This window comes from Monodelphis domestica, chromosome X, assembly GCF_027887165.1.
Source record: "Monodelphis domestica isolate mMonDom1 chromosome X, mMonDom1.pri, whole genome shotgun sequence".
Lineage (NCBI taxonomy): Eukaryota > Metazoa > Chordata > Mammalia > Didelphimorphia > Didelphidae > Monodelphis > Monodelphis domestica.
The window spans coordinates 69726987-69855689 of record NC_077235.1 but is presented as its reverse complement, the minus strand read 5'-3'; the positions used below and the strand labels follow the sequence as shown (position 1 = coordinate 69855689).

General features: G+C 38.9%; 1 protein-coding gene and 1 long non-coding RNA gene across 2 annotated transcripts; one reads left to right on the top strand and one right to left on the bottom strand.

Moving 5' to 3' along the window:
• Positions 1-55959: 55959 nt before the first annotated feature.
• On the bottom strand, positions 55960-57305 carry LOC100012726 (TSC22 domain family protein 1-like). Its single transcript, XM_007507087.2, has one exon. The coding sequence runs from the start codon at positions 57303-57305 to the stop codon at positions 56985-56987; it is 321 nt and encodes a 106-aa protein (XP_007507149.1). The 3' UTR covers positions 55960-56984.
• A 14266-nt stretch (positions 57306-71571) lies between these two features.
• LOC103102506 (uncharacterized) lies at positions 71572-118365 on the top strand. Its single transcript, XR_474615.3, has 3 exons — positions 71572-71724; positions 117277-117404; positions 118269-118365. It is a non-coding gene; the product is annotated as an uncharacterized LOC103102506 (long non-coding RNA).
• The last annotated feature ends 10338 nt before the right edge of the window (positions 118366-128703 follow it).

Sequence of the window (128703 nt, the reverse complement as noted above, 5' to 3'; positions counted from 1 at the left end):
AAGATTGTGAAATTTAATTCTAGGAGATCAGATCATAAGAGGTGTAAGACTCTTTGGAGACTATCTTTTCCAACTTCCATTTTATAGATGAGGAAAGTAAGGCCCAAGGAACTTAAAAGTACCTGTCCAAAGCCACATTTATAGAAATAGATCAGAACCTCTTAGGCACAATCCACTGTTTTTAGAAACAGAATCAGAGGAGACAGTTGGGTGGCTCAGTGGATTGATAACCAGGTCTAGAGACCATGAGGTCCTGGGTTCAAATGTGGCCTCAGACACTTCCTAGCTGTGTGACCCTGAACAAGTCCCTTAACTCCCATTGCCTAGCCGTTGCTGCTCTTCTGCCTTGGAACCAATATTGACTCTGAGGTGGAAGGTGAGGGTGTGGTGTAAAAAAAAAAGAATCATACTTGATACCTTTATTAACTATCAAGTTCATTTTGTTGGCAATCACTTTATTTTCAGTATTTGAGTTGTAAATTGTAGGATCTTTCAAATACACGGGCTCCTTGAAAGTAACTGGCACAACTATCAAAAAGTCCTTTGTTTTACGTTTGTCACTGTAATTGGGACAAATAAAAGTCAATGACACCAAAATTAGAAAAAGATTAAATATTTATCAAAAGCTTATGGTTGGATATGATATAATGTAAAGCAACCTGAGACAAATTAAGAGCCATTCCCCAATAGACTAAAAGAGCTGCAGTGTGTGAGCACGCTGAAATAGCGTATGCTGTAAAAATGATAAGCTGTGAGGAATCCAGAGAAACCCCTACAGCAAAGCTTTGTATGGAGGGAACCCGAGTGAAGAAAGCAGAACAAGAACACACGCCGACCCCAAGGTAAGTAAAAGCGGCCCACCAACTCAGCAGAACTGCACAGAACTAAAGCACGCATCCTTCTGATAACTGTCAACTTCAGCTACACAAAGGTCAAGTTGCACTCAGGATATTCTATTTTCATTCAATCCTTAGGAGAAATGTGTGGGGAAAGTTAGGTATTGGTTGGGAAGTGTCAGATCAAAGCAAAATGTACCCTAAGCTACATACAGTAAACTAGATGATTAATAGGCAGAAAGTTGGATAACTTTGAAATCTTCATTAAGTCTTATCCATTCTCTTTTCTCATATAAGCTCCTGAGAGAAAAGGGCTTTCATTAATTCACTCCAGGCATATAAAAAGTTATCTTTTATATAAAATTCTCAGGAGGATTAGAAGACCAGGTAAAGTTGGCTTTAAAAAATGCTTCCTTGCAAAATATTGTATTAGTTCCTAATCCTGAACGTAATGCTTTCCAAGAGGTACAGCAGAATGATTAACGGAGCCCAAAGGACCTACAATACCATCATTTTGCCTCACCTGTAACATCTCGTTGACTGTTCTATTAGAAAACTGTCTAATATTCTCTTTTTTTCATCATGTAAACCCCACTTTCATTGTCATAAGAGCACAATCCTAAATAAGCCAAACCCCCAAATAAACCCCCAGATATGCTGATGTGAAAGACGACCCCAACAGTTCTTTCTCTGGAGGTGGAGAGCACTCCCCATCATTCAGGATTGTCCCAGATCAGAGCATTGCCGAGAGCAACCAAGTTTTCACAGATAATCATCCTTCAGTGTTGCTGTCACTGTGGACAATGTTCTCCTGGTTCTGCTCATTTCATTCTGCATCTGTTCCTGCAGATCTTTCCAGTTTTTCTGAAATCATCCTGCTTATCATTCCTTAGAACACAATAACATTCCCTGACCAACAGGTACCGCGATTTGTTCAGCCATTCTCCGATGGATGGACATCCCCTCCATTTTCAGTTCTTGGTCACCACAGAAATTGTTGCGATAAATGTTTTTGGACAAGTAGGTCCTTTCCCCTTTTTTGCTATCTCTTGGATATAGACTCAGTAGTGGCGTTGCTAGATCAAAGGGTCTAGAAAACTGGCTAATTTTCTTAGAGGTAAAATTAAGACTGGTTTTAAGTTATTTATACATTCAAATATTCACAAATGTGTTTTAAGGCAAATCTCATTCTGTGTCTTCTATAAATGCATCCAGTGAAGGGAGGGACAAACTAGGACAAAAGCTGTTGATGTTTTTATAGGCAAAAGCCACATTGATAGCAATGAAAACTGATAAACAGCTTGTAAAAGTGTCTTCCATTTCTCTCCCCCACCCCACAGTAGCACCAATTCACATGGTGCCTTGAGCAATCTTTTCAGTCAGGTATTAATGCTATTCCCATCTTAAGGATAGGGAAACTGAGGTTCAAGGGAATGAAAGGTCATAGCAATACAACTTGAAAAGGTTCAAGTTGAAACTTGAGCCCAGGGTCTGGTGATTCCTAAATCCATTCAAATGCCCTCTCCCCCCAACCCCTCAGTAAGCTACACGGTTTGACAAATCGATATGTTTATTTGTTGGCTTTGCGGACGACATGAATCTTTGTAAGAACTGTTGAGCTCATTTATTAGCAGCAAGAGCCCCGGTTTTCAAAGGTTCCCTATGAAGTGTTGATTAGAAATATGCTTAGATCTCATGTACACGTCTTATTTATCACGAGGGAAGGAAGTCACCCGTTTCCCCCTTTTGGAGAAGTTTTCATTTTGTCTGGTTCTCATGGTCCTGAGAAGTAAGGATGAAGCACTTAGTCATACTGCTGGCTGCTCCGACGCTTTCTCTGACCAAAGGGAAGTGCTAGTTAAGGGTACAAATACAAGAGGAATACGAAGGCGAACCAAACTGTATTTGCTTTGTTAGCCAGAGGATACTGAGCCTAGCTTCTATGGCAGTCCATTACAGTTCGGATGAATGTGAGTTGCTGAGCTGTGGGAGGCTTTATGCTCACAGACCTGGAGTTCCGGCCACAGATACTGGGGCTTCCTTCCCTCCCTGTTACCTTACAGGCAGGCGTACAGCTCTCCCATCTTTGAGAAGTTTTTGCTTTCAATTGGCTAGGTGCTGGAAAACCAACATGGTGAGAATTCTACCTCAAGTAAGAACAAATACATTCACTCTTGTATCCAGTAACTTACAGGTGGAACACACGAACTTTATGGTGTCTTCTGGTTAGGAAGCCATTTTTGCTTCTTAGGATGACAACCACATCATTGGATTATCCGAATTCGAATGAACTAAATATATAATGCAAAAGTATTTCCTCACACTCAAAGTTTTAAGTGTATTGTTAGAAGAAAAATGGTTGCCTTTTGGGCTTTTACTCTAACTCAGAACAAAGAAATTAAAAGGAATTTATTCAGAATATGTCAAGGTAGCAACATGCCCATGGCTGATGGCGGGAGAACAGCCTGGATTTCATGGTGGGCTGGCCAGATTTTTATAATAAACCTTTTTCTTTTTACAATTTACAATCACAAAAACTTTTGTAACTTGATAAGGCAACTCCAATAGGTTCACATCAGCAAAAAAGGGTGGGTCCTTGCACATCAGCTCTTCCCCCCACACATGGCAGTTTGCACAGGTTGGATATTTGACTTGCCTACAACTAAAACCATATTGGTTTCAAGATAGAAGCATGGTGAGGGCTAGGCAATGGGGGTTAAGTGACTTGCCCAGGGTCACACAGCTAGGGAGTGTCTGAGGGTAGATTCAAATATAGAACCAACCCTCTCTAGGCTTGGCTTTCAATCCACTGAGGCACCTAGCCACCTCTCATGGGAGCAGCATCCTTCCTCTCCCCTGCCAGCCTCCAGGCTCATCTTCCCATCCTGGAGGGTATCAGCCTAGACAAGCAGCTCATGCCCTTTCCCTCTGTGACCAGGTCATATTAATGACATGTTGTTGCTTGTCATCCTGAAAAAAAATATAGATGAGTCTTTAATCAGAGCAGACATCATAGTGTGCCTCACAGAGCTGCAGGCCTGGGACTTCCACTGAACTAAAGAAAATGGGGGGGGGGGCTTAAAGAGATTTTAGGAAAAAGTGGGGGAGCAACACTCAGGTTCCCCAAGTTCACAGAAGCTTGGGAAAGATACACTAGGCAGAGGCAAGGATGATTAGAAAGTGGTCCTATTCTTGAGATTTGGTTATCTTCCTGGACTTCAGTTAAAAGGCCCATGAATTCCCAAGAAAGAGGCAAGCCCTGTTGGTAATCAGCTCGTCCTTATCTGTCTGGTCTTTGTTTTCACACTCTGGGAAAGGGTTGATCTGGAGATTCCCTGAAAATGGTGCCATCACTTCCCCCTGATAGGCAAGTGTAAGGGTTTGGAAAAGGGGTTATTTTTAAAAGGGTTGGACTGGATTATTCAAAAGCATGGTTACCAGGAATTTATATTAATTCCAAAGAGATTTATTTATAATTTATTTACAAAATGTAGAAAGAGTGAAGAAAATCAGAAAGAGGATAGGGTAAGATATCTAGCTTAAGCACTAAGTAATTTACTTCCAGCCCTTAGCCTAATCCAAGCAAGGAGAACTGGTTCTTAGCTGGCCTCAGCAAAGCTGAGGACATGGGGAAAAGCTCTCTCAAGAGGCTGGTCTCTCCTGAGGCTAGTTTCTTCAGAAAATATCCAGGAAAGGAGTCAGCTCTTTCACTCACCATGTGTCATTCCAACAGTCTCATCAGGAACAGGGTCTCAGGTGCAGTCAGCACATTTCTCCTTTAGCCTCCACTCCAAAGAATGAAAAAGTATCCGTAGAACTCAGGAAGTTGTCACTCCCTTTTAAAGATGCTTTCTCTTGCATCACGTCCCCTAATTCTATGTCTACCGATTACAGTTGAAGCCTTGCTTTAGGACTGCCCAGGAGGCAATCAGTCGATTCTGATTCGTCACCCACTATCGCACACGTGGGTCACAGACCTCCCCCACTCAAGTGTGAATGGGATGTTTGCACTTTTGGTAATTAGATCTAAAAATGGGCAGATCTCCATACTCAACTTTAAGTACAATGTTTACACTTTTGGTGATTAAATCTAAAAATAGGCAGGGGTTTGTGAATCTTGAAATTTCTCAGACTTGTGAATGTTAAAAAATTCCCCATTGGGACTCTTCCCTATTTTAAACAGTGAAGTTACTTAGATCTAAAAAGTGAGAACTCTACTTAGATAAAAAATGTGAAGACCTCTACTCCACCTGTACTTAAGCCTGCTTTAGGGGAAAAAACTCCTTGCAGAACAATGAAAAATACTTACATCCATACTTAAGTCATGCCTATTTTTTAGAATTAATACAAAGGGGTGCTAAGTACCTATAAAGGTCAGGCAACTTGTGAATTTACAAGGAACAAAGGACTGGAAAACTTACTCAGAGTTTTCCTAGTGTGAATTACTCAAAAATCCACACCTTCTTAGGTGTGGACTAAGAATAGTCTGCCTTTTGAAAAGCGTCTACTGTGATTGGTAGATGTAAGAATTTAGGGGAGGTGACAAAGGAAAATTTCCCTTTATAAGGAGAGGAAAAGCTGAAAAACAGGATATCTCTGGAGTCTCTAGAGAGACAGGCTCTAAGAAGGTTGTTGAGAGAAGGACAATCTCTAAGGAGGTCTCTCAGGGGAGGCTGACTCTGGCTGGAACTCCCTCTGGGGAGACTGTCCCCCTGAATCCTCGCTTGAACAGATCTTATGGTGAGTGATTAAGGACTGACTGATCTTTTCTTTTAGGGCTTAGGCCTTGGTTGGCCAGGGCTGCATGGGCTGGCCTATTCTTTTCTCATTTATTTCCTTTTTCTCTCTCTCTTTCTCCTTCTTTGATTCCTCATTGTATTATTAATTAAATTCTCTATAAAACCCAGTTGACTTGGGTATATTCATAATTGGGAATATTTCCCTGGTGACCACCTTATATTTGATTTAAAACAAGACACTGTAGTGAAAACATATTTTCTGCGGTCACAATTTACTCATCCACTCTTATATCTACTATAATTTATATCTTCCACTATTTTACTCACTACAGTTTACAACCTCAACCATTTTAACTCTTACAGTTTATGGCATCCACTCTTTTAAATGCCACAGGTTACAATTTAATCTTCACAGTTAGGGAGAGTTCAATTTAATTTTCCCACAAGGCAACTCTGCCACTGGCCATAAGGACACACTAGAGAGTCAAAGGTGCTGCGGCCTCAGTTTGAGTTTTGCAGGCTCTGGGAGAGACTATGTGTTCTCCAAAGCTGGAGCAGTCCCCTTCTGCCAACAGGTCTTACAAAAGAAGGAACAACCCATTTGCCACACGCTGGCCTATCTTTGGGGGCTGAGATGGTCTTCAGTGGCCTGGCCTTTTCGGGAATCCCTTTGTGTGCCACATCTCAGAATGGCTTCCTTGTGTAAAGGCCCCCCAAATGAAAACCAGAAAGTCCAGAGAGCTGGCAATAAACAAAGCGTTACTAGTGGCAAGAGAGCGAGAAGCCACAGATCAAGGTAAGGCCATCAGAATTGTAATAGTGCACCCTGTCACAAACAATTGAAAACTGATAAGCATCTGAGGTTTGAATGGGAAGAGCCTGGATCTTTTAGATCTCATCTTCTCCTGTGTCTGTCTCTCTCTCTCTCTCACACACACACACACACACACACACACACACACACACACACGCACACGCCCATGCAGATACACACAGGGGAATCATCTGCCTAGAGCTAAAGCCCTAGGAGTGGATTGAAAAGAAGCAATTCAACCCCTGTCCCTGCCCCCACCCTGCTCCTGCTCCCACGCCTTGTTTTGGATGCCTAGGATTGGACTTGCTGGAGAGGGAGTGAGGGAGGCACTCCTGGAGAGGCCAGAAGATCCAACTTCATCCTCCCTGGTTTCCATGGCAACACTGAATGTCTTGAAAAATAAAACAGGTGGAAAGTCTACCTCAGACACTCAATCTATTCATGGGGTGCTGTGTAGAGAACCTTGTTAATTGGTTTTGGGGAGGTCTGTGGATGCTCGGCTCTGTGTGTGTGTGTATGTTATGCCCAGTGATTTTGCCAAGAAGGAGGGGATTCAAAGAAAAGTTCTTCATTAGGACTTCACTCTAAAGAAATCAGGAAAATTGTAGCCAAAGGAATTTCTTACTCACCAGAGGCGAGCCGTTCTGATTGGGTGTGAGGGCCTAATCCTGTGGCCCTTTAATACAAATTCTCTTGGCAAGAGAAACCAACTACTGAGGAAAGAGAAAGGGAAGGAAGGGTCTGGGTTTGTAGAGCATCCTAATCCAGGTAGGTGAGCGATTTCGAAGGGGGGTCAAGGACTCCATGGCTGGCACCTAGAGAAGCTGCCCTTCACCAGGCCTGGTCCGGTCACTTACTCAGGGAGAAGACATCACAGTTTGCTGTGCACTCACATCTCCAAAGGGCATGGGAATGATGGGGATATTGACATGAATCGTTCAATAGACTCATTGAGATGAAGAGTTTTCTAAGAAAAGAAGTAAGGAAGTACCTGTTGGGGAACTAAGGACGGGGAGCATGATTGACTGGCATTTCCATGGCTCCAAGGAGATGAGAGGTCCAGCCTATGCTGACAGAAAGCAGGCAGGCTTGGGGAAGAAACCATAGGCAGAGGCTGGGCTACCAGGGACAGGCCTACTTACAATGGCTTCTAAAAGGATGGCCCCTGCCCAGGGTCTGGTCTTCTCTGATCCAAGGCGAGAAACTTCCAAGACTAAAAGGATACTCAGCATTTGCCCCACCTAAGCTGGGATTATAAAATACCTGAAGGTCTGAAACTGGTGAGTCAGAGACCTCCCTCTGGCAGATTCTCAGGGCACAGGGGCAAACTTGGGGTCTCCAGATTTCAAATTGACACCCCTCCTTGTGGGCAAAGGCTGAATGCCACTGACCACACAAAAAAGGGTGTTGCCTAAGAGAGTTGGACCCTGTTCCTAAGGATGGAAAACATGGGGCATAAATACAGACAAATGGCAGTTTGGGGGCACACCCCAAGTGCCCGGGCATTGACAGGGGGCCAGAAGGCAGGCACTCTGCCTCTAGCAAAGTTTTAGCAAACAAAACACCACCCCATTTCCCCAAAGTCTTTCAGTCTTCCAGATTGGTGGGTCCTGATGCAGGCTTCAGTGTCCTCTTTCTATTGTAGAAGTTTCTTTTGCATGCTGGTTCTTGGAACAGCTTGATTGCTAAAAGAGAAAACAGGAGAAGTCTCTAACCACTTTCTCCAATGGGAATTTGATTGTTTCTAGGCATATTTGCTCACCATTACAAGTAGGATTCAAATATGGTCATTTTGGTCTGTTTTGAAATGTTATCAGTCCCTAAAAATACTTGACTATGGCTCTCATTGGCTAATTTGGACCACCTCTGTTTATTTCTAGTAAAAATATTTATGCCCATTACAAATATACTTAAAATATATACTTGATCAGAAAAAGAATGTCTTACCCTAACAAAGGAATCTTGTAGAAAAAAGCAACATAGAAATAGATACAAACTAAACCATAGAAATAGGAAAGCAAAAATAAAATCGACATCACGAGGCTAGTGAATCTGAAAATGGCCCTCCTCACTCTTTGTAGAAAAATAAAAATAGCAACTAATACTAAGTAAAATTCCAATCAAGTATCCTATAATAAAACCCTAAATCCATACTAAGAATGATTGCATGACAAGTTCAGCTTCAAAACAGTTTTAGAGGTTAAATTTTAAAATTCTCAAAATTAAAACACTTCTAACTTCCCATAAATCCATCCACTGTCCTTGTGGAGGTTGAGATGTTGAAGAACTAAAAACCTGCTTTCATTCACTTTTAACTACTTATTTAACAACTATAACCATGCTCAAATGGCTTAGACATGACTCCTCTTAACTATTATTTAAATCCCTTTAACTCTTGTATACTTCCAGGAAATGTTAGGAATGAAATAGCATGAAAGAAATAATGTTGCAGCTACTGAATCACAGCCAAAGCAAAAAGTCTGTAGATGAGAATTATTGTGGAAGAAATTCTCTGTTTGTGGCAGTATCATGGAATCTCCTGAGTTAATGGAGTTCTGGTCTTGCAAAATTAATTTTGGGCACAATTTCCAATTTCTTGAGTATCTATTCATTGGCAATAAGGGCTACATTTACCATTGAGCTTAGGCCTAATCTACAGGAGATTTCATATGATCCCTAGGCACAATTCCTGCCTTGAAGCTCCAAAATGTATAAATTTTACTGGTACTGAGAAGCAATTCGGTGTTTTATCTGAACCAAGTATATGAAAAACGTTGCTTAGTATTTACTTTTTTGTATTGATCCCCTCTTTTGATACTGTACTAGGTTTTTCTCATGACCTAAATTTTTCCTAATAGTACCTCCGTCTAAAGCCTCAGGAAAAGGAACTTCTTTATCCTCTTAATTATTTGAAAAGGCCAAAATTTCTCCCTCTCTGCCTCTTCAATTCCCATATTTCAGGGTTTGCTTATCTAAAGCTTCCTCCATTATATCATTACAGAAAACTTGCCATAACAGGAGAAAAGTGGGAAGTAACTAAAATAAGGGAGGAATGCTCCCCTAATTTGGAATATTAATGCCATGCATAAGTTAACAATGATGCACCGCCATGTGTAGAACCTGCCAGGTATAACACAGAACTTTCTAGGGAATCCAGCTAAATATCCTCCCAGCCTTCCCACAATCTGGGACTATACCTGCAGGTTATGCGAGCCATACCCAGGACTGCTTATATCACTAACCAATGTTCTCCATGGCATTCTTTCCACTTACTTTCCCATACAAGTCAACCTTAAATGGCAATTCTCTCCAATCATGTTCAGGGCTAAGAATCACCTAGCTCCCGTTGTTGGCAGTGATCTCCCTAAAATTGTCAGGCTCCATTCATTCCTCTTTCCTCAATTCTTTGGATATCAACTTGGGACAATTGTTGTTGTTACTAGTCTCTCAGTAATCGAGGATGACGAATTGCCTTTGTGCGTTTTCATCTATGGTGTATAAATGAGTGTGCACAAAGACACTTGTGCGTGAAGGAGATTTAAGTGGAAAAGTCGATGCACAGAGACAGTCCCACTCTCTCGGCATTGGAAGCCTGGGTCCAGTGGCACGAAAAGTCATTACACCTGGAGACTTCCTCAGCTGCATTGGATGGCCGTGTTGTCTTTTGTGCTCCAACACTCCCTAAGCACTCCACAGTGCTTTGCTGTGTCGCCCTCTCAGCCGTTGAACCTTCTTGTTGGTTTGTTCTGTCTGTTCAGCCGAAGCAGTCTTCACATGCTGGGTGAGCAAAGCCCTGGTTCATTAGGGGTCAACGACCCAATGGCTACCCTCACAAGGTTTAGCCAGCCTGTCGAAGCCGTTGCCCGTGGTGTGGCCGCTGCCACATGCTAGCAGCTACTGGGAGTCACAAGTGAGAGCTGGGTGTCAGGTGAGGGTCAGAATCCTAGAGAATCAACTAAAAAGCTAGTGGAAATAATCAACAACTTTAGCAAAGTTGCAGGATACAAAATAAACTCACACTTGGGACAATTGTGTTCTGCAATTCTATACAAATACTGACCATATATGTTATGCTGACTTAGAAAAGCACTCTAGAAACTTTTGTTGTTGTAAATTTTCAAATCAACAGATATTACATTAAATCTCATAACAAAGTAAAATGCTACTAGTTGAAATTTTTCCTACTCTAACTAGATGTGAGAACTAGCTCTTTTCTTTCTAATTGTCTACTTAAAAAGGAACCTTACTCACAGTAAATACTATTGGAATTCCCAGGGGAAATAAAGTGGCAAATTTTATAACGGTTTCCAAAAAAACTAAAAGGCAACAAAAAGAAATTCAGAAAGGGATACTTAACCAGTTCGGTTGTCTTGGAGACTCTTAGTAGAGATGATTTCTATGTAGAGATGTCTTTGGGGGACTCCTTCAGGTAGAGGTGTCTTCTATGAACTCCTTTCTTCAGGTTCCAGGCTGCAGAAAAATCTTGCCTAGGTTTTGGCTCCCTAATAAGTGGCTAGAATAATCATTAGGATTCTAGGGGTTCTAAATGAATTCTTTTTCAACAAGAATCTAGCAAAATTAACATTAATAAATTCTAATAACTTTGACCACACCACAGGAGTAGAATGGTAAATACAGGGTGTCACTAGAGAATTCCAAGATAGGAAATCCTTTCCTAATAGCAGTCTATGCCAATGGTTATCCAATAGAGAAAAATAATGCTCAAGGGTAGTTGCTGAATAGGATCAGTCTTCTCTACTTAAAAAGGAAAAGATAAAGGTAAATCCTATAGAAAAATCAATCAACTTCCAGGGGTGGAGCCAAGATGGAGGAGTAACTAGAAGAGCAGTGCCATTTCACCACGAAAATCCTCTCTGACCAAGAGTAAAATATCACCACAAAAGGTAGGCAGAGACTATCTGGAAAACTGAGGTGAGAGGGGAGCAGAGCTATGCAAGAGGCATAGCAGTGAGTGGAGAGCAAGTCAAGAGCAACCCCCCCCCTCCGCTCCTCCCCCTCAATATCTGTCCTCACAGGTTCCAAACTTAAACCCTGCCTTAACAGGCAGATCCTGAAATCCTGCTGGGACAAATAGTGATCCGAGCCAACTCATACCCCTTGAAATTTCAAAACTGGAGAAATCTAGAGTATCAGCCCAGGACAATCTGGGCTGAAGAGGAGCAATCTGCATGGACCCAGAGTGAAGAAAGGAATCCCAGTCTAGGCTTGGGATGAGGATATAATCCATGGTTTGGGGTGAGGACACAGTTATCAGGGGGAACCTCCCTGAATCATTTTGTCCAAAACTAAGGGTGGAGCTCCAGGGGAGGGCAATCAAGGGTATGCCTGATTGAATCAAGAACATCTTGAGACAAAAAAACTTGAACCTAAATCTGGGGCTAAAATTTGACCTGACTGAGATCAAAAGTTTAGACCCAAGCCTGAGGAAAATCTTTAAGCTAACAACATCTCAAGAGTCAATTGAATCAGCACAGGGAGGGGGCTATCAGAACTCTCAGCCCTCAGGCCATCTGGTAAACTAGTAACAACTGTAAAAATGGATTTGAACTCTGGACTTCAATCTCCAGAAGCCCTTGCTCCACTTCCCCAAAATGATTTGTAATCTCACTGAATTCTCATGTGGGCCGAGATCAAGAAGGTATTTAACCTGATTGCAAAGGCTTTTTGGACTTCCGTTTTGGAGCAGACGTGTCTCTTCCATGATGTGAGATTATCTTGTCTAGGCCTCTCTGGCCTAGGCACGTGTTTTCTTATCTTGTATTTTCTTTAATCCTTAATCTTTAATAAACCTCATAAAAATATAATACCACTTGCAGAGAGAAACTAATTTCTACCTGCCTCAGTTTCCCTAAATTTTAATCTTTACACAACCTAGAAAATAAGCTGAAAATAGCATCAAGGAAGGACTGAAGTTTAAGAGGGTACCCCAACTTCCCAGAAAACAGAGCCTACTCATAATTAGATAGGAAAAATGAGTAAACAACAAAAAAAGCACCTAACTCTAAAGAATTTTTATGGAGACAAAGAGCAAGGTATAGAAACAGAAAGGGACAGTGAAAGCAAAGGAAAAACACAAAGTCCAAAAGAAAAATATGGAGTGAACAGAGAGTCTGGAAGAACTCAAAAAAAGCCTTCATAAACCAATTAAGAGAGGTAGAGGAAAAGTGAAGAAGAGAAATGAAAGTGAGGCAAGAAGAAAAGGGCCAATTGAAAAAGGAGAACCAAAAACTAACAGAGGAAAACCAGGCCTTAAGAATCAGAATTGACCATCTAGAAACTAATGATTTCACGAGAAATCAAGAAACAATAAAGTAGAATCAAAGAAATGAAAAAGCAGAGGAAAACATGAAATATCTTATTGAAAGAACAACTGACCTAGACAATAGATCTAGGAGAGACAATTTTAGTATTATTGAATTACCTGAAAGCCATGATGAAGAAAAAACCTGACACTCAGTCTCTGGGGGACAGGCATGGCACTTGGTCTAGGGGATAAGGTGGAGGAAGGACTGGCACTCCATCTCTAAAAGGTTTACCATCACTACCCTAGTGCATGGTCAGTTTTTGTATATGTACCATATGTTGCTGAGAAGTTCTATTCCTTTCTATTTCCCTTCCATTTTTTCCAGGGATCTATTCAATCAATTTTTTCTAAAATTCTATTCATTTCCTTAATTGCTTTCTAGTTTATTTTGGGGTTAGATTTATCTAGTTCCTAGGGGGGAAAGTTGAGATCCCCCACCTAGTATAGTTTTATTGTATATTTCCTCCTGTAGCTCATTTAATTTCCCCTTCAAAAATGTGGATGCTACATCATTTAGAGCATGTATGTTTAGTATTGATATTATCTTTGCTATTGTCTATGGTACCTTTTATCTAATCCTAATCCTTCTTTATCTCTTTAATGAGATCTATTGTTATTTTAGCTTTGTCTGAGATTTTGCTACTCCTGCTTTTATTACTTCAGATATAGCATAATAGATTCTACTCTAGGCCCTTACCATTACTCTGTGTCTTTCTGTTTCAAATGTGTTTCTTATAAACAATATATTGTAGGATTCTGGTTTTTAATTCAGTCTGCTATCTGCTTTCTGTTTTATTGAGAGTTCTTCCCATTCACAATCACAGTTATGATTGCTAACTATTTATTTCCCTTCATTCTGTTTTTCCCTCTTTATCCTGCTCTTTCTTTCATTCTATCCCTCTTCATAAGTGTTTTGCTTCTTACCACTGTCTCCCTCAATTTATCCTCCCTTCTTTTAGCCCCCTCCCTGACTTTTCTTATTCCCCTCCTACTTCTCTATAGGGTATAATAGATTTCTGTTCCCAACTGAGCATAGATGATATTTCCTCTCTCAGTCAATTCCATTGAGAGCCCAGATTTTCACAAAGAATAACCACATAAAGTTTTTTACATCCCTATCTCAAAAATATAAAAAACTTAATTAATGAATGATGGATCTCCCCATGTCCACTTTCAAGCAAGGTTTCAATGCTGATTTGAAGGGGTGGAGTAGACCTTCCCATAGAGGACAACCAAGATGAAAAACCCTTCTAAAAAGATCTCCTAATGGGGCTCAACCAATTTTTGAAAGAAAAATTCTTTCCATTTTGGTACTTTCAACCTGATTAATGAGGCAAAACTGAAGATGAAGAAAATTAAGGGAGTTTATTAAAATGTGTCAAGGTAGTATTAGTGTGAAGATGGGATTAACCTCACCCTACTTATTCTTTAGATTTTAGCCACCAGGAATGTAGACACCCCTACTTAAGGATTAAGGGGGTGGGGAAGGTCTATGACCCATGTGTGCTAGCAAGTGACAAATCAGAAACAACTGACTGGGGGCAGCTAGGTGGCTCAGTGGGTTGAGAGTTAGGCCCAGAGATGGGAGGTCCTAGGTTCAAATCTGGCCTCAGACACTTCCTAGCTGTGTGACCCTGGGCATGTCACTTAATCCATATTGCCTACCCCTTACCATTCTTCTGCCTTGGAACCAATACCCAGTATTGATTGGACCACAGGCACAGGAAGTGATGCAAAGAACTGTCTTTGAATTTAATGGTCACTTCCTGTGAGGGGTCTTTGCCTTTGGACTTGACCTTGGAGGAGCTTGGACTTGAGGCCTCAGACTGCTTCCCTTTGGACTGACACATGGTGAGTAAAAAAGGATGACTCCTTTTCCTTGGCTTTTCTGGAGGCACTAGCCTCTGGAGAGGCCCCTCATTTTGGGACTCCCTTTCCTTGGTTTTTCTGGAGACATTAGCCTCTGTTGAGGGCCCTTGTCTTGGAGGAGGCCTCGTGGCTGGAAACCTTGTTAAATTAATACTCTGGGCCACCCTTGATGGGGCCTCTGAATTCCAGCCTGGTTTAGACCAGACTGGAGCAGCTCTCTCTCTGTCTCTCTCTCTCTGTCTCTCTGTCTCTCTCTCTCTCTCTCTCTCTCTCTCTCTCTCTCTCTCTCTCTCTCTCTCTCTCCCCCTCCCTCCTTCCCTCCCTCTCTCTCTCTCTCTCTCTCTCTCTCTCTCTCTCTCTCTCTCTCTCTCTCTCTCTCTCTCTCTCTCTCTCTCTCCCCCTCCCTCCTTCCCTCCCTCTCTCTCTCTCTCTCTCTCTCTCTCTCTCTCTCTCTCTCTCTCTCTCATTTTCTTCCCTTTCTCTCTCCATATTTGTAAATAAACCACCACAAAGGCCATCCTGACTTGAGTAATTCAGTGGAGTTTAGTAATTAACTTCTTGGCAACCATACTCTTAAATAGTGAGTTCAACCATAATTTTTACCCCTTACATTAGGTTGATGGGCTGATTGCTGGAGATTAATCTGAATTTCAAGGTGGACTAACTTTTTAAAGAAAAACTTTCATAATGAGATAGACAAATGTTCATAGGTTTCCTTCAGTAAAAAGAAATGTACCCACACATCTGTTTCTCCCCAGGTGCATAACACAAAAATACATTAGTCTAACACAAATGAAATATGTGAAATATGTGACTTGCCTACATGATAGACCAAGAAATGCCTCTCCCCCAACACTTATTGACCAGGAGGCCTGGGAATACAATGAGTCACTGAGTCAATTTATCTTCTATTACCACAATGGCTCTTTGGTGAGTAGATCATTTAAAAATATAGCTGGACCTTCAACAAGTTGTTTCTGCTTTAAGAAAAATTTTCTTAATTTTTTTATTAAAGTTCAGTTTAACAGAATAAATTTCATATAAAAATTTCACTTTCTAGAAGTGAGGAGATGAAATTGGAAAACAATAATATCAAAATATGGATGCATTAAATCTAAAAAGTAACATCCTACAGCCTTTGTGATTTGACGATAATTAATTTCTTTCTTATAAAAAATTAGAAAGATAACATTTTGTGTGTCTTGCTTTCCAAACATATCTAGAAACTGGCTACTACTCATACCTTAAAATATATTTTTGGATGACAATGCATGGAAATTATCCTGTTAGCATAGAAGAAAAAGCAATGCCCAAGTTAGGGAATGATCCAAAGCCAAGTAATTAGGTCCCACTATCAATAATGGCACATATGAAGGAAGCCTCCTCTTTCCATAACAGAAGCTAAGAAACAGGGAGATTTCACGTAAAGATGAGATCATTTGAGAAAGCAGCATAAGCCATCCAAACAAATCAATAGATTTCCTGTCCCAGTCCATGTCCACCTTAGGCTTGATATTTATCTATATTAAATCATCTATATTAAAATATAGATGAGATCATCAACTTTAGAGTTTAGATGAAGCACTAAAAGTTCTTTGACCTGCGATGATTGATGCAGTGGCAGAGTTGGACAGGTTGAAGAAACTTGGCTACCTCCCAAGGGATATCTATAAGTTAATAAGCTAGTTAGAAACACATTCATTTGAGAGATTGGTTGAGAGAGGATTCTATTTGGGGAAAAGGAGAGAACTTAGCCTTGGTCAGATCTCTTTCCCATCACCTCTTCACATACTTTGGCTGGAGAGAGACCATGTGAGCTGAAGGGCAAAGAGGATATTGGACCTCCCATCTTCCCATGGATTTTTGTGGAGAGGGAGGAAGGGAGGGAAAAAGAGAGGCAGAGACAGGGACAGAGATGAAGAGAGCTTTCTCTCTGTTGACTTGTTTGCCCATCCTTGAGTAAAGAATTGGAAATTACCCTTGCTGTTAGCACAATGCTCTATTCAGATCTGATCTCCTCTATCCTATTTTGCCCTTCATTGCTGTTTCTTGAAATTAGTTTGTCAATCAAAAAGCACTTATTAGAGTAGGAGAGCAACAGGGCAGAAAACTAGTTCCTTGTTCATTTCTTGACTGTTAAACCTAAGCAGATCTGAAAATGACCTATTCATTCACTTTCTGAAAAAATAAGAAAGCGGAAGCAAGGCCATGCCCCGTAAGCTCCAACCACTCTCAAAGCCAGGCCCTTCAGAGGACCCAGTGGTGGTGAATGGAGACACAGTTACCTTAGAGAACTGCAGGGTATCGCCACAGATAGGTGTGAGCCTAGACAACCACCACACATGGGGCCTGGCCCAGTGTCACCTTTTCTGAGGCAGGTACAAGGAAGGTACTCAATGTCTGCCCAGGGCAAAAATGATAGTGTCTCCTATTTATTGCTTTCAAATATGTTCAACAAGTCTGGATAATGGTCATGAAATGACCCTGCCTCCAGCCAAGCCTGGGGGAATCTTCAGAATTCCACACAAAAAAAGGCCACTGGGACTCCGAGTATGTCCCTGAAACAACCCGATGCTCATTTTGGCCCCTTGATGCCTAGAGTTGTTTCAGAGATTTTTGTCCCAGGAAAAAAAATAATTGCACTTACCTCTCAGATTGGTGGTGAAGATCAAAAGGAATAATATCTGTGAGGGGGAGCCAAGATGACAGATAAGGGGCAGTCACCTAGCTGAACCTTCCCAGTGTTTCCCACCAAACAATTTTATTTATTTATTTTGTTTTTGTTGTTGTTTTTATTTTATTTAGTCAATTTAGAATCCCACCAAACAAATCTAAAATACTGCCTCAAATCACATTTTACAGTGGCAGAGCCCAAAAATCAAGGTGAAATACTTTTCTGGCCTAAGAAAACTGAAGAGTCTGTCACATTGGGGAAAAGGTCTGTCTGGAGCCCAGACGTGCTGCTGATGTTGCAGCTTCAGGAATTCTCAGGCCAGAAACAGTGAGGGAATTGGACAACTATTCAGAAAGAGATTACATGAGACCCTTGGCTGGCACTGATTGATAGCTCTATTTTCCATATGCAGTTCTGAGCCTCCATTCCAGGGTGAGAAAGAATGCTGGTAGCCAGACCCAAGGGAGCAGGTACCCTGGTCACTGAGCTAAAGCAGAGAAGAGCATTAGAGCATATAGTCACAGGGCTCCAGGATCCTCTCCTGGAGAAAGATCAAAAGCACTGACCAGGAGAGCAAAGACCATACTTCTCCCAGGATCATACCACTTTGGAAATACCAAAAAATTACAGACTCCCAGAACTAGCTCTGAAGCTTGAGACAGTGCTTCTCTGCAGTGAACCTTTCATGACCTCATGGAATAGAGTTCCTCTTCCCAGCTGTTTGTGACATACCATTCCTGCTGAGTATGCCAATACATAGTAATCTCAGTTCAAGGCTGCATGAACAGTTCCAATAAATCCTGGGAACGGGTTAACTCCCCTGTTCACATTCTGGGGAGGATTGGGGAGGATAGACTGTGTCTCTCGAGAAAAGATTAAAATCTGGTGGGCTGCTTACAATAAACGTTCATTATCCATCTTTGATAATGTTCCAGTCTTGCTTTCTTGCAACTCCATAGCTCTTCTCCAACAGCTCTAAGCTGTCCCCCGATAGTTCTAAACTGTCCTCTATTGCGACTCCATAGATGTCCGCAGCACTTCTCCAACCCCAGGTGAGCAGAGACCAACTTTAACATGAAGTTCAAAGCCAAGAAATAGACAGGAAAAAAGTGTGAACAAAGAAAAAGAATTTGATCATAAAAATCACAGGGGCAGCTTGATGACTCAGTGGATAGAGATCCAGGCTTGGAAATGGGAAGTCCTAGGTTCAAATCTGATCTCAGACATTTCTTGTGTGACTCCAGGCAAGCCACTTAACCTCTATTGCCTGCTCTTCTTGCCTTAAAATAAGCAGTTTTCAGAAGAAGTCAAGGGTATCTCCAGTTATATGAACAAAGACTCTAAATATCTATTGATTAGAGAAATGCAAATTAAAACAATTCTTTGATACCACCTCATGCCTATCAGAAATGACAAATGCTGGAGGAGATAAGGGGAAAATATGTACCCTAATGAAAGAACTGTTGATGAAGTTGTGAAATTGTCTAACCATTGTGGAAAGCAATTTAGATCTATGCCCAAAGGGCTATAAAACTGTGCATACTCTTTGACTTGGAAATTCTACTACTAGGTATGTATCTCAAAGAGATCAAAGAAAAAGGGAAAGGACATGCATATAACAATATTTATAGTAGGGCTTTTTTAGGGTGGCAAAGAATTGAAAATTGAGAGGTTTTTCATCTACTAGGGAATGGCTAAACAAGTTGTAGTATATGATTGTGATGGAATACTATTGTACTACAAGAACTGATGAGGTAGGTGGTTTCAGAAAATCATGACAAGACCTAAATGAACTGATGCAAAATAAACAAGGAGATCATTTTGCACAGTAACAGCAGTGTTGTGATGATGATCAACAGGGAAAGACTTGGCTACACTTATAAATATAATGAGACAGACAGTCCCAAACACTCATGGTGAAAAAATGCTATCTACAGCCAGAGAGAAAACTGATGAACTCAGTGCAAATTGAAGTATATAATTTTCTCACTTTATTATTCTTGCTTTTTAAAAAATGTGCCTAATATGTTTATGTTTCTATGATTTCACATATATAATTGATATCATATTGCTGGCCTTCTCCATGGCTGGACAAGAGCTTGGGAGGAAAAGAGAGAATTTGGAACTCAATTTAAAAAGAAAAGAATGTTTAAAAATAAGTAAATAAAAGTAATAAAATGCAAAAATAAAGGAAGTAATATCCATAAAACATAGGAGTGTTAAATAATGAAATATAAGGAAAAAATCTTCACGTCAATCCACACTTGTATTTTAAGCACCTGTTCTCTACCAAATACTTAGTTGGGCATTAAAGATATAAATATAAAAAGTATTCTTATCCTCATGGCACTTGACATCTGTTTCAAAAAAAGGAATGCTTCGATGAATATGATATACACATACACATACACACACATATGACAACCAATCACATTAGAGGAGTGAAGGACACAGTAGCAATTTTAGTTAAGTAAGGGAAGCCATAAGGCTCATAATTGCAAAAATATTTAGTGTTTTGTCACTATCAAGGGCAAAGGAGCCACCAAATTTGAAATCTAACATTTTCAATTATTCATAGCTATCTGTCAGGATTTGTGTAAAGCATTGGAAGTTACAAAAATGTCAAAAAATAACTCCTTACCTCAAGAAACTTATAGACTAAAGAGGGAGATAACAACCAAGCAAACATGCACAAACGGGATATATATAGGAAATATAAGAAGGAATTTATATACAGAGAAGTTGGGAAAACCTTCCTGTAGAAGATGAGGTTTTAGTTGTAACCTAAAGGTTACAAAGGCGATGAAAGCAGCAGTGATGAGGACAAAGATAGAGGAAGCATATGGATGGGATGAAGCATATATAGAGAAGATCTAAGCTGGAGGTGACAATATTTTGAGGTCATTGAGGGAGGGAAGATACCAAAATCTTATATCAAAATCTTGGATCCTATCAATCTGGAAATATGTGACTAAAGGAATATTAACTTCTGACTTTTATACTTGTTTTCCAATTGACATTAAAAATCAATTACTGGAGTCGCATACACATGTGTTGAGGGTAGAGCACATTTTTACTATCAAACAAATGAAGGAATGATTTAGAAAATAAAAGATCCCACTGTGCTTGTTGTTTGCCAATTATGAAAAAGCATCTGATTCACTCATGGCAAAGATGTCTTAAAATCCTCTTTTGAACAAAGTGCTTCTCATGGATACATCCAAATGATTTAGGAATCCTCAAAAGTTATAGCAAAGACAACCTTGTTCAAAGACCCTACAGTCATATGTGTAAGGCAAAGGAGAAACGAGACAGATATGTATTCACCAATGGTGTTTGTCCCTGAGGTGGAGCAGACCCAGCTCAGAATCCAAACAGAGATGTTCCCTATTGATCACAAGGACTTCCAATGCTCCTGTTAGTGGATGATATTGTACTTGTTGCATCAAGCATTCAAATACTGCAGATCCATAATCACTCAAGAGAGTTTTACTGGACCATCCACCCAGGAAAAAAAAGTAGATAGACAAAGTCTACCGTTTCGAGAAGGAAATTATTGAGGGGACTTTGATCACAAGGATAGAATCGAAACTGGTGCCCTCTCTAGTCAGCAAGGAAAAGCAATTGAGGTATGGGACAAGGAGGCAGGCCAGATGTTCCCTACGTGGCCCCTGGGAGACCCAGGGGAAGGAGGAAGGGGGACAATTGGCTTACCAGGTGTGTGAGAGTCAGTGATTGGAAATTAAGATTAACTGAGACTCCACCAGATTTTGGCCTCTTGGCTTCCAGGATGGAGATAGATCAGATGTACCAGGTGCTTGCTGCTGTAAGAGGTTTAGGCCTTCGCCAGAAAAAATGGAGGCTATATAGTAACTCTTTCTTTAGGAAGGATCTATGTCCTCACTCTTCCCTCACTTTCCTTTCTGATTAATAAAATTATTGAAGTCTATTGCCAGACTAAAATTTTTTTTGGAAAATTTTATTTAATTAGTCAAATTAGAATATTTTCCCTCGGTTACAAAAATCATGTTCTTTCCCTCCCCTCACCCGACCCCCTCCCCTAGCAGATGAACAATTTCACTGGGTTTTACATGTGTCCTTGATCAAAACTAATATGACAGCAAACGAAAATAATGAATGCTGGAGGGGATGTGGCAAAATCGGGACACTAATGCATTGCTGGTGGAGTTGTGAATTGATCCAACCATTCTGGAGGGCAATTTGGAACTATGCCCAAAGGGTGCTAAAAGCCTGTCTGCCCTTTGATCCAGCCATAGCACTGCTGGGTTTGTACCCCAAAGAGATGATAAGGAAAAAGACTTGCACAAAAATATTCATAGCTGCGCTCTTTGTGGCGGCAAAAAATTGGAAAATAAGGGGATACCCTTCGATTGGGGAATGGCTGAACAAATTGTGGTATCTGATGGTGATGGAATACTGTTGTGCCCAAAGGAATAATGAACTGGAGAGATTCCATGTGAACTGGGAGAACCTCAGTGAGCTGATGCAAAGTGAAATGAACATAACCAGAAGAACATTGTACACAGAAAATAAGACATTGTGGAACAACCCAATGTAATGGCCTTTGCTACTAGTAGCAATGCAATAAACCAGGACACTCCTGAAGGACTCATGGAAAAGAATGCTATCCACATTGAGAGAAAGAACTAAGGGAGTAGAAATGCAAAAGCAAAACATATGACATCACTTATCACTTGTATATATGGATATGTGATTTGGGGACTAGGCTTTAAAAAAACTGCTCTATACAAAAAAGATTATCATTGTGTGTTAGCTCTGGGAGAGGGGAGGCAAGGGAGGGAAAGAAAATGAGTCATGTTAACATGGAAAAATATTCTTTAAAAGTAAATGAATAAATAAAAATTTTAAAAAGTCATTAATGACATTGTTTTGAAATTGTGAGAGAATTGCTGAACTAGGCTATAGAGCCTCCTATTCCTAGGATCACTGATGGAGCATGCTTTCAAAGTTTATGTTAACTGTTTGTTATCTGTTTTTGTTGTTTGTGACCCCATGTCTTCATGTGAACACAAAAAAGGAGGGTTGGGAAAAGAAACCTCTAAGTCACTTTGAGGTAAATCTCCCCGTGCCCCCATCATTCTAGAAAGTGGGAGAGCAGACAGAGCAGAGATTATATTTGAGAGATTCAAAAAGAAACATGAATTTTTGGACCTCTTAAACTTTAAGACCATATAACTAAGTGAAAAAGGAATTTTACCCTCAGCTTTTTTTTTAACCCTTACCTTCCATCTTGGAGTCAATATTGTGTATTGGCTCCAAGGCAGAAGAGTGGTAAGGGCTAGGCAATGGGGGTCAAGTGACTTGCCCCGGGTCACACAGCTGGGAAGTATCTGAGGCCAGATTTGAACCTAGGACCTCCCGTCTCTAGGGCTGGTTCTCAATCCACTGAGCTACCCAGCTGCCCCCATACCCTCAACTTTTAATAGAGGACATAGGCAAAAAGATCTATTCAATATTTTTCATTTTCCTCGTTTTCAGCTGGCCAATGAGGTGAGGTAAGAGGGAAGATTAGAACAAAAGAAGGGAGATTTTGATCCAATGATTTGATTGGATTTTAGGTAGGATTGATTTTTAAGATTGATGCATATGATTTGGGAAAATTACAAATGGTTCTGAAATGTACCTGTGGAGTTCTGAGAAATGACAGAAAAGTGATTCAGTGTTGAAAATTGTCTGTCAGTTGTATAAGATTAGAGATCAATTTGATTCTGTACAAAACTTAATGATGAGAAAACTGTTAGTTCTCACTGAAATTTGAAATGAATAATGGTTAGAGATTTGAATGTTTGGATATACCAAATGGATATACCAAAAATGTTTGTTAAACAGAATTTGAGAATATGCTGGATGTTTAGTGAATATAAAGGTTCAATAAAATGAGTACAAAGTGTGTAGGAATTTAGTACCAGCTTAGAAAGAGAAGATGTGATGCAATATGGAGAAGATTCTGTATGACCTAAATTTTGGCTAGACAAAAGAGAATGTGAAACTCTTATTCTACTATATGTGTTGTTGAATTAAGCAGCAAGTGGAAATGTAATGAATATTGGGGAAGAGTTTTAAATTTGGAAATTTGAAATAAAATCTGTAATAAGAGTTTGGAGTATTGCAAAAGGATTTCTGATTTTGTAAATGTTTGTTGTAACTGATTGGGATGTACAAATTGTTAGCAAAGTATGTACCTTGGGTAAAACGATTTTATTGTTACTGAATGTAAATATGGATTTAAATGTAATTTTGTATAAGCAATAATTGGATGAGATAATATGTAAAGATATGATGTGTAAATGATGATGCAATTGATAAAAGGAATCATCAGGGCTCTTGTGAGCCACTAATAGCAGATGAAATTGAGTGTTGGAAAAAGTAAGTAGTAGGTGAGAGAGGATAAGCATATGAAAGATGTGAGGTATAGTAGACTTTAATGAAATATGGAACCTTTTTATGGAAGTGGCATGAGGTGAGTGGCAGGAGAATATACTCACCTGGCCTTATATTTTGTTAGATAATTACCTTTTTCTTCCTTTACTTCAAGTAATTATTAATAAACTTTATAAAATACTTGGAATGTTGGACATTAATTTTAATCTATATCATATTATATATTTATATATTAATAATATTATATATGAATAGTGTAGGTTTGGTCTCGTTAGCTAGGCTGAAGAGTTATTAGTGGGACTCTTTTAGATAGTTTATAGGTTGATATAAAAAGATTTAGGTAGTTTTTAGGTATCCTGTGTATTAGTTCTAAGGTAGAAGAGTGGTAAGGGCTAGTACTAGAGTAGATAGTTAAATCTCTCTCTCTCTTTCCTATCTTTCTGTCTTTACTATTTTTTCTCAATTAAAACAAAAATTTGTTCAACTGCTCTCCTCTCTTTGTCAAGCTCCTAATTTTAACCCCTACACTTCTAATGAGGTGAATCATGACCCAAACCATAACACCCCTCAAGGAACTTGTAGTCACCGTGGAGGATCTCAGAGGAATGGCCAGAGGTATGGTCAAAGTGATGGAGAATTTCTAATGGAAGGGAAGGGACCTCAAGGCGTCTAGAGGTAAACTTTACTCCTTTTCAGGCCCCAATGTCCTGATGCTAATTATTTCAGTCTGCTCCCTTCCTCTAGTGAAAAGCCTCAATGTAACACAATTTCTCTCCTGGTCTACACTCAGGAGACAAGGTGTATATAAAGAATTTTCAGTGCTCTCCTTTTCCAAGTATTGCTTACTATTTCAAGTGCTGTCAAAATTGGAGAAACAGACTCTTGGTTTCATGGGTCTCATGTAAAATGGGGACCATTTACTGATACTGAGTAACTGTGTCCCATTTCACACATTGCATTTTTTGCTTGTTTGGTTTGGGTTTTTTTATATTTCACTTTGCTTTCATTTTTGTTTTTACCTTTGTGGGCCTGGGAAGTTTATGGATTAGTTAATCTAATCTAGATTATTCTATTTTTAAAAAAATGTTACTTTCAGTTAGTATGTTTTGTTATTAGCTATAAGCCATGTTACAGTTTCTTCATTCGTATCCTCCTCCCATTACGGGGCTAGGGATAATGCTATCATAAAAGTCCAGAGTCAAGTGGGACATAGTCTCTGCCAAGGCAAAGCAATGAATCTTATACATGTTGGGTCTGTCAACAGATCCTTCAGAGCTCTATTTTGTCATGAGCAACAATTCCAGTCCATATGAATGAGACTTTACCACGACTTGCACCCCAGGAAGATCGTATGCTACCCAAAAAGCCTTTTGCCCCTTCTCTGTTATGTGTCACATAAATAATAACAGATAGACTCTATCTAAATGGTCACAACCTCTGTCACTGGCCCTGGAGAAATTCGAAGAGTTTAAAATCTCAGTTGATTTTAACGGGTCTTTGAAAGTGATTTTCAGAAATGTGGGAGCCCTACTCCCTCTGTCTCATCATGTGCCTACTTTTGACTTGTGTGTGAAAAAAGATTAAGACTCGCTGAGTAGTAGATATATTCAGTGTGACAATGTGAAGTGAAACCTCACTACTTCATTCCCTACTACACTTACTTCTAAGGCAAGGCTAGAAATCACAAAAGATGGGACACACAAATACGTGTCTTTTACAACTGTTACAACTGCTCCCACAGTTCTTTCTCTGGATGTTCTTTCTCACAAAACCCTCCTAATTGTTCTGAATTATGCATTGCTATAGAGAGGCCCATTACATTCGATTGTACCACAGTGTATCACTCTGTGTGCAATGTTCTAGTGGTTCTGCTCCTCTCACTCTGCATCAATTCCTGGAGGTCGTTCCAGTTCACATGGAATCCCTCCAGTTTATTATTCCTTTGAGCACAATAAACATAGACCACAATGTGTTTAGCCATTCCCCAATTGGAGGGCATCCCCTCATTTTCCAATTTTTTGCCTCCACAAAGGGCGCAGCTATGAATATTTTTGTACATATCTTTTTCCGTATTATCTCTTTGGGGTACAAAACCAGCAGTGCTATGGCTGGGTCAAAGGGAAGATGGTCTTTTATCACCCTTTGGGCATAGTTCCAAATTTCCCTCCAGAATGGTTGAATCAATTCACAGCTCCACCACCCATGCATTAATGTCCCAATTTTGCCCCATCTCCTCCAGCATTCATTATTTTCCTTTGCTGTCATGTTAGCAAATCTGCTAGGTGTAAGGGGATGCTGCAGAGCTGTTCTGATGTGCATCTCTCTGATTATAAGAGATTTAGGACACTTTTTCATGTTATTATTAATAGTTTTAATTTCTTTATGCGAAAATTGCCTATTCATGTCCCTTGACCATTTATCAATTGGGGAATAGCTTGATTTTTTTGTACAACTGTTTTAGCTCTTTACAAATTTAAGTAATTAGACCTTTGTCAGAGGTTTTTCTTATGAAGATTTTTTCCCAATTTGTTGCTTCTCTTCTTATTTTGGTTGCATTGGTTTTGTTCATAAAAATTTTTTTAATTTGATATAATCAAAATTATTTATTTCATATTTTGTAATTTTTTCCAACTTTTGGTTGGTCTTAAAGTCTTTCCTTTCCCAATTTACTTACCTTCTTTATATTCAAGTCATTCACCCATTCTGAATTTTTCTTGGTGTAGGGGGTGAGATGTTGATCCAAACCCAGTCTCTCCCATACTGTCTTCCAATTTTCCCAGCAGTTTTTTTTAAATAGTGGATTTTTGTCCCAAAAGCTGAGATCTTTGGGCTTATCATAGACTGTCATGCTGAGGTCATTTACCCCAAGTCTATTCCACTGATCCTCCTTTCTGTCTCTTAGCCAGTACCAAATTGTTTTGATGACCACTGCTTTATTGTATAGTTTGAGATCTGGTACTGCAAGGCCACCTTCCTTCACGTTTTTTTTTCATTATTTCCCTGGATATCCTTGATGTTTTGTTCTTCCAAATGAACTTTGCTATGTTTTTTTTTTCTAAATCAGTAAAAAAGCTTTTTGGTAGTTCAATGGGTATGGCACTAAATAAGTAAATAAGTTTGGATAGGATTGTAATTTTTGTTATTTTAGCTTGTCCTACCCATGAGCAATTAATGTTTTTCCAATTATTTAGATCTAGTTTTAATTGTGTGGAGAGTGTTTTGTAGTTGTGTTCATATAGTTCCTGTGTTTGTCTTGACAGATTTCTAAGTATTTTATATTGTCTAGGGTGATTTTAAATCAAATTTCTCTTTCTAATTCTTGCTGCTGAGATATGTTGGAAATATATGGAAATGCTGATGATTTGTGTGGGTTTATTTTGTATCCTGCAACTTTATTAAAGTTGATGATTATTTCCATTAGCTTTTTAGTGGATTCTCTAGGATTCTTTATGAAAACCATGATATTATCTGCAAAGAATGATGGTTTGGTCTTCTCATTATCTATTTTAATACCTTCAATTGCTTTTTCTTCTCTAATTGCTGTTGCTAGTGTTTCTAGTACAATGTTAAATAATAGAGGTGATAATGAGCATCCTTGTTTCACTCCTGATCTTATTGGGAATGCCTCTAGTTTATCCCCATTGTTGATGATGTTTGCTGATGGTTTTAGATATGTACTGTTTATTATTTTTGGAAAGGCCCTTCTATTACTATACTTTTGAATGTTTTTAATTGGAATGAGTGTTGTATTTTATCAAAGGCTTTTTATGCATCTACTGAGATAATCATGTGATTTTTGTTGATTTGCTTGTTGATATGGTCAATTATGTGGATGGTTTTCCTAATATTGAACCATCCTTGCATTATGGGTATAAATCCCACCTGATCATAATGAATAACCCTCTTGATAACCTGCTGGAGTTGTTTTGCTACTATTCTATTTAAGATTTTTGCAACATCTATGTTCATTAGGTAGATTGGTCTGTAGTTTTCTTTCTCTGCTTTTGACCTACCTGGATTTGGAATCAGTACGATATTTTTGTCATAAAAGGAATTTAGTAGAATTCCTTCTTTGATTATTTTGTCAAATAGTTTGTATTGTGTTGGGATTAGTTGCTCTTTGAATGTTTGATACATTTTTAAATGTTTAAATGATAAAATTCACTTGTGAATCCATCTGGACCTGGGGATTTTTTCTTAGGGAGTTCTTTGATGGCTTGTTCAATTTCTTTTTCTGATACGGGATTATTTCTTCTTCTGTTAATGTAGGTAATTTATGTTTTTGTAACTATTCATCCATATCACCTAGATTTCCATATTTGCTGCCATATAATTGGACAAAATAGTTTTTAATGATTGCCCTAATTTCCTCTTCATTAGAGGTGAGGTCTCCCTTTTCATCTTTGATACTGTTAATTTGGTTTTCTTCTCTCCTTTTTTAAATTAGATTAGCCAGTACTTTGTCTATTTGATTTGTTTTTTTTTTCAAAATACCAACTTCTAGTTTCATTTATTAGTTAAATAGCTTGAAGCAAAGTCAAGATGGCAGCTTAGCAAGCAGCAAAAGTTCAGACCTCCTGGAAGACCCTTCCTTAACCAATACAGACTGAATGCTCCTACGGCACCGAAATTCAATTTGAACAACAGGACAGAAGCGGGGAACCCTCCTTCTGGACTCAAATCAAAAGGTATGCCCCCCCCAAAAGCCGGAATCTGAGAATACTCAGGGCTAAGGGGAAGGCAGAGGGTAGGTCCCAGGACCCCTCCCCCACAACCCAGAGGGCTGAGCCCCCAGCAGCAGTGGGAACCTCTGAGCGGGCAAAGGTGCTGGTTTGCAGGGTCTACCTTGTGAGCAGTGGGGCTCAGGGCTCGGAGCATCCAGCTTGGACAGCAGGGAGGAAGCCAGGGAGAGACGGGGCCGTGGCTGGGTCCCTCCATCAGGCTCCAGTCTCACTGTTGCCTCAGGGCACATCCAGACCTATCCAGTTAAACCTAATCCCATCAGAACTCCTCAGAGTTTAGGGAGGCGGGCAAAAGCACTTGGGAAGAGCAGAGAAGCAGCTGGAGAGAACTGAAGAGACCCTGGGCGCCCCAGCCTTCCAGGAGTCTTCAGAGCCTCAGAGCTTCATACCACATACAGCCCAACCCAATTGAACTCAATCCAATCAAAAGCCTCCAGAGGACAGGGAAGCTAACATTCCTCCCCTAGAGACTGTACCAAGAAATCTGACAAAGCTCCAAGAGGGGAGACTGACAGCCCCAAAACCAAAACAAAATGAGAGGAGCAAGAGCACAGCCAAATATGGGGAGCAAAGAAGGAGTAAACTCGAACAAACAATAGAAAAAGAAGAAATTACAATAGACAGCTTCTGCACAGGTAATGAGCAAAGAGGGAATGAAACAGAGGGGGAGGACCCAGCAAAGGAAAAATCAGAAATCCCAGCGAATTGGATACAGGCTTTCGAAGAACTCAAAATGCAATTCAAAACACAATTAAGACTTCAGATCAAGATGGCAGCTTAGAGAAGGCTAAAGTTCAGAGCTCCAGAAACCCTTCCTTACCGATCTCAAACGGAATGCTCCTAGGGCATCGAAATTCAAAGCAAACAGCAGAATAGACCCCAGAAACACTCCTCCTGGACCTGGATCAAAAGGTACGCCCCCCCAAGAGTCGGAGCCCGAGATCACTCAGATCTAAGGGGAAGGCAAAGGGAAGGCCCCAGGAACCATCCCCCCCAACCCAGAGTGCTGAGTCTGAGGCAGCAGCAGGAACCTCAGGGTAGGCAGGGGAGCCTCGGGAGCCGGCTGTTCTGAGGGCTGCCCCCTGAAAATGACCTGAGCCAGTCGCAGGGGCACCCAGAGAGCAGGGAGGCAGAGAGAGACTGGGGGGAGGGACTGTAGCCCCCTTCCATCTGGGTCTCACTGAAGGTCGCTGCCTGAGGGCATACTCAGTCTGAGGTTAACCCTTTCACCAGCCCTCAGAGTTCCAGGAAGCCACAGCACCTCCCCCCTCAGAGTGCAGGGTCTTCTGAAACAACAGTAACCCTCAGGGCTGGCAAAAGGGCCTCGGAGCTGAAGGCTGAATCATGAAAACAACCTGACCCAGTCGAGGGGGCACATAGACAGCAGGGAAACAGAGAGAGACAGGAGGAGCCTGTAGCCCCCTGAACAGATCCTTCCATCTGAGTGTCACTGAAGGTCCTTGCCTGAGGGCATACTCAGTCTGAGGTTAATCCTATCACCAGCCCTCAGAGCTCCAGGAAGCCATGGCCACTCCCCCCTCAGAGTGCTGGGGCCGGGTGAGGCACAGAAACAAGGGCCAAGCCATAGAACGGACAATCTGCCTAGGGCTAAAACCTCTGAACACCAGACAGAGATAAGAAAAGCTAATCCTCCCCACTCAGATAGAGATGGCAAACTCCACAGAAGCACAACAAACCCAAAATTCCAAAAAAATAAGAAGAAGGGGGCAATTTTGGACACATTTTATGGAGCAAAAATACAAAACACAGAGGAGATAGAAGAGGAAACACAAGCAAATGCTCCGAAACCTTTCAAAGGAAATGGAAACTCTCCACAAACCCATGAAGAATATGAATCAGAAATGATGAAAAAGATGGAATCCTTCTGGGATGAAAAAAGGGAAATAATGCAAAAGAAATTCACACATCTACTAAACCAGTTTGACCAAACTGTAAAAGAAAACCAGGCTTTAAAGCAAGAACTAATAAAGCAAAGCCAAAAGACCAAGAAATTAGAAGAGAACATAAAATATCTCGCTGACAAGGTGACAGATTTGGAAAATAGAGGGAGAAGAGATAATTTAAGAATAATTGGACTTCCAGAAAAACCAGAAATAAACAGCAAACTCGACATCGTAATACAAGATATAATCAAAGAAAATTGCCCAGAGATTCTAGAACAAGGGGGCAACACAGCCACTGACAGAGATCACAGAACACCCTCTACACTAAACCCCCAAAAGGCAACTCCCAGGAACATAATTGCCAAATTCCAAAGCTCTCAAACAAAAGAAAAAATCCTACAAGAAGCCAGAAAAAAACAATTTAGATATAAAGGAATGTCAATCAGGGTCACACAAGACCTTGCAATTTCTACTCTGAATGATCGTAAGGCATGGAACATGATCTTCAGAAAGGCGAGAGAGCTGGGTCTTCAACCAAGAATCAGCTATCCAGCAAAACTAACTATATACTTCCAAGGGAAAGTATGGGCATTCAACAAAATAGAAGATCTCCAACTTTTTTGCAATGAAAAGACCAGAGCTCTGTGGAAAGTTCTACACCGAAAAATAAAGAGCATGGAATACCTGAAAAGGCAAATATGAAGGAAAGGGAAAAGGAGAAAAATGTTATCTTCTTCTTTTACTCAAACTCTCTTCTATAAGGACTACATTAATATCAATCTATGTATACTAACATGTGGGGAAAATGTAATGTGTAAATAGGGGGAAAAGAAAGACCAAATAGAATAATCTTTCACACACAAAGATTCACATGGGAAGGGGAGGGGAAGGAAACTCCTATAAGAAGGAGAGGAAGAGGATTTTTACTTAAACCTTAATCTTAGGGAAATCAACTCTGAGAGGGAAAAACACCCAGATCCATTGGGATCTTGAATTCTATCTTACTCAACAAGGGTAGGGAGAAGGGAAAACCAAGGGGGGAAGGGGGGGGAGAAACAAAAGGGGAGGGAAAGAGAGGGGGGGAGGGGGAGGGAACAAAAAGGGAGGGACTAAAAAAGGAAACATATAAAGGGAGGGGACAAGGGGGACTGATTAAAAGTAAATCACTTGACTAAAAGGTAGAGCTGAAGAAGAAAAGGTTAGAATTAGGGAAGGATATCAAAATGCCAGGGAATCCACAAATGACAGTCATAACTTTGAACGTGAATGGGATGAACTCACCCATAAAACATAGACGAATAGCAAAATGGATTAGAATCCAAAACCCTACCATATGTTGTCTTCAAGAAACACACATGAGGCGGGTAGACACCCACAAGGTCAGAATTAAAGGATGGAGTAAGACTTTCTGGGCCTCAACTGACAGAAAGAAGGCAGGAGTGGCAATCATGATATCTGATAAAGCCAAAGCAAAAATAGACCTGATCAAAAGGGATAGGGAAGGTAATTATATTTTGTTAAAAGGGACTTTAGATAATGAGGAAATATCACTAATCAACATGTATGCACCAAATAATATAGCACCCAAATTTCTAATGGAGAAACTAGGAGAATTGAAGGAAGAAATAGATAGTAAAACCATATTAGTGGGAGACTTAAACCAACCATTATCAAATTTAGATAAATCAAATCAAAAAATAAATAAGAAAGAGGTAAAAGAAGTGAATGAAATCTTAGAAAAATTAGAATTAATAGACATATGGAGAAAAATAAATAGGGATAAAAAGGAATACACCTTCTTCTCAGCACCACATGGCACATTCACAAAGATTGACCATACATTAGGTCACAGAAATATGGCACACAAATGCAGAAAAGCAGAAATAATGAATGCAGCCTTCTCAGATCACAAGGCAATAAAAATAATGATTAGTAATGGTACATGGAAAACCAAATCAAAAACTAATTGGAAATTAAACAATATGATACTCCAAAATCGTTTAGTTAGAAAAGAAATCATAGAAAGAATTAACAATTTCATCGAGAAAAATGACAATGGCGAGACATCCTTTCAAACCTTTTGGGATGCAGCCAAAGCAGTAATCAGAAGTAAATTCATATCCTTGAGTGCATATATCAACAAACTAGGGAGAGCAGAGATCAATCAATTGGAAATGCAAATAAAAAAACTCGAAAACGATCAAATTAAAAACCCCCAGCAGAAAACCAAAGTAGAAATCCTAAAAATTAAGAAAGTGATAGAACTATTGATTTAATAAATAAGACAAGAAGCTGGTACTTTGAAAAAACAAACAAAATAGACAAAGTACTGGTCAATCTAAATAAAAAAAGGAAGGAAGAAAAGCAAATTAACAGCATCAAAGATGAAAAGGGAGACATCACCTCCAATGAGGAGGAAATTAAGGCAATCATTAAAAATTACTTTGCCCAATTATATGGCAATAAATACACCAATTTAGGTGATATGGATGAATATATACAAAAATACAAACTGCGTAGACTAACAGAAAAACAAATAGAATTCTAAAATAATCCCATATCAGAAAATGAAATCCAACAAGGCATCAAAGAACTTCCTAAGAAAAAATCCCCAGGGCCTGATGGATTCACCAGTGAATTCGATCAAACATTCAGAGAACAGTTAATCCCAATACTATACAAACAATTTGACATAATAAGCAAAGAGGGAGTTCTACCAAACTCCTTTTATGACACAAACATGGTACTGATTCCAGAACCAGGCAGGTCAAAAACAGAAAAAGAAAACTATAGACCAATCTCCCAAATGAATATAGATTCAAAAATCTTAAATAGGATACTAGCAAAAAGACTCCAGCAAGTTATCAGAAGGGTCATCCACCATGATCAAGTAGGTTTTATACCAGGGATGCAGGGCTGGTTCAATATTAGGAAAACCATCCACATAATTGACCACATCAACCAGCAAACCAACAAGAATCACATGATTATCTCAATAGACGCAGAAAAATCCTTTGATAAAATACAACATCCATTCCTATTAAAAACACTAGAAAGCATAGGAATAGAAGGGTCGTTCCTAAAAATAATAAATAGTATATATCTAAAACCATCAGCTAATATCATCTGCAATGGGGATAAACTAGATGCATTCCCAATAAGATCAAGAGTGAAACAAGGATGCCCATTATCACCTCTACTATTTGACATTGTACTAGAAACACTAGCAGTAGCAATTAGAGAAGAAAAAGAAATTGAAGGCATTAAAATAGGCAAGGAGGAGACCAAGTTATCACTCTTTGCAGATGACATGATGGTCTACTTAAAGAATCCTAGAGATTCAACCAAAAAGCTAATTGAAATACTCAACAACTTTAGCAAAGTTGCAGGATACAAAATAAACCCACATAAGTCATTAGCTTTTCTATATATCTACAACACGGCTCAGCAGCAAATCCCATTCAAAATCACCGTAGACAAAATAAAATACCTAGGAATCTATCTCCTGAGACAAACACAGGAACTATATGAACACAACTACAAAACACTCTCCACACAACTAAAACTAGACTTGGGCAATTGGAAAAATATTAACTGCTCATGGATAGGACGAGCCAATATAATAAAAATGACCATCCTACCCAAACTTATTTATCTATTTAGTGCCATACCCATTGAACTCCCAAAAAATTTCTTTACTGATTTAGAAAAAATACATAACAAAGTTCATTTGGAATAACAAAAGATCAAGGATATCCAGGGAAATAATGAAAAAAAAAACACATATGATGGGGGCCTTGCAGTCCCAGACCTTAAACTATATTACAAAGCAGCAGTCATCAAAACAATTTGGTACTGGCTAAGAGACAGAAAGGAAGATCAGTGGAATAGACTGGGGGAAAGCGACCTCAGCAAGACAGTATACGATAAACCCAAAGATCCCAGCTTTTGGGACAAAATCCACTATTCGATAAAAACTGCTGGGAAAATTGGAAGATAGTGTGGGAGAGATTAGGAATAGATCAACACCTCACACCCTACACCAAGATAAATTCAAAATGGGTGAATGACTTAAACATAAAGAAGGAAACCATAAGTAAATTGGGTAAACACAGAATAGTATACATGTTAGACCTTTGGGAGGGGAAAGACTTTAAAACCAAGCAAGACATAGAAAGAGTCACAAGATGTAAAATAAATAAGTTTGACTACGTCAAATTAAAAAGCTTTAGTACAAACAAAACCAATGTAACTAAAATCAGAATGAAAACAACAAATTGGGAAAAATCTTCATAGAAACCTCTGACAAAGGTTTAATTACTCAAATTTATAAAGAGCTAAATCAATTGTACAAAAAAATCAAGCCATTCTCCAATTGATAAATGGGCAAGGGACATGGATAGGCAGTTCTCAGATAAAGAAATCAAAACTATTAATAAGGACGTGAAGAAGTGTTCTAAATCTCTTATAATCAGAGAGATGCAAATCAAAACAACTCTGAGGTATCACCTCAAACCAAGCAGATTGGCTAACATGATAGGAAAGGAAAGTAATGAATGCTGGAGGGGATGTGGCAAAGTAGGGACATTAATTCATTGCTGGTGGAGTTGTGAACTGATCCAACCATTCTGGAGGGCAATTTGCAACTATGCCTAAAGGGCGACAAAAGAATATCTACCCTTTGATCCAGCCATAGCACTGCTGGGTCTGTACCCCAAAGAGATAATGTACAAAAAGACTTGTACAAAAATATTCATAGCTGTGCTCTTTGTGGTGGCCAAAAACTGGAAAACGAGGGGATGTCCATCAATTGGGAAAAGGCTGAGCAGATTGTGGTATATGTTGGTGATGGAATACTATTGTGCTCAAAGGAATAATAAAGTGGAGGGATTCCATGGAGACTGGAAAGACCTCCAGGAAGTGATGCAGAGCGAAAGGAGCATAACCAGGAAAACATTGTACACAGAGACTGATACACTGTGGTACAATCGAAGGTAATGGACTCCTCCACTAGGGACAATGCAATGTCTCTGAACAATCTGCAGGGATCCAGCATAAAAAACAACGTTCATAAGCAGAGGATAAACTGTGGGAGTAGAAACACTGAGGAAAAGCAACTGCCTGACTACAGTGGTTGAGGAGACATGACAGAGGAGAGACTCTAAAGGAAACCCTAATGCAAATATTAACAACATAGGAATGGGTTCGAATCAAGAACACATGTAAAACCCAGTGGAATCACTAGTCGGCTACGGGGGTTGGGGGGGAGGAAAAGAAAATGATCTTTGTCTTTAATGAATAATACTTGGAAATGATCAAATAAAATATTATAAAATAAAAAAACACAATTAAGAGAGGCTGAAGACAATTGGGAAAAGAACTTAAAACTAAGATAAATCATCTGGAAACAGAAAATAGTTTCTTTTTTTTTTATTAATATATTTTATTTGATCATTTCCAAGCATTATTCGTTAAAGACATAGATCATTTTCTTTTCCTCCCCCCCACCCCCCATAGCCGACGCGTAAGTCCACTGGGCATTAGATGTTTTCTTGATTTGAACCCATTGCTTTGTTGATAGTATTTGCATTAGAGTGTTCATTTAAAGTCTATCCTCTGTCATGTCCCCTCAACCTCTGTATTCAGGCAGTTGCTTTTTCTCGGTGTTTCCACTCCCATAGTTTATCCTTTGCTTATGAATGGTGTTTTTTTTTCTCCTGGATCCCTGAAAGTTGTTCAGGGACATTACACCGCCCCTAATGGAGAAGTCCATTACGTTCGATTATACCACAGTGTATTAGTCTCTGTGTACAATGTTCTCCTGGTTCTGCTCCTCTCGCTCTGCATCACTTCCTGGAGGTTGTTCCAGTCTCCATGGAACTTCTCCACTTTATTATTCCTTTGAGCACAATAGTATTCCATCACCAACATATACCACAGTTTGTTCAGCCATTCCCCAATTGATGGGCATCCCCTCGTTTTCCAGTTTTGGGCCACCACAAAGAGCGCAGCTATGAATATTTTTGTACAAGTCTTTGTGTCCATTATCTCTTTGGGGTACAGACCCAGCAGTGCTATGGCTGGGTCAAAGGGTAGATATTCTTTTGTCGCCCTTTGGGCATAGTTCCAAATTGCCCTCCAGAATGGTTGGATCAGTTCACAACTCCACCAGCAATGAATTAATGTCCCTACTTTGCCACATCCCCTCCAGCATTCATTACTTTCCTTTGCTGTTATGTTAGCCAATCTGCTAGGTGTGAGGTGATACCTCAGAGTTGTTTTGATTTGCATCTCTCTGATTATAAGAGATGTAGAACACTTCTTCATGTGCTTGTTAATAGTTTTGATTTCTTTATCTGAGAACTGCCTATCCATTTCCCTTGCCCATTTATCAATTGGAGAATGGCTTGATTTTTTGTACAATTGATTTAGCTCATTATAAATATGAGTAATTAAACCTTTGTCAGAGGTTTCTATGAAGATTTTTTCCCAATTTGTTGTTTCCCTTCTGATTTTAGTTATATTGGTTTTGTTTGTACAAAAGCTTTTTAGTTTGATGTAGTCAAAATTATTTATTTTACATTTTGTGATTCTTTCTATATCTTGCTTGGTTTTAAAGCCTTTCCCCTCCCAAAGGTCTGACATGTATACTATTCTGTGTTTACCCAATTTACTTATGGTTTCCTTCTTTATGTTTAAGTCACTCACCCATTTTGAATTTATCTTGGTGTAGGGTGTGAGGTGTTGATCTATTCCTAGTCTCTCCGACACTGTCTTCCAATTTTCCCAGCAGTTTTTATCAAATAGTGGATTTTTGTCCCAAAAGCTGGGATCTTTGGGTTTATCGTATACTGTCTTGCTGAGGTCGTTTTCCCCCAGTCTATTCCACTGATCTTCCTTTCTGTTTCTTAGCCAGTACCAAATTGTTTTGATGACTGCTGCTTTGTAATATAGTTTGAGGTCTGGGACTGCAAGGCCCCCATCATATGTGTTTTTTTTTCATTATTTCCCTGGATATCCTTGATCTTTTGTTCTTCCATATGAACTTTGTTATGGTTTTTTCTAAATCAGTGAAGAAGTATTTTGGTAGTTCAATGGGTATGGCACTAAATAGATAAATAAGTTTGGGTAGGATGGTCATTTTTATTATATTGGCTCGTCCTATCCATGAGCAGTTAATGTTTTTCCAATTGTTCAAGTCTAGTTTTAGTTGTGTGGCGAGTGTTTTGTAGTTGTGTTCATATAGTTCCTGTGTTTGTCTCAGGAGATAGATTCCTAGGTATTTTATTTTGTCTAAGGTGATTTTGAATGGGATTTCTCTTTCTAGTTCTTGCTGCTGAGCTGTGTTGGAGATATATAGAAAAGCTGATGATTTATGTGGGTTTATTTTGTATCCTGCAACTTTGCTAAAGTTGTTGATTATTTCAATTAGCTTTTTGGTTGAATCTCTAGGATTCTTTAAGTAGACCATCATGTCATCCGCAAAGAGTGATAACTTGGTCTCCTCCTTGCCTATTCTGATACCTTCAATTTCTTTATCTTCTCTAATTGCTACTGCTAGTGTTTCTAGTACAATGTCAAATAGTAGAGGTGATAATGGGCATCCTTGTTTCACTCCTGATCTTATTGGGAATGCATCTAGTTTATCCCCATTGCAGATGATATTAGCTGTTGGTTTTAGATATATACTGTTTATTATTTTTAGGAATGACCCTTCTATTCCTATGCTTTCTAGTGTTTTTAATAGGAATGGGTGTTGTATTTTATCAAAGGCTTTTTCTGCATCTATTGAGATAATCATGTGGTTCTTGCTAGTTTGCTTGTTGATGTGGTCAATTATGTGGATGGTTTTCCTAATGTTGAACCAGCCCTGCATCCCTGGTATGAATCCTATTTGATCATGGTGAATGATCTTTCTGATCACTTGCTGGAGTCTTTTTGCTAGTATCCTATTTAAAATTTTTGCATCTATATTCATTAGGGAGATTGGTCTATAGTTTTCTTTTTCTGTTTTTGACCTGCCTGGTTTTGGAATCAGTACCATGTTTGTGTCATAAAAGGAGTTTGGTAGAACTCCCTCTTTGCTTATTATGTCAAATAGTTTGTATAGTATTGGGGTTAACTGTTCTCTGAATGTTTGATAGAATTCACAGGTGAATCCATCAGGCCCTGGGGATTTTTTCTTAGGAAGTTCTTTGATGGCTTGATGGATTTCAATTTCTGATATGGGATTATTTAAGAATTCTATTTCCTCTTCTGTTAGTCTAGGCAGTTTGTATTTTTGTATATATTCATCCATTTCTCCTAAATTGGTGTATTTATTGCCATATAATTGGGCAAAGTAATTTCTAATGATTGCCTTAATTTCCTCCTCATTGGAGGTGCTGTCCCCCTTTTCATCTTTAATGCTGTGAATTTGCTTTTCTTCCTTCCTTTTTTTAATTAGATTGACCAGTACTTTGTCTATTTTGTTTGTTTTTTCAAAGTACCAGCTTCTTGTCTTATTTATTAAATCAATAGTTCTATCACTTTCGATTTTATTAATTTCTCCCTTAATTTTTAGGATTTCTAATTTGGTTTTCTGCTGGGGGTTTTTAATTTGATCGCTTTCGAGTTTTTTCAATTGCATTTCCAATTGATTGATCTCTGCTCTCCCTTGTTTGTTAATATGAGCTTTCAGGGATATGAATTTGCCTCTGATTACCGCTTTGGCTGCATCCCAAAAGGTTTGAAAGGATGTTTCGCCATTGTCATTTTCCTTGATGAAATTATTAATTGTTTCTATGATTTCTTCTTTAGCTAAACGGTTTTGGAGTATCATATTGTTTAATTTCCAATTGGTTTTAGATTTGGTTTTCCATGTACCATTACTAATCATTATTTTTATTGCCTTGTGATCTGAGAAGGCTGCATTCATTATTTCTGCTTTTTTGCATTTGTGTGCTATGTTTCTGTGACCTAATGTATGGTCAATTTTTGTGAATGTGCCATGTGGTGCTGAGAAGAAGGTGTATTCCTTTTTATCCCTATTTATTTTTCTCCATATGTCTATTAATTCTAATTTTTCTAAGATTTCATTCACTTCTTTTACCTCTTTCTTATTTATTTTTTGATTTGATTTATCTAAATTTGATAATGGTTGGTTTAAGTCTCCCACTAGTATGGTTTTATTGTCTATTTCTTCCTTCAATTCTCCTAGTTTCTCCATTAGAAATTTGGGTGCTATATTATTTGGTGCATACATGTTGATTAATGATATTTCCTCATTGTCTAGAGTCCCTTTTAACAAAATATAATTACCTTCCCTATCCCTTTTGATCAGGTCTATTTTTGCATTGGCTTTATCAGATATCATGATTACCACTCCTGCCTTCTTTCTATCAGTTGAGGCCCAGAAGGTCTTACTCCATCCTTTAATTCTGACTTTGTGGGTGTCAACCCGCCTCATGTGTGTTTCTTGAAGACAACATATGGTAGGGTTTTGGATTCTAATCCATTCTGCTATTCGTCTACGTTTTATGGGTGAGTTCATCCCATTCACGTTCAAAGTTATGATTGTCATTTGTGGACTCCCTGGCATTTTGATTGCCTTCCCTAATTCTAACCTTTTCTTCTTCGGCTCTACCTTTTAGTCCAGTGATTTACTTTGAATCAGTCCCCCTTGTCCCCTCCCTTGATTAAATCATCTGGAAACAGAAAATAGTTTCTTGAAAGCCAAAATCAACCAGCTGGAAAATGAGGCAAAGGAGATGAAAGATGAGGTGAAGAAGATGAAAGATGACCTCCAAAGAAAATCCGACCAAAAGGAAAAGGACAACTGAAAACTAAGGATGAAATCCAGACTTTAAGAACCAGGATACACCAACTAGAATCAAGTGACCTCACAAGGCAGCAGGACACTATAAAACAAAACCAAAAGAATGAAAATTTGAGGAAAATATGAAGCATCTCATTCACAAAACAGACGATTTAGAAAATCGTTCAAGGAGAGACAATTTAAGAATTATTGGCCTACCAGAAGACCATGACAAAAGAAAAAGCCTGGACATTTTATTACAGGAAATTATTTTTAAAAAACTGCCTCAAAATCCTTGAACAAGAGGGGAAAGTGGAGATTGAAAGAATCCACAGATCACCTCCTGTAATTAATCCCCAACTGACAACACCCAGGAATGTTATAGCCAAATTCAAGAACTATCAGACAAAAGAAAAGATATTACAAGCTGACAAGAAGAAGTCATTCAGATACCAAGGAACTACAGTGAGGATAACTGAGGATCTGGCTGCATCCACACTGAAAAAAAGAAAGGCATTGAATACGATATTCCGGAAAGCAAGGGAACTAGGCCTACAACCAAGAATCAACTACCGAGCAAAACTGACTATATTCTTACAGGGGAAAGTATGGTCATTCAACAAAATAGAAGAATTTCAAGAATTCGTAAAGAAAAGACCAGACCTGAACAGAAAATTTGATGTCCAAGCACAGAACTCAAGAGAATCATCATAAGGTAATTTAAAAAGAGGGGGAAAAAGAAAAACAAAAAAAATTTTTTAAGAGACTCAGTAAGTTAAAATGATATGTATTCCTATAAGAAAAGAGGTCATTGGTAACTCTTGAAAACTGTTGCTATCATCTGAGCAGATAGAAGAATTACACTCAGAGGGAACAGCAACAAACTGTATAGGATGAAAGGACAGGATATAAATAGGTATATAGATATATGCATGCACAAATACATAAGCATGAATATATATATATATATATATATATAACTAGAGCTTAAAAATAGGTTGATATTAAAAGAAATGGGAAAAGAAATAAATGGGGGTAAATTTATACGTCACAAAGAAGCTCATGGCGGGGGGAGGGAGAACATCAATACACTGGAAGGGTAAAGAGGTCAGAGACAGGAAATACTCAACTTTTGCATGCTTTGAAAGTGACTCAAAGAGGGAAAAACAATCCAATCCATTGGGGGCAGAGAATAGATTTGCACCCTATAGGGGAGTAGAAGGGTAACAAACGGTCTGGTGGGGAGAGAAGCAGTACAAGAGAGGGAGGGAGTAGGGGGTTAATTTTAGAAAGACTACAGGGAAAATAAGGGGGAGATAAATAGGGAGGGGGGGTAGAAAGGGAAGTAAAATAAGGGTGGGAACAAGAGGGACTGTTCAAAAGCAAACATTGGTGTAGAAGGAAATAGTGAAAGAAGAAAAGGCAGGTAAAGGAGCAGAAATCAAAATGCTGGGAAATACACAGCTAGTAATCACAACTCTGAATGTGAATGGAATGAAATCACCCATAATACACAAGAGAATAGCAGAGTGGATTAGAGTCCAAAACCATACCACATGCTGTCTACAAGAAACACATATGAGAAAGGTAGATACACATTGGGTGAAAGTAAGAGGATGGAGCCAAATCTATTGGGCATCAACTGATAAAAAGAAGGAAGGAGTCTCAATCATGATGGTTTACTTAAGGAATCCTAGAGAATCAACCAAAAAGTTACTCGAAATGATTAACAACTTTAGCAGTTGCAGGATACAAAATAAACCCGCATAAGTCATCAGCTTTTCTATATATCTCTAACCCATTTCAGCAGCAAGAATTAGAAAGCGAAATACCATTCAAAATCACCCTAGACAATATAAAATACTTAGGAATCTATCTCCTGAAACAAAAACAGGAACTATATGAACACAACTACAAAACACTTTCCACACAGCTAAAACTAGATCTAAACAATTGGAAAAACATTGATTGCTCATGGGTGGGGCGACCTAACATAATAAAAATGACAATCCCACCCAAATTAATTTACTTATTTAGTGCCATACCCATTGAACTTCCAAAAAGTTTTTTACTGATTTAGAAAAAACCAGAACAAAGTTCATTTGGAAGAACAAAGGATCAAGGATATCTGTAGTCGAGGATTACCTCCTCTTTTCTTTATTTGTATTTGCTTAAGATAAAGTTGTGGACTTGCTTGTCTTTGCTTCAGACAAAGATGAGGATTGACCTTCACCTATCCTGGGACCAAGGATGGAACAGTAAACATGAAGGATGCAGGATAACATTTATGAAAGGCAAATTGCAATTAGGTAGGCACCTATCCCCTTGTTTGTATTTGTAATAAACGAAGGATGTGGGTTAACCTTTGAACACCTGCCTATCCCTGGACCAAGATTAGGGTTTCTGGAATGAAGAATCATAAATTCCTGTGGGTTTTGTCTAAGTAGTCTTTGCCTATAAAAGTTCTGTGTGAAGCAAATAAAATTGGCACTATTTCTCTCTTTTCATATAGTGTCCATCTCTTCTTTTGTTACTCTTCATTTTTTCGTTACCCCAAACAGGATGTCACAGGACTGGCTGACCCTGTGGATGAGTCTTGTAAGCCATAGAGTCTTACAGATATCCAGGGAAATCATGAAAATAATGTAAAGGAAGGAGGACTTGCAGTCCCAGATCTCAAACTATACTATAAAGCAGTGGTTATCAAAACAATTGGGTACTGGCTAAGAGACAGAAAGGAGGATCGGTGGAATAGACTTGGCGTAAATGATTTCAGCAAGACACTTTATGACAAACCCAAAGACCCCAGCTTTGGGGACAAAAATCCATTATTTGATTAAAAAACTGCTGGGAAAATTGTAAGACAGTGTGGGAGAGATTAGGTTTGGACTAACACCTTACACCCTACACCAAGATAAATTCAGAATGGGTGAATGACTTGAACATAAAGAAGGAAACTATAGGTAAATTAGGTGAACACAGAATAGTATACCTGTCAGACCTTTGGGAAGGGAAAGATTTTAAAACCAAGCAAGACTTAGAAAGAATCACAAAATGTAAATAATGTAAAAATCACAAAATGTAAAATAAATAATTTTGACTACATCAAATTAAAAAGTTTTTGTACAAACAAAACCAATGTAACTAAAATCAGAAGGGTAGCAACAAATTGGGAAACAATCTTCATAAAAACACCTGACAAAGGTTTAATTACTCAAATTTACAAAGAGCTAAATCAATTGTACAAAAAATCAAGCAATTCTCCAATTGATAAATGGGCAAGGGACATGAACAGGCAGTTCTCAGCCAAAGAAATCAAAACTATTAATAAGCACATGAAAAAGTGTTCTACATCTCTTATAATCAGAGAGATGCAAATCAAAACAACTCTGAGGTATCACCTCACACCTAGCAGATTGGCTAACATAATAGCTATGGAAAGTAATGAATGCTGGAGGGGATGTGGTAATGGACTTCTCCATTAGTGGCAATGCAGTGTCCCTGAACAATCTGCAGGGATATCAAAAACACTATCCACAAGCAGAAGATAAACTGTGGGAGTAAAAACACCGAGGAAAAGCAATTGCTTGACTACAGGGGTGGAGGGGATAGATATGACTGAGGAGAGACTCTAAATGAACACTCTAATGCAAATACCAACAACATGGAAATGGCTTCGAGTCAAGAACACATGTGATACCCAGTGGAATTGCGCATGGGCTATGGGAGAGGTGGTGGGAGGGGAGGAAAGGAAGAAAAGAAAATGATCTTTGTTTCCAATGAATAATGTTTGGAAATTACCAAATAAAAATTAAAAAAATTAAATAGCTCTTTCACTGTTGATTTTATTAATTTATTTAATTTTTAGGATCTCTAATTTAGTTTTCATCTGGTGATTTTTAATTTGTTCACTTTCAAGTTTTTTTATTTACATGTTCAATCCATTGACTTCTGCCCTCCCTAATTTGTTAATATATGAACTCAAGGATATAAATTTTCCCCTGAGTTCTGCTTTGGCTACATTCCATAGATTTTGAAAGGATGTCTCATCATTGTCATTTTCTTCAAGGATATTATTAATTATTTCTATAATTTGTTCTTTAACCTATTTTGGAGAATCGTATTATTTAATTTCCAATTAATTTTTGATTTGCCTCTCCATGTACACTTAATAATTATTATTTTTATTGTATTGTGATCTGGAAAGGTTGCATTTATTATTTCTGCTTTTTTGCACTTGTTTGCCATGTTTTATGCCCTAGGACATTGTCAATCTTTGTGAATGTACCGTTTGCTGCGGAAAAGGTATATTGCTTTATGTCCCTATTTATTTTTCTCCACATATCCATTAACTCTAATTTTTCTAAGATTTCATTCACTTCTCTTACCTCTTTCTCATTTATTTTTTGGTTTGATTTATCTAGTTCAGATAAAGGTTCAGGTATCCCACTAGTGTAGTTTTACAATCTATTTTCTTCTTCTTTTTTTTTGGTATTTTTTTTACATTGTTTTATTTGGTCATTTCCAAACATTATTTATTGGAAACAAAGATCATTTTCTTTTTCTCCCCACCTCACCTCTCCCATAGCTGACCCATGATTCCATTAGGTATCACATGTGTTCTTGACTCGAAGCCATTTCCATGTTGTTGGTATTTGCATTAGAGTGTTCATTTAAAGTCTCTCCTCAATCATATCCCCTCCACCCCTGTAGTCAAGCAGTTGCTTTTCCTCGGTGTTTTTACTCCCACAGTTTATCTTCTGCTTGTGGATAGTGTTTTTGAGATCCCTGCAGATTGTTCAGGGACATTGAATTGTTCCTAATGGAGAAGTCCATTACCTTCAATTGTACCACAGTGTATCAGTCACTGTGTATAATGATTTCCTGGTTCTGCTCCTTTTGCTCTGCATCACTTCCTGGAGGTTGTTCCAGACACCATGGAATTCCTCCACTTTATTATTCCTTTTAGCACAATAGTATTCCATCACCAACATATATCACAGTTTGTTCAACCATTCCCCAATTGAAGGGCATCCCCTCATTTTCCAATTTTTGGCCACGACAAAGAGTGCAGCTATGAATATTCTTGTACAAGTCTTCTTCCTTATTATCTCTTTGGGGTATAAACCCAGTCGTGCTATGGCTGGATCAAAGGGCAGACAGTCTTTTATTGTCCTTTGGGCATAGTTTCAAATTACCTTCCAGAATGGTTGGATCATTTTACAATTCCACCAACAATGGATTAGTGTCCCTACCTTGCCGCATCCCCTCCAGCATTAATTATTTTCCATAGCTGTCATGTTATCCAATCTGCTAGGTGTGAGGTGATACCGCAAAGTTGTTTTGATTTGCATCTCTCTGATTATAAGAGATGTAGAGCACTTTTTCATGTGCTTATTAATAGTTTTGATTTCTTTGGCTGAGAACTGCCTATCCATGTCCCTTGTCCATTTATCAATTGGAGAATTGCTTGATTTTTTTGTACAATTGATTTAGCTCTTTGTAAATTTGAGTAATTAAACCTTTGTCAGAGGTTTTTATGAAGATTGCTTCCCAATTTGTTGCTACCCTTCTGATTTTAGTTACATTGGTTTTGTTTGTACAAAAACTTTTTAATTTGTATTGTATTCCAATGTATTCCAAATTATTTATTTTGCATTTTGTGACTCTTTCTAAGACTTGCTTGGTTTTAAAATCTTTCCCTTCCCAAAGGTCTGACATGTATAGTATTCTGTGTTAGCCTAATTTTCTTATAGTTTCCTTCTTTATGTTCGAGTCAATCACCCAGTTTGATTTATCTTGGTGTAGGGTGTGAGGTGTTGATCTAAACCTAATCTTTCCCACACTCTCCTGCAATTTTCCCAGCAGTTTTTATGAAATAGTGTATTTTTATCCCAAAAGCTGGGTTCTCTGGGTTTGTCGTATACTGTCCTGCTGAGGTCACTTACCCCAAGTCTATTCCACTGATCCTCTTTTCTGTCTCTTAGCCAGTACCAAATTGTTTTGATGACCTCTGCTTTATAATATAATCTGAGATCTGGGACTGCAAGGCCCCCTTCCTTTGTATTTTTTTCATTGTTTCCCTGGATATCCTTGATCCTTTGTTCTTCCAAATGAACTTTGTTATGGTTTTTTCTAAATCAGTAAAAAAAATTTTGGAAGTTCAATGGGTATGGCACTAAATAGATAAATGAGTTTGGGTAGCATGGTCATTTTTATTATATTGGCTCGTCCTATCCATGAGCAGTTAATGTTCTTCCAATTGTTCAAATCTAGTTTTAGTTGTGTGGAGAGTGTTTTGTAGTTGTGTTCATAAAGTTCCTGTGTTTGTTTCGGGAGATAAATTCCTAAGAATTTTATTTTGTCTAAGGTGATTTTGAATGGGGTTTCTCTTTCTAGTTCTTGCTGCTGAGCTGGGTTAGAAATATAAAGAAATGCTGATGACTTATGTGGGTTTATTTTGTATCCTGCAACTTTGCTAAAGTTGTTGAGTATTTCAATTAGCTTTTTGGTTGAATCTCTAGGATTCTTTAAGTAGACCATCATGTCATCTGCAAAGAGTGATAACTTGGTCTCCTCCTTGCCTATTTTAATGCCTTCAATTTCTTTTTCTTCTCTAATTGCTACTGCTAGTGTTTCTAGTACAATGTCAAATAATAGATGTGATAATGGGCATCCTTGTTTCACTCCTGATCTTATTGGGAATGCCTCTAGTTATCCCCATTTCAGATGATATTAGTTGATGGTTTTAGATATATACTGTTTATTATTTTTAGGAACGACCCTTCTATTCCTATGCTTTCTAGTGTTTTTAATAGGAATCAGTGTTGTATTTTATCAGAGGCTTTTTCTGCATCTATTGAAATAATCATGTGATTTTTGTTGGTTTGCTTGTTGATGTGGTCAATTATGTGGATGGTTTTCCTAATGGTTTGGCTTGCTTGGCTTTGGGATCAGTAGCATGTTTGTGTCATAAAAGGAATTTGGTAGAACTCCCTCTTTGCTTATTATGTCAAATAGTTTGTATAGTATTGGGGTTAGCTGTTCTTTGAATGTTTGATAGAATTCACTGGTGAATCCATCAGGTCCTGGGGATTTTTTCTTAGGAAGTTCTTTGATGGCCTGTTGGATTTCTTTTTCTGATATGGGATTGTTGAAGAAATCTATTTCTTCTTCTGTTAGTTTAGGCAATTTATATTTTTGTAAATATTCATCCATATCACCTAGGTTGTTATATTTATTGCTATATAGTCATTCTCGATCATCGAGAGACTACCACTATACATATAGTTGGGCATAGTAGTTTTTAATGAGAGTGCCTTGATTTCCCCTTCATTAGGGGTGAGGTCTTCCTTTGCATCTTGGATACGGTCAATTTGGTTTTTTTCTTTCCTTTTTTTAATTAGACTGACTAATACTTTGTCAATTTTATTTGTTTTTTCAAAGTACCAGCTTCTAGTCTTATTTATTAAATCAATAGTCCTTTGACTTTCAATTTTATTAATTTCTTCTTTGATTTTTAGGATTCCTAATTTAGCCTTCATCTGAGGATTTTTAATTTGTTCACTTTCTAGTTTTTTAATTTGCATGCCCAATTCATTGACCTCTGCCCTTCTTAATTTGTTTATATGGGAATTCAAGGATATAAGTTTTCCCCTGATTACTTCTTTTGCTGCATCCCATAGGTTTTGAAAGGATGTCTCATCATTGTCATTTTCTTCAATGAAGTTATTAATTGTTTCTACAATTTGTTCTTTAACTAGATGGTTTTGGAGAATCGTATTGTTTAATTTCCAATTAATTTTTGATTTACCTCTCCATGTTCCCTTACTAATTATTATTTTTATTGCATTGTGGTCTAAGAAGTTTGCATATATTATTTCTGCCCTTTTGCACTTGTTTGCAATGATTTTGTGCCCTAGTACATGGTCGATTGTTTTGAATGTACCATGTGCTGCTGAAAAGAAGGTGTATTCCTTTTTCTCCCTATTTATTTTTCTCCATATGTCTACTAACTCTAATTTTTCTAAGATTTCATTTGCTTCTCTCACCTCTTTATTGTTTATTTTTTTATTTGACTTATCTAATTTGGATAGGGGAAGGTTCAGATCTCCCACTAGGATACTTTTTCTATCTATTTCATCCTTGAGCTCCTCTAGTTTCTCCTTTAAAAATTTGGATGCTCTGCCATTTGGTGCATACATATTGAGTACAGATATTTCCTCCTTGTCTATACTGCCTTTTATCAGGATGTAATTACCTTCCGTATCTCTTTTAACTAGATTTATTTTTACTTTGGCTTTGTCCTATATCATGATTGCTACTCCTACCTTCTTTTTATAGATTTGGCTCCATCCTCTTACATTCACCCTATGTGTATCTACCTTCCTCATGTGTGTTTCTTGCAGACAGCATATGGTAGGGTTTTGGATTCTAATCTACTCTGCTATTTGCTTGCGTTTATTGGTGATTTCATTCCATTCACATTCAGTGTTATGATTACTAGCTGTGTATTTCCCAGCATTTTGATTTCTACTCCTGGTTCTGGCTTTTCTTCTTTTCCTATTTCCTTCTATACCAATGTTTGTTTATAGTCAGTCCCCCTAGTTTCCCCCCCCCCTTATTTTACTTCCCTTTCTACCCCCCTCCCTTATTTTCCCCTGTAGTCTTTTTAAAATTCCCCCCCCCTCCCTTGTACTACTTCCCTCCCCACCAGACCGTTTTTTACCCTTCTACTCCCCTATAGGGAGCAAATCTATTCTCTTCCCCAATGGATTAGATTGTTCTTCCCTCTTTGGGTCAGTTTCAAAGTATGTAAGAGTTGAGTATTTCCTATATCCATCCTCTTTACCCTTCCAGTGTATTGATGTTCTCCCTCCTCCCACCATGAGCTTCTTTGTGACGTATAAATTTATCCCCATTTGTTTCTTTTCCCATTTCTTTTAGTCATAACCTCTTTTTTAGCTCTAGTCATGTATATATATTTATATATATATATATATACATACATATGTGTATGTATTTGTGCATGCATATATCTATATACCTATTTATGTCTTGTCCTTTCATCCTATACAGTTTGTTGATGTTCCCTCTGAGTGTAATTCTTCTAGCTGCTCAGGTGATACCAACAGTTTTTAAGAGTTACCAATGACCTCTTTTCTTATAGGGATACATATCATTTTAACTTATTGAGTCTCTTATAAAATTTTTGTTGTTGTTTTGTTTGTTCCCCCCCCCTCTTTTTTAATTACCTTTTGATGAATCTCTTGAGTTCTGTGCTTGGACATCAAATTTTCTGTTCAGGTCTGGTCTTTTATTTATGAATGCTTGGAACTCTTCTGTTGTGTTGAATGACCATACTTTCCCCTGTAAGAATATAATCAGTTTTGATGGGTATTTTATTCTTGGTTGTAGACCTAGTTCCCTTGCTTTCCAGAATATCGTATTCCATGCCTTTCAGTCCTTCAGTGTGGATGCAGCCAGATCCTGTGTTAACCTCACTGTGTTTCCATGGTATCTGAATGGCTTCTTCTTGGCAGCTTGTAATATCTTTTCTTTCATCTGATTGTTTTTGAATTTGGCTATAACATTTCTTGGTGTTGTCAGTTGGGGATTAAATACAGGGGATGATCTGTGGATTCTTTCAATCTCCACTTTCCCCTCTTGTTCTAGGATCTCGGGACAGTTTTCCTGGATAATTTCCTCTAGTATTATGTCCAGGTTTTTTCTTTTGTCGTGGTCTTCTGGTAGTCTGATTATTCCTAAATTGTCTCTTGAAAGATTTTCTAAATCGTCTGTTTTGTGAATGAGATGCTTCACATTTTCCTCAATTTTTTCATTCTTTTTATTTTGTTTTATAGTGTCCTGCTGCCTTGTGAGGTCACTTAAGTCCAGTTGTTGTATTCTGGTTCTTTAAGATTGGATTTCATCTCTGGCTTTTTGGTTGTTCTTTTCCTTCTGGTCTGATTTTCTTTGAAGATCGTCTTTCATCCTCTTTACCTCGTCTTTCATCTCCTTTGCCTCATCTTTCATCTCCTTTGCCTCATTTTCCAGCTGGTTGATTTTGGCTTTCAAGACACTATTTTTTCATTTTAGTTCAAGTGCCTCTGTTTCCAGATGACTTATCTTAATTTTTAAGTTCTTTTCCCAATTGTCTTCAGCCTCTCTTAGTTGTGTTTTGAGTTCTTCCACAGCCTGTATCCAATTTGCTGGGATTTCTGGTTTATAGTTTGCTGATCTCTCCCCCTCTGTTCCATTTGCTGAGTAGTAGCTGTCTATTGTAGTTTCTTTCTTCTTTTTCTGTTGTTTGATCAAACTCACCCCTTCTTTACTCCCCATATTTGTCTGTGCTCTTGTTCTTCTCATTTTTTTTTTGTTTTTGGGGGGGGACTTCTATCAGTCTCCCCTCTTGGAGCTTTAACAGAGGCTCTCTTGGTATAGTCTCTGGGCGGGGGGGGGGGGGGTTAATCTATTTTCTTCTTGAGTTCCACTAGTTTCTCCTTTAGAAATTTGCATGCTATGCCATTTGGTGCATATATTTTGAGTTCTGATATTTTCTCATTGTCTATACTGCCTTTTTCAGGATGTAATTACTAATTGTGATTGGACTCTGAATATTTACATAGGTGGTTGCCAGGGATTTAATTTTTAAAATCCCAAAATGAATTACTAAAGTAAATGGAATTTATGGTAGTTGATTTATAATAGTTACAATATAATGAAGATACAAAGGAAAGAGAGGAGAGAGAGAGAAAGAGAAAGAGAGAGAGAGAGAGAGAGAGAGAGAGAGAGACAGAGAGAGAGAGAGAGAGAGAGAGAGAGAGAGAGAGAGAGAGAGAGAGAGAGAGAGAGAGAGAGAGAGAGAGAGAGAGAACTCTGGCTTCTTCTAATATCAAGATAGAATTTCTAAGCCCCAGCAAGGGGAAGAAGAAAGCAGGGTCACTAAGTCACTTCACTCACCAACAATGACAGTCTAAATGGAAATAAATTTGGGGGTCTGTCTTCCAGTTGTTCCTCAAGTTGTTCCTCAAGAGTCTATCTTTCATTCTCTCCTCCGAGTCCAACTCTGAGTCATAGATCTTTCTCCAACTCGAAACTCAAATTGAAATCTCGAATGAATGACTCTTCTTCTCCCCTTTTGGTCCTCTTAAAGACCTTTTTGTCTTGTGTTACTTCCCCTAAATTTTCACGTCTACAAATCACAGCAGACACTTTTCTCCAGGACTGACCACTCTTTAGTTCTCACCTTCTCTGGTTAGATTATATCCTTTTGGGTTACTTCACACCTCTTTTGGTAAGTTCATCTTTTGTAGTTACTTAACACCATTTTGTGGTTAAAATGCGTAGATGTACTTAAAATACTGAGTTATCACCTTTTTGTAGATTAAAATCTAAAAATAGATTGTGGATTACTATTCTAGCTTCACAATAATGGAAGAGCTAAGTACTTTCATTGTTACAACCAGGAGATTACAATTTTATCTTCACAATAAAGGAAGAGCTAAGTATCTTCATTGTTACAATCAGGGGAGAGCTAAATCCAGTCTTCACAGTGTTTACCTTCTTCATGTGTGTTTTTTGTAGACAACATACGGCAGGATTTTGGTTTCTAATCCACTCTGCTATTAGCTTGCGTGCTATGGGTGAATTCATTCAGTTCACATTCAGAGTAATGATTACCAGCTGTGTATTTCCCAACATTTTGATTTCCACTCTTAGTCCTGCCCTTTCTTCTTTCACTATTTCCTTCTACACCAATGTTTGTTTTTAATTAGTCCCTCTAGTTCCCACCCTTATTTTACTTCCCTTTCTATCCACCGCCCTTCTTATTCCCCTCTTATTTTTCTTTATAGTCTTTTTATGCTACCCCCCACACTTTCCCTCCCTTGTATTCCTTTCCTGCCCACCAGTCCATTTGTTACCCTTCTACTTCTCTATAGGGCATAAATCAATTCTCTGCCCCAATGTATATGATTATTCTTCCCTCTTTGAGTCAATTTCAATGCAAGTAAGAATTAAGTATTTCCTGTCTCCAACCTCTTTACTCTTCCAGTGTATTGATGTTCTCCCCCACTCCCGCCATGCACTTTTTTATGGCTTATACATTTATCCCATTTTGTTTCTTTTCCAATTTCTCTTAGTAAAAACCTCTTTTTTTACCTCTAGTTATATATATACATACATATATATGTGTTGGCATTTCATCCTATATAGTTCATCACTGTTCCCTCTAAGTATAATTCTTTTAGCTACCCAGGTGATAATAACAATTTTTAAGAGTCACCAATATCTTCTTTTTTTGTAGGGAGACAAATAATTTTAACTTATTGGGTCCTTTAAAAAAGTTTTTTTTTGTTTTCTTGTCCCCTCCCCTCTTAATTACCTTTTGGTGATTCTCTTGGGTTCTGTGTTTGGGCATCAGATTTTCTGTTCAAGTCTGGTCTTTTCTTTATGAATGCTTGGAAGATTTGTATTTTATTAAAAGACCATCCTTTGTCCTGTAAGAATATAATCAATTTTTCTGGGTAGTTGATTCTTGGTTGTAGATCTAGTTCCCTTGCTTTCCAGAATATCATATTCCATGCCTTTTGGTCCTTCCGTGTAGATGAAGTCAGATCTTGTATTATCCTAAATGTGGTTCATGGTATCTGAATGACTTCTTAGCAGCTTGAAATATTTTTTCCTTGGTCTGGTAGTTCTTGAATTTGGCTATAACATTCCTTGGTGTTGTCAGTTGGGGATTAAGTACAGGAGGTGATCTGTGCATTCTTTCAAATCACCACTTTTCCCTCTTGCTCGAGAATGTTGGGGAAGTTTTCTTGGATAATTTCCTGTAGAATGATGTCCAGGCTTTTTCTCTTGTCATGATCTTCTGGTAGTCCAATACTTCTTAAATTGTCTCTCCTGAATCTTTTTTCAAGGTCTGAAGTTTTGTCAATGAGGTGTTTCATATTTTCCTCAATTTTTTTTTATTCTTTTGATTTTGATTTCCTGCCTTGTGAAGTCGTTTGCTTCTAGTTGCTGGATTCTAGTTTTTAAAGACTGAATTTTATCCCTGACTTTTTGGTCATTCTTCTTCTTCTGGTCTGATTGTCTTCCGATGTCATCTTTCATCTTCTTTTCATCATCTTTTATCTTCTTCTCCTTATCTTTCATCTCCTCTGCCTCATTTTCAAGTTGACTAACTTTGGCTTCAGGGCACTATATTCTCTTTCCAGAGAATTTATTTTGCTTTTTAAGTTCTTTTCCCAATTGTCTTCAGCTTCTCTTAATTGTTTTTTGGATTATATTTTGAGTTCTTCCAAAGTCTGTGTCCAAATTGCTGGAGTTTCTGTGTTTTTGCTTGGTGTTCCTTGGTCTTCCTCTGTTCCATTTTCTCTTTGTTAATTGCCTGGATAGAAACTGTGGATTGTAATTTCTTTTTCCTTTTCTGTTGTTTACTCATATTTTTTCTTTCTTTCCCCTCTGTAGTTGCCTGACATTTTGCTCCTCTCATTATGTGCTGGATCTGTGGGTTTGGGCTGTTCTGTCCTGAAGGGGCTTTTTCTTTGTACTGCTGATTGATCAAGTTAGTCAAGTCTTCCCTGGCTGAAAGCAGAAGCTTTAGAGGAGCTGGGCTCCCTGCCCTGTTGTCAAGGTTGTTGCTTGTAGTTTGTTGCAGCTTTTTCCTTTGGAGCTTAGTCAGCAAGGCTCTTAGATCAGTCTGTGGGGGAGGGGTGTTGGAGTTTGAGCTTCCTTGCCCTCTGAAAGCTTCTTATTTGCCCTATTAATGAGATTGAGCCAGGGTAGAGGAGTTGATCTGCAAAGCTGTCTGTTCCCTGAGGCCTAAACCTCCAGAAAGGGGATGGGGCAAGATGGAGCACCTTGGCTACTACTAGGCTACCTGTTCTTTCCTACTCCCCCAGCTGCCTCTACACTGCCTGTGTTCTAAGCTCTGAATCTGGCACAGCTGTGTCAGCAAGATACTCTCTCTGGATTAGTGCCCTTGCCCACCCAGAGATTCCAGCCACCACTGGAGGCTCAGTGCTGTAGGTGGGGGAGGGGTCCTGGGACCTTCTTTCTTCCTTCCCCTTCAACCCACATGTTCTAGAATTCAGACTTTTTTTGGGGGGGGTGGTGTACCTTTTAAGTTGGGTCCAGGAGGAGGGTTCCCTAGCTCTGTCCTGTTGTTAGATTTGATTTTCAGTCCCCTGGAAGCATTGTGTTTTTGATTGATGAGGAAGGATTTATGGAGGTCTGAACTATTGCTGTTTCTAAGCTACCATATTGACCCATTGAGTTGATTTTTAAAGTAAACTAGGGCTTCCAAAGGTAGAGGGAATGTATTTCATGCATGATGCAGTTCTTGTTCAAAAGCATGAAGGATCTGGAAGACGGAGTGTTGTGTGTAAAAAAATAGATCCCAAATTGAGACTCTGGGAAACAAATAGAGAAATTATAGGATAAAATAGATGAATATAACTATATACAAAAATGTTAGATAAAAGGTTGAAAACCAGATTATGAGGTTTGGGTTCCTGTACACTAGAATTTTTCAAACAATGACTGTGTGAGTGATTACTGGGTATTGTTGGAAATTGACATAAATTTTACCCTTCTTTCATAAAGCCCATGAGGGGAAAGTTTTGAAAATCCATTTTGGTCAATATCATCTGTAAAGGATAATTTTAGTGTTGTGACCTAAACTATATTAATTACTGGTCACCATGTATATCCCAAATAATAATACAAAAATTTACCCAAGTCAGTCTGGAAATTTATGGTGATTTAATTAATCTAGTGTGGAAAATTTTTAAGAAGAAATGAAAAGGAAAGGGTGTAGGATTTCTCCTGCCTGGCTTGTGCTGGGTGGGAAGATTAGAGGCTCTAGAAGGTAAGGTTTTGGAGAGTAAAAGAGGAAGGAATCAGCCTGAACTCCAAGAGGGCTCAGCCAAGATGCCTGAACCTGAATTAGCCAAGGGCAAACTCACTCCCAAAACCTAGAAAAATAGCTGCCACCAAGCCAAGATGTTGGAACACTTAGCATGCTGCCAACCAGAGACGCCTCTCCGGGAAAAGAGGCTGAAGAGAAGAAGTGATGTGCCCTATATAGACGGTTTTACGTCACTTTCCTGCATCTCATCTGTACCAATGTTAGTTTAGCTTGACTTGGGACAGTCCGCTGTTTCTGCACACATCTGTTGAAGGCCATTTTCTCAGATACTTAATCCTTGAGTATGGTGCAGACATTCCTGACCTTGTTAAACTAAGTAGGGTGGAGCAATGTAGAGTTCCCAAGACCTGATTCTGTTAGACCAAATATCTCCATTGTTACAAATCAGGGAATAGCTAAATCAGACCTTCTAAAGTACGGTCTGAGTAGGGTGGAGTAGTTTTAAAATTCACAGGTCCCTACTCTTTGAGTAGGCATGCATACATGCAATGGGAGGGTGCCAGAGACCTCATGCCTCCCTGGTTCCCAGAAGATGCTTACTTCTTGTCCCCCATGACTCCTTGTGTCTGGAAGACTGGCCTCTGACCCAGACTGAGGTCAAGTCTGGCCAGCCACGGAGACCCTGAAAGAGTGATGTCAATGGCTTCATAAGAGAGGCCAGAGGAAACAAGAGTGAGTCCTCTTAAGTATTAATAGATAGTGAAAATGAGTCACCCTATGTGGGAGTTTATAGAGGGAGTTCTGGAGGAATATAGGGCATTTCTAAGAACATGTCCATAAGATTAGATGAGAATATAGAGGAATAGAGAGATGGGACCATAGGAATGAAGGGGGGCAATAAATAGAGTGAGAGAATGTGGGTGTTTCTAGAAAGGGATGATGGGAGTAATCTGCAACTCCTCTTTGTTTTATCAACATTGTGTATGCTTTATTGAAAGCTGACAAGCGCCACAGTTAAATACAGGAACCGGTTACATGTTTAGAGAACAGGCACAAAACATATGCACCTGACTACTATGCAGGTGATATGCAAAAACGCAGGCTGGGAGATCCATACTCTTAGCTCGGTCGCATTGAGGAGCATGGGAAGTGTCTTGAGCAGCAGTTCGGTGACCTGGGGTTTCCTTGGCTATTAATGGGGCAGCACGGAATCTCCGAAGTTGCACCAACAGCCGAAATCTTCTAAATGCCGAACGTTTGCTCAGGAGCACTTTGTCACGCAGCATTTAATGTATATAATAAAGGACTGTCCAGACTCCAGACTGGCCAGTGAAGCAGCTACGTTTCAGTCTGCGCAGCCCCAGGTCGTAGTTGTAGTCTTCTGTTTCACGGAACCCTTGCCCGGCACACACACAAATACCCATCGGGCCAAGGAAGCTTCGTTGTGAGTTAATAAGCGAGGTCCCGGCTGCCTGTCCCCTTTCAGGCGCCCTAACAGCTGGGCGTGCGCCGCTTCTTGCAGAAAGTGGGTGATTTGGTGACAGGCGTCCAACGGGATGCGGAACTACAATGTCCCCTCATTTGGGGTGAGCCTGCGCGTCGGGCCTTACTTTGTCTCCCCTCGCCAGTAGCTGATGGGTGGGGAAAGTCCTTGTCGGAGCAGCCTCTGCTTCCAGATGCCAAGTGTGCAGGAGTCGGGCTGGACCGCTGCGGGGGAGAAGCAGCGGCCGCTCCGCCCCTCGGGAAGGTAATGGGCCCCTGCCGGGGCGCCCGGGAAGCTGCCGGGGTTCCCAGTTCTCTGCCTGACAGGCAAAGTCAGCAGTCCAAGAAGTTTCTTCAAGGCCAAAGCGGACGAGCGCTTAACACTGGAAACCGAAGGATTCGGGTGTCCCTGGCCGGCTCCCGCGGTCTAGTGCAGTGCGCGCAGTGAAGGGGCGGGCTTGCGGCACGTTCCGGCTAGTTCAGCTCCTGGAAGGGCCATGAGCGGCTATGCCGAGGGTCCTGAGCCCTGGGACGCTGGCTGCGCAGGGGGCTGCGAGGTGGCTGGGGGAGAGCCAGCCTGCAGCTGGGCCTGGAACTGGGCGAGTTGCTTGGGACTGGCCAGAGACTTCAGCAGAGTGTTCTCCTGCTCCAGCTGGGAGTTTTTCTCTATCAGTTCTTTAATCTGCTCTTTGAGCACCTCCACTTCTTCCCTGACGGCACACATCAAATGGCTCTGCACCGGACCCTGCAAGAAAGCCCAAAGTCTCACATGGAGGGGGTGCTCAGGCTCGCCCTGGCAGCCCTGGCAGCCTTGCCTCTCCCCCATAAGTGACCCGCTTTAGGCACCTGAGCCGCTGGCTATTAAGTGGCGCGCTGCGCAGGCCCAGAGGTTAGGACGGCGCTCTTCCCGCCCCGCCCTCAAGCCCCGCAGCCCTCGAGCCGCCGCCTCCTCCGCCTCCTCCGCCTCCTCCTCTGCGCGCCCGCCCGGCCGCAGCACAGGAGTGCCTGAAGGCATTGAGGGCGTATATGTGTAAGCGTGCTTGTGGAGGGGAGCAAAAAAGTGCAGGAACTGAGAAATGGGAGTAGAGTGAGGCAGGCAGGGAGGGACTGTTCATACACGGGTAAGAACCTGGACAATACATGGCTCCTCCTGAACGTGAATATAAAGGACTTTCCAGGAGGACTCGCATGCATACCTATAGAGTGGGAGAAAAGGGGAGGCAGAGCTCCTCCATCTGAATAGAGACACGGAGCGTCAGATAATGTGCCGAGATCCCAGAATGCGCTTTGAAGACGAGGCCCGAGGGACAGAAAGAGGGACCGGCTGTCTAGTAGAGTCTTCCTCCCTCCTCCAGGGAGACAAGTCAGTGGACTTGTCTGGACCTCCAGGACAGTGGGATAGGGAGAATGGAGGTGGGGGTGGGGATGGCAGAAAGGAGGTGAAAAGGAACACCACAGGGTCCACGGGCTAGAGGAGGGCCACGGAACCTCCTGGCCTAGGCGGGGGTGTGGGGTATTCGAGCTTCACAAAGTTGGACCAGCTGTTTCAATCTGTGGCATCTCGCCACAGGGTCGGCCTTGGCCATTCAGCCCCTCTTGGTTTGTGGCCCCCGAGTAACCCCTGAGGACTGCGAGCGATGTTCGAGTGGGCAGAATATGCCAGGGGATGTGCCCACCGCCCACCGGAGGCTCCTGAGGCTCCTGGCCGTGCCCATGAAGGAAACCCGCTCGGAGATCCGGAGCCCGCGAGGAAGGTAGGGAAACGGTTCCAACTAACTTGTCTCCACGAGCCCTTTGCCTTTCACCTAGACCTGTGGCCGAGGAGTGGGACTGGCCTTACCGCTCTGGATAGGAGGACGGTTAAAAGAGAGGGTAGATGTCATTAGGTTCTACCTCCCTCCTAGAGAAAGGGAAACTGAAGTTACGACGAAGGCGGTGAAGTGGCAAAGCCAAAACTTGAGCCCAGCTCTCATCCCTGTCAGGTTAGCATCTCCTTCCTCTGACAACTAAGGTTCATGTGCCGCCCCCCCCCCCCAGCGGGGTTAACCCCACTCCCTGAGATTTGAGCCCCTTACCCATAGAGCTAATGCTGTTTGTCTCCGCCACCCCTGCCCCCGCCTCTTAGGATGGGGGCGGGCAGTTTCCGTTATGACACTGCAGTCAAGTGAAAAGCCCCAAATCCCGGGGGCCTGCCTAGGATCCACATTGACCGGTTTTAGCCCGAGATATCCCGGGACCTGTCCGGGGGTTTCCTCCATTTGTGAAATGAGGGGAAAGTCCTCCACCTGATCCACATGTGTCTGCTCTTGAATCCTTTTCTGGGTCTCGGAGCGGAAGTCTAAGCAAAGTTGGCATTGGGATTCTGCCCCATCCTTCCGTTGCAGTTGCTGCAGTCACTGCCATTTCGTGCTGGACTGAATTCCCACCCTAGTGCCCTGACACTTCTGCTTTCTGTCTTCCCAAGTTACCCTTGACTGGATCTTCCTTGATTGTCCCAATCAGAATTCGGAGCCGGCATTTTCTGGGTCGTTGTGTGAAAGGCAAAAGACCGTCGTTACCTATAGGGACATAGTTGCTGCTGAAGAGATGACTTTTTAGTGGAGAGCAATTCCCCTTCATTCAGAGAGGCTAATGATGAGTTGAGTGATGCAAGATGGTTTCCAGTTGAACAAGATGTGTAAGTCACAGCCAGCTGCTACTGTTGAGTGGAAATGATGTATTCAAGCTCTTCCTTGCTCAAGTCCCTTAGGTGCTAGTGCCCCTGCCATTCTGACCAGCTGGGATCCATCCTTGCCCTCTGCAAAGTGTCTGATCTAATCCAAGTGGCCCTTCATATTGTCCCTAACTGGAAGATTGGGTCCTGTAACCATTTCTCTGGGTAAGAGGTTTGCCCAATGGCCCCCAGCTGTGAAGACAGGCATATCACCTCCTCCAGGAGTCAGTCTTTCCAGTCAATCCAAAGGTTCTTTGGCTCTGGCTTCCAAGATTACTTGTCCAAAGAGTCTGCACTACTTTGGGGAAAGTTCCCCCGCTGTCCCTCTTCATCCCTTTATTTATTCCTTCTCTAGTGCCAGTCCTATGACTGTGCAACTCTTCTACTCTTTGCATGTCTATCTTCTCTCTGTGCCCCTTCAGACACATAATTTTTTTTTTGCATGTGGACTGTGAGTTCTAAAAGCTGCTGATCCTGTCTCTTCTGCTCATGACTTGCAGAACTCAGCACTCAGAGCTTTTTTGCCCTGGGGCTAAGGGCTTCACCCCAGCTTTTAAGCTCCAGGTTTGAAAGGGCCAAATCCTATGGGCCACACTGCAGGCTGGTGCCAGGGCTTGGGACTTCAAAGGGTAGATGAGGGGTGTGTGGTGCTCTCTTGTTGGTGTAGACGAGGTCCTGGGATCCTAAAGTTGCCCTATGCCCAGACTCAGAACCTGGACCAGGTTGTGTGGGGTAGTCAGCTAGCACTCCTCTGTGTGCAGTTTTACACAGTTTTTCCTGTGAAAATTGACTCTCTCTGACTTCCTTTCTTGTTGTTTTCCACAGTAGAGCCCTCTCTCTCCATCTTACTATTGGTTTTTGACTTCTGTCATTTAGAGGTACTTTTTAAAGATTGATTTGAAAGGATTCTCAGAGCAGTTTCAGGTTTTGCTGCTACTAATCTGCCATCTTGGCTCAACATTCTCCCTTTCCTTTCAAGAAGCTCTATCCCATTTCTGTGGACCCCTTTTCTCTCACTTATTCTCTGTCTCCCTTCCCTCTTGAACGTCTCCTTTGACCACTATCTTCTCTCTATGTATACATGTTTAGAAGACCCTCTCCTCTCTGCATGTTCCTCCACCTTCAGTGTGCCTCTCTGCACCCTCTGTGTTTCTTCGCCATTTCTCTCTTTAACCACTCTAGGTACTCTCCCTACTCCCTCTGTATCCGTCCTCTTGATATATTTGCTCTCCTCATCCCTGGCACTTGCCAAGGCTATGTCTGCTTCCTATCTCTGTGAGTCCCTCTTCTCTTTACCTGCCCCCTGTCTCTCTTAAGGTTTCTTTCCTCTCTCCTTCTTAGTCGTTACTCTGGTTCCTGTCTCCTCTCCTTGAACCTACCCTCTGTGTTTATCTCTCCCTCCTTTATAGGCCTCTCCTATCAACTTTGGCTCCCACACCTCCTCTTCTTCTTCTTCTTCTTCTTGTGCCATCATCCTGTGCCCTCTAAGTTCCACTTTTATTTTGGAGTTGTCATTGTCTTCAGTTGTCTCTCTGCCCCTCCATGTGTTCTCCTTTCCAGCAGACCACTTCAGATTCTACTTGCCCCTTTCCTCCCTTTGGACCCTTTCCTTGTAATGGGTTATTAGTGCCTTTCCCAAGGTGTCTTGCACTAAGGTGTATTTATTCAGTCAGACAACCTTCTTTCTTTCCCTCCACCCCACCCCCATCTGATTCTCCTCTTTATATGTCCATCCATCTCTCTAGGTCCTGCCTCTTTTTATGTGCTTGTGTCTGTGTGTCTTCTGTGCCATTAAGAACACAGTCACTTTGTGCTTCTTGCTCTATTATTCGTCTGTCTGTTGTCCCTGTGTTTATGTGCCTCCATAGACCTCTCAGTCCTTTATTTCTTCCTCTTTTCACTGACCTTCCCTTCTCAAAAAATATTCCCTATTTATAATCAGTAATAGGAATAAAGTGTAGTTTTACCTAATGAATACATTGAATCAAATTAGATTTTTTTTGTTTTTTTTTTTAATTTCAAAAGGCTCCCTTTACTCATAATCTGGGGGTCTCGGCTCCTTCAGTTTTTGTTCGGAATATTGCAGACATGCTGATAAAAACTATATTGCATTTCATGCCAAAGTCTGATCCACTTACCATATAAAGAATGCTCTTTTCTAGTCATAATATGATGTGTTCTTAAGTTCCTCCAAACTCTGAACTTCCAGCTCTGGTATTTATAAAGGCCACTCCTAGTCCTGATATTCTATGTTCTAAAGACTCTCATTACCTGTGATGCCCTTTGTTATTGTCTTCTTGGTTGTGGCTCTCTGACTTTCTATGTTCTCAGGACACACTGGCTATGACAGTTTGTCAGTTTTCCCCTTTGTTTCAGGCTCTGATCTACCACTTTTGTCTTTTATGATCCCTCTCATCTCTTTTATTGCAGATACAAAGACCTCATTCAGTTCAGGCATTCTTAATTCTTCATTTCCTTCAAGTTCGAACTTTTTATATCCTAAAGTATCTTCCTAGTCAGACTTCCTCCCAAGTTCTGACATCCTAAGCCCAAACAATACTTTCCAATATGAAAATCTTATTCTAGGCTTTCTCCCCTCTCCAATATTTTCTCACATGAAAATTAATTCACATCTCATACATCGCATGTATTAAGGATCTTCCCAGCTTTGAAATTCTGTGTTTTAAAGCCTGATCCTCCTCTAATGTTCCAAGGTTGTTTTTCTATGATTTATATAAATATATGTGTATATAAAATATATTCATTTTCTCTTTCAAATTATTTCTTTAAAACCTATTAATAAAATATATTACCAGGTATCTCAGTGCTTTCCTTTCTTCCCTGCACCATCATGTAGCAAACACATATGTATATATAAATAGTATCTTCCATGTGTTTCATCTTTCAATTCATTCTTTGGAGATGACTATTCACAAGTTATTCTTCAAATATTAAATCTGTAACACTATATAATGTCTTCCTGGTTTTATTTGTTTTACTCTTCATCATTTCATGCTGTTCTTTCCAAGATTTTTAAAAATTGACCTGCTCATCATTTCTTATGGCATCCTAATATTTGATCACAGTCATATACCACAATTTGTTTAGACATTCTCCAATTGTTGGACATCCCCTTGATTTCTAGTTCTTTGCCACCACAAAGAGAGCTGCTATACATTTTTGGAACATATAATAAGTTCTTGACGTTTTCCCCTGATCTCCTTGGGAAATGGACACAAAAATGGTATAAGGCTATCCATAGTTCTCTCCAATATGGTTGAATCAGTTCATAGTGCCACCAACAGTGTATTAGTGTCCCTGCTTTCCAACATCTCCTTCAACATTTGTCATTTGGAAGAACTCTGATGGGTGTGAAATGATACCTCAGAATTGTTTCGGTTTTCATTTCCCTAATCAGTCATGATTTAGAGCATTTTTTCATAGACCTATATATAGCTTTAATATTTTCACCAGAAAGCTGTCTCTTCATATCTTTTACCCATGTAGCAATTCAGGATTAGCTCTTATTCTTATAAATTTGACAAAACTCAAAGTTTATTTTAGATATGAGACCTCTGAGAGACTGACAATTTCCCCCCAATTCTCTGCTTTCCTTCTAATCTTGGCAACATGTTTTATTTATACAAAACCTTTTCAATCTAATGTACTCAAAATGATCCATTTTCCATATCATAATGTTCTGCATCTCTTGTTTACTCATAAATTCTTTTCCTCTCCATTAATCTGACAGGCAATATGTTCCTTGTCCTTCTAATTTGCTCATGATATCTCCTTTTATGACTGGATCATGTATCCATTTTGATCTTAGTGAATGGTGTAAGATAAAATTATAGACTAATTTCATTAATGAATATGGATACACAAGTCATATAAAATGCTAACTAGGAGATTATCGCTAGTGTTATTAATTATGACCAAGCAGGTTTTATACCGAGAATGTAGGAATTGTTTCCTACAAGGAAAACTATCAATATAATTGATTATATTAATAACAAAAGTAATAATGTTATGGAGCAAACTAATGCAATAAGAACCGACACCCAGAAGTCCAAATTAGAGGATCCGTGTATTACCTTTATCACTGACCGGTGGGGAGTCACCCAAACAAAGGGGCTGAGGGAGTTTTTATAGAAGGACAGGAAAGTGCACCAAAGGAGGGGATTTGAACAAAGCATACGTCTGTGTCCAAACAGTTAATCACAGAGGTACACTGTCTATACGTTTAGCAACTTCTCAGGATTCCAGTGTTTATCAGTGGGGGCAAGGCATATGTCCTGCCATAAATTTAACCCTAGGGTGGATTGTGTTTGAGTCCTTGGGAGAAGCTGCAGCAGGTGCTAGCCAGGGATATGGGTTTTTGTCTACTTCAATCCCTCCTCTTCTTCTCAGAGTCAAACTCTTGACTCATTAGATAAGGGAGAGTAATGAGCACGCATGACTAATAATTTGACTCCCTTGAACCAGGGTGCAGTCCTCAAGGCAGCAGACCCTCCAATACCAAATATCTGAGGGATCAGTGGTGGATGCACTAACAGCACCTGAAGAATAAGGTTCTTGCCAGGATACAATCAAGCTTGGGAAATGAATCACAGCAGAGGCTAGGGTGTAAGGAAAGAAGCTATCCACAATGTACACTAAAAGAATGGTCCCTGCCCAGGCATGAGTCTTCCTGGGAAAGGATCTCTGACCCAATGGGGGAGACCACTCAAGATAAAAGAGGACCCAGCATTTGCCTAGCCCCACCCAACTGGGACGTCATTTACCCCAGGGTCCATTATTCAGTCTGAAGCTCCTAGACTGAGATAAGATTCTTCTCTTCAGGGTGGATTCGCACAGGAACAAGGACAAGCTTTGGACTTTCCAATTTACAAGCCAATTCTAAAACCTGGGGTTCATCAGCTCTTACTAGGCTACAAGTTTAGGGGTTTCTAGATTCCACATTAACATCCCTCCGCTTTTTAGGCAAGGCTTAACACAGCTGCCCAAACAAACAGACAAATGGGTGATGCTCTAGAGAATTTGACCATATTGCTAATGGTGTCAAACTTTGGGGTACAGGTATAGGCAATTAGAGGTGCTCCTCAAATACCTGGATCTACCTCCTTTCCCTAGAGTCTTGAGTCTCTGGAACCTGGTGGCCCCTGATGCAATGCCTTTGGCATCCTCTCTCCTGTTGATTTCTCCTTTGTACAGACAACTTCATTGGACTGAGTTTTGGCTTTCTTGGGGCCTGTGCTGAGGGTGGAGGGGCCAGATGGGGGGTGGGTGAGAGGGCAATGGCAGAGCACAGGGTGGAGAGACGTGAGGGCGTAGTGGTGGCTGCAAAGCAGCCTCCTTTCAGGCAGAGTAATTTTTCCTGCAAAACAAGTTTTATCAGGGTGCCCTGGTTTCCCATATATTATTCTCCAGACCTCATAAGCCACTGAGAGGTCTGTGAGGGAAGGTCCAGATGCCCCTTTCTCTGCAGCATGACCTTGAGGTTTATCTGGCTCCACAGGGCAAGGGTCTCCCACCCCCGGACTGTACAGTGAAACTCACTAGGTATGTCAGGGAGTTGGCATATAAATAAACTTTAACCCCCATCAGTTCCCTAGCACTACTTGATAAATAAGGAAACTGAGGCTTACTAGTCTCTCAGATCAGATTTGAACTCAGGTCTGCCTGACTCCAGGCCCAGTCCAAGAGTGAGAGGGAAAAATGAGAGGGCTCAAGCCTGGACATTCCTATTCCAAGAAATCCTAAAATAAGACTCTTCAGATCTCTTTGAACCAAAAGGCAAAGTGGAACTAGAATGCAGTCACCTCCTGATAGAAACCCCAAATGGAAAATCCCAGGCACATCAGAGCCCAAACTCAGGACTCCCAGGTTTAGGAGAAAGTCCAAATTCTTTAGGGCCTTTCAAAATCTGGCTTCCACCCATTTGCTCCATCTCATCTCCCTGGTCTCCTCAGTGGATTCTCCTTGTACCAGCCAAGATGCACTCCCTGTAGTCCTCAAATATGGCCCACCTTGAGACAGTGCAAGAGGTATGAAAACCTGGGATGGAGTTGGGGCTATAGAAGCCAGAACAAGCTGGGCACCTCACAGGAGAATGGTCCTCCCTGAGTCATTGCCCATCCTTCCTTCAGGGCTAACAAGGACACTGCCCTCTCTCCATAGCCTCAGGTTCTCTGTTTTCTGCCTGGCCTTTCAGGCTCCCTTCTTGTCTACTGGATTCCTCCCAGCATCTCTCCTGTGCAATTGGACCCACAAACACATCCTGTCAAAGACTAACCTGTGGCTGCTGGCTCCTGTTCTTCCCGTAGCTTCAATGACCGGCTGGGGCCCCTCCTGGGAATCCTTGGAGCCTCCAGAACTTCTTCCCAGCCCTGGGAAGAAGGGAGAAACATCTTTCATCAGCTACTCCATGACCCATGTGCCAGTCAGCCCCTTCTTTCCTTTTCTTCCTTTGAAACCCTTCCCTTCTGTCTTAGAATCAATACTGTAGAGCAGTTCCAAGGCAGAAGAGAGGTAAGGGCTAAGTAATGGGGGTTATACCTGACTTGCCAAGGAAGCGTCTGAAGCCATATTTGAACCCAGAACATCCTGTCTCAAGGCCTGGTTGCCCACACTCCCCAATGCTTTCTGTTTTTTAAAAATTTATTTAATTAGTCAATTTAGAATAATTTTCCTTGGTTATCAGAATCATGTTCTTCCCCTCCCCTCCTCCCACCCCCTCCCATAGCTGACACACAATTCCACTGGGTTTTACATACATCCTTGATCAAAACTTATTTCCATATTATTGATGTTTGCACTAGGGTGATCATTTAGAGTCTATATCCCCAATCATATCCCCATTATCCCATGTGATCAGTCAGTTGTTTTTCTTCTGTGTTTCTACTCCCACAGTTTTTCCTCTGAATTGTTGATAGTCATCTTTCTCATAAATGCCTCCTAATTGTTCTGGATCATTGCATTGCTGCTAATAGAGAAGTCCATTATGTTAGATTGTACCACAGTGTATCAGTCTCTGTGTACAATGTTCTCCTGATTCTGCTCCTTTCACTCTGCATCAATTGCTGGAGGTCCTTACAGTTCACATGGAATTCCTCTAATTCATTATTCCTTTGGGCACGATAGTATTCCATCACCAACAGATATCACAATTTGTTCATCCATTCCCCAATTGGAGGGCATCCCCTCATTTTCCGATTTTTTGCCACCACAAACAGTGTGGCTAAGAATATTCTTGTACAAGTCTTTTTCTTTTTAATCTCTTTGGGGTACAAACCCAGCTGTGCTATGACTGGATCAAAGGGCAGACAAGCTTTTAGCTCCCTTTGGGCAGAGTTCCAAATCGCCCTCCGGAATGTTTGGATCAATTCACAACTCCACCAGCAATGCATTAATGTCCCAACTTTGCCACATCCCCACCAGTATTCATTACTTTCCTTTGCTGTCATGTTAGCCAATCTGCTAGGTGGGAGGGGATGTTGCAGAGTTGTTTTGATGTGCATCTCTCTGATTATAAGAGATTTAGGACACTTTTTCATGTGCTTATTAATAGTTTTGATTTCTTTATCTGAAAATTGCCTATGCATGTTCCTTGCCCATTTATCAATTGGGGAATGGCTTGATTTTTTGTACAACTGGTTAAGCTCTTTATGAATTTGAGTAATTAGACCTTTGTCAGAGATTTTTGTTATGAAGATTTTCCCCCAATTTGTTGCTTCCCTTCTAATTTTGGTTGCATTAGCTTTGTTTGTATAATAACTTTAAAATTTAATGTAATAAAATTATTTATTTTATATTTTGTAATTTTTTCTAACTCTTACTTGGTCTTAAAATCTTTCCTTTCCCAAAGACTTACATGTATACTTTTCTGTGGTCACTATATTTGCTTGTAGTTTCCTTCTTTATATTCAAATCATTCACCCATTCTGAGCTTATCTTGGTGTAGGGTGTGAGATGTTGATCCAAACCCACTCTTTCCCATACTGTCTTCCAATTTTCCCAGCAGTTTTTGTCAGATAGTGGATTTTTGCCCCCAAAGCTGACATCTTTGGGTTTATCATAGACTGTCTTGCTGAGGTCACTTACCCCAAGTCTATTCCACTGATCCTCCTTTCTGACTCTTAGCCATTACCATATTGTTTTGATGAGCACTGCTTTATGGTATATTTTGAGATCTGGTACTGCTAGCCAACTTCCTTCACATTCTTTTCATTATTTCCCTGGATATCCTTGATCTTTTTTTCTTACAAATGAACTTTGTTATGGTTTTTCCTAATTCAGTAAAAGAGTTTCTTGGTAGTTTGATGGGTATGGCACTAAATAAGTAAATAATTTTGGGTAGTATTGTCATTTTTATTGTTAGCTCATCCTACCCATCAGCAATTAATGATTTTCCAATTATTTAGATCTAGTTTTAATTGTGTGGAGAGTGTTTTGTAGTTGTGTTCATATAGTTCCTGTGTTTGTCTGGGAAGATAGATTCCTAAGTATTTTATATTGCCCAGGGTGATTTTCAGTGGAATTTCTCTTTCTAATTCTTCCTGCTGAGATGTGTTGGAAATATATAAAAATGCTGATGACTTATGTGGGTTTATTTTGTATACTGTAACTCTGCTAAAGTTGTTGATTATTTTGACTAACTTTTTAGATTATTCTCTAGTATTCTTTAAGTAGACCATCAAATCATCTGCAAAGGGTGATAGCTTGGTCTCCTCATTGCCTATTTTAATACATTCAATTCCTTTTTCTTCTACTCCACTAGTTTCTCCTTTAGAAATTTGGATGCTGTACCATTTAATGTATAAATGTTGATTACTGAAATTTCCTCATTGTCTTTGCTGCCTTTTATCAGGATGTAATTACCTTCCCTATCTCTTTTAGTCAGATCTATTTTTACTTTGACTTTGTCAGATATCATGATTGCAACTCCTACCTTCTTTTTCTCAGTTGATGCTCAAGTGATTTTGCTCCAGCCTTTTACCTTTACCCTGTGTGTCTACCTGCCTCATGTGTGTTTCTTGTAGACAACATATGATCAGATTTTGGTTTCTAATCCACTCTGCTATTTGCTTCCATTTTATGGGTGAATTCATACCATTTAAATTCAAAGTTATGATTGCCTCTTGTGTATTCCCAAACATTTTGATATCCCCTCCTAATTCTTCCCTTTCTGTTTTCACAATATCCTTCCGAACCAGTGCTTTGCTTTTAATCAATCCCTCTAATCCCCACCCTTATTTTACTTACCTTTCTGCCCCCTCCCTTTTTATTCTTTTTTAGGGTCTATTAAATCCCATTCATCTTCTCTTTCCCTCCCTTTTTGTACTCCCCACCCCACTCCCCAACTTGGTTTTTCTGTTTTCACTTTCCCTGTAGGGTAAGATAGAATTACATACCCCAATGGATCCAGATGCTCTTTCCTCTCAGAACTTATTTCACTGAGAGTAAGGTTTAAGTATTACCTATTAACACTCTCTTCCTCTCCTTCTTATAATAGTACTCTTCCCCTCCCCTTCCCATGTGTCTCTTTGTGTTATATACATTATCCTATTTATCTTATTCTTTCAAGTTTCTCTTGGTGCCATCTTCTATTCCTCCCTCCCTTTTTCTTTTTTTGCATATAATTTTAGACCACTTATTACCTCAATCTCTACCTATGAATGATCCTTCCAATTACTCTAATAGTGAATATATTTTTTGAGTTACAAATAACATTTTTCCATATATTAATATAAAAAATTTGATCTTATTGAATCCCTTAAGGAAGAAAATAAATAAAAACATTTTTCCCTTTCCTCTCTCTTTCTTATTTACCTTTTAATGTTTCTTTTGGTTTTTGTGTTTGGATATCAAACTTTCCACTTACTTCTGGTCTTTTCTTTACAAATACATGGAAATCTTCTATTTTGTTGAATTCCCATACTTTCCCCTGGAAGTATATAGTCAGTTTTGATGGGTCAGTGATACTTGTTTGAAGATCCAATTCTCTTGCCTTTCTGAATATCCTATTCCAAGTCTTGTGGTTCTTTAGTGTGGAAGCTGTCAGATCTTGTGTAATCCTGATTGGTGCTCCTTGATATCTGAATTGTCTCTTTTTGCCTTCTTGTAAAATTTTCTCCTTAGCTTGGAAGCTCTTGAATTTGATAATTACATTCCTGGGGGTTGCCTTTTTTTTAAATAAACCCTTACCTTCCATCTTGGAGTCAATACTTGTACTGTATTGTAACCCCCTGTCTATTTGTTTTAATCCCCAGAAATGTAAGCACAGTACTTGAAGTTGAGTGGGAAGATCTGCCCATGTTAGATCTGATCACCAAGGATGTAAATCTCCCACTTAATCATGAGGTAGGAGGTCTGTGACCTACGTCTACGATAGTGGGTAATGAATCAGAATTGACTAACTGCCTTCTGGGCAGTCCTAGAGCAGAGGGTCAGCTGTGATTGTTAGGCATGGAATTAGGGGAAGTGACACAAAAAAGGTCTTTAAAAGAAAGAGAGAAGGGCCTGAACAAGGTTGGTTGTTGAGAGTTTGTCTTCTGGGAGTTGGTGGTGGTTGGTCTTCTGGGAGTTTGAAAGAGACACACTTAGAGTGGAGCCTTCTGGAGTTGAGACTGATAAAAGAATTTGCTAATTGAACTGACAACATGGTGTGTGTAGAGGTTGACTTCCTTCCTTGTCCTTTCTGGAGGCATGAGCCCCAGAAAAAGGCCCATTGACTTGAGACTCCTTTCCCCTGGCTGGGGCCTTAGAATTTCTACCTGGCTCAGAGGAAGACGGAGTTCTCTCTCTGTCTCTCTCTCTCTGTCTCTCTCTCTCTGTCTCTGTCTCTCTGTCTCTCTCTGTCTCTCTCTTTGTCTCTCTCTCTCTCTCTCCTTTCCTCTCATCCTTAATATATTCCTAATATATTCCCTCTTTTTAAAAATAAACTACCATAAATTCCATTTTATTTAAGTAATTCATTTTTGGGATTTAGAAATTAAACCCCTGGTGGCCAATTAAATATTTAGTCCTACTATAAATTTAACAATCGTCTGGATTTTTCCTCCATAAAACTCATCCAGGGTAAATGCGTTCTTCTTGTTCTTCTTGATGTTGGGAAGTTATTTCTATTGGACATTGTTTACCATCATTATGCTGGTTTTTCTTTCCCTTTCTAGTATGAGTAAAGAGGGTAGGCTCTCTGTGTATGGAGCTAAGGAGCATGGTTTTTGCCTGAGGCCACCTCTAGAGTCTCTGCAGCTTTTATTGTTTGCTGCCTTTCTCTGTGCTATCTTCATGTGTGCCCAATGTCTGTGCCCCTCATTCTGCTGGGGTCTCAGTTCTAGCTGCTCTCAAGGGTAGGTCTTTGTTGGTTTTAGTCAGCTGCCAAAGACGTAGAGGTGCCACCTCTCTCACTCTAGAGGTACCCCTCACTTGTTCACTGATTCTAGTGCACTGGTTCTGACTCTAGGGCACTAGCTCCCGGTTTGTGGAGTGGGGGGGGGGGTTGATCAGCTCGTGTTTTGGTGGAAGCTATTTCACCCCCTTATAGTGTGGAAATGCCCAAATCCCATGTACCTTCAATGTTGCGCCCTACTGTGGATTACATTCATTCACATGAATTTGTTTTTAGCCTTTGAAGGTAGCCTATATCTGTAGGTGGTGAGAAGAAGAGGAGTTCTGGGTCTACACTGCCACCATGTTTACCCAGAAGGTCCCCTCCCAATGCTTTCTTAAGGGCCCTCCCTGAAGGAGATACTCAAAGGGCCAGATAAGAAACAGTGTTGGATCTAGTAGGGCCCAGAGCCTAATCTCGACCTTTGGGAACCTGCCATTCTAAAGGGCTGTTTCCCTCTGAATCTATGAGGACTTCCCCTTACTTCCTAGAGGCCCTGTCCTAAGGCTCTTCCCTTTTTGGAACCTCAGTTTTTTCCTCTTTGAAACAAGGGAAGATGGCCTTTGAACTTCTTTTCTACTGGGATGATTTAACCCTCTAATTTGATAGTCCAAGGGAAAGGATTATTCCTGATTTACAAAGGGTAGAGGTTAGTGAGGGCTTCCTGGAGGAGATGACATTTGACCTGGGCCTCCATGGAAGATTTCATGAGGCAGAGATGGAGTGGGGGTACATTGTAAGCAAGGGTACATCCAGTGTGTTCAAGGCAAATCTGTGCTGGAAGACTAGGGATGAGGGGAGCCCTGGTAACAAAGAGGACACTAGATTCTCTCTGGGGTCAAGGAGATGGCAGGGAGAGGGGTTAATTCACTCACTTACCCAATATCCTCTTTGGAGAGTGCAGTGCCAAGGGTGGCAAGCCTCACCTGGCTGAGAGTGAGGTTTGTTTGGGCCACATTGTCACAGCAACAAAGGAATGTTTGGTAACAAAGGCAGTGACCTCACAGAAGCTGGTCTTAACCCACCTTCCTGAAGCTCAGGGCAGATCAGAGCCAGCCAAGAGAGAACTGGGAGGCAAGGGAAGACCATAGTTGTACTTTGCCTTAGAGGAGCTGTGACTACTACAAAATTACTGTCCTGGTGAGTGTCCTCCTTAGCATTTATCCAGAAGGTTGGGGGAGGGAGCAAGAGGGGAGGCCTGTTGGGGAAAGGGGCCCAATAAACCTCCATTCAACTTTTTGCCTTTTGTAAAGAAAAATACTGCCTTAAGCCCAGTAGTATGGGTGGAGGTGAGGGTCAGTGACTAGCCCAAGGTCACACAAAATGTCAACTAAATCAAATCCAGATAATCCTTGATACTGTAAATTTAAATTACTATTCAACAACTTGAAGTATCAAATTTTATAAGATCTATTAATAATCATTTGAAGCAGAAGGAACAAAAGGACAAAAGTAAAAGCCTGAGTAAAGCCAGCTTTCCCAGGCAGATTCCTGGAAAAGGAGAGAGAGAGGTGGGGTCACACAAACTTTATCTCCTAAACGTAAGGATGTAAAATGAGAACAAAAGTGGGATGCTGGGAGACAGAGTCCTGGGGTTCAGAATTCTCATTACACAATACTCACTGAAAATGTCAGACTAAACAACAGAACCCCAAAGGCACCCAGAAAAACTGAGGATATAAGAATTTCCCTCCAATGATCAGTGGGCATGTATGTGTAACCCAAGTCACAGGGAACTTCAGCTACCAATGGATCCCTCCATCTTGCCAAACCTTAGTTTTTACATCCATAAACCGAGGGGGTTAGAGCTCTGATGTCCCCTTCCATATCAGAAGTCTCATGCTTCCAAGGTGTTATGAATTGGTAAAGATACAGTTAAATCCAGAATTCAGTCATCATCTTCTCTTTTTAGCCCAAGAAGAGAGGATACTGTGCAAGAGAAAAGACATGAGGCAGGCTTTGATCAAAACTAGCCTGCTTCTACTCTATCTGATGTTCTTCATTCCCTGTTATTGGCATTTGTCACCCACTGGCTTTGTACCCCCATCAAACCATCTTTGATCTCTCTTGTGCAGAGAAGTTGGGCTTGGCAGCGTGGGGGTGCTGGTGGTGGTGTGCTTGTTGTCTTGGCGGTTTGGCATTTGAAGCTTACTAGTGAGGTGACTGGAAGAAGCTCTGTAGCGTGGGTTAGGTGAGGCGTCTTCCCTGAGTGTCCTTGGTGAGGTGATTGATTCCTCTTTCTTCCTTTCCTTGACTTTCAACTCCTATCTGGCTTGCCAGAGCAGTACAATTTCCCTTTCCTCTCTCTCTCTTCTTAATTTCCTCCTTCTATTGTAATTAAAACCACCATAAAAATCCCAAACTGACAAGAGTAATTTATTGGGATTGAATCAATCCCTGGTGACCACTAGTATAATATATTCAGTCAATAACCCCTAAATTTTACCCCTTGCACTATGTAATCCTGACTGTGCCACCATGATATCTGTTATTTTTCCTTCTGGCTTCCTGCCATACTTTTTGCTTGGCTTGGGAGCACTGGAATTTGGCTATAATAGTCCTGGGATGTTTTATTTTGGGGTCTCTTTCTTTTTTATTTTATTTTATTTTATTTTTTAATTTTATAGTATTTTATTTGATCATTTCCATGCATTATTCATTAAAGACAAAGATCATTTTCTTTTCCTCCCCCCCACCCCCTGTAGCCGACGCGTGATTCCACTGGGTATCACATGTGTTCTTGATTCGAACCCATTGCCATGTTGTTAATATTTGCATTAGAGTGTTCGTTTAGAGTCTCTCCTCCGTCATGTCCCCTCAACCGCTTGGGGTCTCTTTCAAGGAGGAGAACAGTGGATTCTTTCAATTTCTATATTCTCCTTATGTTTGAGAATATCAGAGCAGCTTTCCCTAGTGATTTCTTATAATACGGTATCCAGGCTTTTTTCTTAATCCTGGTTAACATTAAAATTATCTTTTATGGATCATTTTCCATGTCAGTTCTTTTTCCAGTGAGGTATTTAAGATTTTCTTCTATTTTTTTGCATTCTCTTGATTTGTTTTCTGATATCCTATGTCATCATTAGCTTTTGTAGGAGCTGCCTGCAGTTCCTAATCAATATCTTTGTGGGTGGACACCTGAGAGGGAGGATGGGCACTGAAGGAAAATGGATGACAGGGTTATATATATAGAGAGAGAACATAACAAAGGAACAAAGAGAGACAAAGAGTTAAAAAACATAGGTTCCAGCAAGCTCCTCTGATGGTATTCTCTGAGCTTCACGTGTTCCCAAACTTTTATTGAAGAATCCAGGAATCTGGAGTGGGAGGTAACTAATGAACATATGACATGACATATGATTTAACATTGGCTCAATTGACAACCACTTAATCATAGAGGAGGAAGTTAGTCATACATGTGACTTGGTATGGAATGTGGTCTAACAAGGTGTGAGCTAGGACCCTGTGGCAAGCAATGTCCTGCTCAGGAATTTTTTGTCCTTTGGACTGAAGATTTGGAAATACAATAATCAATAAGTAACATGACCATGAGTCTGGTATATGAACACATAAGATACAATATCAATACACCAATCATACTTTCAAGATGCTAATATACCTGGTATGCTACATATTCTGCCTTTTGTTTAAAAATTAAGACAAGAGTATATAATGGTAAAAAGAAATTATAACTAAACAAACACAATAAAAATAATAAGAAAAATGAGTATAACAAAAATAAAAATAACAATATAAAATTATTTTAAGTCAAATAGCAAAATTAAATAAAAAAAGTTTATGTAAGACCAATAATAAAAAAATGATCTTAACTCACTAGAATTAATATATCAGTTCAATAGTCCTATAGGATAGGTGCATTAATATAGCATTTTACCCATGTTCAGCCAGGACTGTAGGAAGTTGCCAGACCTTTAAATTGAAAGAAGGGACTATAGTTTGAAATGAGAGGGAATTCCCTCCTTTCCTTTGGTCTGATCATGCATAGTCTTTGGGATATTGAAGCCATGATGCCAGCCACATAGATATTTGGTTGGAACTGTGGTACCAGGCCATCTTGTGTTTGTGGGTGTCAAAACACCATGTCCTTTTACCTCCAACAAGACTGTCTTAGGCTTTCTGGAAAAGTGAAATGTATTCATTGCAATCTCTTCTTCTGCAATCAGACACAATAACTCATATTAGTCCCATGAGGTTCAACATATGCTTGTGTGTTCCTACAGTCTCAAGCTTTGGGGTATGTACCTATATTAAAGCTTAGAGTTATTGTTAATGCATATTTTAGGATCCGAGTATTAATACTGCTTTCAATATACTTCAAGTACTTAGAAAAGAAGATATATAGTAAAAATAATAAGAAAAAGAATAATAATTAAATGTCCTTTTGAAAATAAGAATAAAATCCATGCAAAATTTTTTTTAAATTTATGTCATACATGCCATGTGGCAATGTGTTATCTAATCCAGTGTGTAACAGGAAGGATTTACATTCTAAAATGATTTCTATTTTCCTAATGCAAGTTGGTCAAGATTCACAGTGAGTGTACAAAATATGTCAGCATGTAAAAGCTTTTAAAAATTGATATAACAATTAACATGAATTTTAAAAGGTATCAATATTCCCATAAACTTTACATTCTGTGTGTTTGTTGCTTTATATCATTATGTTTTAAACAATGAGAATGATGAGAATGATGAGACATTGTGACTTCTGGCTGCATATTTCTAATATAAGCCTTATTTATACAACCTTTCCTGCAAAGTATGAATAGACCATTAAAGATAATAACCATGACTATGACATTGCCAATGTTTGTTAAATTAATTCTGCCAAACCAATTTTTAGGGTTCATAGAAGCTAAAGTTTCTTCCCATTTGGAAGCAATTTCTACAGCTTCTTGCTCATATACAATTTGGTCTAACTTATTGATTTCTTGTTGTAAATATATAATATCCAATGTGCTTTTGTGATGTTCCCAAGCACCTTTAATGTGCTATACTACAGATTGTCATTAATATGAAACATTATCATATTTAAAAGGTGCAATACAATATTCTGTTTGGTTACAATGACATGGAGAAGTAATTCTAGTGTGCAAAGCTTCAATCTCTTTTCTTAGCCAAAATACAGCATCTTTCAAAATTTCTAATTCATCTTTAAAAGCAAGGTCAAGCCTTTGTTGTGTGTGTCAAAGTTCAGATGAATTAGACAAAACTTCTTGTATAAAACCTTGGTTTTGTATGGATTTAGTTAACACAATTGTTGGTATCGTTAATGCTGTAATCACAGCAATGATGGACACTACTGTGCCTATCATTGGCAATATAAAACATTTGAGCGATGCACAATGATAGGAATGCTTTGTGAACAAAATGGACAGTTGGAGGAGATGCCCATGTCTGTAAGATTCACAGGTAACCACACCAATGGTGGTTGGTACCTAATAGCTATATAGGTATTGTCATGCATTGAATCTATACATTGATGTAGATGACAGTTTAGGTATTGAATCTCATACAGTCCCTTCTTGCTTACAGAGATGTTAAGTGTGCTACCTACTAACATTACATAAGGAGCAAATACACAAGCTGTGATGTTAACGTGAGTGACATTTTGAAATCAATCCCTATATTTGTAATACTGACCTGAAATGTAAGAACTGACTGGTTGTCAGCCATGATTTTCCAATCAGTGTTTTGAATGGGATCAGTGTCAATAGCAAGTCTGGGATCTGATACATCAGCTTGTGTAAATTCTTTAGTCTTATGCTGTGTTGTGCATGGAATGTGCCATCTCTCATATCCTCTAGTTCCATTTGAACATATCAATAGATCATAAAATCCACAATGTAATTTAGGTCCCCAGTTAAAAACCTCAAACCCTAATTTACATGACATCTCAACCTTTCTAGGAGTTTGGACAGAACAATCTGTCCATGATAAATCCCTGTGCATTGTCTCTACCTGATTTAAACACAACTTTTTGTTCTCAGGTCAGTTAGGTTTATGTGGTGGGTGAGATATTCTATCTCCTTTTCCTATGACACCCAGACCTATGCCTATATACTTGTTATCAGTAGCATTTCTTACAATCCAAGCTTGAACTCTACAAGGTATTCAAAATGAATTCTTTTTGTCAGTACGTAACATAGACATACAAAACGGAGGGTAAAAAGTAGGGCCTGAATAATTGTAGCTAGCCTCTTCTGATTCCATGGGAATGTCTTTGGCTAAAATTGGGTATGATAGCCATTTGGTGTCATTAACATGTACAAGTGGAGGCTTGTCCATTCAAGTTAAGATTCCTAATATTGGGGTTTAGGTATAATAGACCAATAGATTTCAGCATGACAAGTGTCCACCAGGGCAATAATAGTGAATATAATTAAGAGAGGTATAATGTCAGTCTTTGACATGTGTGTAGTCACCAGTGATCATCTTGCCAGGCATGTCTTGAGTGTGGCTGGTGTGTAGGTGATCAATGTTCATCTGCTTCTCTTCCTGGTCCTGGGCCACATGGTATGTTGTGCTCAGTTGCATATCTGCTCCGTCTGCTTTTGGATCTGGTCCTCTCCATGGTTTGATGTGCTTTGTGGGAGTCCAGATGTTTCCATTATCTGTAGAACTACAAGCAAACCCTCGACCCAATGTTATCATCCTGTTGGGTCCTCTATAGTCTTTATCTCCTGGTAATCTCTGAAAAACCCAGGGTTGCTGTACCATGTAATCTTTATCATTAAACTCAAAATGCTTTTGCAAAGGAGTAGCAGATAGACTTTCTGGGATGGAGAAGTGATTGATGGTCAGGAGTACCATTTTTAACAATTTGTTAGGCTTAGGTTTCATGATATTGCCTTCATAAATTGTCTGGTACTCTCCTTTTTGTTTTTGGATTTGGGCCTCTAGAGTTCCGTTAACCCTTCCCACAATAGCTTGTCCTGTGGAGTTGCCTGGAATGCCTGTTTTATGTTATATATTCCATAATTTGCAAAATTCTGCAAATCTTTTGCTGGTATAAGCAGTTCCATCATCTGTTTTAATTTGTTTAGGAATGCCCAAATATGCAAATGATTCTAAAAGTTGTGCAATAACATGCCATACTTTTTCTCCATTTTGTGCTGTAGCCCATATAACATGAGAAAAGGTATCAACAATTACATGTATATATTTTTAGTCTTCCAAAAGGAGCATGTTGAGTCACATCCATTTGCCATAGTTGATTGGCTTTTAAACCTCGTGGATTTACTCTTGCTGGAAGAGAAAGGTGCACAAGAACTACATTGCTGAATTATTTCTTTTGCCTGTTTTTTTGGTTATATCAAATTGAGATTTAAGAGATTTGGCATTCTGATGTAATAGAGTGTCAATTAACTGCTTTCTGAAAGGCAGAGGATACTTGAATTTACCTCAGACAGAGGTCCAGGGAGGTTCGTGTGAAAATGAATGTGTGTTATAAAAATTTTTGTTTTGTCTTTTCAGGATTACAGTTTGTGTGGTACAAAATAAAAGGAATAATTCTTCATCATGGACAGATTTAATTTTTGCTGTTTCTAAGGAGTTAACTAAATTCACAACATAAAACACATGATGTCAATAGGTTCTGTAACATCCTTAAATACATTCCTGACTGCTGCCAATTCAGCTTTTTGTGGGGAACTGTATTGTGTGTGCATTAACATCACATGATTGTTTACAACTGCTCTTGCTTTACCATTTTTTGATGCATCAGTGAAGATATTTACAGCATTAATAATAGGATGCATAGATGTTATTTTTGGAAAAATAATAGGAGTTAATTTAACAAATTGTAATATTTTGTTACTAGGAATGTGATTAGCAATCTTTCCTGTAAAATCTTCTACAGCAATTTGCCATGGTAGGGACTGTGCAGAATCTGTTAGTGTGTGATAGGGAGATGAATGGTATCAGGATCACAACCAATTTGTTGTTGAGATCTTTTTCTGATTTGAGTGATTACTAATACCATAAGTTCTAAATAGCTAGTGAGTGATTTAGTTTGTTGATCAGCTAAATGTTGCCATTCAATTATATGGTCTCCTTAATGTAATGCATCAGTGGGTGTGTACCTTGTACTTATGACTGATGCTACTGAAGGTAGAGAAAGATCAATTCTATACAATCTGGCTGCTGACAAAGCTGCCTCTGCTTTGGGTGAAAGTACTCTGTGTGATGAAAGTAAAGAGTCTCCCCTGAGTGGCAAATAAATACATTTTCTAATTGCCCTGTTGTAATTTTTAGAAAAGGCTTAAACCAATTTATATCATCCATTAATTTTTGAAAATCATTTCAAGGTTTTAGACAATCCCCATGAATCTCTATTTTTTGTGGTCTAATTTCCTGTTCACAAATAATTCCAGGGGTTATCACTAGTTTTTCTTTAGTTAAAGCTGCTTTGGTGTCCGCTAGCATGTCCTGAACTGTGTTTTTATATGGCACTGATAGCATTATATCATTTATATATTGGCAGATATATTTAAACTTTCCCTTTACTTCTTCGAGTGGTTGTGCAACACATTTCGACACAAGGTGGCGCTGTTTTTCATTCACTGAGGCAGTACTAGCCATTCAAAAAGGTGCTTTAAAATTTATGGATGGAACTGAAAAAGCAAATTTATGGCAGTTCTCTGGGGATTGAGGAATGTGGAAAAAAACAGTCTTTTAAATCAATCACTGTAAGATTCCAATTCATGGGAATGGGGCTGGGAGGGGGGGGGGGGGAATGCCTGGTTGGCATGTTCCCATGTTAAGATGGATAAGAAATACCCTGGGGAAAGGCTTTGTGTTTATTGGTAAGAAAACCTGAGCGATTTAAATAGAACAACCAACTTCCTCTTAGAAACAGCTTCTGCATTAGCCCAAAAGAAAGGTTTAGGGTGTAGCTGAGGGAAGTGCAATTTTTGGAGCCACGGGTGAAATTAGAGTTAAAAGGTAAAGAAATGGGGATGGACAGCCACTGAAATTTAAGTACTCTATCCTGATTTAAAGGCAATCTTAAAATTTTCCTTAATATTCCCAAGTTTTGTGTATTTTGAGAAATCCTAATGGATTCTATTTTGAGAAGTAAAAGCCATGCATTGCTGCCTAATATTTGGAGGGATTTTTAGGTAAATTTCCAGAGTGCAACAATTACATAGATAAGTTTTTGTTCTTTAAAGAATAGTAAATCCTGCTAATTGCTTTTTCTATGGGATTTACCCTTATTTTTCCTTTTAGAGTAGGAAAGACTGATCCTATTCAGCATCTACCCTTGAGCATTATTTTTCTTTGATAGATATAGCACATGACTGCTATAAGGAAAGGAATTTCCCACCTGGGAATATTCCAGTGGCATCCTGCATTTACCATTCCAGTTTGGAGTGTGGATGAAGTTATCAAAATCTGCTCATGTTAATTTTGCTAGATTTCTTGGTGAAAAAGAATTCATTCAGAGCCACTGGAATTTTAATGATTTTATCAGCCACTTCTTGGGAGCCAATTTTCTTATCTCTGTTCTAGGAAATAGTCATTCATTCCATAAACTGCAAAAGCCAAGATCACTTTTGTACTTTCAAAGCCAACTGAGATATCATAATGTCTGGATGCATTCTAGAATGCTGGAGGTATGTGCACAATTCCCTCTCTTGCCAAGGCATTTCAAAGGATTTTCTTTGTTATTTTACTCACAATATGATTGTTAATAACTGATTCTTATACAAAATTTTTCAATCTATTTATAATTGGGATTATTCCTTACAATTTATCACTAAAATACTGATTATCTAATAGGATTACATGCAGAGAATACACAGTTCTACAGAAGCATAAAGGAGTGAATATTGTAAAGATTAAAATTAATATTAAATATGCCACATATTATTTTAATACTATTTATTAAAATCAACTTAGGGCAAAGAGAAATTAAAAAACAACAACAACCTAGCTAGCAACTCCCTTCCTCCATGCAAGTCCAGCCAGAGAGGAGGCTTCCAGGAGAGAGCAACAGCGTGGAGGAGGTCGAAACTGAATACCAAATTAACCAATGATGCATGACAGGAAAAGGACAAGTAGATTGTGGGAAATGTAGTCTCTAGGGTTCAAGATTGTAAAACAATACAAGCCTCCATGTGATCCTTTGGGTGTCCAGTCTCCCCAATGGATCATGAAAACATAACTAGCTTATAACTTGAACTAGAGGTATATACAAATATTACAGTTTTTAAAGGAAAATTACAATAATTTGGGGATAAGAGGAAAATAAAAAGGAAAAGGAACAGAACCAATAATAGGTGCATTGACAAAAAGTCAATTAGGGTGCAGTGCCCTTTGGCATAAGAGTGTACATTCAAAACAAAAGCATTCAATCCTCCTAAAGTTCAAATTCACCATATCTCAAAGTTCAGTCTCAATCTTTTGGTGCAGCGTGTAGTCTCTGCAGGCACCTTCTAGATTCTGGGAGGTAGTCTCTTGTTCTAATACCAATGAAGAACTTAGCATGGTGCCTGGCAGAGAACCACAAGGGCTAGGCAATGGGGGTTAGGTGACTTGCCCAGGTTCACCTAGCTAGAAAGCATCTGAGGGCAGATTTGAATCTAGGACCGCCAGTCTCCAGGTCTGGTGCTCTATCCATTGAACCACTTAACTGTCCTGACTTCCTCATGCCCCACTGGATTTTTTGGGGCTTGTTACCCTTGGGGCAACCAAACTATCACCTTCTAGAGGCCAGGCACTTCTGTTCCTCCTTATTTCTTCTGCCCCCTAGGCATTTAGGATTTATAAAATGGAAGTGGATAAGCCTCTCCAAGAGCCATGGTAGCACTAGGATCAGTACTTTTCATTTTTGTGGTTCCTGGATCTCAGAAGCCTGTGGAGCCCTTCTCAGAAAAATGTTTTTAAAAGCTTGAAATAAAATTGATAGGCTATAAGACAGCCTATGTATATCAAAATATTAAAAAGGAAAAATCTGCCCAACTTCACAGAGCCCAAAGGAAGAGCCCCTCCTTGCCTTAAATATTTCTGTTCCTGAGCTTATAAGCCTTGTTTGATTATAGAAGAGGCCTATCACACCATCCTTCCCCTGGCACCCTAGCAATGTGGCCCACTCCCTTCCCCTGCCAGGAGAAGCTCTCCCATAATCCTTCATTTCTCCCATGCCTTTCACTAAGACCTCTTTGGAGGAGAAAGCCAGAACAGTGGACACAAAGGAAGGAGACTTGTTTCTAGGTACAAATCTAGATGTGTGACCCTGAAAAGTCACTATATTTGCTAAGACTCGGTTTCTTCGGGTATAAAATTAATGAATGAATAAGTCTTAGGTGTTCACAAGGAAACCAAAACAGTGCTTCCCCTCAAGGAGCTTTCAGTCTCACCAGAAGAAGAGTTTTCAGCTGCAAGTCAGATGGAAATGGAATGGGGAGGGGGAGGTATAGAAGGTCACTAGGGAGACTCAAATCTCCAGATGAATCCAAGTTAGAAAGAGTACATGAGGAATTTCTCACTCTGGATCCAAGAAATGCAGGTGGCAGAAGAAACATAGCTCTGGTTCAACCAAAGAGAGAATATCTGAGATATACATTTCCTTCTGTTGTATATACATTTTGCCTAGTTTTATTCTAAATAGTTAGAATATTTTTCCATGGTTACATGATTCATGTTCTTTCCTTCCCCCCCCCACTCCCATAGACAATGAGCAATTTCACTGGGTTTTACCTGTGTCATTAATCAAGACGTATTTCCATATTATTACTACTTGCATTAGGGTGATCATCTAGAGTCTACATCCCCAATCCTATCCCCATCGATCCACGTGATGATTGAAAGCAGTTGTTTTACTTCTGAGTTTCTGCTCCCATGGCTCTTTTTCTGGATGTGGATAGTGCTCTTTCTAATAAGTCCCTCAGAATTGTCCTGCTAGTAGAGAATTCCAATACATTCCATTGTGCCACTGTGTATCAGTCTCTGTATATAATATTTCTCCTGCTTCTGCTCCTTTCACTATGTATCAGTTCCTAGAGGTCGTTCCAGTTCACATGGAATTACTCCAGATCATTATTACTTTGAGCACAATAGTATTCCATCCAACAGACACCACAATTTGTTCAGCCATTACCCAATTGAAGGGCATCCTCTCATTTTCCAATTTTTTTGCCACCACAAAGAGCAGGGCTACAAATATTTTTGTACAGGTCTTTTTCTTTATTATATCTTTGGGGTATAAACCTAGCAGTGGTATGGCTCAATCAAAGGGCAGACAGTCTTTTAGAGCTTTTTGGGCATAGTTCCAAATTTCCCTCCAGAATGGTTGGATCAATTCACAACTCCACCATCAATGCATTAATGTCACAATTTTGCCACATCCCCTCCAACATTGAATCCTTTCAAGGTGTGAGGTGGTACCTCAGAGTTGTTTTGATTTGCATTTCTCTAATTATAAGAGATTTTGAACACTTTTCCATGTGTTTATTGATAGCTTTGGTTTCTTTATCGGAAAATTGCATATTCATGTCCCTTGCCTATTTATCAATTGGGAATGGCTTTCTTTTTGTACAATTTATTTAGCTCCTCAAAAATTTGTATAATTAGACTTTTGTCAGAGGTTTTTGTTATAAAGATTTTTTCCCAATTTGTTGCTTCCCTTCTAATTTTGGTTATATTGGTTTTGTTTGTACAAACCCTTTTTAATTTAATGTAATCAAACTTATTCATTTTACATTTTTAATGTTCTCTATCTCTTGCTTGGTCTTAAAATCTTTCCTTTCCCATAGATCTGATAGGTATGCTATTCTATGTTCACCTAATTTACTTCTAGTTTCCTTCATTATATTTAAGTCATTCACCCATTCTGAATTTATCTTGGTGTAGGCTGTGGGATGTTGATCTAAACCTAATCTCTCCCATACTGTTGTCCAATATTCCCATCAGTTTTTGTAAAACATTGGGTTCTTGTCCCAAAAGCTGGGATCTTTGGGTATATCATATGCTAGCTTGCTGAGGACATTTACCCCCAATCTATTCCACTGATCCTCCCTTTTGACTCTTAGCTAGGACCATATTGTTTTGATGACCACTGCTTTTATAGAACAATTTAAGATCTGGTACTGCTAGGCCTCCATCCTTCCCATTTTTTTTCATTATTTACCTTGCTATTCTTGATCCTTTGTTCTTCCAAATGAACTTTGTTATAATTTTTTTCTTTTTCAGTAAAAAAAAAAACCTTTTCTTGGTAGTTTTATAGGTATGGCACTGAATAAGTAAATTACTTTGGGTAGGATTGTCATTTTTATTATCTTAGCTTATCCTACCCATGAGCAATTAATATTTTTCCAATTGTTTAGATCTAGTTCTAATTGTGTGGAAAGTGTTTTGTAGTTATGTTCATATAGTTCCTGTATTTGTCTTGGCAGATAGATTCCTAAGTATTGTGAGCTTTAAAATTAATATTCAATAACTATTATATTTTTTAAAGTTTTATTAATAATAACTAGGACAAAAGAACTGCCTGAATTCAGTCTGGTCACAAGTCCCAAAAGAGATAGAGGGAGGAGTTACAACCACTTAAATACAGCCACATAAAATGCAGGGATGCAGGAAAAAGGGAATTTTGGGAAATACCAAGGGACTTATGGGGGATGAAGTCCAAAGGCTCAAAATCTTCACTTATACATATTTCCCCCCATGATCCTATTGGGAAACCAGCTTCCCCAAAAGGATCATGGAAACATAATCAACTTAAAGATTGCAATAATTCATGGGTAAAAGGAAAAGAGAACAAAACTAATCATGACTAGGTTGACAAAAAGCCAATTTGGGGTCAGTCCCCTTTGGAATAAGAGTATACATTCAAAACAAAAGCATTTCAATCCTCCCTTAGTTCTATTCACATCCCAAAGTTCACTCTGGATCTTCTGGTGCAGCATGTGGTCTTTGCAGGCATCTATCTTCATGGCACATTTTGGATTCTGGGAGGTAGCAAGTTTTTTATCCTAAAATCACTCAAATTTAAAACAAACTTCAAAACAATAACTTGGCCCCCCTGAGGTGAACAATAACAAGCACAGGGATCACTCAGGGATGCATGGCTGAGTTATGAGGTATACTAATCAATTTGCAAAAGAAATAAAAAACATGAACAAATCCAAATTAAAGAGAAAAATAACTTGTGAATGAAATACAAAATATAAAAGTCTTATATCTTAAAAAAATCCAAGTAAAGGAAAAACAAACCTATAACAAGTCCTTGAATCAGGGCCCAATTAAAATGATTTAAGAAATTATGCACTACCCAATTAGTATTCAGGACTATAGAAAGTTTGCCACACTATGAAAGACAGAAAAGGGACTAGATTTCAGCAGCAAATGGGAACCAGCATGGCAGCGAAAAGGAGGTGCTTGATAGAATGTGGCTCAGAGGAAGTCCAGCCTCTGACATATGTCAAGACAGCTGCAACCCGAACCCCAAACAAGTTCAAGTCCTCTTGTCTTGGCTCAAAATTACATCAATCACACTCAGATCTGGTCTCTTTGACCTTGAGCTCCATAGGCACTATGCAGGTGCTCTGTGCTTCTTTAGCACTGTGCACTGGCTCTTTTGTATATTCCCTTCTTCTAGAATCAGACAGAAGCATGAAGCAAAGTCTGATAATTCTTTTAAACAATAAATGGTATCATTTTTATAGTCTAAAGCTTTTTGGGTGTGCATTAATATTAGAACAAATGTATTTAAAACTTATATAACTGCAAAATAAAAAAAATTAAAGAAAAATCTTCTCAATACTGTTGATATGTTCTTCAAATACAAAAAGAAGAGAAAAATAAAACTCAGATACTATATTGCACATGCAATAAAAAATCAAAGTTTTAAAAATAAAAAATAAATGGCTTAAAATCAGTGGCACACTGTGTCAGCCATGTGCGAATACAAAATGATTTTCAGAATAAAACAGTAACACAGTAGATGATGTACATTCAAAGAAGTACCAAGACCCCAAAATTCACAATAGCCCAGTTAATTACAATAGTAAATAAATCCACTATCATATTTCACATAAGGTGATGTATGACATAAAAAAATCCCCTACGAACTGATGGATATTTGTCACAATTTTTACAGATGTAGCAAATCTTTCAACCTTGGCAAACATATTTTTAAACAAAGTAAAATTTATTTGGGTCATCATCAAGAAATCTAAATTGTTCTGCTGGAAGTAAATTAAAATGAAGAGTTTTGCAGGAGCTTTTTTTTCCGGCTTCCTGATTCATAGAAACATCTTGGTAGGAACATTTCTTTGTTTTTCTATCTTTAATACAACATTCTTTATAATATATATGTATATATTAAAAATCATCCATTCAGAAACTACTAGTTACTAAAATTATTTCTGAAGACCCTTAGAATTACCATTTAAATTCTTAGCTCATTAAATTCTCCAAAGGTTGCACACAACTTAACCAGTTTTGTTGAAATCCATCCATCATCATCAATGTGACAATTAACAAAGGCAACACGTGATCTTCAATGGATCTAGTGACAAAGGTTTTAGGCAAGATGTTCATGGGCTTATACAGTGATATTTTGTTCTTCAGCAGAAGTAAAAGTACAAATTAAAGATCAATATAGGCAAAACAAAGTAGCTTAAAATGATTCAGTATTGTGGAAAGGTATTAACTAGATTAATACAGATAAATGTTTTAAAAAATTTAAAACAAAGCAATTAGTAAATACAATACGATAAACCAATGAGAAGGTTCAGGCAGGCAGTGCCTTCAAAATCCTTTTTTACCAAACCCAATAGACTTGTTCTATATATAAGCTTCCAGATCTGTTTTAAAATTTCCTTCCCCTCCCCCCATATTTATTATCCATTTATATTTCATTTGTTAGAGGTCTGAATTTCCTCATAGAAGCACAGGGAAGGATCTCCACTCTGCATGTTGAGAGCATTTAAGACTTTAGAACTTTGTCGTGATATTTCAATTTGGTTTGTAGTTAAAGCAGCCTAGCTTGTGGCATATTCTTAAGGAGAGGGAAATAAAGTGGGAAATCTCCAATGAAAATAAAAACTCCCAGGAAAAGAATTAAGCTGATCCAAACTGCACTTTTTAGCTTTACCAACTCAAACCGTTGTTTCAGAGTTTCAAGCATGCTTTGCAATAGCATTTTTCCTAAAAGAAGCTGAATGGAGTTTGTTTACAGGGTAAACAGAAAGAAGCAAAACTTGGAGGGAAAACAACATCCTATTTATATATGAGAGAAAAAAAAAACTTCATCTTTGTATTTTGGGTCAAGAGAAAGAAGAGAAAAAACAGGCTTATTCCCCAAAACTGACTTTAAATCTACTTATTTGGAACTAACTGCCCTCCCTTTGAAAAAACCTTTAGTAATAGCCTTCTAAACTAGGAGTCCAGGATCAGCTTTAAAAAAAATCTACTTGAAAATTAGAAGGTGTAGGATTCTTTTCTCCACACTGAAAAATGGCTATGGCAGGCTAGAAACACACATGTGGAGTATGGAAAGGGATTGGGGTGGAAAGATTTTTATATGTTACCCTCTGTGGGAAAAAAATGGCTAGGATTGACCAGCTCTTTGTGGTGGGTTGTGGTCTCAGCAAGAAGAGGCTCCAAGCTGGGTGGAGAGCAGTGAGGAATGCTGGCCAAGCAGATGGACAGGAGAAACAGCAGTTAGTGGCAGGTGGCAGGGCGGGGCAGGAGCGCAGACACACCCCTACAGCAGACCCTTGTGGTAGGCAGTAACCAGACAAGTTAACTATCTTTACTGTAAGGCTATCTGCTCAAAAATTTTTGAGAATTCATAAGCCCTTTGTGGTGAGCCAAAATATGATTTTAAAATTAATGTTCAATAACTAAATATTATATTTTACAAGTTTTATTAATAACTAGGGCAAAAGAACTGCCTGAATTCAGTTCAGTTGCAGATCCAAAAAGAGAGAGAGGGAGGAGTTATAGTAACTTAAATATAATCACGCAAAATACAGGGACAAAGGAAAAGGGAATTTTGGGAAATACTAAGGTACTTCTAGGGGATGAAGACCAAAGGTTCAAAATATTCATTTATACAGTATTTTATATTGTCTAGAGTGATTTTAAATGGAATTTAAGGAATCACAGCAGAGGCTAGGGTGTAAGGGAAGAAGCTATCCACAATGTACACTAAAAGTATGATCCCTGAGCAGGCATGAGCCTTCCTGAAAGATCGGCCCCACCTCAAACTGGGATCTATGTCCTTACTCCAAGCCCAGACTTGGACTCCTTGCTTGACTCTGGGCCCACACAGATCAGCTCACTTCAGCACAGACCTTCTCTGGGCTGGGACTCTAGACTTCTCCAGAGGTTTGAAATTTCAAGATTTGTACCGCTATTTGCCTAGGCAGGATCTCAGGATCTGATTGTTGGTGTGGGATTAGGTTCCAAACCTGGGTCAGTAAATGTGGGATGGGGATGTGTAGCTTGCTCTTGGCTTGCTTTTCACTCCTTGCTACAGCCTCTTGCTGACTGTGCTCCCCCCTCACCCCAGTGCCACAGATGTTCTCTGCCTATCTTTTAATCTTTCCTTTCTTGAAAGTTGTTTCTCTCTGTCTCCTTGTCAATTTTTTCACTCCTGTATTCATTTTGTGGTGTTATTTTGATATTGTTTATAGGAGATTCTGATGGTGACCTTGAGCTTCTCTGCCTCATTCTGACATTTTGGCTCTGCCCCTGGAGATTTATCTATAATATAGTTTTAGATATGACATGGGCAGGCTACAGTGCCTTCTGATGATGAGGTACTGAGGCAATAGTAAGACACTGAATAAGCAAATTAACTTAGGCAGAATTGTCAATTTTTATATGAAAATCCCACTTAAAATTTTTTTCTTAGCATATGAGAAAATTATTTGACTTTTATAAGTAACATTTATAATTTATTTCCTTTTTGTTGCAGAAGGTGGCACTTTATTTAATTAAAATTTTTTATTTAATTAATTAATTTGCAATGTTTCTCCATGGTTACATGATTCATGTTCTTTCCCTCCCATCCCCCATTCCCTCCTATATCCACTGTGCAATTCCACTGGGTTTTACATGTGTCATTGATCAAGACCTATTTCCATACTATTGATATTTGTACTAGGGTCACCATTTAGAGTGTACATCCCCAATCATATCCCCATTAAACTGTGTGATCAAGTAGTTGTTTTTATTCTCTGTTTCTACTCCCACATTTCTTTCTCTGGATGTGGATAGAGTTCTTTCTAATGAGTCCTTCAGAATTGTCCTGGATCATTGCATTGCTGCTTGCAGAGAAGTCCATTACATTCAGTTGTACCAGCGTATCAGTCTCTGTGTATAATGTTCACCTGGTTCTGCTCTTTTCACTCTGCATCAATTCCTGGAGGTCATTCCAGTTCATGTGGAATTCCTCCAGTTCATTATTCCTTTGAGCACAATGGTATTCCATCACCAAAAGATACCACAATTTTTTCAGCCATTGCCCAATCAAAGGGCATCCCCTCATTTTCCAATTTTTTGCCACCACAAAGAGTAGCTATAAATATCTTTGTACAAGTCTTTTTCCTTATGATCTCTCCAGGGTATAAACCCAGCAGTAGTGTGACTAGATCAAAGGACAGGGAGTCATTAAAGGACCTCTGGAAAAACTGTGGGAGTAGAAACATGGAAGAAAAACAACTACTTTATTACATGGGTTGAGGGGATATGGTTGGGAATATAGACTCTAAATGAACATACTAGTGCACATCAACAACATGGAAATAGGTTTTGATCAAAGACACATGTAATACCCAGTGAAATTGCATGTCAGCTATGGGAAGTGGGGGAGTGAAGGGAAGGAAAGAATGTGATTCTTGTAACCACGGAATAATTTTCTAAATTGACTAAATAAATTAATTCATCATTAAAAAATAAAATAAAATAAAATATTATTAGCTAGGAAAAAAATAAAGACATAGTTCCAAATTTCCATCCAGAATGGCTGGATCAATTTACAACTCCACCATTAATGTCCCAATTTTGCCACATCCCCTCCAACATTTATTACTTTCCTTTGCTGTCATGTTAGCTAATGTGCTAGTTTGGAGGTGGTAATTCAGAGCTGTTTTGATTTGCATTTCTTTAATTATAAGTGATTTAGAACATTTTTTTTCAGGATTTTATTGATGGTTTTGATTTCCTTATCTGAAAATTGTCTATTCATGTCCCTTACCCATTTATCAATTGGAGAATGGCTTGTTTTTTGTGCAATTGATTTAGCTCCTCATAAATTTGAGTAATTAGACATTTGTCAGAGTTTTTTGTCATAAAGGTTTTCTCCCAATATGTTGCTTCCCTTTTAATATTGGTTTTCTTTTTACAAAAAACATTTTAATTTAATGTAATCAAAATTATTTATTTTACATTTTGTAATTTTTTCTAACTCTTGCTTGTTCTTAAAATCTTACCTTTCCCAAAGATCTGAATATTCTGTGTTCACCTAATTTACTGATAGTTTCTTTCAATATATTCAAGTCATTCACCCATTCTGAATTTATCTTGTTGTAGGGTGTGAGATGTTGATCTAAACCTAATCTCTCGCATACTGTTTTCCAATTTTCCCAGAAGTTTTTGACAAATAGTGCATTCTTGTCCCAAAAGCTGGGCTCTCTGGATTTATCAAAGACTGTCTTGCTGAGGTCACTTACTCCAAGTCTATTCCACTGGTTCTCCCTTCTGTCTCTTAGCCAGTACCATATTATTTTGATGACCACTCCTTGATAGTACAGTTTAAGATCTGGTACTGCTACACCACCTTCCTTCACATTTTTTCATTATTTCCCTTGATATTCTTGATTTTTTGTTCTTCCAAATGAACTTTGTTATAGTTTGGTTCATATATGCATGCAAGGATAGAAATTTCCCCCTGAGTACTACTTTGGCTACATCCTATAGATTTTGATAGGACATCCCATCATTATCATTCTCTTCTATGAAATTATTCATTGTTTCTATGATTTGTTGTCTTCTGGTCCTTCAGTGTAGATGCAGCCAGATCCTGTGTTATCCTAACTGGTTCCATGATATTGAGAAAGGAGGGGCAAGACGAAGACTTTTGGCTGTGACTAGGCTGCCCTCTCTGAGCTTCTCCTCCAGCTGCCTCACTACCTTCTGTGTTCAACACCCTCAGCCTGGCACAGTTGTGCCAGCAAGACACTCCGTTCAGACTAGAGCCTTTTCCCACCCAGAGATTCCAGGGACCTCTGGAGACTCAGCACTACCTTTCACTTCAATGCAAGAGTTCAAGAATTCAGGCTTTTTTGGGGGTGTACCTTTTAAGTTGAATCCAGCAGGAGGGTCCCACAGCTCTGTTCTTTTGTTAGATTTGGTTTTCTGACCCCTCAAAACATTTTTTTTCTGTTTGGTGTGGAAGGGTTTTGAGAGAGGTCTGGACTTTTGCTGTGTCTAAGTGGCCATCTTCCCAGAATCCCTATAATTTACTTTCAATGAGCGTTTGACTTTTGAGAGTAACCCAAAGATTTTTTATAATATTCTATGAAACCATTATCTCACTGATGAGGTCTTCCAACAATTACACACGTTGGAAGGAAGCTATTGCTTTTTTGTCCTATGAATATTTAAAAAAATTTTATTGTTATAGAAAACACTTCCATATTGTTCACTATTATAAGAGCAAAGTCACAATAACCAAAACTCAAAAATAAAATTATAAGTACACTGATGTGAAAGATGTGGAGATATATAGAACTCCCCATCGTAAATCTTTTAGGATTGACCCAGCTCATTTCATTGCTGAGAGTAGCCATGTTTCCACAGATATTTATTGCCCAATATTGCTGTTATTGTGTACAATGTTCTGTTTCTGCTTATTTTGCTCTCCATTGGTGCCTGTAGATCTTTCCAGCTTTTTCTAAAATCAGTTTACTTATCATTTCTTATAGTACAAAAGCATTCCATTACCAACATGTACCACAATTTCTTCAGCCATTCCCCAATTGATGGCTATCCCTTTAGTTTCTAATTCTTTGCTACCACAAAAAGAGCTGCTATAAATATTTTTGTACAAGTAGGTCCTTTCCCCTTTTTTATGATCTCTTTGAGATACAGACTCAGTAGTGGTATTACTGGATCAAAGGGTATATAGTTTTGGGGCCCTTTTGTTATAGTTCCAAATTGCCATCCAGAATAGTTGGATTGGTTCACAACTCCACCAACAATGCATTAGTGTCCCAATTTTGCCACATTCTCTCCAACATTTAAAAGTTTTCTTTATTGCCATATTGGCCAATCTAATAAGTATGAGGTGGTACCTCAGTGCTTTTAGTCTGCATTTTTCTAATCAACAATGATTTAGAGCATTTTTCCATATGATCATTGATGGCTTTTATTTCTTCATCTGAAAATTGCTTGTTTATAACCTTTTCCCATTTGTGTATTGGGGGATGGCTTAGAGCTTTATAAACTTGTGAAATAAGACCATTATTGGAGACATTGGTTATAAAAGCTTTTCCCAACTTGTTGTCTCCCTTATAGTCTTGGTTAGATTCGTTTTGTTTGTACAAAAGCTTTTAAATTTAATATAATCAAAATTATTCATTTTACATCTTATAGCACACTCTCTCTGGGATATTCCAGGATCTAGGAATATCCTGAAAGACTTATGACAGTGAATGCTATCCTTCTTTAATGATGTCTCAGGTAAACTATTCTGTGTTCCCCCAATTTACTTATGACATCACTCTTCCTATCTAAATCATATATCCATTTTGACCTTATCTTAGTATGGAATTGAGATATTGGTCTATACTTAACTTTTGCCATACTGATTTCCAATTTTCCCAGCAGTTTTTCTTAGAGTGAGTTCTTATTTCAAGATCTTTGAGTTTATCAAATAGTATTTTGTTAAGTTCATCTACCTCTTTATATTGTATATCAAATCTGCTCCACTGATGTATCAGAATTGTCATTTTTATTATATTGTCTCAGTCTATTCATGAGCAATTAATATTTTTCCAATTGTTTAGATCTGACTTAATTTTTGTGAAATGTTTTGAACAATGTGATTTTTGCTGTTGTATGTATGCTGATAATTTATCTAAACAGCCACTGGGTAAAAATTAGATGCATTGGGGCAGAGAATTGATTTGTGCCCTATAGAGAAATAGAAGGTTAACAAATGGACTGGTGGGGAGGGAAGCAATGCAAGGGAGGGAGAGAGTAAGGGGGTAGTTTTAAAAGACCCTAAAGAAAAATAAGAGGGGAATAAGAAGTGGGGGGAAGGGAAGAAAATAAGGGTTGGAATTAAGGGAACTGATTAAAGACAAAACAGTGGTGTAGAAAAAATAGTGAAAGAAGAAAGGGCAGGACTAGGAGAGGAAATCAAAATGTTGGGGAATACACGGGTGGTAATCATAACTCTGAATGTGAATGGGATGAACTCACCCATTAAATGGAAGCAAATAACAGAGTGGATTAGAAACCAAAATCCTATGATGTGATTTTATTTTGTTACCTTAAATTTTGTTATTTCTAGTGATGATTAATAAATCTTAAAATATATAGTATTTTAATTATTGTAGATTACTTTTAATTTTTACAAAGATGGCAACCACTGAAGTTGAAGAAAGAATTCTCAATTCCTAGATAAATTTTGCAATGCCATGTTTCTCCTGCCCCGGCTTTTTGTCCCTCCCCCTCTCCCCCAAACTCATGGTATCTGGTGGTGATGGAATACTCATGTGCTATAAGGAATGATGAACTGCTTGATTACTATATGAACTGAAAAGTGAGCTGATGCAGAATGAAATGAGCAGAACCAAGACAATTTTGGGGTACGTATGGAAAAGAATGCTATCTGCCTCTAGAGAAAGAAGTATTGGAATAGAAATGCAAATGAAAGAATAGGATTTATCACTTGTTTATCTGTTTATATAATTTGTTGTTTTGGTTTTATAACATTATTATCTCATTAAAATGAATAATATGGAAATATGTTTTGAGTAATAATACTTGTATAACCGAGTGGAATTGTTTATCAACTCCAGTTTATTTTTTTAATTTTTAATTTTTAGTCAATTTAGAACATTATTCCTTGATTACACGAATCATATTCTTTCCCTCCCCTCCCCCCCACCCCTTGCTGTACCTGACCTGCAATTTCACTGGCTATTACATGTGTCCTTGATCAAAACCTATTTCCATATTGTTGATGTTTACACTAGGATATTTGTTTAGAGTCTATGTCACCAATCTTATCCCCTCAACCCATGTAATCAAGTAATTGTTTTTCTTCTGTGTTTCTACTCCCACAGTTTTTCCTCTGAATGTGGATAGTGTTCTTTCTCATAGATCCCTCCAAGTTCTTCAGGATCACCGCATTGCCACTAATGGAGAAGTCCATTACATCCGATTGTACCACAGTGTATTAGTCTCTGTGTACAATGTTCTCCTGGTTCTGGTCCTTTGACTCTGCATCAATTCCTGGAGGTCATTGTAGTTCCCATGGAATCCCTCCAGTTTATTATTCCTTTCAAAGCAATAGTACTCCATCACCAATATATACCACAATTTGTTCAGCCATTCCCCAATCGAAGGGCATTCCCTCATTTTCCAATTTTTTTGCCACCACAAAGAGCACAGCTATGAATATTCTTGTGCAAGTCTTTTTCCTTATTATCTCTTTGGGGTACAAACCCAGCAGTGCTATGGCTGGATCTAAGGGCAGACAGTCTTTTAGTGCCCCTTGAGCATAGTTCCAATTTGCCCTCCAAAATGGCTGGATCAATTCACAACTCCACCAGCAATGCATTAATGTCCCAACTTTGCCACATCCCCTCCACCACTCATTACTTTCCCTTGCTGTCATGTTAGCCAATCTGCTAGGTGTGAGGTGATACCTTAGAGTTGTTTTGATTTTCATCTTTCTGATTATATGAGATTTAGAACACTTTTTCATGTGCTTATTAATTGTTCATTTTTAAATTAATTTATTTAGAATATTTTTCCATAGTTATAGATTATTATATTTATTGCCATATAATTGGATAAAATAGCTCTTAATAATTATCTTAATTTCTTCTTCATTAGAGTTGAAATCATCCTTTTCATCTTTTATACTTTTAATTTTATTATCTTCTTTCTTTTTTTTATTAGAATAGCCAGTACTTGATCTTAATTGTTTTTGCAAATTTCTGCTGCTCCCTAATCTTCTTCTTCCTTATGAGATGTTGACTTTTCTGGCTTGAATCTCTGCTCTGCCAACTGGCCTTCTCACTGATGATGAGTGAGGTTGTCACTGAAGGTGGACCATTGGTCACTCTGACTGCATCAGAGAGAGGGAAGGAACTGGGAGATTGAGCATGGGTTGCATGCTAAGGGTTCTAAGAACTTGATCCTCTTACACTGAAATGGATCTGTCTAGACTGGGCCACCTTCCTGGTCATTCCCCGATGGCCCAGGTGGCCCAGATTTAGGCTCTGAGCTCTGCTTCCTCAGGGCCAAGAGATCTGGAGAGGGTTGGCCAAGAGGAGTGTCAGGTCTAGGGATTAGGAATAACCTTTTGTCTTGAGGCCTCTCTGAGCACCAGGGTCTGTCTGCCCAAGTATGACGTCACGGTCGCATAAATGAGATGAGATACACTATGCATTCAGACCACACACACAGGCATCACACCACACATCATGGTATGTTTATTATATAGGTTTTTGGTACACACACATAATCAATTCTCTACATATGTGACATTCTACAGTTTGATTGGATAGTATCAAATCACCTAAACAACACTCTTGTGATGTTACTACAACAAAGAATTCTGTGGTCATTTACTAGGTTTCTACAGCACTCTGTGACAGATATGATTAATGTGAATAAACCCATTTGTACCCCTTGACCTGCTGAGAGGATCATTGTGCTTTTGGTCAGCTCTCACTATCCAGCATAATTGCTTGGGAGATGAACAACAAAACATATTCATATCTAGGTGTGAGGACTTTAGTCAGATCAATTTTAGGGTTTTCCTCAATTTACATGTTCTGTTTTTCTTGTGTTACTTTGTGATGCCTAGCGAAGCAGATTGGCTTTTGTTCCGACAAATTCATTCAAGTGTGGTAAGTGTAGGACAAGATTCATTATGTTGTAGGGCCTTGGAGCATATCTTATGCTTGAGAAAGGAGGGGACATGGGCAGTAGTCTTTGGGCTTTTATTCTGTAATTGTGATCTTTGGGGGATAATAACCTAGGGGGCTAAAAGTAGGGTATGTATTTATTGTGCCTATAAGTATTTGCTCTCATATTATTTCTCCTGTATTGGTGAGAGAATAATAATCATAACAAGTCCATTAGTGGGGAAAATTTGGGGAAAGAAGTCCCAAATGGGGATCATCAGGGGCCCTCATTGACCTTGTCAAATGTTCAGGGTATGATGGCCTCTGGCACTCTTGTTTGGCTCTTCTGCCTTGAAACCAATACAATCCAAGACAGAAGGTAAGAGTTTTTTTTAATACTTCCTAGAGGACTAGGAGAAACTTGGTGAGACAAAAGGGGAGACATCCAGGACCTCTGTCATGACAGAGATGGCAGGAAAATGCTGGAAAGGGGATTTTTCTTTTCACTGATTTTGTGGGATCAGACCCCTGCCCTGAATTTTCCTGTGAACAGAAGTTAAAATGTCCTTCTTATTCACCTTGTCCTGCTGGAGAGAGACAGGCCTCTCTGTTCCTGAAACATCGGTCAAATGACTGAAGAACAGGGATTCAGAGAGGTGTTTTGCTCTTTTACTAAGAAGTCTTTGAGACAGACTTATGGGAGAACTTCATTTCATCTTCAACTGTTCCAGACATGGAGATGCCCCTGTCTGGAAAGAGAAATGTATAATTCTTTGACTAGATGAGAGGAGATACCTTTGGAGGATCTAATGGGCCTCCAAAAAGAAGCAAACAAAACACATTAAGAAGGGATGAGAGGACTTTGAGCATCCAATGTCACCAAAACCAAAAACAAATGAAATTTTAAAAAACAATCAGTCCAGGAAGGAGGAGAGGCCTTTTTAGGATCTATTTCTCTCTGATCTCCTCCTTTCATTGCATGAAAGGCAGAGATTTCCTTCTGGAAGCTTCAGCCAACTGTGTGCCAGTGCCAGTGCCAGTTCTGTCTAAGTGGTCCAGCGTGGTATCCTGTCAGCAAACTTACCATGAAATACTCTCCTTTGAGGGGGAGGATATTGCAGAGGAATCTGGTTAAGATGCTCAGGAGTGTCTCATTCTGGAGAGAGTTTTTTTCTTCTGGGTCTCTCTGGACTCATCAAAAGCAAGTTGGAGATAACACTGTCATATCTTTAGGCCATTAAGTTAGCAGCTATAGCAGTTAGACAAGTGACTATTTGCAGGACATCAGATCTTTTTTGGGAATGAGGAATGGGAGTAGGGATCATGCAGCCCTGTGGTAGGGTGAGCCTTGGTCAAATTCCCTCTAGATATGGAAAGCCCAGAGAGAATCAGAGACAGGAAGACAAAGGCAGGCAGGCAGACAAAGTCAAGCCAGAATTGTGCTGCTTCCCAGACCCTTGTTTGATTTCCTATATAGGGAGGAAATCTTTTCTTTCCCAGGCTTCCCAAAGTGAGGGGATTTTTAGGAAAAGAATATAAAAAGGGCAGGCTATGAAAAGTAGAATAAATAAATTAAGATTGGACTAAATATATAAGAGTGTTGTTGCCAAAATAAATACATCTTAGGAAAAAATGAGTTTATAGAAGTTTATAAAATAGAGGGAAAGAGTGAAAATAGAGAAATGAGAAAGAGGGCAGAGTAAGAAATCTAGCTTAACAAGCTAGACTATTTACTCTGGCCCTGGCTTTAATCTGGCAGGTCTCCAGAAGCCCCAGCAGGAGGGCCTTGGGGTAAATTAAGCAAGGGCTCCAACCACATGGTCTCCTCCTCCAAGATTGGGGGGGGGGCTTTTGTAAACAATAAATTAGTCTCTAGTAATAAAAATATTATATTTTATGAGGTTTATTAAGGATTATTAGAATTCAAGGAATAAAGAAAATACAAAAATAAGAAACCACGTGCCCATGGCTGATTCGCCAATTCAGAATACCTGCACTTAACTTACCAAATCATTGCAATGGGAAAGCAGAGCATAGAAGAGAGAGAGGTAGGCATTACTGCCAGTTTAAATAGTAATTGTGATCTCACCCAGGTGGAGACTCAGGTGAGATTATAGGGAATTCGGGGAAATACCAAGGACTTCTGGGGATTGAAGTCTAGGGTTCAAATCTCCATTTTTACACTTTCCATATGCTAGTCCTTCCAGTAGCCAGGAAAGGAGTCATCCTTTTAACTCACCCACATGGTAGCCCTAACGGAAGCTGTCCAATGTTCCAAGCTGGAGTTCCCACAAGGCCAAATTTGAAAGAGAAAGACCTTGTCACTGGAAGGTGCACCTACTTTTAAAGACCCTTCTTTGTGTCACTTCCTGTGCCTTCCTCCCACTTTACACGGACCAATCACAGTTTTAGAATTTTCTTAAGATTGTCCAAGGGGCAGTCAGTTGTTTCTGAGTTGTCACCAAGTTTGGCCTATGGGTTGAGGACTTTCCCTCACTTAAAGAAATGTGGAGGTGTATATACTCCTGGTGATTAAATCTAAAAGTGGGCAGGGGAGAGTTAATCCCATCTTCACCCAGCAAAGATATCAGTTGAAAATAACAAAATCAAAGAATGTGTAGAGGTGGCTAGAGATCCCAGAAGATGGACTAAAGGAGGAAGAATGAAGAGAAATTCTTTAAATGTGGAATTCTTTCACCAAAAATGAGAAGAAATCAAAGGAGAACTCCAAAAAGGACTGAGCTAACTCCTAGGATCTAGCTCTGACACAGCACCAAGAATCCCCAGTAACAGACCTTCTATGGTCCATTGAGCAAAGGGTAGAGAAACACTAGGATTAGAGACTACTCAGATAGTCAATCTTTAGCAGACTATCACAATGACCAGGAGCTTAGATAAGATTGCACAATCCAAAGAACACTTGAAAGTCAGTCTCCACCCCCAAAACACACACACAAACACACACACACACACACACACACACACACACACACACACACATCATAATTTTCCTTTAAACTGGGTCTTAAATTCTTTTCCTTCCCATACATCTGACAGGTATACTGTTATATGTTCATATAATTTACTTATAGTTTTGTTCTTCATATTTAAGTCTTTTGCCCATTCAGAATTGATCTTGGTATAGGGTGTGAGATTTGGATCTATACCTTATCTCTCCTATACTATTTTATACTTTTCCCAGGAATTTTTGTGAAACACTGAGTTATCATCCCATAAGCTGGAATCTTTGGGTTTATTGCACACTATCTTGCTGAGGTCATTTACCCCAAGTCGATTCCATTGATCCTTCCTTTTTAGCCAGTACCATATTGTTTTTAAAACCACTGCTTTATAGTACAGTTTAAAATCTTGTACTGCTAGGCCCTCATTCTTCACATTGTTTTTTCATTATTTCCCTTGATATTCTTGATCATTTGTTCTTCCAAATGAGCTTTGTTATAATTTTTTTCTAATTCAGGGGGCAGCTGGGTAGCTCAGTGGATTGAGAGCCAAGCCTAGAGATGAGAGGTCCTAGGTTCAAATCTGGTTTCGGATGCTTCCCAGCTGTATGACCCTGGGCAAGTCACTTAACCCCCATTGCCTATCCCTTACCACTCTTCTGCCTTAGAACCAATACACAGTATTAATTCCAAGACAGAAGGTAAGTGTTTAAAAAATAATTTTTTTCTAATAGAGTAAAAAAGTTTTTTGGTAGTTTGATAGGTATGGTACTGAATAAGTAAATTAATTTGGGGAGGATTGTCATTTTTATTATGTTAGCCCCTCCTACCCATGAGTAATTAATATTTTTCCAATTATTTAGATTCAGTTTTAATTGTGTGGAAAATATTTTGTAGTTTTGTTCAAATATTTCCTGTGTTTGTCTTGCCAGATAGATTCCTACATATTTAATATTGTCTAGGGTTATTTTATTTTATTTATTTTTTTAATTTAAATTAATTTATCTAGTCAATTTATAACATTATTTCTTGGTTACAAGAATCATATTATTTCCCTTCTTCCCATGCCCCTACTCTTCCTGTAGCTGACGTGCAATTTCACTGGGTATTACATGTGTCCTTGATCAAAAAACCTATTTGTATGTTGTTGATGTTTGCACTAGGATGTTCATTTAGAGTCTACATTCCCAACAATATCCCCGCAACCCATGTATTCAAGCAGTTGTTTTTCTTCTGTGTTTTTACTCCCACAGTTTTTCCTCTGAATGTGGATAGTGGTTTTTCTCGTAGATCCCTCCAGGTTATTCAGGATCACTGCTTTGGCACTAAAGGTGAAGTCCATGACATTCAATTGTACCACAGGGTGTCAGTCTCTGTGTATAATGTTCTCCTGGTTCTGCTCCTCTCACTCTGCATCACTTCCTGGAGGTCATTCAAGTTCACATGGAATTCCTCCAGTTCATTATTACTTTGAGCACAATAGTATTCCATCCCCAAAGATACCACAATTTGTTCAGCCATTCCCCAATTGGAGGGCATCCCCTCATTTTCCAGTTTTTTGCCACCACAAAGAGCTCAGCTATGAATATTCTTGTACATGTCTTTTTCACTAGGGTGATTTTAAATGGAATTTCTCTTTCTAACTCTTGCTGCTGAGTTGTGTTGTATATAGAAATGCTGATAATTTATGTGGGTTTATTTTTTTAAATGAAAATTTTAATTTAATTTATTTAGAATATTTTTGATGGTTACATGATTCATGTTCCTTCTCCCCACCTCCCAACCCACTCCCATAGGCAATGAGGATTTCCACTGGGTTTTACATGTGTCATTGATCAAGACCCATTTCCATTTTATTACTACTTTCACTAGGGTGATCATCTAGAGTCTACATCCCCAATCCTATCCCCATCAACTCATGTGACCAAGCATTTGTTTTTCTTTTGCATTTCTTTTGCATTTCTGCTCCCATGGTTCTTTTTCTGGATGTAGATAGTGTTCTTTCTCATAAGGCCCTCAGAATTGTCCTGGGTCATTGCATTGCTACTAATGGAGAAGCCCATTACATTCAATTGTACCACAGTGTATCAGTCTCAGTTTACAATGTTCTCCTGGTTCTGCTCCTTTCACTCTGCATCCATTCCTGTAGGTCCATGCAGTTGACATGGAATCCCTGCAGTTCATTATTCCTTTGAGCACAATAGTATTCCATCACCAACAGATACCACAATTATATGGCAATAAATATGGCAATCTAGGTGATATGGATGAATATTTACAAAAACATAAATTATCTAGATTAACAGAAGAAGAAATAGAACACTTAAATAATCCCATATCAGGAAAAGAAATTGAACAAGCCATCAAAGAACTCCCTAACAAAAAGCATCAGAACCAGATGGATTTACAAGTGAATTTTACCAAACATTTATTTTCCCCTCTTTTTTAATTACCTTTTGATGATTCTCTTGAGTTCTGTGCTTGGACATCAAATTTTCTGTTCAGGTTTGGTCTTTTCTTTATGAATTCTTGAAATTCTTCTATTTTGTTGAATGGCCATACTTTCCCCTGTAAGAATATAGTCAGTTTTGCTGGGTAGTTGGCTCTTGGTTGTAGACCTAGTTCCCTTGCTTTCCGGAATATCGTATTCCATGCCTTTCTTTTTTTCAGTGTGGATGCAGCCAGATCCTGAGTTATCCTCACTGTGGTTCCTTGGTATCTGAATGACTTCTTGTCAGCTTGTAATATCTTTTCTTTTGTCTGATAGTTCTTGAATTTGGCTATAACATTCCTGGGTGTTGTCAGTTGAGATTAAGTACAGGAGGTGGTCTGTGGATTCTATCAATCTCCACTTTTCCCTCTTATTCAAGGATTTTGGGGCAGTTTTCTTTAATAATTTCCTGGAATATAATGTCCAGGCTTTTTCTTTTGTCATGGTCTTCTGGTAGGCCAATAATTCTTAAATTGTCTCTCCTTGAACAGTTTTCTAAATCGTCTGTTTTGTGAATGAGATGCTTCATATTTTCCTCAATTTTTTCATTCTTTTGGTTTTGTTTTATAGTGTCCTGCTGCCTTGTGAGGTCACTTGATTCTAGTTGTTGTATCCTGGTTCTTAAAGACTGGATTTCATCCTTAGTTTTTTGGTCGTCCTTTTCCTTTTGGTCGGATTTTCTTTGGAGGTCATCTTTCACCTTCTTCACCTCATCTTTCATCTGCTTTGCCTCATCTTTCATGTCCTTTGCCTCATTTTCCAGCTGGTTGATTTTGGCTTTCAAGACACTATTTTCTGTTTCCAGATGATTTATCTTAGTTTTTAAGTTCTTTTCCCAATTGTCTTCACCCTCTCTTAATTGTGTTTTGAATTGCATTTTGAGTTCTTCCAAAGCCTGTATCCAATTCGCTGGGATTTCTGATTTTTCCTTTGCTGATCCCTCCTCCTCTGTTTCATTCGCTCTTTGCTCATTACCTGTGCAGAAGCTGTCTATTGTAATTTCTTTCTTCTTTTTCTGTTGTTTCCTCGAGTTTACCCCTTCTTTGCTCCCTGTATTTGGCTGTGCTCTTGCTCCTCTAATTTTGTTTTGGTTTTGGGGCTGTCAGTCTCCCCTGTTGGAGCTTTGTCAGATCTCTTGGTACAGTCTCTAGGGGAGGAATGTTAGCTTCCCTGTCCTCTGGAGGCTTTTTAAAAAAATAATATTTTATTTGATCATTTCCAAGCATTATTCATTAAAGACAAAGATCATTTTTTTCCTCCCCCCCACCTCCCATAGCCGACGCGTGATTCCACTGGGTGTCAAATGTGTTCTTGATTCGAACCCATTTCTATGTTGTCAATATTTGCATTAGAATTTCGTTTAGAGTCTTTCCTCTGTCATATCCCCTCAACCGCTGTACTCAGGCAGTTGCTTTTCCTCGGTGTTTCCACTCCCATAGTTTATCCTTTGCTTATGAATAGTGATTTTTCTCCTAGATCCCTGCAGATTGTTCTGGGACATTACACCACCACCAATGGAGAAGTCCTTTACATTTGATTATACCACAGTGTATTAGTCTCTGTGTACAATGTTCTCCTGGTTCTGCTCCTTTCGCTCTGCATCACTTCCTGGAGGTTGTTTCAGTCTCCATGGAATTCCTCCACTTTATTATTCCTTTTAGCACAATAGTATTCCATCACCAACATATACCACAATTTGCTCAGCCATTCCCCAATTGATGGGCATCCTCTCGTTTTCCAGTTTTTGGCCACCACAAAGAGCGTAGGTATGTATATTTTTGTACAAGTCTTTTTGTCCATTGTACTTTGGGGTACAGACCCAGCAGTGCTATGGCTGGATCAAAGGGTAGACATTCTTTTGTCACCCTTTGGGCATAGTTCCAAATTGCCCTCCAGAATGGTTGGATCAGTTCACAACTCCACCAGCAATGAATTAATGTCCCTACTTTGCCACATCCCCTCCAGCATTCATTACTTTCCTTTGCTATCATGCTGGCCAGTCTGCTTGGTGTGAGGTGATACCCCAGAGTTGTTTTGATTTGCATCTCTCTGATTATAAGAGATTTAGAACACTTCTTCATGTGCTTATTAATAGTTTTGATTCCTTTATCTGAGAACTGCCTATCCATGTCCCTTGCCCATTTATCAATTGGAGAATGGCTTGATTTTTTGTACAATTGATTTAGCTCTTTATAAATTTGAGTAATTAAACCTTTGTCAGAGGTTTCTATGAAGATTTTTTCCCAATTTGTTGTTTTCCTTCTGATTTTAGTTACATTGGTTTTGTTTGTACAAAAGCTTTTTAATTTGATGTAGTCAAAATTATTTATTTTACATTTTGTGATTCTTTCTATGTCTTGCTTGGTTTTAAAGCCTTTCCCCTCCCAAAGGTCTGACATGTATACTATTCTGTGTTTACCCAATTTACTTATGGTTACCTTCTTTATGTTTAAGTCATTCACCCATTTTGAATTTATCTTCGTGTAGGGTGTGAGGTGTTGCTCTATTCCTAATCTCTCCCATACTGTCTTCCAATTTTCCCAGCAGTTTTTATCGAATAGTGGATTTTTGTCCCAAAAGCTGGGATCTTTGGGTTTATTGTATACTGTCTTGCTGAGGTTGCTTTCCCCTAGTCTATTCCACTGATCTTCCTTTCTGTTTCTTAGCCAGTACCAAATTGTTTTGATGACTGCTGCTTTGTAATATAGTTTAAGGTCAGGGACTGCAAGGCCCCCATCATATGTGTTTTTTTTTTCATTATTTCCCTGGATATACTTGATCTTTTGTTATTCCAAATGAATTTTGTTATGTTTTTTTCTAAATCAGTAAAGAAATATTTTGGGAGTTCAATGGGTATGGCACTAAATAGATAAATAAGTTTGGAGGCTTTTGATTGGATTGAGTTCAATTGGGTTGGGCTGTATGTGGTATGAAGCTCTGAGGCTCTGAAGACTCCTGGAAGGCTGGGGCGCCCAGGGTCTCTTCAGTTCTCTCCAGCTGCTTCTCTGCTCTTCCCAAGTGCCTTTGCCTGCCTCCCTAAACTCTGAGGAGTTATGATGGGATTAGGTTTAACTGGATAGGTCTGGATGTGCCCCGAGGCAAAGGTGAGACTGGAGCCTGATGGAGGGACCCAGTCACTCCTGTCTCTCCCTGGCTTCCTCCCTGCTGTCCAAGCTGGATGCTCAGAACCCGGCGCCCCACTGCTCATAAGGTAGACCCTGCAAACCAGCACCTTTGCCTGCTCAGAAGTTCCCTTTGCTGCTGGGGGCTCAGCCCTCTGGGTTGTGGGGGAGGGGTCCTGGGACCTACCCTCTGCCTTCCCCTTAGCCCTGAGAATTCTCAGATTCCGGCTTTTGGGGGACGTACCTTTTGATTTGAGTCCAGAAGGAGGGTTCCCCGCTTCTGTCCCATTGTTCAGATTGAATTTCAGTTCCCTAGGAGCATTCAGTCTGTATCGGTTAAGGAAGGGTCTTCCACGAGGTCTGAACTTTTGCTGCTTGCTAAGCTGCCATCTTGACTTCCCCTCCTCTACCAAACCTTTAAAGAACAACTAATCTCAGTGCTATACAAATTATTTGACAAAATAAGTAATGAAGGAGTTTTGCCAAACTCCTCTTTTGAAACAAATATTGTACTAATACCTAAATTAGAAGAGCAAAACCAGAGAAAGAACATTACAGACCAATTTCATTAATTAATCATTAATCAATATAGATGCAAAAATCCCAAATAAAATGCCAGCTAGGAGATTATAACAGTCTATTATAAAAATTACACATTGTTACCAAAGAGGATTTATTCCAAGAATGCAAGGATGGTTTAATATAAGGAAAACTGTCAACATAATTGATTATATTGGTAACAAAAGCAACAAAAACCATATCACTATATCAACAGATGTAGAAAAAGCCTTTGACAAAATACAATATTTATTCCTGTTAAAAACACTGGAAAATGTAGGTATGAATGAAGTTTTTCTTAAAATAATAAACAGCATCTATCTAGAACCATCAATGAATATTATTTGTATCAAGGATAAACTAGAAGCCTTCCCAGTAAAATCAGAAGTGAAACAAATATGCCCTTTTTAACCAATACTTTTGAACATAGTAGTAGAAATGCTGTCAATAGCAATAAGAAAAGAAAAAGAAATTGAAGGAAATAGAATAGGTAAAGTAGTAATACAACTAACTCTTTTTGCAGATGACATGATGGGTAGTATATGTAGAAAATCCTAGAGATTCAAATAAAAATTTAGTTGAAACTATCAATACTTTTAGCAAAGTAAAAGGATATAAAATAAATCCACATAAATCATCAGCATTTTTATATGTTACGAGCAAAGTGCTATGAGAAGAAATAGTTACCTCATTTAAAATAACCACAGATAGAATAAAATACCTGGAGGAATACCTGCAAAAACAAACCCAGGAACTACATGAACATAAATATAAAATACTTTGTACACAAATAAAGTCAGATCTAAATAATTGGAGAAATGTTAATTGTTCATAGATGGGCAGAGCTAATTTAACTAAAATTACAACCCTACCCAAATTAATCTACTTATTATTCAATGCAACTCAATTAAATTACCAAAAATTATCCTATTGGGCTAGAAAAATAATAACAAAGTCATTTGAAAGAACAAAAGATCAAGAATATCAAAAGTATTAATAAAAATGTAAAGCTATCAGTATCAGATTTTAAACTGCATTCTCAAACAATAATTAACAAAACTATCTGGTACTGACTAAGGAATGGAAAGGTAGATCAGTGGAACAGGACAGCTACATCAAACAGTAGTAAAAATACTATGGTAATGTTGTATTATATACATCCAGGCTAGTAGGATTAGAAAACACTATTTGGTAAAAACTGTTGGGATAGCTAAAAAGTAGTTTGGCAGAAACTAGGTATAAACAAATATTTTAAGCCATTAACTAAGATAAGATCAAAATGGATTCATGATCTAGACATAAAAGGCATATTAACAGATTGGGAGAACAGGGAACATATTACCTATCAAATTTATGCATAGGAAAGGAATTTATGAGTCAACAAGAGATGGAGAGCATTGTGAGATGGAAAACGGATAATTTTGAGTATGTGAACTGAAAAGTTTTTGTACAAGTAAAACAAATGTTGACTAGCTTAGAAGGAAAGCAGAAAGTTGGGGGAAATTCCTTTAGACAGAGGTCTCATATCTAAAATAAATGAATAACTTTGTCAAATTTATGGGAATAAAAGTAATCCCCCAACTGGCAAATGGGCAAAAGATATAATCATACAGTTTTTGGATGAAGAAATCAAAGTCATAAAAAGATATATGAAAAGTTGCTCTAAATCACAACTGATTAAGGAAATGCAAACCAAAACAATTCTGAGGTATCATCTCACGCTCATCAGATTGGCTAAAATGACAAATGTGGAAGGGGATATAGAAAATGTGGAAACACTGATACACTGTTATGGGGAGCTGTGAACTAAGACTCTGTATGCCCTTAGAATCCAGCAATGTCATTGCTGGGCCTATTTCCCAAGGAGGTCAAAGAAAAAGGAAAAGAAGCTCCATGTTCCAAAATATTTATGATAGCTCTCTTGGTGGTGGCAAAGAACTGGAAATTAAGGAGCTGTCCATCAACTGGGCAAGGACTAAATAAACAGTGGCATTTGGTTGTGATGTGATACTGTAAAAGTTAAATTAATTTCTAGTAACAAAAGTATTATAGTTTATGAGGTTCATTAAGATTATTAGAAATCAAGGATACAAAATAAACCATGTTTGTACCCATGGCTGATTAGCCAATACAAGGAAGGCCTACATCTTAATGTAAGTTAAGCGTTGCAACCTCGATTCTCACACTAGGTTCAAGTCCTTTGTATTGGCTTAGAAGTGCATCATTCCTTCCTGGATTGGTTTTTTTGTTGATCTATGTGCTCTTTTGGCACAGTTCAGGTTTAGCTTTGTGCTTCTTTGGCCCTGTGCAATGGCTCTTTTGTATATATCTTGTCCTGGAATCAGACAGAATCATTAAGCAAAGTCCCATAATTTTTTTAAACAATCAGTGGCATCATTTTTACAATACTACTGTACCAAAAAAGGATGAGCAGATTAATTTTTTTAAAACTTGGAAAGAACTAAACAAAATAACAAACAGTGAAATGTGTATGTGTCAGTCAAGGAATAGCAGCCTAGATGGTCAGACTAGGTCTGATCCAAGCCTTTCTATACATCCTAGGCCTTTCTCTATCCTTTGAGTGCTTTAGATCCCGGAAGCCTTTTTGCCTTAAAGGACAAGTCTGACCCATTACAGCTCAGAGAAGTGCTGCTTATCGGCAGTCCAGAAACAAATTTCTCGATTCCTCAAATGAGTCTTTCTCATCCTTCAGGACTGATTACTTGCCCACTGTAAGGATTCCTTAAAGCCTATGAGTCAGTCTATTTTTTAGCAGTTATTCTTACATATTTGTCAGTAATAAACATATCACATTTTAGTCACAAAACCTGACATATGGAACAGGAATGCTGGACTGAGCAGCTCCATACAAATCAGGGCTGGACCTTATTCTGGCCCTAGGCCATGTGAAGATCTAAGACAAGGCCAGTCAGGAATCTCTCTCTGGGGTAACTTTCCAGAGGAATTCCAGAATCACTTGTGATTTTACAAAACCGCATACATCAATTTTAGAGATTATCCCTGGATCAAAGATCCAGTTATAAGAGCAGAACATCTGCCTGTTCTCTTTCTCCCTCTCTCTCTTTTCATCTCTCTCTTTTTCCCTCTCTCCTTATCTCTCTCTCTGTCTCTCCCCCTTCTCTCTTTATCCTTCTCTCTCTTTCTCTCTCTCTTTCTCCCCCTCTCTCTCTCTCTCCTGTCTCTGTCTTTGTCTCTCTCCCTCTCTCTGCCTCTCTCTATTTCTATTACCCTCCCTGCTTCTCTGTCTCTCCGCCTCGTTTCTCTCTGTTTCTGTCTCTCTGTCTCTCTCTGTCTCTGTCTCTGTCTCTCTCTGTCTCTCTTTCTCCTGCCCTCCCTGCCCCCTCTCTCTCCCTGTATCTGTCTGTCTCTCTGCCTCTCTTTTCCCCAATCTCTGTTTGTCTGTCTCCCTTCCTCCCTCCCTCCCTCTCTCTCTTTCTCCCTCTCTATTTCTCTCTCTTCCTCTTCCTCTCCCATTCCCTCTCTCTCCCTCTCTCTTTCTTCCTCTCTCTCTTTTCCCTCTCTCCCCCCTCTCTCTTTATCCCTCTCTATTTCTCTCTCTCCCTCTCCCTATCTCTCTTTATCACTCCCTCTCCCTATCCCTCCCTCTCTCTCCCTCTATCTTTTTCTCTCTCTTTCTCCCTCTCACTTTCCCTCTAGCTCCTCCTCTCTCTTTCCTGTCTCTCTCCTTCTCTCCCACTATTTTTCTGCCTCTCTCTTTCTCCCTCCCCCACTCTCTCTCTTTATTATTGTTTTTCCCTCTCTCTCTTTTTCTTGCCCTCACTCTCTTTTCCTCTTTCTCTTTCCTTCTCTCTCTCCGTCTCTTTCTCCCTCTCTCTGTTTCTCTCTTTTCTCCTTCTCTTTCCTTCTCCCTCTCTCTCTCTTTCTCTCACTCTCTTTCTCCCTCTCTCATTCTTCCTCTCTCTCTTTCTCCCTCTCTCTTTCTCCTTCTCTCTATTTCTCCCTCTCTCTGTCCCACCCACTGTCTCTTTCCCTCTCTTTCTCCCTCTCTATCCCCTTCTCACACACTCTCTCTTTATCCCTCCCCTACTCTTTCTCCTTATCTCTCTCTTTCTCCCTCTCCCTCTCTCTCTTTTTCCCTCTCTCTTTATCTCTCTTCCCTTCTCTCTTTTTTCCCTCTCTCTCTTTCTCCCTCTCTCTCTTCCCCCCTCTCTCCCCCTGCTATTTTTCTCTATCTCTGTGTCCCTCCCTCTCTCTTTCTTCCTCTCTCCCTTTCTCCCTCTCTCTCGTTTTCCCCTCTCTCTCCCTCTCTCTTTGTCCTTCTCTTTCTCTGTCTCTCTCTCCCTCTCCTCCCTATTTTCTCTGTCTCTGTGCCCTTCCCTCCCTCTCTCTGTCTCTCCCTCTGTCCCTTCCTTATTCTTTCCCCTCTCTCCTTCTCTCTTTCTCCCTCTCCCTCTCTTTCTTTCTCTCTCTCTCCTCTCTTTGCCTTTCTTCTCTCCCTACCTCTCTCTCTTTCTCCCTCTCTCTCTCTTTCCCTCTCTCAGACCCTTGTCTGATCATGCATGGTCTTTGGGAGATTGAAGCCAAGATGCCAGCCATATAGATATTTGATTGTAACTTTGGTAGCAGGCCGATCTGTGATTGAGGGTATCAAAACACTGTGTCCTTTTACCTCCAACCTTAGCAACCAATATTTATCCATCTGATATGGATTATAGGCCTCTCTAGATCTCATGCTTTGCAGCAAATTGTAATGCCTCCATTGCAATCCCTTTTTCTGCCATCAGACACAATAACTCATATTAGTCCCACGAAATTTAACAAATGATTGCATGTTACGACAGTCTCAAGATTTTGAATATGTACATATATAAAAGCTTAAGAGCTATTGTTAACTCATTTCAGGACCATATTAGTATTGTTTTCAATTTACTTCAAGTACTTAGAAGAAAATATATAGGAAAAATAATCTGAAAAAATATAATCAGGGATAATAAAAATAAAATTAATACAAAATTTTAAACTCAGGGCTCACATTTCATGTGGCAATGTTTTAGCTGAGCCAACATGTAATACAAGAATTTTCATTCAAAAATGATTTCTATTTCCCTAATTTAAGTTGACCAAGATTCACATGGTAAGCGTACAAAATTTTTTCACCATGAAAAGCTTTTCAAAAACATTAATATAACAATTAATGCAAATTTTAAAAGGTACCGATATTCCCATGAACATTACAGTCTGATTGGTTTGTTGCTCCATATCATCAAGTTTTAAATAACAAGAATGATGAGAATGAAGTGACATTGTAACTTCCAGCTGCTATTTCTGATATAAGTCTTATTTAAACCTCTTCTTCTGTATAAGTAAACCAGTCAATATAACAACCAAGAATATGACATTGCCAAGGTTTGTAAAATTAATTCTGCCAAAACAATTTTGGGGGTTAATAGAAGCAATGGTATAGGAAAAGTATCAGAAAATGTTTTACTTTCCCTAGAAAGAAATATAATCAGATATTTCTTTCTAATTTGCAGTGTTTGATATAAATTTGAGGTATTTGATTTTAAATTTGGCTTCACAGTAACGCCATCTTTTAGCAAAGATCTGTTAAAAAATAATTAGGTGTTTACTTTTTTATTACAAATTGCAAAAATGTGAAAAGCTTTAGTTATGATTTGTATCCCTCCCTTCCAATGCTTACAGTTTGTAAATTCTGAGGAGTGATAATTTGGCTTTTAAACAATAGTCTGGCTGAATTCTCTGAGAGTGTTTTAAAGAAATTCATAGGAGTCTTCCAGATCCCCTTTCGATATGCTAAAATTGCTCTGAGCTTTGCTAATAAAAAAGCTGTTGGTCTGGCTACTTGCTAGAGAGCAAAGTTTCTGTCTGTTTTAAAGAGCCTTGTCTTTGGTGGCCTGAATTTTAAAGGGGTTCCGGATTATTCCACCAGTGTTTACATTTTGTTTGGGCCTGTGGTCTCAGCAGACATGGTGTGACCCAATGCTGTTCTGTGGGACACCGACAAATTCTGGAGTTCATCTCAGCCTTCATTTGGGACATGATCATTTATAATGTCCCGCTTTGCAATAGGAAAATCAAACATGTGTTGTCTATTGAAATGGAGCTGTTGTGTGGAGCAGGAGGGTGATGGCGCTGGAGGCAGTGACCCTCACACTGGCGATGTGGAGGGAGACATCTCGCAGCTTGTCTTTCCCAAAGAGTTTGAAACAGTAGAAAGTCTTCTAATTCAAAAGTTCACATGCTTGTAGAGCATCAAAAGCAACAGGGTGAAAGTGTGGAGGATGAACAAGAACTTTCAGAGGTTTTCATGAAAGCTTTAAGTCATGCTGCACATTTGAGAAAAACAGGGAAACCATTGCTTGTGTTTGCAGTTTGTTACTCCAGAAGAAGGGCCATGAATTCGAGTTGGCTTGTTTAGCAAACCTTTGTCCTGAGACAGCAGAGGAGGCGAAAGCTCTGATTCCAAGCCTGGGGGGTCGATTTGAAGATGAAGAATTGCAACTGATCCTTGATGATATTCAGACCAAGAGGAGCTTCCAGTATTAACACCAGGAACCCAGCCAGCCCTTCAGTGAAAACAAAAGACGACATTTCCCAGAATTCTTCTGCAACTAAGATGAACTCGAAGTCTCTCCAGAGACTATTCAGAAATTTAATCACAAAAGTTGGTCTAGCCTCCTCTGGACAAGGCAATGCAGAGTAGTCTTGCATCAACAAGTAATTCAAACTTTGACCAGTCATGATTCTTACTGACTTTTTGAATACTTGAGATGTGACAAAGGCCAGGAGTGCCACTTGAATCTTAAAGGGGCTTTGGGATGAGTTCCTTTAATGAAGGGTTTCCAAGGGAGGTAGTGGACCAGAGCCTAGGTGCTTGCAACAATCTCTCCACACCTTCTCTTAAATGGAATTGATTAAGGGGAAAGATTGAGTGGGAGAATTTAGCCAGTAAATACTTGTGGCATATTATTGACTACCTTATATCACTGAATTTGGCACTTGCTTTATATTTACATTTCTGGTTTGAATTTCAAGCTATTTTGAAATTTTAACCCATATTAGAATATGTAAAATAGCATGAATAAAAAAGAAAGTTGTATCTCATAAATGATGGGAGGAAAAATCAAAGAGAACCTATTCCTAAGTGTTTGAAATTCTTAGGGAACAGAACAACTGAACAGCTTATAATCTTGAAGCACCACATAGTTAATTTGACCAAGAAACACAGAGGGAAGAAGATAGAGAAAATACTAGCAGTTGTAGGGCATCACTGTATAATCATAAGTTCAAAAGAGCCTTGATTTAGGAGGCTCAGTTTGGCCCCTGGTATATCCTGAAGGCTGCAAGGTTTTGGAGCAGGAGGAAATTTGTGGGATTTTCTGACAGCTACCTTGGGAAAGGGTCCTCTCTGAGTTTAAACTAGTCTTGGATCCTGATTTTAAATGCCACTCAGTATAGGGTTGGTATATATCATAGAGTGGTATCTGGGAAGACCAGAGAATGAGACTTAATTCCCGTTGAGTCATCACAATGAACTAAATTTGGGGCAGTTTTCTGGCCCCAAATTTAGTATTGATTTCTGAAAGGTCATGCAAATATTTTTTTGCAATTACTTCTCCCATGCTACAAAATCTGTTACTATAATTTGATTTAATAATAGAAAGAAAGGGGGGATGGGTAGATTCTATAGTGGATGTATAGTTAATTGTGCAATTCCTAAGAAGTAGACATACTCTAGGAAATAAAATTATTTTTCAATAAGGAAAAAAAAAACAAAACAAAGCAAAAATAAATAAATTGAGCTGCTGTCAGATTCTTGTGGACCAAAGTTTTTATGTCTTGGCATGTTCTTACCTTTTGTGAGGAATTGTCTCCTCAAAGCACTTTTACATTGTTTTGCAGGCTGTTCTAAATTTACTTCTGCATTCTCAGAATTATCTTGGAGAAGCTGTTTTACCTGCTTTCTTCTCCAGAGTTGGGATGATTGTAATCCTGCATTAGGTTTTCCTGGAGGTGGAGGTTGAAATTTAGAAGGAGTTGGGGGAAGGGAGGAGAAAGAGAATCCTCCTAAGGTGAGGGAGGGTCATACTTACTCTCAGCTTCTGCAGCAGCCTCGTGTAAGGGGGTAGGGAATGAATTAATAGTAGTAGTCAGAACCGAGGATGATGATTGTCTTTGTGAGTGTATAGATGAGTGTGCACAAAGACACTTGTGCGTGAAGGAGATTTAAGTGGAAAAGTCGATGCACAGAGACAGTCCCACTCTCTCGGCATTGGAAGCCTGGGTCCAGTGGCATGAAAAATAGTTACGCCTGGAGACTTCCTCAGCTGCATTGGATGGCCGTGTTGTCTTTTGTGCTCCAACACTCCCTAAGCACTCCACAGTGCTTTGCTGCATTGCCATCTCAGCGTTGAACCTTCTTATTGGTTTCTTCCGCCTGTTCCGCTGAAGCAGTCTTCACATGCTGGGTGAGCAAAGCCCTAGTTCACCAGGGGTTGACGACCCAATGGCTACCCTCACAAGGTTTGGCCAGCCTGTCGAAGCCGTTGCCCGGGGTGTGGCCGCTGCCGCATGCTAGCAGCTACTAGGAGCCACAAGTTAGTGCTGGGTGTCAGGTGAGGGTCAGAGGCTGGAGAGCTGCCCTAGGAGGGCACAACAAGCCCTCCATACCAGAGATACTACCCCTCCCTGAGCACCCCATACACCCCGAATGAATTAATAGAGTCAGTTAAAGCCATAAAAGTTGAAAAAGCAATAGTGATATATAAGTGTTAGTAGAATTAGTGAAAGGTGGGAGCAGAAACTGAGAAACAGCTCAACTCTCCACATTTTGTGCAGTATTCTGACTATATTCCATGTGATCCAAATTGCAAATTGCTGGTAATATTCTGTGTGTGTGTGTGTGTGTGTGTGTGTGTGTGTTTACTTTGTTTCATAGCTTGCCCTATAAAATGCCATTCTTGTTTAGTAAATATTCCTTGTTCTGGCAAGTTAGGACAACATTTCAAAATAACTTGAAGTCACACCTGGAGCTAAACTTCTGAGGTCTTAATTCCTAGTTTTAAAGACTTCATAGTATGAGAAGATAGGTTTTTAACCCATATTCCAGAATGAAACAGCAACTCACCTCACTGACCAAGTGCAGGTCTGTTGATCCATCTCCAATCTTGAACCCAATACATCTCCTCAGGTGATTTATAATCTGTTGGGCACCATAATGTAACCTCCTGTAATTACATATTAATATTTTCGTGGGTAGTCACCTGATAAGGAGATTGGAAACTAAGGGAAAATAGAGGAGAGAAAGAGTGAGACAAAGGAATAAAGACACAGAGCCAAGGAGTTAAAAAATATGGGCTCTTATGCATGCCCCTCTGATGGAATTGAGAGAGAGCTTCACACCATGTGCCCTCAAACTTTTATTGGAGAGTTTAGCCATGTGGAGTGGGAGGTAGCTAATGAACATGTGACATGGCACAGGCTTTAACATTGACTCAATTGACAATCACGTAATCAAAGAGGAGGAGGTTAATCAAACATGTGACTTGGTAAGGAATGTGGTCTAACAAGGTGTGAGCTAGGACCCTGTGGCAAATAATGTCCTGCTCAGGAATTCTTTGTCCTTTGGAATGAAGATTTGGAAATACAATAATCAATAAGTAACATGACCGTGAGTCTGGTATATGAACACATAAGATACAATATCAATACATCAATAAAACTTGCAAGATGCTAATATACCTAGTATGCTACATAAGCTACACATGATTTCTGGGTTGGTCAAATTTTCCTTGTTAATTGCGTACACTTTGCATATCAGATATCCTTAACCTATTCACGTGAAAAACTTAATCCTCTTTACAATACAAATGCATACATATTTTGTATTCATTCATCATTAATTTCTAACAAATTGTGTCTGAATTGTGTAACTGAAAATCTGTTACCCTAAAAACTACATTTCCCCGGAGCCCATTGTCTTCCTGATGTTCTATACTTCCTGAAGACAGGGGATAATTTCAGTGGGCATTCCTGCTCAGGCTCTTTTGACAAGTGTAATAATTAAAATGAAATACTATTTCTTGCTACCCAGAGGTATATATTTTATAAAGTTTATTATGAAGGGTAGACAATCATTCCTAAGTAACCTGGCTGCATGGAGCCTAGCCTAGCCTGCCAGTTCCTTTCTCATTTCCCCTCACCTCCTGCACTGTCTTTTCTCCTCATGCTTCTCCCATGGTCTTCTCGTCCATCTCTCCCTTTCTCTCGTTGGTCTCCCCTGGTCTTCTTGTTGGTCTCCCTGGTTCTGCCCCCAAACTTAACTTTTATTGACTTACAGAATGCAAGCTGACACAAACCTGGTGCAACTGTGGTATGTCAGGAATGTTTGATGGACAGTTAAAGTTACTCAGGAAGGGGGAGGGGTTGAGCTTCCTTGACACACAAGAAAAGTGGGAAATAGCTCAAAAAGGAAATAACAGCATAAAGACCAGAATCTTCCACTTAGAAAAAGAACCCCAGAAATCAAATGAAATGATAAGCAAATTGAAGACCAGAAATGAACTGCTGGAAGACAAGAAAAGCAGGATAGAAAAAACTGAAAAGGAAACCAAAAGATCTTAGCTGAAAACCAGTCATTAAAAACTAGAATGGGGCAAGTAGAAGCCAATGATCTTAAAAGACAGTAAGAATTAATAAAGGAAAATCAAAAGAATGACAAAGTAGAAGGAAACATGAAATATATCACTGAGAAAATGACTGATGTGGAAAACCAATCTAGAAGAGACAATTTGGGAATCATAGGCTTACCATGGCTAGGAGAGCACTGGTCCTTCTTTAATGTGGCTGCACAGCTGGCAGGCAGGAAGAGGGAGGCTAGGAGAGTGTCAGTGCAGGCTAGTGCTGGCAAGGGGAGCCCCAGTTGGGCTTGAGGCCTCCCAGCAGAGCGCTGGCACACCTGAGGTCTAGCTGAGAAGGTGACACAGCCAGTTGGGGGACAAGGCTGGTGAAGAGAACAGCTGGCCACATGTAACCAGTGCCTTTTCTTTTTCTCTGACCTGCTTTTTATTATCTAACAAATAATTATAAGTTAAGGTCCAATTTCCAGAGAATTTTAATCTTAACAAAGAGAAAAATGATTAAGCAAAACCAACTACTATCAGAGTGATCAGGGAACTTGATCTCTACCTGAGGTGAATTCCTGAAGAGGACTTTGGTTAGATTGAAAGAGCTCCAACAGAGCTGGTCAAGTCCAGTGGGTCCTGACTGGGGGGACAAGTTGAATTCCTGATTGGTCCACATAGATTGTAGTCTCCTGATTCCAGTTCACTGAGGCCCAAGATAAGACCTGTTCTACTCTTACCACCAGGCACTCATTTTCTTTGTGATCTCTAAGTGACCTGAGGAGAAATGCCTCAGGATCCCTCTGAGGACTGTTTCCCCAGCATTTTCTCTCCCATGGAGCTCCTGCAGCAATGGAGGCTTGAAACACCAGCACAGTAGGAGACACATGGCCAGAGAGGCCAATAAGTGGAGATGATAAGGGAGAATATTCCAGCCCTAGAGGACAGCCAGGGAAAATGCTAGAAGTCAGGAAATGCAGAGAAGAAACTGGCAGAAGAGCAAAAAGGTCCATGTCACTGGAATGAATGTCATTGATATTGGAAGGTGTAAGAAGGTTAGAAAACAGGGGCTAGATAATGAGGCACTTTGGATGTCCAATAGGGAATTTTGTATTTGATCCTTGAGGTGATAAGGAACTCACTAATGAGTGAGAGGTGATGTGGTCAGATCTGTACTTGAGGAGAAATCACTTTGGTGGCTGAATAAAGAATAGATTGGAGTTGGGAGATGCCGGGAGCCATCAAAGACCATGCTGTTTGACACAGTTCATGTGGAAACTGGGGACTGCAAAGCAGCCCCCAGGAAGGATGGAAACATCCACTGAAACCCCCCTAAGTGACTTTCATTATTAACATCCCTTTATTATTAGAATTGCTATGATTATTTTTCTTACTTAGCCCCAGGAAAAACAGATGAGAGCAACATGCTTGCAGGGTTAATACAGATGTCTCACTCTGTCCCCCCAGGATATTACCAGGAGAACCCACTTACAAAATTAAACCTAAGGATTCTTATATACCCACTTAGATAAGACCCTCTTTTCTAGGCATAAAAACTTCTGGGAAATCTGTGCTCTGAATTCCCTAACCTATATCTGGGTTATGTTGATTCTACCCAACAATCCTGCCCTCAGCAACAATGTTTCATTGACTATTTCCCTAGGCTTCCTGTCTGTTGTTAGGTTCCATGGTAACATGCATGTTGAGAATGAAACTGTGTGTCAAGTAGATGTGTGATCATGAGGGAATAAAATAAAGCCAGGCCTCAGCCATGGCAGAGCAGTTTATCCTTTGAAATCTGTGCTGCAGGTTGAATGTGAAAACTGTGTCCCATCCATCATTTCACTGACACTGTCCTACCTCCAAGACCCCATCCCCTGTGGGAGGTTGGCCCACCCCACAGCAACTGGCGCCCAGGATCATGGACTCTTGGCTAGGTAAGCCCCCCTCCCCCAGATATAAAAAGGCCCCCTGGAACAAAAGGCCCTCTCCAATTTCCGATGCTTATGATCCCACCCGGGGTGCTCCAGACCCCCTGTAAGTAAGTATAGGTATAGACGGGTGGGTAAATTCAGAACTTTTGAGAAGTTAAAAAGGAAAGGGGCACAGTGAATCAAAAGAAAGAAAGCTATTTACTGGAAAAAATTAAGCACACTCCTCAGAAAAGGGCAGCAAAAGCAAGAAAAGCAAACAAGTCACAGTTGGCTAAGTTCTTGGACTTCATTCAAATTTGTAGTCCTTGGGTTGACTTGAAAACTTGGGAACAAATTGGACTTGATTTAAAAACCTAACAAAGGGCCAGAGCAGGTTCCTGTTGAGATATTTTCCTTGTGGTCACTCTTCAGAGGTACTTTAGACCCCACCCATGAGGCTATTCATCTTGGGCAGGCTTTTTCTAACCTGTCTGCCATGGAGAAAACACCCTTACTATCTGGGCAGAAATCCCAAACTGAAGTCTTTAATATTTCAGTGACAAACCTAGATCCTGACGAGGAGAGACTCCCCCCTGGAAATGAGGCTGCTTTAGAAGGCAAGGCAGCTAGGTATAACAATCCCGAGGTTAGGCAGTCACCAGCAGCAACTCCTCCTCCTCCTCTCCGACCTCCTTCAAAGAATTTTCCTCTGCTTGGTGAAGGAAGGAGAGGATGGAAGGAGGTGGGAGGTCTTCCTTTTCCACCTTTATGACCCCTGAATGCTTGGTTCTAGCAGGGAGGATCCCCTCTTCCAATCCCTTGTCCCCTGCCTTTTCAAATGTTTACACTCAAGACTAGTGAGCCAAAACTTTTCTTCCCTTCTCACAGTTAAGAGACAGCACCTTGGAAACAGCAAGATGGATTTTTCATTCCTTCACCCTTTTTTCTTCCTCAAGATCTTGAGTAAACACCTTAATTCTTAAAAGCATGCTTTTGTGTTTAATGTTTATTTTGTGCGTCTCTATGTGTGTCTGTGGTAACAAGTCCTCCTCTCAGTGTCTTCCTAATTGGGCATTCACAAATTATGATCAGAGTCTTCCTGAAAGGAAGTAATTAATTTTGGCCTCTAAAATTGACAGGGTGTCCCATAAATCTTACTTTTTCTTGTTTTGGGAAGACCCCCCCACCCCCCGGAAAAGAAATTTGGAACACACAAAGGGAAATTTTATCCCATAAATTGGCTATTCTCTAAGATTTAATGTTAAAAAAACGTATATACACCGGAAAATTGCTAGTCTGAAAATGTACTATGATATCGTGTGATCTTATGGTGATAATTGCATATTAATCAAAGGTGAAATGTTAGCAAAATTCGATTCTGTACAATACCTATACTAGAGAATTGTTTATTGTCATTAAGAAACTTCAGAACTGTTTGAATGTAGTTAATAAGCCACCTTGATACCAAGAGGGAATTTGTGCAAAATTCAGTCAGACAAAGGTTATGTATGGTATATTGTGGAGAATCTTTTCTAAGATTGAAATTTTGGGTTTTATATGGGATGTCTTTTAATTACATGTACTACATGTTAGCCTTGAGATTTTAGAAGGTTAACTTGATAATCAGTATATGTGAATTTGCATAGGTATTAAGAATTTGGTGTGTGGCTTAAATTGGATTTTTTAATCAGTGTTGTACTTTATTGTACTGAGAAATTGTTTTTTATCTATTCAAATATAATCTGTTATAATGTCGTAATAGATACACACAAAATTTGTATGAAGCTGTGCTGTGAAGAAAATTAATTTTTATGCAAACTATGTATAATATTATTGGCAGAGGAAATTCAACCTATCCAGACATGAAATAAGATTCATTATTAGGCTATTAAATATAAGTAAAAGATAGTAACTTCTCCCCTATTTATAGTAAAAGTAATAGAGACAAAAAAATGAAGGTTTTATTCTGCTTGGAGCAGAAGTTTGAAAGGAAAACTGGAACCTGAAGGAAACATTGTTAGGGAACTCTAAACAAAGTCAATTAGGAAGTTGTGAAGTTTTAAATTAATATATTCAGAGTGATTTGCTATCAAAAATGTTTATGTTTAAAAACATATAACCTCAATTAATCCAGCCATTCTGGAGGGCAATTTGGAACTATGCCCAAAGGGCGATAAAAGACTGTCTGCCCTTTGATCCAGCCATAGCACTGCTGGGTTTGTACCCCAAAGAGATAATAAGGAAAAAGATTTGTACAAGAATATTCATAGCTGTGCTCTTTGTGGTGGCCAAAAATTGGAAAATGAGGGGATGCCCTTCGATTGGGAAATGGTTAAATACATTGTGGTATCTGTTGGTGATGGAATACTATTGTGCTAAAAGGAATAATAAAGTAGAGGAATTCCATGTGAACTGGAACAACCTCCAAGAAGTGATGCAGAGTGAAAGGAGCAGAACCAGGAAAACATTGTACACAGAGACTGATACACTGTGGTACAGTCGAAGGTAAAGGACTTCTCCATTAGTGTCAATACAATGTCCCTGAACAATCTGCAGGGATCTAAAAAGGACTATCCTTAAGCAGAGGATAAACTGTGGGAGTAAAAACACCGACGAAAAGCAACTGTTTGACTACAGGGGTGGAGGGGATATGACTGAGGAGAGACTCTAAATGAACACTCTAATGCAAATACCAACAACATGGAAATGGGTTCGAATCAAGAATACATGTGATACCCAGTGGAATTGCGTGTCGGCTGTGGGAGAGGTGGAGGGAGGGGGGAGGGAAGAAAAGAAAATGATCTTTGTTTCCAATGAATAATGTTTGGAAATGACCAAATAAAAATAAAAAAAAAAACATATAACCTCAATGTTAAAATGAAAAGAAAGGAATAAAATTTTTTCCCTCAGCAAAATACCCATTTACTAGGAATATAGCCAAAGGCAGACGAGTGTGAAGAAAAAATCCTCTGGACCTTTTCCAAAAATAAGCTAACCCCTTTCTCAAGCACAGGAAGGAGATCAAAGTGCTTGCAATTACCTAACATTTATATTAAAGGATCAATACAATAAAAGATTTTAAACAGGAAAAAGTTCTCAGTTACCTTATCTAAATTTTAGAGGTACAATTTGAAAACCCTGAGAAATTAATTGACAGCAAGAATAGATTTTGATCTGACAATAAGATATATTAACAGGAATTTTAAGAGCTTATTTGAGTATTCCCAAATACCACAATTTCTATATACTACTATTAAGTAAAAATATGAGCTTTTCTAGAAACAACAAGAACAACACCACCAACAACAAAAAGGGTCTTTCAGTTGAAACTGTACTGTTTGGCTAAGTGATAAAACTGTAAAATCCAAACTAAAAATTCAGATTTCTAAAGAAGCTCAGGTTAAAGAACAGATTTCCCCCTCATTCACAACAATTTATATGCTAAAATTAGTGAAGTGGTACACTTCACAAATGAGTTCAAACACCTAGAATTTCAATTATTGGAACTTTAATTTATTAATAAAAGAGAGAAATAAAGAATCTACCAGCTGGGACAGAATTCCCTAATGGAAAACTGCATCAGACTGACATCAAAGGATAGTTTATATACGTTATACAGGTTCTTATCTGACAACAAACAAACCTTAATACAGGAATGTGGGGTCTGAGATGAGGAGGCAACCCTTAGATTTATGAGGGGGCTGTTATCTAAGGAGTGTTTATCTTCACTTAGCCAAATATTAGTTCACTGACCCTTTGATATTCCTGAAACTCCTCTTTGTCTCCTGCCCCCCAAGCTGAGTAGAGTTTGTTATCTGCATAAACAGCTTGACCTCCTGGGGGAGAGAAGCCAAGTCTATTCCCTGAAAATGCTGACAGGGGCCTATCTGCTTTATCTCCTTTTAATTTTTCCATCTTTAGCCCTTTTGAGGCTCTTTCATTAGTTAAAACAAATTAGTAATATAATAACTTATGAATAATTGGACCAACTGTTTAAGACGCTAATGAGAATATATCAGAATTAAAAGATTCATGTATCAGGTGGTTAGGATAAAATTTTTGAGAAAATATCTAGATTACCTTTGTACATCTACCTATAAGTCTCTCCTGTGGATGCTTCTGTGTGGGCCATGGTGTGCCCATTTTGTGGATTTGGGACAGCATTTTGGGAAGTTGAGTGTGTTGAACCCTCAAAGGAGATGGTTTGGAGTTGCTAAGATACAAACTTGAGGAAATCATTCCCTCGCTCCCCCTCATTTTCTTTCTCCTCCCAACTAGAGTGAAACAGACATGTACTGACTGACAACCAGAAACAGGTTTTTTGATTACAGATAATTTCATTGGATACTGGGAAAGGGACTCCATTATCCACCTTTATGTATGTGAATCCACATGGATTTTTGAAAACAAAGATCCTATGATTTTAAAACACTACTATTATCTCATCATACACACACCGTTTCTCCTGTTACAATAAGTTACATGTTACCCTTTCCTTTTTCTACTACAGTAAAAAGGATTCTTAAAAAGCACTAAAAATTCTATCATACGTATAATTATACTAAATTTAAACACAGTTTAAGATAGGATAGGATAGTTTTTCACCACTACAGTGACAAAGCTTCTATGCAGCAAAGTTAATAATAACCTTACATTTATTTGAGATAAATATGTGAACATGCAAGCAACCTGTTTCCAAATTATGATTGGAATTGGAGTATTATTGATTATGGTGAAAATTTTTGTCCTTTGAGAAGAAAGTAATCACATCTATTTTACCTTGCCTTTATTGATATCTGATGCTTAGTCTATGCATGTATATTTCTTTTTAACATTATTTTATTTGGTCATTTCCAAACATCATTCACTGGAGACAAAGATCATTTTCTTTTCCTCTCCCCCCCCCCCCCCACCTCTCCCATAGCTGACCGATTCCACTGGGTATCACATGTGTTCTTGATTCGAACCCATTTCCATGTTAGTATTTGTATTAGGGTGTTCATTTAGAGTCTCTCCTCAGTCATATCCCCTCAACCCCTGTCTCAATTTGTCTCTTCCCTTTTAATTTTGGTTACATTGGTTTTGTTTGTACATAACCTTTTTAATTTGATGTAATCAAAATTATTTATTTTATATTTTGTGACTTTTTCTAAGTCTTGATTTGTTTTAAAAATTTTCCTTTCCCAAAGGTCTGACATATATACTATTCTGTGTTCACAAAATTTACTTATACTTTTCTTCTTTATGTTCAAGTCTTTCACCCATTCTCAGTTTATCTTGGAGTAGGGTGTGAGATGTTGATCCAAACCTATTTTCCCAATACTTTTTTTTAATCAAATAATGGATTTTGTTCCCCAAAACTGGGATCTTTGAGCTTGTCATAGACTATCTTGCTGAGGTCAATTACCCCAAGTCTATTCCACTGATCCTCCTTTCTGTCTCTTAGCCAGTACCATATTGCTTTAATGACCACTGCTTTATAATATAGTTTGAGTTCTGGTACTGCAAGACCACATTCCTTGGAATTTTTTTTTCATTATTTCCCTGGATATCCTTGATCTTTTTTTCTTACAAATGAACTTTGTTATGTTTTTTTTTCTAATTCAGTAAAAAAGTTTTCTGGTAGTTCAATGGGTATGGCATTAAATAAGTAAATAAGTTTAGGTAGGATGGTCATTTTATTATGTTAGCTTGTCCTACACATGAGCAGTTAATGTTTTCCCAATTGTTAGATCTAGTTTCAATTGTGTGGAAAGTGTTTTGTAGTTGTGTTCATATAGTTCCTGTGTTTGTCTCGGCAGATAGATTCCTAAGTATTTTATATTGTCTAGGGTGATTTTAAATGCAATTTCTCTTTCTAATTTTTGCTGCTGAGATGTGTTAGCGATATATAGAAATGCTGATGACTTATGTGGGTTTATTTTATATTCTGCAACTTTTTTAAATTTGTTCATTATTTCCACTACCTTTTTAGTTGATTCCCTAGAATTCTTTAAGTAGACCATCATATCATTCACAAAGAGTGATAGGTTGGTCTCTTCATTGCCAATTTTAATACCTTCAATTTCTTTTTCTTCTCTAATTGCTACTGTTAGTGTTTCTAGTACAATTTTAAATAATAGAAGTGATAATGGGCATCCTTGTTTCACTCCTGAGCTTATTGGGAATGCATCTAGTTTATCCCCATTGCAGATGATGTTGACTGATAATTTTAGATAAATACTTTTTATTATTTTTAGGAAAGACCCTTGTATTCCTATACTTTCTAGAGTTTTCAATTCAAATGGGTGTTGTATTTTGTCAAAGGCTTTTTCTGCGTCTATTGAGATAATCATATGATTTTTGTTGGTTAACTTGTTGATATGATCAATTATGTGTATGGCTTTCCTAATACTGCACCATCTTTTCATTTCTGGTATAAATCCCACCTGATCATAGTGAATAACTCTCATGATGACTTGCTGGAGTCTTTTTGCTCATATCCTATTTAAGATTTTTGCATCTATGTTCATTAAGGAGATTGGTCTGTAGTTTTCTTTCTCCATTTTTGACCTTCCTGGCTTTGGAATAAGTACCATATTTGTGACATGAAAGGAATTTGGTAGAACTCCTTCTTTGCTTATTATGTCAGATAGTTTGTATAGTATTGGGATTAGCTGTTCTTTGAATGTTTGATAGAATTCACTTGTGAATCTATCAGGCCCTGGGAATTTTTACTTAGGGAGTTCTTTGATGGCCTGTTCAATTTCTTTTTCTGATATGGGATTATTTAAGAATTCTATTTCTTCTTCTGTTAATTTAGGCAATTTATATTTTTGTAAATATTCATCCATATCACCTAGTTTGGCATATTTATTGCCATATAATTGGGCAAAATAGTTTTTAATGATTGCCTTAATTTCTTCTTCATTGGAGGTGAGGTCTCCCTTTTCATCTATGATATGGTTTATCTGGTTTTCTTCTTTCCTTTTTTTTATTAGATTAACCAGTACTTTGTCTATCTTGTTTGTTTTTTTCAAAATACCAGCTTCTAGTCTTATTTATTTGTTCAATAGTTCTTTCACTTTCAATTTTATTAATTTCTCCCTTAATTTTTAGGATCTCTAATTTGGTTTTCTTCTGGGGATTTTTAATTTGTTTGCTTTCAAGTTTTTTGATTTGTATGTCCAATTCATTGACCTCTGCCCTCCATAATTTGTTAATAGATGAACTCAAGGATATAAATTTTCCCCTGAGTACTGCTTTGGCTACATCCCATAGAGTTTGAAAGGATGTCTCATTGTCATTTTCTTCAGGGAAATTATTAATGGTTTCTATCATTTGTTCTCTGACTAGTCGATTTTGGAGAATCATATTATTATTTAATTTTCAATTAATTTTTGATTTGGCTCTCCATGCACCCTCACTGATCATTATTTTTATTGCATTATGATCTGAAAAGGTTGCATTTATTATTTATGCTTTTTTGCATTTGTTTGCCATGTTTTTATGACCTAGTACATAATCAATCTTTGTGAATGTACCATGTGCTGCTGAAAAGAAGGTGTATTCATTTTTGTCCCTATTTATTTTTGTCCATATATCTATTAACTCTAATTTTTCTAAGATTTTATTCACAACTTTTACCTCTTTCTTATTTATTTTTTTATTTGATTTATCTAAATTTGATAGTGGTAGGCTCAGGTTTCCCTCTAGTATAGTTTTACTATCTATTTCCTCCTTCAATTCTACTAGTTTCTCCTTTAGAAATTTGAATGCTGTCCCCATTTGGTGCATACATTTTGATTACTGATACTTCCTCATTGTCTATACTCCCTTTTATCAGGATGTATTTACCTTCCCTATCCCTTTTAATCAGTTCTATTTTTACTTTGGCTTTTTCAGATATCATGATTGCAACTCCTGCCTTCTTTCTATTAGTTGAGGCCCAATAGTTTTTGCTCCAACCTTTAATTTTAACCATGTGAGTATCTACCTGCCTCAGGTGTGCTTCTTGTCGACAATATATGGTAGGATTTGGGATTCTAATCCACTCTCCTATTTGTCTACATTTTATGGGCGAGTTCATCCCATTCACATTCAAAGTTATGATTGTCACTTGTGTATTCCGCACCATTTTGATATCCTCTCGTAGTTCTGTCATTTCTTCTTTTGCTATATCCTTGTAAACCAGTGGTTTACTTTTAATCAATCCCCCTAATCCCCTCCCTTGGTATGCTTCCCTTTCTGGCCCCTTGCTTTTTGTTCCCTTCTTGTTTTTTTTAGGGTCTTTTAAATTCCATCCCCCATCTCACTCCCTTTTTGTACTCTCAGCCCCTGACCCCTTTAACCTTCCTTCCCCTTTAACCCAGAGTGTTCTCAAATTCAGACTTTTGTGGGTGGAGTACCTTTTAAGTTGAGTCCAGTAGGAGGGTTCCTTGGCTCTGTCCTGTTGTTAGGTCTGGTTTTCAGTCCCCTAAGAACACTTGATTATTAATTGGTATGGAAGGGCTTTCAGAGGCCTTAACTTTCACTGCCTGTAAGCTACAATCTTGACTCCGCCTCTCCTCCAGTTTCTTCCCTTGATATTATTGATCTTTTTTCCTTCCAATTGAACTTCATTATAATTTTTTATAATTCAGTAAAAAAAAGTTTATTGGTAGTTTGATAGGTATGGCACTGAATAAGTAAATTAATTTGGGTGGGATTGTCATTTTTCTTATGCTAGCTCCTCCTGCCCATGAGCAATTAATGCTTTTCCAATTATTTAGATCTTTTTTAATTTTAATTTTATTTAGTCAATTTAGAACATTATTCCTTGGTTACAGGAATCATATTCTTTCCCTCCCTTTCCCTAGCCCCACCCTTCTCATTGCCAACATGCAATTCCACTGAGTATTACGTGTCCTTGATCAGAACTTATTTCCATGTTGTTGATGTTTGCACAAGGATGTTCATTTAGAGTCTATATCCCCAATCCTATCCCTTTTACCCATGTAATCAAGCAGTTGTTTTTCTTCAATGTTTCTACTCCCACAGTTTTTCCTCTGTATGTGGATAGTGTTCTTTTTCATAGATCCCTCTGAGTTGTTCAGGATCACTGCCTTGCCACTAATGGAGAAGTCCATTACATTTGATTATACCACAGTGTGTCAGTCTCTGTGTACAATGTTCTCCTGGTTCTGCTCCTTTTGCTGTGCATTACTTCCTGGAGGTTGTTCCAATTCCCATGGAATTCCCCCACTTTATTATTCCTTTGAGCGCAATAGTATTCCATTACCAACAGATACCCCAATTTGTTTAGCCATTCCCCAATTAAAGGGCATCTCCTCATTTTCCATTTTTTTGCCACCACAAAGAGTGCAGCTATGAATATTCTTGTACATGTATTTTTCTTTATTATCTCTTTGGGGTACTAACCCAGCAGTGCTATGGCTGGATCAAAGGGCAGACAGTCTTTTAGCTCCCTTTGGGTTTAGTTCCAAATTGACCTCCAGAATGGTTGTACTAATTCACAACAATTCACACACAGCAATGAATTAGTGTCCCCACTTTGCCACATTCCCTCCAGCATTCATTACTTTCCTTTTCTGTCATATTAGCCAGGTGTGAGGTGATACCTCTGAGTTGTTTTTATTTCTATTTCTCTGATCAGGAGGGGTTTATAACACTTTTTCATGTGCTTATTAATAGTTTTGATTTATTTAACTGAAAATTGCCTATTCATGTTCCTTGCCCATTTATCAATTGGAGAATGGCTTGACTTTTTGTACAACTGATTTAGCTCTTTGTAGATTTGAGCAATTAGATCTTTGTCAGAGGTATTTGTCATGAACATTTTTTTCTCAATTTGTTGCTTCCCGTCTAATTAGTTGCAATGGTTTTGTTCGTAGAAACCCTTTTTCATTTAATGTAATCAAAATTAATCATCTTACATTTTGTAATATTCTCTATCTCTTAGTTGCTCTTAATATTTTTCCGTTCCCATATATTTTATAGGTATACTATTCTATGTTTACCTAATTTACTTATAGTTTCCTTCTTTATATTAAAGTCATTCACCCATTCTGAGTTTATCTTGGTGTAGAATGTAAGATGATGATCTAAACCTAATCTCTCCCATACTGTTTTCCAATATTGCCAGCAGTTTTGGTCAAACATTGGGTTCTTGCCCCAAAAGCTTGGATCTTTGGGTTTATTGTATCCTATCTTGCTGGGGACATTTACCCCATGTCTATTCCATTTATCCTCCATTTTGTCTCTCAGCCAGTACCATATTGTTTTCTTGACCACCGCTGCTAGGTCTCCAACCTTCACACATTTTTCATTTCCCTTGATATTCTTGATCTTTTTTCTTCCAATTGAACTCTGTCATCATTTTTTCTAATTCAGTAAAAAAAAGTTTCTTGGTAGATCGATAGGTATGGCACTGAATAAGTAAATTAATTTGGGTGGGATTGTCATTTTTCTTATGTTAGCTCTTCCTACTCATGAACAATTAATGTTTTTCTTATTATTTAGATCTAGTTTTAATTGTGTGGAAAGTGTTTTGTAATTGTGTTCATATAATTCCTGTGTTTGTCTCCACAAATAGATTCTAGTCTGTGCACCCTGTGCATTACTTGGACAGCTTAATCTGAGGTCAGTGTTGATTTTTTTCAACGCTTCACAAATTTGTCTTCGTTTTCCAGAGGAAGTTTAACAGAGAAGATATGGGAAATGGGTTTTCCCTCTTCTAGCAATATTTTAATATATTTCTCCCAATTACTCATAAAGACCATGTTTAATTTTTGTTTTCTGACATTTTGCTATTCAAATTCCCTCCCTCCACTCTCCCTTCCCTGAGTGGCAATCTGGGATAGGGTCTACATGTGCTATCTGGAAATACCTATTTCCGTATTCGCCATGTAGGGAAAGAAGATATATGTCACACATGTAATAAAAACTCATTAGGGAAATAAAATGAAAAATGCTTTGCTTCAATCTGCTTTCATACACCATAAGTTCCTGTGATGTAGAACATTGCACACAGTGATGACAATAAGGTATGATGATCAACTCTGAAAGACATGCAAAGATCCAGGACAATTCTGAGGGACTTGTACAGTGTTCTCCACCTCCAGATAAAGAACTGTTGGAGTTGGAATGCAGATGATAGCATTCGATTTTTCACATTCATTAGTGTTTTTATTGGGGGGGGGCATTATATGAGTGTTCTATTACAAGGGCGACCAATATGGAAGTATGTTTTGCACAGCAATACATAAATAACCCAGATTAAATTGCTTACCATTTCCAGGAGGCCAGAGGAAAGAGAGGGAGGTGGAAAACTGGTATCTTATAA

Bases quoted from the DNA above. Each gene is read 5' to 3' on its own strand.
- LOC100012726 (XM_007507087.2), bottom strand. From the start codon at position 57,305: ATGGGGGAGAGGCAAGGCTGCCAGGGCTGCCAGGGCGAGCCTGAGCAC.